General features: G+C 38.3%; 17 protein-coding genes, 1 long non-coding RNA gene, 1 other non-coding gene and 2 pseudogenes across 24 annotated transcripts; 10 read left to right on the top strand and 11 right to left on the bottom strand.

Annotated features, from left to right (window-relative positions):
• The first annotated feature begins 9,121 nt into the window (after positions 1–9,121).
• On the top strand, positions 9,122–9,745 carry LOC108169423 (L-type lectin-domain containing receptor kinase IX.1-like). The gene is made up of 2 exons (XM_070814588.1): positions 9,122–9,204; positions 9,307–9,745. The coding sequence occupies exons 1-2, from the start codon at positions 9,122–9,124 to the stop codon at positions 9,743–9,745; spliced, it is 522 nt and encodes a 173-aa protein (XP_070670689.1).
• A 1,907-nt stretch (positions 9,746–11,652) lies between these two features.
• Positions 11,653–13,699, top strand: LOC103455785 (uncharacterized). The gene has a single exon (XM_008395376.4). It carries the CDS (start codon positions 12,382–12,384, stop codon positions 13,417–13,419), a length of 1,038 nt encoding a protein of 345 aa, XP_008393598.1. The 5' UTR covers positions 11,653–12,381; the 3' UTR covers positions 13,420–13,699.
• A 1,810-nt stretch (positions 13,700–15,509) lies between these two features.
• ALF2 (PHD finger protein ALFIN-LIKE 4) lies at positions 15,510–18,510 on the bottom strand. Its single transcript, NM_001293870.1, has 5 exons — positions 18,312–18,510; positions 18,175–18,207; positions 17,201–17,429; positions 16,298–16,430; positions 15,510–16,038 (listed from the first exon to the last, which is right to left on the bottom strand). Exons 1-5 carry the CDS (start codon positions 18,406–18,408, stop codon positions 15,754–15,756), a joined length of 777 nt encoding a protein of 258 aa, NP_001280799.1. The 5' UTR covers positions 18,409–18,510; the 3' UTR covers positions 15,510–15,753.
• Positions 18,511–18,987: 477 nt separating this feature from the next.
• LOC103400095 (pentatricopeptide repeat-containing protein At1g62914, mitochondrial-like) lies at positions 18,988–21,490 on the bottom strand. The gene has a single exon (XM_029094883.2). It carries the CDS (start codon positions 21,419–21,421, stop codon positions 19,715–19,717), a length of 1,707 nt encoding a protein of 568 aa, XP_028950716.1. The 5' UTR covers positions 21,422–21,490; the 3' UTR covers positions 18,988–19,714.
• Positions 21,491–29,233: 7,743 nt separating this feature from the next.
• Positions 29,234–30,970, bottom strand: LOC103400096 (uncharacterized). The gene is made up of 4 exons (XM_008338782.3): positions 30,556–30,970; positions 29,956–30,215; positions 29,675–29,860; positions 29,234–29,572 (listed from the first exon to the last, which is right to left on the bottom strand). The coding sequence occupies exons 1-4, from the start codon at positions 30,968–30,970 to the stop codon at positions 29,234–29,236; spliced, it is 1,200 nt and encodes a 399-aa protein (XP_008337004.1).
• A 3,400-nt stretch (positions 30,971–34,370) lies between these two features.
• Positions 34,371–37,502, top strand: LOC103455787 (omega-amidase, chloroplastic). Its single transcript, XM_008395378.4, has 10 exons — positions 34,371–34,652; positions 34,749–34,865; positions 35,254–35,478; positions 35,725–35,818; positions 35,947–36,021; positions 36,313–36,391; positions 36,517–36,532; positions 36,740–36,820; positions 36,994–37,076; positions 37,205–37,502. The coding sequence occupies exons 1-10, from the start codon at positions 34,578–34,580 to the stop codon at positions 37,281–37,283; spliced, it is 924 nt and encodes a 307-aa protein (XP_008393600.3). The 5' UTR covers positions 34,371–34,577; the 3' UTR covers positions 37,284–37,502.
• Positions 37,503–37,704: 202 nt separating this feature from the next.
• On the top strand, positions 37,705–40,878 carry LOC103455786 (omega-amidase, chloroplastic). Its single transcript, XM_008395377.4, has 10 exons — positions 37,705–37,839; positions 37,934–38,050; positions 38,313–38,537; positions 38,771–38,864; positions 38,992–39,066; positions 39,462–39,540; positions 39,665–39,680; positions 39,890–39,970; positions 40,227–40,309; positions 40,438–40,878. Exons 1-10 carry the CDS (start codon positions 37,765–37,767, stop codon positions 40,514–40,516), a joined length of 924 nt encoding a protein of 307 aa, XP_008393599.1. The 5' UTR covers positions 37,705–37,764; the 3' UTR covers positions 40,517–40,878.
• Positions 40,879–47,684: 6,806 nt separating this feature from the next.
• Positions 47,685–49,583, top strand: LOC103455788 (protein BIG GRAIN 1-like A). Its single transcript, XM_008395379.4, has one exon. The coding sequence runs from the start codon at positions 48,070–48,072 to the stop codon at positions 49,426–49,428; it is 1,359 nt and encodes a 452-aa protein (XP_008393601.1). The 5' UTR covers positions 47,685–48,069; the 3' UTR covers positions 49,429–49,583.
• Positions 49,584–55,073: 5,490 nt separating this feature from the next.
• LOC103400097 (serine/threonine-protein kinase STY46-like) lies at positions 55,074–56,787 on the top strand (the record flags this gene model as incomplete). Its single annotated transcript, XM_017322767.3, has 4 exons — positions 55,074–55,394; positions 55,608–56,118; positions 56,222–56,364; positions 56,608–56,787. Coding segments are annotated over 4 exons (1,155 nt in total), but the record flags the coding sequence as incomplete, so codon positions are not given.
• Positions 56,788–59,850: 3,063 nt separating this feature from the next.
• Positions 59,851–64,162, top strand: LOC103455790 (mechanosensitive ion channel protein 10-like). Of its 2 annotated transcripts, none has more exons than XM_008395380.4 (6): positions 59,851–60,273; positions 60,788–62,258; positions 62,345–62,465; positions 62,844–63,137; positions 63,211–63,413; positions 63,658–64,162. In XM_008395380.4, exons 2-6 carry the CDS (start codon positions 60,808–60,810, stop codon positions 63,893–63,895), a joined length of 2,307 nt encoding a protein of 768 aa, XP_008393602.1. In that variant the 5' UTR covers positions 59,851–60,273; positions 60,788–60,807; the 3' UTR covers positions 63,896–64,162. The 2 variants fall into 2 exon arrangements, with proteins under 2 accessions (XP_008393602.1, XP_017178692.1); XM_017323203.3 differs by having other exon boundaries at positions 59,887–60,299.
• Positions 64,163–64,466: 304 nt separating this feature from the next.
• LOC103455792 (uncharacterized) lies at positions 64,467–64,966 on the top strand (annotated as a pseudogene).
• Positions 64,967–64,989: 23 nt separating this feature from the next.
• Positions 64,990–68,293, bottom strand: LOC103455791 (thermospermine synthase ACAULIS5-like). The gene is made up of 10 exons (XM_008395381.4): positions 67,943–68,293; positions 67,703–67,769; positions 67,490–67,584; positions 66,676–66,778; positions 66,477–66,565; positions 66,232–66,388; positions 66,069–66,144; positions 65,796–65,854; positions 65,564–65,700; positions 64,990–65,352 (listed from the first exon to the last, which is right to left on the bottom strand). The coding sequence occupies exons 1-10, from the start codon at positions 68,128–68,130 to the stop codon at positions 65,271–65,273; spliced, it is 1,053 nt and encodes a 350-aa protein (XP_008393603.1). The 5' UTR covers positions 68,131–68,293; the 3' UTR covers positions 64,990–65,270.
• A 6,038-nt stretch (positions 68,294–74,331) lies between these two features.
• LOC103455793 (small ribosomal subunit protein uS3x) lies at positions 74,332–76,504 on the bottom strand. Its single transcript, XM_008395383.4, has 6 exons — positions 76,309–76,504; positions 76,050–76,197; positions 75,753–75,924; positions 75,175–75,229; positions 74,947–75,078; positions 74,332–74,830 (listed from the first exon to the last, which is right to left on the bottom strand). Exons 1-6 carry the CDS (start codon positions 76,342–76,344, stop codon positions 74,657–74,659), a joined length of 717 nt encoding a protein of 238 aa, XP_008393605.1. The 5' UTR covers positions 76,345–76,504; the 3' UTR covers positions 74,332–74,656.
• A 1,568-nt stretch (positions 76,505–78,072) lies between these two features.
• On the bottom strand, positions 78,073–81,434 carry LOC103431274 (peroxisome biogenesis factor 10-like). 2 transcript variants are annotated; one of them, XM_008369412.4, is made up of 11 exons: positions 81,075–81,434; positions 80,959–80,990; positions 80,756–80,845; positions 80,428–80,522; positions 80,117–80,321; positions 79,886–79,955; positions 79,701–79,779; positions 79,243–79,373; positions 78,929–79,020; positions 78,616–78,704; positions 78,073–78,547 (listed from the first exon to the last, which is right to left on the bottom strand). In XM_008369412.4, the coding sequence occupies exons 1-11, from the start codon at positions 81,277–81,279 to the stop codon at positions 78,445–78,447; spliced, it is 1,191 nt and encodes a 396-aa protein (XP_008367634.3). In that variant the 5' UTR covers positions 81,280–81,434; the 3' UTR covers positions 78,073–78,444. The 2 variants fall into 2 exon arrangements, with proteins under 2 accessions (XP_008367634.3, XP_008367635.3); XM_008369413.4 differs by having other exon boundaries at positions 79,264–79,373.
• A 64-nt stretch (positions 81,435–81,498) lies between these two features.
• Positions 81,499–81,570, bottom strand: TRNAD-GUC (transfer RNA aspartic acid (anticodon GUC)). The gene has a single exon. It is a non-coding gene; the product is annotated as a tRNA-Asp (tRNA).
• A 357-nt stretch (positions 81,571–81,927) lies between these two features.
• LOC103431273 (NAD(P)H-quinone oxidoreductase subunit U, chloroplastic) lies at positions 81,928–83,921 on the top strand. Its single transcript, XM_008369411.4, has 5 exons — positions 81,928–82,332; positions 82,525–82,586; positions 82,735–82,824; positions 83,041–83,184; positions 83,592–83,921. Exons 1-5 carry the CDS (start codon positions 82,065–82,067, stop codon positions 83,694–83,696), a joined length of 669 nt encoding a protein of 222 aa, XP_008367633.1. The 5' UTR covers positions 81,928–82,064; the 3' UTR covers positions 83,697–83,921.
• On the bottom strand, positions 83,558–88,870 carry LOC103431272 (E3 ubiquitin ligase PARAQUAT TOLERANCE 3-like). 4 transcript variants are annotated; one of them, XM_008369410.4, is made up of 15 exons: positions 88,568–88,866; positions 88,222–88,306; positions 88,020–88,089; positions 87,755–87,897; positions 87,552–87,622; positions 87,365–87,443; positions 87,146–87,276; positions 86,841–87,011; positions 86,565–86,762; positions 86,428–86,468; positions 86,187–86,277; positions 85,908–86,106; positions 85,652–85,783; positions 84,747–85,455; positions 83,558–84,455 (listed from the first exon to the last, which is right to left on the bottom strand). In XM_008369410.4, the coding sequence occupies exons 1-14, from the start codon at positions 88,734–88,736 to the stop codon at positions 84,771–84,773; spliced, it is 2,265 nt and encodes a 754-aa protein (XP_008367632.1). In that variant the 5' UTR covers positions 88,737–88,866; the 3' UTR covers positions 83,558–84,455; positions 84,747–84,770. The 4 variants fall into 4 exon arrangements, with proteins under 4 accessions (XP_008367632.1, XP_008367631.1, XP_070669299.1 ...); XM_008369409.4 differs by having other exon boundaries at positions 84,054–84,527; XM_070813198.1 differs by having other exon boundaries at positions 84,110–84,341.
• Positions 88,871–94,971: 6,101 nt separating this feature from the next.
• On the bottom strand, positions 94,972–97,143 carry LOC139191650 (uncharacterized). Its single transcript, XR_011575766.1, has 4 exons — positions 96,774–97,143; positions 96,596–96,690; positions 95,971–96,039; positions 94,972–95,037 (listed from the first exon to the last, which is right to left on the bottom strand). It is a non-coding gene; the product is annotated as an uncharacterized lncRNA (long non-coding RNA).
• Positions 97,144–103,091: 5,948 nt separating this feature from the next.
• On the bottom strand, positions 103,092–105,029 carry LOC103431271 (transcription factor MYB123-like). The gene is made up of 3 exons (XM_070814262.1): positions 104,600–105,029; positions 104,364–104,493; positions 103,092–104,244 (listed from the first exon to the last, which is right to left on the bottom strand). Exons 1-3 carry the CDS (start codon positions 104,730–104,732, stop codon positions 103,968–103,970), a joined length of 540 nt encoding a protein of 179 aa, XP_070670363.1. The 5' UTR covers positions 104,733–105,029; the 3' UTR covers positions 103,092–103,967.
• Positions 103,212–103,923, bottom strand: LOC139192445 (uncharacterized). The gene is made up of 2 exons (XM_070814583.1): positions 103,898–103,923; positions 103,212–103,623 (listed from the first exon to the last, which is right to left on the bottom strand). The coding sequence occupies exons 1-2, from the start codon at positions 103,921–103,923 to the stop codon at positions 103,212–103,214; spliced, it is 438 nt and encodes a 145-aa protein (XP_070670684.1).
• A 7,722-nt stretch (positions 105,030–112,751) lies between the features above and the next one.
• Positions 112,752–114,175, top strand: LOC139192443 (cytochrome P450 94A1-like; annotated as a pseudogene).
• The last annotated feature ends 7,592 nt before the right edge of the window (positions 114,176–121,767 follow it).

Here is a 121,767-nt window from a genome sequence, read left to right as displayed (position 1 = left end):
TTCAGCCTTGCCCGAAGAGTTTTGCTCGACGAGTCTTGCCCGACGAGACTTGCCCGACAAAGCCCGACAGGAAAGCAGAAGCCCGACAGCAGCCCTCAACCGACGCCGAACCTCCAGGGGAGCTGTGTGCTCGTCGGCCAGGAAACACCCCCGACGGGAATTTCTGCCGCGAACATAGTTTTGGCACGCCCGGTGGGATCTAGACTTCCAGATCTTGCATGTCCAAAAAGAAGAACCATAAACTTGGTAAAAAGAATCCAAATGAAGGTCTTCTCCAAATGGCAGAACAATCAGAAAATCCTTCATCCCCATCTGGACAGGTGGTTTCAGATAGCCCGACTGCATCTGAAAGATCACAAGGAAAAGGAAGCAATGAAGAGCTATAAGCTACGATGATCCAAGTGTTAAAGAGCATGGAAAGGATCTCCCTGGAAACAAAGGGAGAAGTAAGCAGACTCTGTATGCTCACAGGGAATCTACAAGGAAGGCTTGATTTGGAGTTCTCTACTCCAAAGGGTGCTCAAGGAAGTGGAATGAGCCAGGTTATCACGAGAAATGAGCCAATCATTCCCTTATTCCCACTACTAGAAGAAGCAGGAGACAGGGGAAAGAAAAAGGTAATTCCTGAAGGAAGTCAACCAGTAATGGAGCCGATTCCGGAGAAAGAGTTTCCCAGTTTCCCATTATTATCATTTAATAATAAGGGGCAGAACGAACAAGAAATGACGAGGTACGGAATGCCAGGTATGATGGGAGAAACTAGTGGAAATGAGACTACCACTACTGCTACCACTACTACTTCAGATAAACCTCCACCCTATAGGCCACCCCCGATGGTCAATAAAGGTGGATGATCTAACTGGAGGAAGCCCGAACCAAGGAGAGAAGCGAATGCGGGCAATGACCGGAGCCCGAAGATTGGATCAGCTATCCTCGGTCATAATGATAATTTAGCCACTCAGCAACTAAGGGAGGAATTGGCTGAGTTAAGAAGAACGGTGACTCAAAACGCCCAGCCGCGGGCTCACCCAGTATTCAGGATTACTTACCAGAAGCCGTATCCTGAATATATCAACGAGCTAAATCCATTCCCTCTCAACTTCAAGATGCCCGCATTCCCTACCTTCACAGGTGAAGACAGCAGTGTGTCTTCCAGAGACCATATTTTCAAATTCTCCAATCATTGTATGGTGTATGAGGACAATCCAAACTACAAATTGAGGTTGTTTGGAAATTCATTGGCAGGATTGGCGTCTCAATGGTATTCTCTATTACCCCCCAACTCTATTGCCAACTGGGGGCAAATGGAGATGGCTTTCCATGAACAGTTCTACAGAATAGAGCCAGAATTGACCATCAATGATCTAGTGGAGGTAAAACAATACGATCATGAATCCACGGAAGACTTCATGATGAGGTTCAGGAGGACCAAGATGAAATGCCAATTCCCCGTCAATCAAGCACAGCTCATATCCATTGCTCAAAGGGCTTTAAAATTACCTTTGAGGAAAAAGTTTTATGATGCACAGTTCAATGAGCTGCAAGAACTCGTGATTGCTGCCACGAAGTACGATAGGTTGTTGCAAGAGGAACATCAAGTGAAGCACACTTCCAAAGTCCCTCATTTCTACAAAAGCAAGGCTACTATTCACCATGTGGAGGTGGGAGAAACCAGGCCCGAACACGAGGATGGTCATGAGGAAGAAAATATAGATGTATGTGCTGCTGAGATGACCACACCCTTCAAACCATTGACGATCAAAGGATTAGTTCAACCTGTCAAGGATCAGAAGATCGTGATGAATGATGGTGGTTTCGTCCCCATGAAACCCCCAAAGTATCAGAGCTATTCGTTTGATTTAACCAAGGCACCGGAGATCTATGAAGAGTTGGTGCGGGCGAGAGTAATTTTACCCGACAGTGCCAAAAAGATGCCCAAGCCCAAAGAACTCAGGGGGAAAAAGTATTGCAAGTTGCATTATACCTTCAACCATTATATAGTTAATTGTGTCCAGTTTAGAGATTGGGTACAAGATCTTATAGTGAAGGGGAAACTATTGCTTGACTCACCCCAAGCCAGTATGATGGTGGACACTAACCCTTTTCCGGAGGCTCCTATCAATATGATCAACCTCATTTTTAAGGAGCCAGGGGTATTGGCTGAATAAAGGTGCCACGAGGAGACCGGAGGACCAGGGGCAGATTATAAGGTTGTCAACAGGGAAGATGGAGGAGAAAAGTGCGTAGACAGAGGGGGCAAAGAGTTGCCCAAAGTCAATTCAGATATGGTAGAGCAAGAAGCAAATTACATGTTCATTCTAATACAAAAAAGAGTTACAAATCATTCTATTCTAAAAACTTTACATCTTCACATAGAGTGATTATTCTGGAATGATATGTTCGCATGATGGTAAAAATCCTATTGGGTTCGGCCAAGACAGTATGATGGTTTACAAGTTGGGACTTGGCTTGCTCTAACTCCGAAGTTGCTTTCTCTACCCCTTCGATTTGGTGTTCAAGGGTGTCCAGAAGAGTGGCTTGTTCTTCCTTAAGGGCAACCAGTTGCTCTTCTAGCTTTTGGATTTCAGAAGAAATCACTTTAACCCTTTCTTTAGTCTGCATGCTTTCTTCCATCAGTCGGTTGACTTGGGTAGAAGAGTTTGATTCCTTTTCCATAAAGCATTTTGCCCGGTTAGCCTGTCTATCCGCTCTCTGGTATTGTTCCTTCAGAGCCCTCAGGTTCTCGAAGAAAGAAAGAAAAGAATCGTGCTGAGGCTTGGACAAACGACCGGTTTTGAAAAATTTAGTTATGACTTTCTCAAGATCACAGAGAGCCTTGAGACTAAATGCCGCGGTGAATTCTTTCTTTGCCCATTCCTGAAAGATTCGCTGTTGCTCCGAGGACATGGAGGTTGCTGGGGGCTGTGTTGAAGATTTCAACCGCGTCTCAAGTCGCCCGAGTGCTTCGAAGAGTTTGGGCAACTTGGCAGGATCAGAGGATGGGAAAGGATGAGGGTCCGGCGTGACAGTTCCCTCCGATGAGACAATGCCTATTGAGGGGGTAACCTCTGCCTGTTTAGTCTGCTCAACTCCAGAGGGGGAAGTATCAATACCTCCAGAAGATGAATGAGGATGAGGGCGCTTTGATTTACGAGCCAATGGAGGAGGGGAAGTTTCTTTTGAAGCTTGCTACAAAAACCAAAAGACTAGGTCAGGGTAATCTGAATACAAGTTGAAGCAAAAAGAGGTTCTGGAGAGAAGAAATTTACCTGACTCAGCCCCGGAGTTTCACCAGAGAATGTACTAATTCTTGGTTGGGGTGAAGATTCTTCACCGCCAGCAGGAGGGGAAAAAGCTGCGCCTGAACCTGTGCCTGCATCCTGGATATATCCAAAGAAAGCAATAATTGTCAGCAAAAAGGTCACCAGAGGAAGAAGCAAAAAGAAAATATTCCAGTACTTGAGTCTGATCTTGGGGAGGAGAAGAAGGTTCATCAATTATCGGGCGAGCAAACACCTGCGAAATTGCTGCATCTGAAGCTACAGGGATCTCAGGAACTATGGGTTCCTTATCCGAGACCACTAGTGAGGGAGGTGGCTCATATACTGAAGATGGCTGCAGGAAACATAAAAAGGAGTTAATTGGGTAGCAATGTGCAAAATTTCAATGAGGAAATAATAATTTACCAAGGGATCATCCTCATCCACGAAGTGCAATATAACTCCTGTGGACGGATCAAATTGAGAGGAAGGGGTCGCATCCAAAGCAGTAGAAGAAGTCATAGATCTCAGAGGGGGTCCATGACTAGGCAAAGAGGCAGATGCACCAGCCTAGGAAAACAAAATAAAGGAAAGAAAAGTCCTTAGCCATTAGATCAATAAATTGGAGAGTTAGCCAAGAAGTAGAAAGGAATGAGAGAAAGTACCTCAGCAGGATTAGTCTGGGAGGGGGAAAGATTTTTCTTTCGGGCAGGTTATGGAGAAGCCTCGGGGCGAAGAGAGAATTTCATTTCTCGCAGCCTGATCAGAGTAATCAAATTCAGGGTTGTATGAAAGTAAGAAGGTATACAATAATATCAGCTATACCTCGAGTTCTCGAAGGGCGGTGTTTCGCAATTCTTCGGCCTTTTTAACCATAGCAGCCCGTAGTGGTTCCTCCTTAGAAGCAAGGATTGGCCTTTTAGATGCTTGAGGTCCTGTTAATCGATAAAAGAGACAATTAGATAAAAGAGAAAGGTAGCCGTTTGATATAGAAAAAAAAAGACTCACTTGAAGATTGTTGCTTCTTTCTGCCTGCCTCAGGAACTGGAGCGGATGGGACTCCTGATTTAGGAGGAATAGTAATCCTTGCCCGCTTACTCTTTCAAGAAAGAACTGGTCTTGTGGTTGTCAGAAGAGGTGCAGAATCAGGGTCGGAATCTTTAGCCATGACCACTTTCTTTCGCTTGAGGGCTTTAGTGATTGCCTTGGGTGTTCCTTCAGCCCTTGAATCCCCAATGGATTCTGAGATGTCCGTCCCCTCCCTGGCTTCTCGTCTCTCAGCCTCTGCGGCAGCACCATGAAGAATTGCAGCATCAGCAGAGTCATCTTCGGATTCAATGACTTCCGATTCAACATCCACTGAAGCTGCAGAATTCAGCAAAAGTAAGGATAGAAGGACTTCAGAAGGGAAGCCAAATCGAGTTGAAAGAGAAGTACCTATCAGAAGTGACCGGTTTTTCTCCTGAATCATCTCCTTCCAATTTGCAAGCTCGCCCGAGCCAGGATATGATTTAAGAGAAAGCTGGCTGAAGATGCGATCGTGATTCACCTTCAAATCTCCTCCATACTTTTTAGTCCATTTGTCCTCCCACCAAGAGGAAAACAGCGAGGTACATTCAAAATTAAGAACAACGGAATTTCGGGCTGCTTGACTCATTACATCCAGGCTGCGTCGGGCGGCTTGGAATGTCACTTCAGATGGAGTTTGTAACCGGAATGAGGTGCCACAATGGACAGAGTCAAAGAATGGGACAGGTATGGCTTGCCTAAATCCTAACTGCCTGCTGCAGAAGTTAGGATGGTACACTTCCAAGCCTCGATCATATCTATTGCCCCGAACCCCCCAGGCCAAGTCTCTCGGTTGAATGCAGCTGATAAATTTTTCCCTGCAAAAGGGGGTAGCGTCCTCACCAGGGGCATCTTGGAAGGCTTGGTCAGAGAACCAAAGATATCTCCTCAAGACTGACGCACCCCATTCCAAGTCTGATCGAGTCCTGCAGACTCTGAAAAAGTAAAAGCAGGCGAAGGTAGAATGGTCTACAGGGGGAGCTTCAGCCAGGATTCGGGCAGGAGCCACACCCTCTGGGAACTCCAGATTAGCAGCCCGAAATTCTGGAAAATACCATTACAGCCATATTTGTATCATCCAGATAGGTCCATTCAAGTTGGTCTCGAATGGCTCGTCTCGAGTCATTTCAAAAAGAAGGTGATAGAGATGAGAAAGAAGGAATGGACCTGTGGCTACATCATCAAAATTGTGAAGAACCTCTACCAAAGGGATCCATTCTACCCTCACTCCTTTAGATTTGTTGGGGAAGATGTGCTTGTTGAGCCAGTATAAAAGAAAATACATATGCTCTTGATCTTTGTCAGCCCGAAGGGAGCCTGCCCCAAAATTTGCCTTTACAAAAGGAATGAATCCTTTGAAGGAGGTCCCATAACTCTTGAAAGTGGCGGAGTTATAACTCAGAGGAAGGAAGGAGATAGATGAACTCGAGCTCCCGGTGGTAGGGGACGGAACCCAGTCTTGAGTGACGTCCACTATCCTGCCTGATGGCCTTAAACCGAAGACCTAGGCCATGTCAAGAATGGTGGGAGACATGGGGCCCATACGGAAATCAAAAGTATTTATGCCCGTATTCCAAAAGAGGAGGGCATAAGTAACTAATTCGGGCTTAGAGATAATGGAAGTCTTCGAAAGCATGATCAGTTCATAAATATCGTTACTCATCCATTTTTGCTTGAAGGAAGGCTCTAATTCGTCAACCCACTAGGCCCAGGTTGGATCATTCATCAAGGGAAAGCCTCGACGATATGATGACCATTTCGAAGAGGAGATGCCCGAACTAGCCGAATAGGGATTTGGGGTAAACCAGTTCTCCCTAGGCATGTTGCTTTCCACCACTGAGGGGACCCGAGAAATCCAGGCGGGGCCCAATGATTGTACTCCATGCATCTCAAAGAATAGTTCAGAATGTAAACCTGCCCGCGGACGATGCAGCCCGTTGAGTAGACGGCGTAGGGTGGCGATTCCGTCGCCGGACTCGTAAGATGGTGGGGTTTGGCTGGATCCTGAAGCCATTTGACGAAGGTCGAGAAAGAAAACAAGGGAGATGATAAGGATGCAACCTTGTCGGGCAACAGAGAAGAATGGTGGGGAGAAGCAGGAAAGTTTTTTTTTTATCACAGAGGGATTTCTTTCTACGGAACATAGAAAATTGAGAAGATCAATCGCGAGGGTTTCGTGTGAGTAATAAGGAGTTTATTTTCAATTAATATTGGTGCCTGGAATTCCAGGTTTAATATCAAATGAAGGGGGCACTGTTTGGATTAAAAATTGATTTTTGGCCCAAGGATGGAGTCGGCCCAAAAGGAGGCCTGAAGGAATAGAAGATCAAGGCCCGACCGAAACTTGGGAAAGCAGGAAATGGCCTTTTCTGACTTGATACAATTCATAAGGGCCACTTGCCTACCTACCCAAGGACCAAGTGGTGTAGACTGATCAGACTGCACAGCCCATAAAGTACTTTATGGTGGCATTACATGTAATAAAGCTGATGAGTCATCACCCTCAGACCGCATTCGGGCAAAGCTGTCGCTACAAGAGCCAAACCGAGTCGTCTATAAAAGGAGGAAGAGAAGACAGGAATAAAGACACTCAATCAAATAAACAAAAGCACAAACTCTGCTCAAAAAGCCATATTTGTCTTTCAAAACGAAGCTGTAGTCAGCCCAAGCCTTCATCCCCCGCGGGATAATCTTTTCTCCCAACCCCTGTAATAGCTCTGCTACCTTGTTCGAACAAGTTGTAGTATCGATTCACCCTTTGTATTCTCATTTCCCCTCTCCCCCTCTAAGCTTTCAGACCTTTGACAGAACTACAAAGATAGGGACCTGCAAGACGATCAGCCTTAATTGATAAGGTTTAATCTTGCCCGACCTGCTTTGCTCTGTCTTTGTCTTCTCTTTCTTTAAAGTCTAGCAATATGTTGTATATTTCCAGTTATATGCAAGTTGTTTCTAGTAAAATCACAATGACAAAGCGTTCTCAGTACTTGGATCCGATTTGAATATATCTTCAGTGTTTAAATCAGATCCAAGTCCTAAGCCCTCAGGCATGTAAATCTGATTAGTTTAAAAGTCCTTGGCCTCAAGGCATAAAAAAGAACTTTATGTGGACTTAACCCATCCACGACAATCCTTGATAAACGAGAAGTCCGAAGTTACTTGGGGCGCAAGTAATCGACCTACCTCTTGGTTTTATTTCTATTATATCATGATTATTATAGAACGCTTAAGTATAGAATGGATTCTAATAGGAAGCCTCAAGGCCTATACTTAAGGCCCCACAAAGGCACTTATTTGGATTTATTCTATTCTGCAGTCTAGATGGTTTGAGTATAAGAACGGACTCTAATGGGAAGCCTCAAGGCCTACACCTAAGGCCCCACAAAGGCACCTATTTGGGTTCGCTCTACCTCTCAGACTCGGATAATCAGAAATATAATAGTTATAAGACCCCGACAACCATAAAGACCAAATATAATATGCTCAAGCACTGGTTTAGTTTGACAGAAAGCCTCAAGGCCTATACCTAAGGCCCCACAAAGGCACCTGTTATATCTAACACGGTTTCTCGGGCATATGCATATTCACAACTAAAACTTGACATCTATTCGACATCTGCCATAATGAAGATGGCAGTGGCACGCCTGAGCACCAAAATGTTAACCTTGATTGTGAGCCTCAAGGCCTACACCTAAGGCCCCACAAAGGCACCTCTCAAAGTTAACGTTGTCCTTCTCTTTCAACCTTGCCCGAAGAGTTTTGCCCGACTAGTCTTGCCCGACGAGACTTGCCCGACAAAGCCCGACAGGAAAGCAGAAGCCCGACAGCAGCCCTCAACTGACGCCGAACCTCCAGGGGAGCTGTGTGCTCGTCGGCCAGGAAACACCCCCGACGGGAATTCCTGCCGCGAACAGGGTTCACTTGCGGAACGGCTGATTTAAATGCTATGCACAAAATCAACTCATAGAGTTTTAACTTTTGATTCAACTTCACTGCTTGATGATGTACATCACAAGAGCACCACCAAATCATCAGGAAATGGCCGCCTGGCGGTTGGGATGGGTATTGGTGGGTCTCTAATTATCTTGGTTTGTGGTTTACAGTTGGTTTGGTCCAAGATCTTGTTGAAGAAGAAAGAAAGAGAAGAAATTAGTAGTGATTATGAAGATTCTACCGTTCATGACTTGATCATCGACGATGATTTTGAAAAGGGGATCATAACCTCTGGCCCAAGGAAGTTTCCATATAGTGAATTGGCTCACGCAACGAGTGATTTTCCAAGGAAGAAAAGCTAGGAGATGGAGGGTTCGGTGGTGTTACAGAGGCTTCATACAAGACTTGAACTCATTTGTTGCGGTTAAGAGGATATTGAGAGCGTCAAAACAATGATTGAAGGAGTACACGGCAGAAGTGAAGATCATTGGTCGACTTAGGCATTGGAATTTGGTTCAACTCATCGGTTGGTGCCACAAAAAAAACTGCTACTCATGTACGAGAAATTTTTAGTTATGACGGGAATACAAATGGTACACCACGTGTTTTAATAGGAGTGATGGGAAATTTTATTTTTTAAGTTATTAACTTTTTGGCACATATATCCCACCATTTGTATAGTGACACGTGATGTACCACCCGTGTACTGGTCACACTAAAAAATCTCTTCTCGTATACAAGTTCATGTCCAATGGAAGCTTAGATTCTCATTTGTTCAAGGAAACAAGCTTCTTGACTTGGGAGGTAAGATACAAAATTGCTCAAGGCGTGGCAGCCGGGTTGCAATATCTTCATCAAGAATGGGAGCAATGCTGCATAGGGACATTAAATCCAGCAATGTTATGTTGGATTCGAATTTCAACGCAAAACTTAGCGATTTTGGGTTAGCACGACTTGCAGACCATGGAAAGGAACCACAGACAACGGCTTTAGCTGGAACGATGGGATACATGGCTCCTGAATACATTATCTCCTGAAAGGCTAGCAAGGAGTCGGATGACTATAGCTTCGGAATTGTTGCGTTGGAGATTGCGTGCGGGCGGAAACCCATTGATCATACTCGAGTTAACATGGTGGAGTGGGTTTGGGATCTCTTTGGAGAAGATAAAGTTTTTGAAGCAGCTGATCCAAAACTTGGTGGAGTTTTCGATAAGAAACAAGTCAAGTGCTTGATGATTGTAGGGTTATGGTGGCCTCATCCAGATTACAGTATGAGGCCTTCAATGCAACAAGTGATGCAAATGTTCACCTTCGAGGTTCCGTTGCCCATTCTCCCGTCAAAGATGCCGGTGGCCACCTATTTTCCTCTTCCAAGATCACTTTCAATGTTGTTTTTTGATAATAATGTTACTGGAGGAGGACAAACTGAAGCGTCATGCCATGGATCTTACAACACTACTACTTCTTCCTCATACATACCGTAGTATTTGTATAACGTATTTCACTGTAATATATTTTTCTACTCTCTCACCACTTAAGCTACCCAGGTCCCTACCGTTTTTTATGTTCTTGTTATTTATTGATGGTTGTGGTTTTGCTTTTTCAAATAATGGTATTTTTTAAATTAATTTATATTGGCCAGTACAAATTAAAAGTGACTTTGCTGCCATTTCCTTTTTCTCTTTCTTTTTCTGAAAAAAATAAAAAAGAATAAAAAAAAACAGTTTCGCTTTCTGTAATCAAATCTCAGTGGGTTTGTGTGAGAGTGTCCAAAGTCCAATATTTTAAAGCGTTTACGTTTGCAGCATTAGCTACCACTTTACCAGTCATAAGCAAAAACTTTACCGTCTGCAGATCGATGAAAAATTACTGAATACGAACGGTCCCATGTGAGGAGTCTTTGTTGAGAACATCCTACATTAGAGATGAAACTCGTGTTAAAAGATCTTGAGCCTCTGGTCCACTTATTGCCAATTTATTTTATATCGGAAGCATGCGTTACAATAAAAATGTAACAAAATTCTCGGATAAAGTGATCAGTTAGAAAGTTGAGTCTTATAAGCTGATTGAGAGCCTCCGGCTGACCATTTATGTTTTACAAACATGCATACAAATGCAATACGTACAGTGTACGTACTCTCTCCCTCGCAAACAGTGGCCCAAGCTGCTGATGCTCCCTCAACACATTAACCCTGCCGGCCTCTCGTGGCTGAGAGGTGAAGAGGGGGGTTCTTCAGTCAAGATCAATTGCGAGGCACATGTCAGTACTGACTGTCAACCATTGTTTAACTATTCAACATCCCCTTTTGCTGCTGCCAAGTGAAGAGGCAACGAACGTTGCGAATTCAACTCGCCTGTTTAATTTGGTCCATATTTCATATGTAATGAAATCAAAGTGTGGATTTGTCAAGATTATCGACTTTCCTAGAGCTAGAAGACATAGTTTGCGCTAAATTCTTCAACGGCGGAGAGTGATTCGGTCGTGAAGGATTCGTTGCAGTGGATGGCACAGCTCTGGGGAGTCTCTGACATCAATGAAACACAAGTCTTTACAGGTTGTTAATTAATACTTAAACTATGACAACTGGATGTAATTAAGAACAAATCTTTTCAGAATTAGTTCATGTTATCACCTGGAGATTTCGGAATGAAAATCTCATTTCGTCAAAGCACCTGTTAGTACACGATATGTTAAATACTTGCTATGAATGATACAACGATCCATAGCTATAGTAAGAAAAATGACTTACATAAAACAAATTAATTGTCATAATATGTTTTATTGCATGATATTGTACTAATAAATCACGACACCAAGTGACACTGAACTTATTTCATGCAAGCTGTTCTTCAGCACAACTTATATAATATGAGTACATCGTTTTATTGCATGATATTGTACTAATAAATCACGACACCAAGTGACACTGAACTTATTTCATGCAAGTTGTTCTTCAGCACAACTTATATAATATGAGTACATCGTCATGTGTCGTCTCGTACCAATAATGCAAGGAACATATGTCTTTACATTATTAGCATAGGATGCCAAACGATAGTGTACACGTGCCATGCAAGTCTTTCTCCTGCAAATTGATACACGAACGTGTGGAGAGATCCTTCCATCCAGAACCCGGATGTAATGGGCCATGAATGTGGTGTGAAAGGGGGTGGGTTCATTACATAAGGTAGTGATGGGCCTTGACGTTAGAAGTTAGGATAAGTATAAAATATTGTATTTGGAGCCATATGGACTCGCGGTCTAGATGCTGAACCCAAAATTTCCACCTACGTGTCGGCACTGATGTGCAACTGACTGTGGCATTGATGCCTATCATAATCCCACATATGAACCCATCATTGAATACGGATCAATGTCAAACCGATCCCAACCTAAGCCTTGACACAAGCCCAAAACCGGTAAATATCTTGGAAAGTCCTCGAAATGATAATCGACACGTGTCCGCTTTCTCGATCCGAAAAACCCTCGCTACACTCCAGAAATCTTGTCCTCTCTCTCACCTTCGAGCCCCTCTCTCTCAGCCCTCAATCCTTTTGCTCAATCCACTTCGCTTTCTGTGTTACTCCTCACTCTAGATATTTGCAGCTGGGATTCCATCAATCTCCGCCGTCGATTCTGGAGGGATGAAGTCCTGAAGACGATGAAGATGAGCCCCCATGATCTTCTTCCTCTGCTGGTAAGAGCCATCACTACCGATTGGGGTTTTTACATGAAGAAATGTTCGACCCATTTATGGTGATCCACGTGCGGTCCCTAATCTGGTTGCGCAAGAGGAAAAAGAACCCTAAAAATCCAGCAAAACCCACATCCCAATTAATCCCATAGCTCTCAAATCACGTCTTGAATTTTTCATTTTCTTACTAACAGTTCATTTCTTAGCAAAAGTTCACTTGTAAAGTTACAAGATTGTATTTTTACTTCATTTCAAAATCTAAATTACTCTTTTCTTATGCTGATTATTATCGGGTTTGAGTGTTTGCTGAACTCGTGCTTGAAAATTTGTCGACATCTTTAGTTGGGTAGGGAAGGATTTGGAAATTTTTAGTCGGAAGAGGGGTTTGGATTTTGTATCCTGATCGGATTTTAAAGGTGGCGAAGATGAGTTTGAGCGCGGCCGAGGACGATTCGGCTTCGGAAATCCACATCCCAGCTGATATAGATTGGCATATGCTGGACAAGTCCAAGTTTTTCTTTCTGGGTGCTGCTTTGTTTTCTGGTGTATCAGGTGCTCTGTATCCAATTGTGGTGTTAAAAACCCGTCAGCAAGTGTCACCCACTCAGATTTCTTGCTTGAAGATGTCTTTTGCTATCATGCGCTACGAAGGTCCTAAAGGGTTTTACAGAGGTTTTGGGACCTCTCTGATGGGAACAATTCCGGCTCGAGCGCTTTACATGGCGGCGCTTGAAGTTACCAAGAGCAATGTTGGGACTGTGACTGTTAGATTAGGATTTTCGGATACTACAGCTATGGCAATAGCGAATGCTGCTGCAGGGTTGAGCTCAGCCATGGCGGCCCAATTAGTTTGGACCCCGATCGATGTTGTGAGCCAGAGACTCATGGTTCAGGGCTGCACCAGCAGCACCGGACACATCCTCCCCAGTGTGAATTCTTATAAGTACAGAAATGGCCTTGATGCTTTTAGGAAAATTTTACATGCCGATGGATTGAGAGGATTGTACAGGGGATTTGGGATTGCGTCACTGACTTATGCGCCTTCAAATGCGGTTTGGTGGGCTTCTTACTCTGTTGCACACAGACTCATTTGGGATGGTTACGGTTGCTATATGTGTAAGAAAGATGAGAGTGGCTCAGGCAATGGGTCTAATTTGCGTCCTGATTGCAAAGCAATGCTGGCAGTGCAGGCGTTCAGTGCTGGCATGGCAAGTGGGTTTTCTGCTCTGATTACCATGCCGCTGGATACTGTCAAGACGCGCTTGCAAGTTCTGGATGCAGAAGAAAACGGGCAAAGAAGACCGCTGACAATAATGCAGACGGTGAGAAATCTGGTGAGGGAAGGAGGGTTTGCTGCTTGTTACAGAGGGCTAGGGCCTAGGTGGGCTTCAGTGGCAATGTCTTCCACAACCATGGTTACTACCTATGAGTTTCTCAAAAGAATGTCTACCAAGAATCAATAGAGCAGCCATTTCAAATCCTTCTTGCCTTGATTAGGTTATATGGGCATGCCTACTGCCATATCTGGTAATGTAACGTTGTACATAGTGTAGAGGGTTTCTTTCATTTGTTTTGCCCCTTTGTGCAAGTAGTTTCATTCCGCTCTAACGATATGGCATTAGTAGATTGGTAACACTGCGTGTCGGTCGTTGACCCCAAGTAAATGGTCTTGAGACTTGTTATGGTTAGTCCAATGTGAAGGGGATGAACAGTAGAATGGGAAAGAAGTGAAGTTTTCATTTATGATTAGGGTTAAGCTTTGAATTATATGCTTGCAATCATCTATTGGTATCTCTTTGTCATGTTGATTGAAAGAATCTGTTGATGTAAGACACTTTTGGAACTACCTTGATATTATTGTGGGTAAGCCCACTATCCAGAAATAACAAATGTAGGCAGAAATCTTGTGCAAAACTTGATGGGTGGAGTTGGGTGGGTGGTTCGGCTCTAGCCCCTCACAAGTTAAAAAAGAGAATATTTTTGCTCGGCGTCCTCAACATCTTTAATATATACATGAACTTCAGGCTCAACAACCATTTATCAAGTCACGTGATGAGTGGTTTGAATTCGATTTAACTTGTCACGTTGTCATTTCGCAAAGCTTTCTTAATGCTACGTGAATTTTTGGCTCAACAAACGCTTCATTATGTAAGTGATTTGAATACAAGGGGATAGATATGCTTTGATTTAAATGTCTGGCTGCCAGTTGGCCAAGCATGTTTAATGAAAATGTGTACTTCTCAATGAACGTTTTATTAGGTCGCGTGATGAATAATTTAAAAGAAAAACTAATGAAAAGAATTTGAAAACTTTGAATTTTAACGATAGGGACAAAATAAATGGTACAATGAATAATATTATTATTAATTTTTTAGTGTAAAAATATGATTCTTCGTTAAAAATGAACAGTATTGGAAGTTTTTTATAATCAACTTCATTAGATCACACTACGAGTTCAACAAACTTGCAATAAAACAAAAACAATAGAAGAGGAGGTGGTAACGGTGTGGAACGGCCATGACAGCATATGCGTGCGGTGTGGAATGGAACAGCCTTTTTGTTTTTAAAATGAACCGGAACTCCAAAACCAGGTGCGAATCCGGTGCAATGCAAATAACCATGGACCATCAAATCTTGGACATTTTCTCAAATTTCTATGGACCATCAGAGGAAAGAGTGGGTCTCACGTGCTCTGTCACTATATTCTCTCTCTTTTCTTTCCCTGCCTCACAGCTTACTGTCTCACTGTCTCACGTGCTCTGTCTTATCCCCAATGTGACACTCTCCCTCACAGTTTACTGTCTTATCCTTAATGTGACACTGGAAAGAGATTATTTCCGGATTTCTTTCACCAAGATCACCGGTTCAAATGATTTAGAACTTTGAAATTTTATTCAACAGTCCATTCATGTAACACTGTCTGACCCTGAAATGTCCATTGAAAGGATTTGTATAACATAAATATACTGATATTGAGGCTCTTCGGGTCACAGGTCGATAATGCAATGTAATATGTAAGTTTTTTACATCAAATATTGCACTATTTGCTCGAGACACCAAAGTGATAGTGTACATGCTTCATATCATCGTTAAGAGTAACAGTGTTTAATATAATATATATGACACACGAACAGAAGTCTGAACCGTTAGATCAACATAACTTTTTATAATCGGTGAATTTCCTAAGACATGGAGGCCCTAAACGAAAAAGGACCAAGTTTTTTAGCACATACGCTTTATTATTGTCTTTGAAATCAAACACCATTTTGGGCTTGGGCAGGGCCAATTCATTACCTATACAGAGACTGGACACTGAGCCCCGATTCAACAAAGCGCTTCTAACAGAAGCGCTTTCATTATACTTCGAAATTTTCACTTCATATCCCAAAGAGGTCTTTGATTCCAGTTCGAAGCACGAGTGCAATGAAGAAAAAACAGATTCGCCTCTCTTTAACACCCCTCGACAAAACGCTTTACGCCTCTCAGAATCGAAGTTCAGAGACAAATAGGACACAATCTGATGAAAATCCAAATGAGAAATAGACACGCGAACTTTATAAACACTGGACTACATTCACGCAGACAGATAACAAGTCCCACACTCACAGGGAGGAAAACGTTTCCGACCCAAGTTTAAATATCCTAACTTCAATTGAAATAAATAGCAGACTTGCAACCTACACAACATATAAGGATCCGAGATAAAATTTCCTAAAGTTACACGCTTGAGACCGAGAGAAAACCTGACCTAGATAATTAGCAGTCAACCACGAGAATTCGTATCCACAGAAAAACCATCAATGTTTGGCTCTCTTGTTGCTGCAAGATGGGCATTTGTACTGCTTAATATGCTCGGCTCTTGCTGGTGTGATCTTGACACACTTACCATGGAACCACTTCTCGCAGATATCGCAGCAAATCCAAAACTCATCAGCTGCGTAGTTCTCTCCACAGGCCCCACACAGTGTCTCCCCATGCTCATCCTCATCCTCTTCTTCATCTTCCACACCTTCTTCCTCGTCCTCCTCCGCGTCCTTTGATTGCAATGCCTTTGAATGCCTGGGTTGAGGCTCAGAACCTCGCTGCATTTGCCAACCGAATATGAAATAAGTTACAATGTAGCCACGTTGTTCAGAGACCAAAAACTAATGTATTCATCTTCCACTCTGATGTTGGAACGGCATCACAATATTTACAGAAATTTCAGAGTTAATTTTTCCATTATAAATATGTTATGTATAGACCAAAGTTTCAACATGGGCACAACTATACTTAAAAAATAAAAAATATAAGCAGAAACATCAAACAATCCAGAAACTAGCAATCAATCTTTTTCCAAACCTTAGAGTTTGACTTAGATCTGTTGCTGCCATGATTTGAATTTGATGACTTCTCCTTCACTTGTTTCTTGGCTGTCCCTGTCACAACCTCGAATATTGTTGGAAGTTCATTTATCATATTAAAAAGGCGTTTCCTGCAATGTAGATACCAACATCGTATTGGTAAGTGAATTCAAGATCGCTAATACGACAGAGTTGCAACACGAAACTAGAAGAGGTCACAAGAAAATGAGATTTGGATTGTAGTCAGCACCCCAAACCACCACATGAAGGCAATGGTACATAAGTACAATCTCAGAAAGGAAATACAAAATTCCTCTTTTCTGGCGATGCTCTTTATTAATAGGCCACGTGACCTTATACATCAGAAATTGAAGTAAAAGAATCCAGAAAAGGTAACCGAAAAAAGAATCCAAAATCCAAACACCTTCAACTACATTCCTAATAAAGACGTCAGAAGAAAATAACACAACTATGGCACGATCAGCTCCTACATCTTCCAAAAAGAACAGAATCAATCATTCAAAACAGCTGTGGACAGTCGTCAAGGAAGTAGGCCACAAAGTATCAACTGTACTACAGCTCAACCCAAAACTTAAGATTAGGCCATTGGAGTTTTCCTGAAAAGAAGAATTACACAGCAAACACACACATGGGCGTGTGCATATATATTGGAACAATAAAAGTTTAAAAACAGATAACAACAGCAAAGTATAACGTCAGGACGGTGATTTTGCCCTGACTTGACTTCATGGGAATAAAGAAAGCATTTCGAATGCCCATACGCAGGACCGTTGGCCTGACCTAAAAACAAGTGATACGTCAACTCTGAACCCACAATTCGAATCCACTGAATCATACAGAATCAAACCACGCATTTATCATATGGTACAAAGAAGCATACCTATCAGCCTTATCAAATCCAAACCTAGCACCAAAATAAAATGCCACTGCAAGCAACCACGCGTCACTGTGGACAGCAACCAAGGATAACCAGTCCTTTTCTTGCATCCCATCTCTCGCAAAGTTGATACCAAGCGCTGGCTCCGGAAGCTCTGGGGGAACCTCCTCCGCAGGCAAATTAACCTCCCACTGCTCGCTTGGAAATCCATAAAGGCAAAGATTTTCCTTCTCTGTCATTAAAGATGTTTAAGGTAACGTTCAGGCTTTAGAATTAACCGCTACAGAAGCTTTCAACAGTTGCATTCTCATTTTTCATCAAAATTTCAATTTTTTTAACAAAAGAACCCAAAACCCCCCACTTCAACTCATCTGCCTTGAGAAACATTGATTTTTGTCTTTGAGGTGGGAATTCAAACAACTTCTGTCAATACCCGATCAAACCGCAACAATTCAATTCAACTTTTGAAAGTTGAATTAGACGTATAAACACAATTAAATTCATTGCTCTAATAATTTTCAAAAGAAAAAAGAATTTACTTTCTCAGTTTTTGTACACTCAACCGATACTGCATTATTGAAAAATAAAAAAAGAGCAACCCCACCCAACAAGGCTCCCCAAGGCTCACCGCTTTACGAGGGTCGGCATAATGCAAGTAAATTTACTAACAGTAAAAAAACCAAAAACTGAATGCTAATAAAAGTGAAAAGCCACTACCAGTACAAAATTCATGAAGTAAACTGTAAAAGGAAACAACTTTAAGTTAAAAATTAGATTATTTACATGATTTATTTTCTTAAATTACTAAAAAATCCTCTCTTTCATACACGTGTCAAATACACCAGAAATTATTAAACAAAAACCCTAATTCAGTTCCTTCAGGAAAAAAGTCCATTCTGTCAAATAACCAAACAGCGCCTGCACTAAAATTAAACAATTAAAAAAAACAGAAATAAAATCAAGGAAAAAACGCTAACCAGGGTCACACTGCTGAAAAAAGTCTTCGACCTCTGAAACCACAAAAATTTGAGAAAATTTAATATTTCATCGAATTTCCATAGATTTTGAAGCAAGAGCACAGAGTTGAAGAAGAAAATTGGAGCGAAAAGGTTACCGGTGGTGAGAGCTTTAATCATGCCGGCCCTCCGCCCTTTGAAGTCTCTGAAGACCTCCTCCACCGTGCGCGGGTTGTACGGAGCACCGCCGTCCATGTCTTCACAATTGCAGAGAGGGGGAAAAAAGAGGAGGGAAAGGTTGGGAAATATTTTGACCTCTGACTCTGAGTCTGAGAGAGGAGAGAGAGAGAGTGGGCGTGTGGGAGACAGAGAGAGATGGGACGGATTTGAATCGGAACGAAATGGATTAATAAAGCGAATTTGATAAAGGGGGAAGAGTCCGTGAGGCTGACGAACTAACAGGCCCAAAATATATTCACTAAATAAATAAATAAATAACCTAACAAATCGAAATTTTCAGTTTGTTGTGGGTCCCCGATAGACTACGACTCGACAGGGCTTTTGGGCAAATTTGGTTTTGACAGATTTCAGGGAGTAAATTGTAATTTACATAAATCATGTAGGGTTTCAACTTAATTAAAGTAACAGTCTAATTTATTGACGCAATATCATCTTGTGAAAATTTTACACTTGACGAGTCTCTCAATTTTGAAATGAGTTTTAACGAAACACTTTTGGTAATTTTTTTTTTTTTTTATATCATTCATTACATCTTTATTTATTATTTTTCCATTAAAATTAAAAAAAAATTGAACCTTCGATAGTTGTTCTCAATTTTAATCAAATAGCAATTGATTAATATTTCATAAATATTTAGCAATTTGAATTTATTTTATACAATTAGTATGAGCTATGACATGAGAGCCCATGGGAAACCCATTTGTCTCCTTCCCCGACTGGAGAACAACATTGATTTTGATCAAGAAAATTTGGCTTCTGCTTCATTACGCAATTCGTCAGACAATCGATTCGTCCCTAATTAACGCGTACTTGAGCTTCACGTCGGAGGAAAATATGAGGCGGACGATATAAAAACACGAAAAATCGATGAGTTTACTTCTTCATGACTCCCATCATACTCATCAAAACCTGCATTACTGTTGTTTCACGATCAAGTAACCTCCATTCTTTCCCTACACACAGACAAATGTTCCACTAGCACCCTTCGGCAACTATCAGCATCAGGCACGGTGCATCTCTTACGCTTATCATCAAATATCCTCTTACCCTCAACTGCCATCGCTTTTTCCTTGACCAAAACCGAGAAGCTCTCCAAACTGAAAATGTAATTGTTCCACAGAAAGTCTGCATTGCCATATTCACGTTGTCATCCTTGCAGTACCTCTTTATTATGCAACCGTGGAGGGGGTATCAAGCTCGCGACCATTCAAAAGCATGACTCGAACAAGCTTTTCAACTTCCACCATGAACCAGAGCATTGCAAGTAAACAGATCAGGGTCACAACCCTGCTTCTCTATTTCATTCACACACTTGATCGCCTCATCCAACTCGCCCTTCTTTCCTCATCTGACTCAAAACTCGCCTCGCGCTATCAAAATCACCCGTCTTACAAAACCCATGAATCATAGTATTGTAAGTAATCAGATCAGGGTCGCCGGTCATTTCATCAAACAGTTTCTGAGCATTCTCCATTTCACCCATTTTACAAAATCCATGAATCAGAGCACTGTAAGTAACTTGATTGGGCTCACATCCCTGCTTCTCCATTTCACTCATGCACTTCATCGCCTCCTCCAACTCGCCTTTCTTACAATACCCGTCAATCAAAGTTGTATAAGTTACCGTATTGGGCAAACAATCCTTGCTCTCCCTCATCCGACTCAAAACTCGCCTCGCCCTATCCAAATCACCTGTCTTACAGAAACCATGAATTAAAGAACTGCAAGTAAACATATTAGGCTCACAACCCTGCTTCTCCATTTCATTCATACACTTGATCGCCTCCTCCAACTCGCCTTTCTTACAATACCCATCAATCAAAATTGAATAAGTTACTGTATTGGGCAAACAATCCTTTTTCTCCCTCATCTGACAAAACACTTTCCTTGCACTATCAAGATCACCCTTTTTACAAAATCCAAGAATCATGTTATTGTAAGTAATCACATCTGGCTCACAAATCATTTTATCAAACACCTTCCTTGCACTATCAAGATCACCCTTTTTACAAAATCCAAGAATCATGGTATTGTAAGTAATCACATCTGGCTCACAAATCATTTTATCAAACACTTTCCTTGCACTATCAAGATCACCCTTTTTACAAAATCCATGAATCAGAGCACTGTAAGTAACTTGATTGGGCTCACATCCCTGCTCCTCCATTTCATTCATACACTTGATCGCCTCATCCAACTCGCCTTTCTTGCAATACCCGTCAATCAAAATTGAATATGTTACTGTATTGGGCAAACAATCCTTTTTCTCCCTCATCTGACCACAAACCTTCCTTGCGCTAACAAAATCACCCATCTTACAAAACCCACGAATCATGGTACTGTAAGTAATCACATCTGGCTCACAAATCATTTCATCAAACACCTTCTGGGCATTCTCCATTTCACCCATTTTGCAAAACCCATTAATCATTACGCTACAAGTCGAGACATCGGGCTTCACCATACCTTCCTTCACAATCTGATCATATATTTCCTTAGCTACACTCATCCTGTCAGCCCTAACCAGAGCACCCAAAATCGCATTGTACGAAAACAAGCATTTCCCATTCTCGATCAACTTCGCCTTGTGAAACCAATCCATGGCGGCTCCGATATCCCCTCGTCCGCCATGAACTGCGATAAACCTGCTGACCAAGAAATCATTGAGTCTATTGGATTCTTGAAGGAGTGAGGCAGCGGTGGAGAAGAGAGAATGGGAGAGGAGGAGGTCGGTGATGGCCACGTAGCAATGGTGAGTGTGGGAATAGTTGTTGGGATTAGGGTTAGGGTTTGAAGCCCAGTTGAAGAAGAAGAGGGCACGGTGAGGGTTGGCCTGAGATTTGATTACGTGGATTACAAGGCTTGGCTTCAGGAGAGGCGAGAAACGGTTGAGAGCCGCTAAACCCAGATTAGAGCGGTCGGGTTTTTGTGGGTTTAGAATTTTCAGAAGGGAGTTTATGCGGACTGCCACATTGAAATCTGTAGATGTGAGAGATGGGTTGATTAGGGCTCTGCCTGGTGTAGCCATTGATTTCCTCAAAGCCCTTCCTCCCACAGTAGAAGGTGGCGTTGTCGGTATTCGTTTGTAAGTGCTTTAAAATAAAGAAAACTAATGAAACTGGCTTGAAAATTTTAAGTTTTAATTATAAAGATAAAATAAAGTGTAAAGTGAATAGTATCATGATTGACATTTTTGTGTAAAAATATGGTTTTTCGTTAAAATGAACAGTACCGGATGCTTTTTGTTAAAGTTCCCTTAAAATAACTGCAATGTTGAAAATGCTGGTGGGTTAGTGTATGCCCAGAGTGTTGTGATAGATTTTTCAATGCCCACAAATGTGATGTAGACTTTGGAAACAAAATGATTGTATTTTCAAAGTTATGAGTTGTAAATTTCAAGCTGTAAGAACCTGTTTGTATGGAGCCGTTCTATAAATAGAGCGCTCTGACTGCTGTTAAATAACAGAGATATACTGAAAAGAAAGGGAAGATTAATAACTTCAGTATCTATTCCTCCTTCTTTTATTTGTCATTCTCTTGTGCTATAGTTTCAATATGATATTTTACACCTACTTCGCTCCTATCACTAGTAAAGGTTCTCTCTAACTTTTACATAATTATAACATTATCAGCACAAGTCTCTAAAACCTAACAATTTCTCATTTCTCTTCGCCGAACGAAAGAAAGAAAGAAAAAATGTTTCCTCTAAGGATTTTACTATTCATCTTCTTCCTTTACCTCAACTGCGCGATATGCCCTCGCGACGAACTATTTGCTTCATGCCTGCTTTTAGTTCTCAACCTAACAGTTACATACATCTTTGATTTCTTGTTTGGTGTAGATCTTGATTACTAACCCAATATTTATTTATGTTGATTTTACTGCAATCCAAGATGGTGCGGTACAATTGTCCATCTTGAACTACAAATTTAATCTTACTGCAATTCAAGATGGTGCGGTATCATCGCCTATCTTGGACTGCATATCTAATTTTACTGTAAATTTTAGGTGGAGCGGTATAATCGCCTACCCTACTCTGCATATTTAAATTTGTCTGCTATTTAATTTCATTGTAATTTTAGGTGGTGCGGTATAATCGCCCACCTTGCTATACGTATTTAAATTTTCCTGCTATTGGAGTGGTGCGGAATAATCGCCCATCCTATGTTATATTATTTCAATGAGAATGGTGCGGTACAATCGCCCTCCTCATTCATCTTGAAAATCTCTAGATTCAAGTTTCGAGTGCTTATCATTTTGGTCTGAAGATTAAAATGAAAAACTTGTAAGAACCAAAAGTTTTAACACTACATACCTCTATAATACATATTATTGCAAGTTCTTACGCATCTCATTTTTCTTTTAGAAAAGAAAATTGCAAACTTGGCAAAACTTGATTTTGCTGCCCTGGACATTACAGGGAATAATTACCTTACCTGGGTACTAGATACCAAGATCCATCTGGAAGCAATACCATTAAGGAAGAAAATAGCTCATCCTCTCACGATCGGGCGAAGGCCATGATCTTTATTCGTCGTCATCTTAATGAATGACTAAAGAGTGAGTACTTAACGATTGAAGATTCGTTAGCTCTCTATAAGACATTGAGAAACAGATACAATCACCAGACAACGGTGATTCTTACAAAGGCTCGTTATGAGTTGACTCACATAAGGATCTAGGATTTCAAGTCAGTGGCTGAGTACAATTCTGCGTTGTTCAGAATTACCTCTCAGATGAAGCTCTATTGGGATACCATTACTGAGGAAGATATGTTGGAAAAGATTTTCAGCACATTTCATGTCTCTAACGTACCCCTACAGCAGTAGTATAGAGTGCAAGGCTTCACTGAATACAACCAGCTGATATCTGTGTTTTTGGTAGCTGAACAAAACAATGAGCTCCTGATGAAAAATCATCAGTCCCGACCTATTGGATCTGCATCATTCTTAAAAGTGAATGTTGCTTCCCTCAAAATGAACGCCACATCATCTGTTGCAAATAATCATAAATGAGAACGTGGCCACAGGCGAGGACGGTGAAACGGGAAAGGTAAGAATCATGGTGTCCAGTTTCATAATCAGGTTCCGAGGCATAATTCAGGCCTGGGCTTCAAAAATGTGAATCTCCACAAAGGCAAAGCTCACATGAACAATGCTCTTAGAAATTCTGAAGGAGCCTGCCATATGTGTGGTGGTCATGGGCATTGGGCGCGTACTTATCGTACCCTAAAACATCTCGTGGATCTATATCAAGCCTCCATCAAGGAGAAGGTTGTCGAGACCAATTTTCTCGACTAGGCTAAACCAATGGATATACCTGATCCAGTGTGCGACTTATCAGGGCAGTTGAACACAACTCACCTAGATGTTTCAGAATTTATTGTGGAAATAGGGAATGAAGTATACCAGTCTGACTGAATCATTTATTTTTGATGTACTTTTATTATTCTGAACTTGTAGTTTAAAACTAACATTTCGATTCAATAAAAGTGGCATTCAAATTTCATGTTATAAGTTGTTTTTAATCGTGATCCCCTTTTACTAAGAAAACATGGATAAAAACTATGGTTATTCTCAGAACATGAGAAAAGGCAGAGATATTTATCTTGTAGACAGCGCAACCATACATACAATACTTCGTGATCGAAAGTATTTCTTAAGCTTGATGCTTACAAGAGTAAGGGTAACAACAATATCAGGCTAATCATATGTAATTGAAGGCTCAGGGAAAGCCCAGATTATGTTACCAAATGGAACAATATTGCTATACAAAATGCGTTGTATGTTACTCGATCTACTCGACATTTGTTGAGTTTCAAAGACATACGTTTAAATGGATACCACATTGAAACGAAAAGTGCAGAAAATGTGGAGTATCTATGCATTACCTCCGATGATACCCAGAAACGTATATTGGAGAAGTTGTGTGGTTTGTCGAGTGGATTGTATTATACATACATAAAGATAGTTGAATCACATACTGTCATGAACCAGAAGTTCATTGATTCAAAAGTTTACATGCTTTGGCATGACCATCTGGTTCATCCAGGATCCACCATGATGCGTATAATCATTACCAACTCTAATGGACATCCATTATTGAGCAAACATATTGCTATCACAAATTATAACCCTTGCAAAGCTTGTTCTTAAGGGAAGTTGGTAATTAGACCATCACAACTAAAGGTTGATGCTGAATCCCCATCATTTTTGCAAAGAATTCAAGGGGATATTTGTGGACTTATTCAACCATCTTGTAGGCCATTTCGATATTTTATGGTTTTGGTTGATGCATCTACCAGATGGTCACATGTTTATCTTTTGTCTACTCGAAATGTAGCTTTTGCGAGACTTTTTGCTCAGATAATTAAGTTACGAGCACAGTTCTCAAATTACCTCATTAAGTCAATCCGACTTGATAACGTTGGTGAATTTACATCTCAAACGTTTGATGATTACTGCATGACATTGGGTATTGATGTTGAACACCATGTTCCTCATGTCGATACTTAAAATTGTCTAGCAGAAGCATTGATCAAGCGGCTTCAGTTAATAGCTCGCACTCTACTCATAAAAACAAAATTGCCAGTTTCTGCATGGGGACATGTCATCTTACATGTTGCATCATTGGTACGATTGAGACTTATAGCCAACCACCAATACTCTTCAGGACAACTCGTATTTGGGCATCAACCAAACATTTCACATTTACGAGTTTTTTATTGTACTGTTTATGTGTCTATTGCACCGCTGTAACGCACTTAAATGGGACCTCAGCGTGGACTAGGAATTTATTTGGGTTTTGATTTACCATCTATCATCAGATATTTGGAACCCTTGATAGGTGATATGTTTACAGCTCGTTTTGCTGATTGTCACTTTGATGAGACAATCTTCCCATCGTTAGGGGGAGCAAAACCGTTCTAGAAAAATGGAAAGAGGTGACATGGGTTGTTCCCATATTATCTCATTTTGATCCACGTAGCACTCAATGTGAAAATGAATTGAAAAAGATCATTCATCTTCAAAGCATTGCCAATCAAATGCTAGAGCATTTAATGATGTTATGAAAGTGACAAAATTACATATACCAGCTGCAAATGCACCTGCAAGGATTGATGTCCCTGTTAGACAAAATAAAGTGGTAGCGAATGATTCATCTGGTGCACGCCTGAAGCGTGGTAGACCCCCAGGTTCAAAAATTTCAGCCCCTCGAAAGAGAAAGACGAAGGCACAACTGAATCCAAATTAAATCATTCAAGAAGAAAAAATGAATGACAAATCCACAATTCATGATTTTATACCTTTAGAAAAATAAAATGTCATTGATGAGACACATGTAGCTGAAGAAACAGAGGTTATTTGAAAGCAAAGAAATCTCTGTAAATTATGCTTGTACTAATGAATTGTGGGATCGAAATGAAATAATTATCGATGATATATTCACATTCGCAGTAGCCACTCAAATCATATTAAGTGATGATCTTAAGCTCCGCTCTGTTGATGAATGCAAACAGAGACAAGATTGGTCTAAGTGGGAATATACAATCTAGGCAAAATTAAATTCCTTGGAAAGGCGAAATGTTTTTGGACCAATAGTCCAAACCCCGTCTGGTGTAAACCCCGTGGGTTACAAATGGGTATTTACAAGGAAACGCAATGAGAAAAACGAGATTGCAAGATATAAAGCACGACTCATTGCACAAAGTTTTTCGCAAAGACCTGAAATTGATTATGAGGAGACATACTATCATGTAATGGACGCAATTACATTTCATTACTTAATAAGTTTAGTGGTTTCATAAAAACTTGACATGCAACTTATGGATGTCATCACCGCGTATCTATATGGAGAATTAGATACTAACATATATATGAAAGTCCTATAATGACTTAAGTTGCCTGAAACAATTAACAAACCACGAGGTATGCTCTCAATCAAATTAAGGCGATCATTGTATGGGCTGAAACAATATGGACTAATGTGGTATAATCGTCTCAGTGAGTATTTGATCAAAGAATGGTATACCAACAATGTCATTTACCCTTGTGTGTTCATTAAGAAATCCAACACAGGATTTGCTATAGTGGCAGTATATGTCGATGATATGAACCTAGTTGGAACCACTGAAGAGCTCAATAAAACTGTTGAATATTTGAAAAGTGAATTTGAAATGAAAGACCTTGGAAAAACAATTTTTTCTCTCGACTTGCAGATCGAGCATTGTGCTAGTGGAATTTTGGTCCACCAATCAGCTTACATGGAAAAAATCCTGAAGCGATTTGGTATGGACAAAGCTTATCCACTTAGCACGCCAATGATCGTTCGTTATTTAGACATTCAGAAAGATTTATTTCGTCCAAAAGAAGACGATGAACTGGTCTTTGGTCTAGAAGTACCATATCTAAGCGCAGTAGGTACTTTATTATATTTAGCACAATATACTAGACCAGATATAGCTTTTTCAGTCAACTTGTTAGCAAGGTGTAGCTCTATTCCAACAATTCATCATTGGAAAGGTGTCAAAGGTGTATTGCGATACCTTCGTGGGACAACAGACATGGATCTCTTATACTCAAAGAACTCCACAACTAACTAGGTCTTTGTTGGATACGTAGATGCTGGTTTTCTTTCTGATCCGCATAAAACCCTCTCACAAACTGGATATGTGTTCAAGAATGGAGATACAACAATCTCATGACGCTCAACAAAGCAAACATTAGTTGCTACATCTTCAAATCATTCATAAATACTTGCTTTACATGAAGCAAACCGTGAATGTTCTTGGTTAAGATCAATGATCCATCATATCTGGAATTCATGTGGTCTAACTTCGAAGACAGACAATCCAACTGTCATTCATGAAGATAATGCAGTCTGTGTTGCCCAAATGAAGGAAAGATTCATCAAGGACAATAAGACTAAACACATATCTCCAAAGTTTTTTTAGCGCACATGAGCTTCAGAAGGCTAAAGTTATTGAAGTCAGACAAATATGTTTCAATGAAAATCTGACAGACTTGTTCATCAAGTCTCTACCGAAATGCACGTTTCAAAAGTTAGTGCAAAGTATCGGATTATGTTGACTAACCAAACAACTAAATTTGGAGAATGCGGAATAAGGGGAAGATATATATCAGGGGGAGCATTCATGACACATGCATGTTGTACTCTTTTTCCTTCGATTAGGATTTTTCCCACTGGGTTTTTCCTATCAATGTTTTAACGAGGCAACATAAGCATACTTAACACTATATCAACAATCCAGGTAAAGTTGTACTCTTTTTCCTTCGCTATGGTTTTTTCCCACTGGGTTTTTCCAAGCAAGGTTTTAACGAGGCAACTAATGCTGATATATGGACATCAAAGGGGGAGTGTTGAAAATGATGGTGGGTTCGTGAATGCCAACTCACAATGTCTTGGTAGATTTTTCAATGCCCACAAATGTGATGTAGACTTTGGAAACAAAAGGATTGTATTTTCAAAGTTATAAGTTGTAAATTTCAAGCTTTAAGAACCTGTTTGTATGGAGCCGCTCTATAAATAGAGCGCTCCGACTGCTGTTAAATGACAGAGAGATATACTGAGAAGAAAGGAAATATTAATAACTTCAGTATCTATTCATCCCTCTTTTATTTGTCATCCTCTTGTGGTATAGTTTCAGTGTGATATTTTACACTTGTTTCGCTCATGTCACTAGTAAAAGTTATCTCTCTAACTTTACATAATTATAACATGCAAGTGTTTTTGGTAAAATTATTTTTCAAATCAATTCTTAGTAAAAATTCAAGTAGATCCTAGAAAAACATTCGAAGTGTTTTTTTTCCAAAAAGCAAACTCTTTTGAAATTGAAAATCAATTTCATTAAAAGCACTTTCGATCATTTTAAAAACACTTTCAAATGAGGTTTGACTTGCGTACTTTCTATTTTACTTTTCACACACATCGTAATTTTATGTTATCGAATGAATTTGAAAAAAAATCAACGACCAAGATTAATAAGGTGGTGTGTGAGGTATAAATAGGTGTAAGAATATATTTCTATCCTACCATAATAAGTAACTTAAAAGATGAATGTACTAAACCCACCCCGATATATTATTTCTCTACTCACGCTATAATCTCAATCGCCACAAAAAAATGAAAAAAAAAATTATTTTTCCACCCACAAAGATTCCTTAACAACCTCTAATATATAACAAAATATTTTTTAATTTTTCAAATGAATAAATATTTGAGTGCTGAAATAAAATTACAAGGTTCAAAAAAACAAAAAAAAAAAATCTCTTCTAGCAATGATAAAAAAAAAAACAATTTTAATTTATGGCGGACGATAAAAAAGCATGAAAAATCGATGTTCTTGATCCTCAAGGGCTTCATGACTCCATCATATTCATCAAAAGCTAGTTGTCAATTAGAACCTTCAACCTGCTTTACTGGTTTGTACCATTGTAAAGTACCCAAATTTCTTTCCCCAAACGAACGTAAATGTTCATCTCCTACACGTCATCGAATATCCTATCAACTTCAACCGCCATCCCTTTTGCGCACAATTCCTTGACCAAAACCAAAAAGCTCTCCAAATCAAACTCAAATGCAAAAGTAATATACTGTTTTAGCCAACTGACCTAATTCACGTTTATCGTAACGTAACAAAAATGTGAACGCCACACTAGACTTTTGACACCAACTTATCAACTAATGCGATTACAAATATACAAACTTTTAGCATTCTTTGGATTCAAATGAGTGTTACTACATATTTTACATTTTACGATGCTGGTGATCGCATTCATAATTCATCAGTCAATAGCTGCAACTAGCAAACTTAGTACGATCAAATTGTTCTTGGGGGACAGAATCCGCTAGGTGGCCGGAGCGTAGCTAAGTCAACAGCTTTCGGAGCGATTCGAAGCAAATGGTTAGACCAGGCCATGAGGTGCAACCGAACTGTGTCCATCTGATCCATCGCCGAGTGGAGATTCTCTTTAATTTTGGTGGGATCACAACAATGTATGAGCCCGGTGGAGCTGACATGTGAAGGCATCAAGCTCTTGCCTTCTAACCTAGATATCACAAGCTGGTATCCATTTGCATATGCTTCCTCATGAAGGCTGCCGAGCCCCGATCGATCTGCGGCCGAGCCTTTCACTACCGAGTGTATGCAAATCAAGCCCTGCATTTATTTTTTGAGCATAAAATTGTAACGTTCATGTGCATTAAACTGTGTTCGTATGTTATATGTGTTCGTGTGACAGAATTTCCGACAATGTCTAACCTCTTCAGTTCGTTTAATGTCCAATCCAAACCGCGCTTCGTCTGGTTCAGGTATCAATTCAATCAACATTTCTGCAACTCCAGGCATAAACCAAAGTCTTATACCTTGCGCGATTTGGACCGTCCTTTTGTGGTTTTGTTGCTGCTTATTCGAAATCATTTCCTTTCCTAATAAATTATTTTTGTCCTTCAACAATAAGAAAATTAAAATTAATCGAACCGATTAATAACGGGTTGCTAGCTAGAAATTCAGCATGATTGAAAGACAGACTGATATTATACCGACGACAGGATCTGTTCTGTTTGGATGTTAACAAAAATTAGCGGAGCTCCGGAAGCAACTGCTGCAATAAACCAAGCCATGCAACGGGCTGTTGTGGCCTCGGTGCAGTACTCACCCGGCAGCGGCATGAACAGAATGGAGCTAACGATCGTGCACCGTTTATCGGGCAAGTAGCTGTCCACTTTCATCTTCCAGTCATACTTAACTCCCCCTTTGTTGTGTCCCCTGTATTCCACGTTCACCAAACTCCTGCTCATTTCTGCAAAATCACATAAACATCAATGAACGAAAGGTCACTGGGTCAAAAATTTCGTAACTCATGAATGAATGTACCATCCTTATTTGAACAGTGTGACATGTTATGTTATCAGATTGTGAATCACAACCGTAAATTATGTGGAATTAAAACAGTATATGCAGACCTGATTCATAGTATGACGGTGTAACATGTTTTATGTGATTGAATCATAATCGTTGATTACGTGGAATGAAAATAAAATGTGCGATCTTGATTAGCAGTAAAACAATACAATACGTTAGATATCTTATAAGAGGTTATAGTACCAACATAGACTTGAAGCTGGCGAAGAAAAATGTACCTTGCAGCTCAGTGCATTGATCCGAGGTCAAGTCCTCCAAAACTGCAACATGTCTATCATCTGTAGCCGCTTTGATCGTATACTTTTTCTGAAGCATCGAAGGCCTCTCAGCCACGCGCGATCGGAGCTTGAGAGTGCTATCACCCCTCCTCACCTTCACCCAAATGACCTCTACATTGCTGAGCCTAGCAAGCTGCGACATAAGCTCAGCCTTGGCTTTCGTAGGCACGAAAAACTCGTCACCAATATTGTCACTGCTCTCGGAATTATAAACCCCTTCAATGATGTCTCCGGGCAATGGCATGCTCTCGTCCCACTCTTCCGACTCCTCTTGCTTCACTTGCTTGACGCAAACCAGTGTCGTTGCAACACCGGCCATAATATTCCTCTTCAAAGTGCAGAAGCCGCTTCCCATTATCTCATCGAATGAATTTCGACGAAGACATAGTTCGTGGAGATCTTAGGAATCTCCATCCATGTTCGAACACTCCAACGTTAATACTTCGCCCTAGTCACATTGAGGCACATTGTCATCCTTCTGGGGGTGTATTTATGTTAATATATAGCGATGATGTCTAGAAAGCCGTCTGGCCATTTTAGATAGGATTTTATGTAAAAAAACAAAATTCATGAGGAACCATAAATTAAGAGCAAAACAAAAATTGGTATAATTAATCCATCATTAAAGTCAAACAAATGTATGGTGATTTCCTGTTCAAAATTAGTTGGACTACTCTCAAGTACAAAATTGGGTGGCAACATCCCAACTAGGTCATCCGTAAGCACGTCTCAGAAAATAAAATAAAACATTAAACTCTCTATATTTTGGTCTCACCCAACTCCATGTTGATCCAAAACTAGGGCTGAAGGTATGTACTTTATTCACATTATGGTACAAGTGCGGTTATTTTTCTTTCAAGCCTAGAGATTTCAGCTTCAGCATGAACCCTTGTGTTTGCATCGTCGGAATCTAAACTTGGTCTCAACCTCGAAATCTGCCTGTTGATGCTTCGAATCTGCGTGTGTGATCAAAAAATTGAAAGAGTAAGGAAGATAAAACATAAAAATAAAAAATAGTTCTACGAAAGGGACTTTATAGAGGACAGACCTTTCTTGAGGGCCATCTATTTAATCCGCTTCGGCGGCATATCCTTTTCACAACAGTTGGGCAAACCTTCAATCTCCTAGCAGCTTTTTCGATCGGAAGATGGAAGTAATCGCGAAGGTCGTCCAATGTCATGCTTGCTGTTCTCTCCCTCTGCACTACTTCCACAGCATTACACAAACAAAAGTGTTAATAAAATGTACTTATTATCTTATTGTAGCTAAATGTAGGGTTTAGGGTTTAGGATTGAAATAATGGTTAACAACAACCTGTGCTGCAAGGGAAATCCTTTCGTTCTCATCCTCGGCCGCATGTGATTGATCTTCAGCGGGTTGTTGTTGTTCCACTTCACGGACTCTTCCTGAAATTGACAAAAAAAAAAAAAAAAAAACTCAAGTAACCAATATATGAACACTAAATGTTCCGAATGATAGAAGTTCACGAGGAAAACCACACACGTGAACCTGAATTTGGAGGAGATGGTGGGAAGGTGAAGTCATCGGTATTTAGAATGTCATCCCACCCGAGTCCAATGCAGAGGGCCTCGTAAAAGACTGCCATTGGATCTTGCTGCAGAATGTAGCCCTCTAGCTTTCTCTCTAGGCAGTACTGCATCAGAAATTGCTTCACCTCCTCTATGCTTTTCTTGCAAAAACTAATTTCCGAAACCAAAAAAATATTTAGTCTTCTCGTTAAACGAATCAAACGCTTCGAATTGAGAGGGGACGAAACAAACAGGGTCGAAAAAACTTACTCAAACATTTGATACTGATGATTGTCGGAAGAATTCACATCGAAACTGTAAAGAATTGCATGACTGATCGTACCAAACCTTCCATGAATGTCAAGTTTCATGACATGGTTGCCTTTGCACACAAGTTGAAAATAAAAAATCAATACCCTAATCACCACTTAAACCGAATAGTACCCACTAAACCAATACTAATTTACAAGAAAAATGAACGTAAAACTTACCATTTAAGTGTATAATTTCCCTAAGCAGTTGGCAACAACTGCAATTAAATGGAACTGGTGTCGCAGGCCAAACCGAAAGCGGCCTCGGATCACCAAAACCCTGATTCTGCTCATTGTTGTCCCCTCTGGGAGGACTAGAGCCGCTCGATTCTCCGATAAACTGCGAGGGACCGGCTTGCGAATCAAAGTTTCCTCCGCCATTACTACACTGATAGAGAAAATCCCATGTCGCTTGATCCAACGAAGGGTCGCTCAAATCTTGGATTCCTTCATCAAAAAGAGGAATTGGTTTAGTAGGGCAAGCAAGTCCCTCATCGTCCAATGGCGGTAACGGTAAGCTCTCGTCGAGGATCGGGTGTTCAGAATCGTACAGAAAGTTCACAATATCGGAACACGGGCCGTTATCGTACGGGTCATGGTACGGTACAACAGCCCTGGGATCTGCCATGCATAAAAATTATTATATCTATCTACAAAAAAAACTACACAATTCTCTGAAAAATCTTTTTTCTTCGTTTTTTTTGTTTGACTTTTACAAGTTTCGCGTAGACTCAAAGCGAAGCGGAGGGTCTCGAGCACCAATTTTGGTGCTTGAGAGAAATTGAAACAAGTTTTTTGTTCTTAATTGGAAATGAAAGTTTTGAGAGGGAGCAAAGAAATAGATGACCAAGGCGCGAGTGACAGTTAATTACCGTTTGGACAAGAGTCGGTTGGGATTTTTGAAAGGTGTTGAGGATGCGATCCTGTGCTATGCGTTCATTTGTAACGATCATATTCCTTTGTTCTAAAGGGGTTTCCAGATCAAACGGTTACCATTTTACTATGAATGATTTTTTTATTTTTTATTTTACTAATATTTGACTTTTTTGTTGTTGTTGAAACTAATATTTGACCCTAATTACTCTTTTAGTATGTAAGAGACAGTCTGCAACGTAGAATTAAATGAGAGATGATAACGCACATATGAATTTGTTTGTTAAAGTAGTGCGTCCATCCTGTATGAATCCGAGTTTGTATTTTCTTGTTACGTATATCACAAGGAATTTAATTATGTTGTCTAAGAAGATAAGTAATCAATGAATAAAATCAACATTCTCTTAATCAATGGGAGAAGGAAATTTGGATGTTGAATTCAACATTGTAAGATATATATCACTAACACTAGAACAAAATTAATTAGTTATTAACTTTGACAAATAAATGTTTGATGTGAGATTTCTTCATTCGAATTGAGAAAATAGTAAATTAAGGGTTTCAATTTACATTTTGAAATAGATCTAGATGTTCTTTAATTTATCCTCGCATTACACTGTTGGTTCTTTTATATAGAAAATAGACAAATTTGACGCGAAGAAGGAACGATGCAACACGAAGTTAAGTTGGGGACCAAAATGCAAAATTTCGGAGAATATATGAACAAAATTAGTCACAAAGAAGGGTGAAAAGGGAAGGAAAAACTTTTTAACGACCCCATCCCGAAAGCCAAAAAAATCGAACAATGATTGTCTGCCCTCTTTGTTCTCGTGCCCTCCCATTCCTTCTGTTTGCGTGATCACGGTTAAATCACGTCAACATTTTATATTACTATTTATTTTTATCTTATTATCTTTATAAAAAATAATATAAAATTTTGACATGACTTAACTATGATCACACAAAACAGAAAGACACAAGACCAACGAAGACAGACAATCCTTGTTCAAAAAAATCAAAGTCCACGTAGAAATTTGGAGCTTTGAGAGAAAATGAAAGCAGCACTATCGACACTAATCCTCTCACTCCTCACTCCTCTCTCTGCCGCTCCGTTTGCCTCCACCCAAAGCCTCTCTCTCCTCTGCCGGCTTTCCTCTCTCCAATCGCACCCTCCAAAGCCATCGCCACCAACATCCGCATCGGTCTCAGCGGCAAGTCCCAGACCCGCTCTGTCAATTTATCGTCGGTGATGGCGTCGGCTTACAAGCCCGAAGAAGCCAGGGTCCCGCCTGCTCTTCCCCTGCCCACTCCTCCTGTCACCAAGGCAAGCTGTCTCTTTAATCTCTCTGTGTGTATATGGTGATTTTGTTGTGAATTTTTAGAGCTTTGAGGTTGAATTTGAATTGGTTTTCTTGTGCAGTTTAAGATTGCGCTGTGCCAATTGTCGGTGACGCCGGATAAGGAGAGGAACATTTCCCACGCTCGGAAAGCCATCGAAGACGCCGCCGCAAAGGGTGCCCAGCTTGTCGTCCTCCCTGTGAGTTTTGCAGTTTTACTCACTCTGTTTGTTTATTTGGACATTCATATTAGTATGCCGATTAAGCTTGCTGCTTCAAGTTAAATATGGATTATTACTTATTGGGCACCTATTGTTTGTTTAAGTGTAGCAATATATGTTCGGAAATTTGGAAACTGTATTTTAGATACCAATAAGAATAGTGTAAGTAACTGAAAGGTTAGTGCTTTATTGGGTTTGTTCACTTTACCTGCTAAGGATATATTTACCATCAAAGTGGTGTGTGGTGGGTGGGGTCCGTTTGTATCAGAACAATTTTATGTTGTATAAGACCAGTTGGCTATAATTTCAATTTTAAGAAATGTTAAGATTTTTGGCTTTAAGTTGTGTTTGATGCTCTTTGTGTCAGGAAATTTGGAATGGTCCGTATTCAAATGACAGCTTTCCGGTTTATGCTGAGGACATTGATGCGGGTGGCGATGCATCTCCTTCAACAGCCATGCTGTCTGAAGTTGCTCAACGTCTGAAGATCACCATTGTTGGTGGATCTATAGCGGAGCGTTCTGGGGATCGGTTGTACAATACTTCCTGTGTCTTTGACACCGATGGAAAGCTGTTAGCTAAACACAGGAAGGTAATGCTCTAAGCTTTAACATGAAGGGGGCACTTACAATATAAAGTTCAAAGTCTTGTTATGCAAGATATTTTTTTGGGTATGGTTATATGTCTATATGAAGGACCGTTCTTTCCATTTGCTTTAGAAATGTAGAGACTTGGTGTTTTGACCATATAATGATTACCTTTCAAGGGAAATTATGGGTCTTCGTCTTTGTTTCTTACTGACTGTTTTAGTAACAAAGATCATGGCATATGGTCATAGATACACCTATTTGATATCGACATCCCGGGGAAGATTACCTTCATTGAATCAAAGACTCTCACAGCAGGGCAGACTCCTACCATTGTGGATACAGGTTTGATGCATTCTTTGCAGTAGTTTTGTTCATTGGTTCTCTCCTTTACACGAACACTTATTCCTTTGGTGAAAGAAGTTATTTCATTCATTATTGATGGGATGGTAACCATCAATTGGTTTTTGCAGAAGTTGGGCGTATTGGCATAGGTATCTGTTATGACATTAGGTTTCAGGAACTAGCAATGATTTATGCAGCAAGAGGTTAGCCCTTTTTTTCTTTCCATGTACATGAAATTTGTTTCCACTTTCTGGGCATTGGTAAACTGATAAAATTACGGGCTTTTCTTTCTGTAGTCAGCGCACCTAATCCTTTGAGATTTGATAAATTCAAATTCATGAAATCTGCATCTGGATTCTTCTTTGCAGTTCAACTAATCTGGTTTTTGTTTAAAAGGAAATGGAATTATTTCTCCTTTGTTTAATCCTTTCCAAGTGAAGGACTTCTGTTGTTGGAAATACCGAATGATAACAGTAATAAGTTGTTGAAGTCAGGTGCTCACTTGATATGCTATCCTGGGGCTTTTAACATGACTACTGGACCGTTGCACTGGGAATTATTGCAGAGGGCAAGGTATTAGTTACATTATTCCCTAATTCATATTTCTTTAGAATAATGTTTCTGCGTATTGTTAAATCGATATGTAGTTTTCTATGTAGTCATTCTCACTGAGATTTTCCTTGCTATATCTTGTGCAGGGCTACAGATAACCAGGTGCGGTAACATATGTCCTATATGAGATGCACATCACGGTTTACATTTGCTAATAAACTTGGAGTTAGTACAATGATAAACAGAACTTTGTGATAGATTACATGACAAGAACCACAGTCAAGTCACTACTTTATGACGATTATGCCTTGATGGTCTTCCATATTAGCTCTAACAATTTCCCATGGGTGATTTTCTGTGGGTTGTCAGCTATATGTAGCAACTTGTTCCCCTGCTCGAGATGCTGGAGCCGGTTATGTGGCATGGGGCCACTCAACCCTTGTTGGACCAGTAAGTGGATACATATTTTTAGCTTCATGATGCATGCTTACCCCTTTCTACTTTTTAGTAACAGAACAAGTGTCTGGGTCTGCATTTTCGTGCTTGTTTAAGTTTTTTTAGATGGTGAGTTATTTGTAGGTGAATCTTTTTATGAATCTGACTAAAAGAATTAAATGTGGTAGTTTGGAGAAGTAATGGCGACGACAGAACATGAAGAGTCAATAATCATAGCAGAGATTGATTATTCAATTATTGAGCTTAGAAGGTGATGTGTTTCCAACCTACAGTCTTCTTTTTCTTATGCAAGAATGTTTATAGAATACCACCGGTGAGGATAGTCTTCGTTACCTTACAATTAAAGTAGTTAAAATAAGTTTGTTTTGAATTATTCAGGACAAACCTCCCCTTACTGAAGCAAAGACGAGGCGATCTTTACCGGTTGGTAGATGTTGAGAGGTTAAATTCTCGATGATTACGTACGGGTAGAAGATTCCTATTGTGCCTCAAGGAAGGAGAGTGTCAAAGACCGCATTTCTTAATAGAAAGAATGCGTCTGTATGTATAAATAATGAGAGCTTGTTATTACTTATCGAAAACTCGAATTATTGTGTCTGTATCTAGTAACGAGGGGCGCTCTTGATTTGATAAGCTCCGGTCTGCAATGTAGAAGTAAAGGATAGTTGATCATGCATATCTGAGGTTGTGTTTCATTTTTACGTATGACATGAGTAATTTTGAATATTATATTGTCAAATAAGTGATCGGTTAATAAGATCGACATTCTTTTAATCAATGGGACAAGGAAATTTAGATCTTGAATTCAAAATTTTGCATCGGTCTCTCTCCTCCGCCAACTGACCTCTCTCCAATCGCACCATCCAAAGCCATCACCACCAGCATCCGCATCGGTCGCAGCGCAGTCCCAGATCCGCTCTGCAAATTTCTTGTCGGTGATGGCGGCCGCTTACAAGCCCGAAGAAGCCAGGGTCCCGCCTGCTCTTCCCCTGCCCGCTCCTCCCGTCACCAAGGCAAGCTGTCTCTTTAATCTCTGTGTGTGTCTGGTCATTTTGTTGTGAATTTTTAGAGTTTTGAGGTTGAATTTGAATTGGGTTTTTTGTGCAGTTCAAGATTGCGCTGTGCCAATTGTCGGTGACGCCGGATAAGGAGAGGAACATTGCCCACTCTCGGAAAGCCATCGAGGACGCCGCCGCAAAGGGTGCCCAACTTGTTCTCCTCCCTGTGAGTTTTACTCATTCTGTTTGTTTTTTGGAAATTTGGAAACTGTAATTTTCAGCTGATCGAGTTTTAGATGCCCATAAGAATAGTGTAAGTAACTGAAAGGTTGGTGTTTTGTTGGGTTTGTAACTTTTACCCGGGCCGGCGGGGAGGAGAGTATCAGAACAATTTTATGTTGTATAAGGCCAGATGGCTAATAAACTCAACTTTTAATAATTGTTAAGATTTTTCGGCTTTAAGTTGTGTTTGATGCTTTGTGTCTCAGGAAATTTGGAATGGTCCGTATTCAAATGACAGTTTTCCTGTTTATGCTGAGGACATTGATGCGGGTGGCGATGCATCTCCTTCAACAGCCATGCTGTCTGAAGTTGCTCAACGTCTTAAGATCACCATTGTTGGTGGATCTATAGTGGAGCGTTCTGGGGATCGGTTGTACAATACTTCCTGTGTCTTTGGCACCAATGGAAAGCTGTTAGCTAAGCACAGGAAGGTAATGCTCTAAGCTTTACATAAAGGTGGCACTTGTAATATCAAGTTCAATTCTTGTTATGCATGATATTGATTCTGTGTGGTTATATGTCTACATGAAAAATTGCTTTTTCCATTTTAGAAGAGACTTGATGTTTTGAACATATAATGAGCACCTTTCAAGGGAAATTATGTGTCTTGGTCTTTGTTCCTTACTGACTGTTTAGTAACGAAGATCATGGCATATGGTCACAGATGCAGCTATTTGATATCAACGTCCCGGGGAAGATTACCTTCACTGAATCAAAGACTCTCACAGCAGGGCAGACTCCTACCGTTGTGGATACAGGTTTGATTCATTCTTTGCAGTAGTTTTGTTCATTGGTTCGTCCTTTATACAAACACTTATTCCTTTGGTGAAAGAACTTCTTTCACTCATTATTGATGGGATAGTAACCATCAATCGGGTTTTGCAGAAGTTGGGCGTATTGGCATAGGTATCTGTTATGACATTAATTTTGAGGAAATAGCAATGATTTATGGAGCAAGAGGTTAGCCGTTTCTTTTTCTTTCCATGGAAGTGAAACTAGTTTCCATGGGTATCTGTTATGACATTAATTTTGAGGAAATAGCAATGATTTATGGAGCAAGAGGTTAGCCGTTTCTTTTTCTTTCCATGGAAGTGAAACTAGTTTCCATTTTCTGGGCGTTGCTAAACTAATAAAATTAAGGGCTTTTCTTTCGGTAGTCAGCACACCTAATCCTTTGAGATTTAATAAATTCAAACCCATGAAATCTGCCACTGGATTCTTCCTTGAAGTTCAACCAATCTGCTTTTTATTAAAAAGGAAATGGAATTATTTCTCCTTTGTATAATCCTTTCCAAGTGAAGGACTTCTGATGTTGGAAATACCGAATGATAACAGTAATAAGTTGTTTACATAAGGTGCTCACTTGATATGCTATCCTGGGGCTTTTAACATGACTACTGGACCGTTGCACTGGGAACTGTTGCAGAGGGCAAGGTATTAGTTACATATTCCCTAATTCATATTCCTTTAGAATAATTTATCTGTGATATGTTAAATCAGTTTGTAGTTTTTTATGTAGTCATTCTCACTGAGATTTGCCTTGCTATATCTTGTGCAGGGCTACAGATAACCAGGTGCGGTAACATATGTCCTCTATGAGATGCACATCACGGTTTACGTTTGCTAATAAACTTGGAGTTAGTACAATGATAGAAACAGAACTTTGTGATAGATTACATAACAAGAACCACAGTCAAGTCGCTACTTTATGGCAATTATGCCTTGATGCTCCTCCATATTAACTCTAACGATTTCCCATGGGTGATTTTCTGTGGGTTGTCAGCTATATGTAGCAACTTGTTCCCCTGCTCGAGATGCTGGAGCCGGTTATGTGGCCTGGGGCCACTCCACCCTTGTTGGACCAGTAAGTGGATACGTATTTTTAGCTTTATGATGCATGCTTACATTTGATCCTTGCTAGAGCCATACACCAGAAATTTGATCCATACTACATTGTATTTTTAGCTTCATGATGCATGCTTACTTACCCCTTTCTACTTTTTAGTAATAGAACTAGTGTCTGGGTCTGCATTTTCGTCGTTGTTTAAGTTTTTTGGATGGCAAGTTATTTGTAGGTGAATCTTTTTATGAATCTGACTAAAAAAAATTAAACGTGGCAGTTTGGAGAAGTACTGGCGACGACAGAACATGAAGAGGCAATAATCATAGCAGAGATTGATTATTCAATTATTGAGCTTAGAAGGTGATGTGTTTCCAACCTAGAGTCTTCTTTTTCTTATGCAAGAATGTTTATGGAATACCACCGGTGAGGATAGTCTTCGTTACCTTACAATTAAAGTAGTTTAAATAAGTTTGTTTTGAATTATTCAGGACAAACCTCCCCTTACTGAAGCAAAGACGAGGCGATCTTTACCGGTTGGTAGATGTTGAGAGGTTAAATTCTCAATGATTACGTTCGGGTAGAAGATTTGTATTGTGCCTCAAGGAAGGAAGAAATAATGAGAGCTAGTGATTATTAATCGAAAACTCGAATTATTGTCTGTATTTAGTACCAAGGGGAAGCGAACCCTTAACAACGCACGATGTAAACTCGAATTATAATCCTTCTCCAAGATATTGGGGAGTTGAGAACCAGAGTTGGAAAACTCATGAAGATGTCTGTGGGTAATGCCTAGGATTACAAAAAGTTGGTTGGATTGGACCAAGGCCGATTCGCTCTATGTCCAATGTTGGTCCGACGGATTTCTTCCAACATTGTAAAGAACGCAGTATCGTCCCTCTCGCAATTATACTATATACCATTTACTGTTATTCTTTGTGTTTGATTGAAAGGCAGGAGAGTTGCGACTTTCAGCGACATTGTAAATTGGGATGTCCGGTGAGAATATTGGAAGTAGGAGGACCGTAGGGCCTCTACAAAAGTACTGGCCCCTGGCATTGAATGGCCGGGGACAATTTACAAAAGGCCATAAATAACAATAGGGCCATGAAAATGTAGGGGAATAAGGTGTTCAACTCCGCACGTGAAGATGGAGACCCCAGGAAAGCGACTCCTTTGATTTCTTTTGTAGGAAGTATTTATGCCGACGAGGGTCCTGATGTAAAGCGTTTTTATTGGAAACACGTTATAATTTTTGTTAAGAGTTCAAGTACTTTTTTGTAAAACAATTCCGAGTGTTTCTTATTTGTGGTTGCTTCAACAATTGGAAGGGCTAAAAGCGCTTGTAGTTTCCTTTGAGCGAGAAACTTAAATAATGCGTTTTAGAGAAGCAACTATCAAATGCCTCTTTAAAAAGTATTTGGATCTTGAAATTTCAAAATTTGTCTGATAAAAACCTTATAGCGAAGGGTTAGTAGATCCATCCTTAGTTTGCGCTCAATCACACTTTTTACCGAGCAATATAAAAGTGTTGGTTGACAAATCACTTTTAACTTTTACAGAAGCAGTCTCAAACACATCTTTATATGAAATAGATATACATCAAAGTGGTCGTATGCTAAACCCTATACCGTGTCATCATGTGTTTTAATTTTTTTATGTGAGGTTGAATAATTGGTTTGGAACATTGTCATCCTTCCTACGTCCCCGATTCATCTAAGTCCTCCTAGAAAACAGCCAGGCTATACAACGAGCACATGGGTACTGCATCAGCCCTAGTCATCACTCATCCACTCTCTCTCTCTCCTCATCAGCCAGACATAAATCTGAGGGAGAATAGAGAAAGAGATAAAGAAACTTGGCTGGTCAGGAAACTCGGAGAGGAAGACAAAACGAAACCCCAGGCAGCAGCAAGGACAGTAAAATATGCTGCCACTGCAAGCTTTGTTGGGAAGGGGAAAAAATAAAGAGCAAAGTTTCTCTCTTTGTTCATTATTCACTTCCTCTTCGGGATCTCCCCTCAACTGCTGCACATCTCTTTCACAATATCAGTGCATGTTTGGCGTGATTGTGATAAAGCCACTTCCAATTTACCCAAATTATCACACCAGAAAACAAAACCATACTTGTCCAAAATAATAATAAAGTCGCTTCGTCCTTATTCATGGAAGCACTTCCAAGCAATCGATAATATTGAGTGGAGAGAATCGAACTCGTGAAGCGTAAGTGCACTTAAATACGAGAAGTGCTTTTGTCTCCATATGTAACCACAATTGATCTGCAACGCGTTTCAATACAAAGGCATAACCCTACAATGTGAGATTAATTGTATTATTATTGTAGCGTTAAATCCACTCTTAGAGATAGATAAACTTAACCAAAACTTATTCAACGACCGACTTCAACAATTGCCTACCTAGACGAACACAAAACACTTCGCTCCTTACTTTTGGATCGATGTTAGATTTAGCATATCTGATCAGATCGATAAAGGGCATCTCATCGATCCTACAGCGACCAGAGATGGACACACACACACATACATACATACATACATACATACATATACATATATATATATATATATATTCTTGCCCACATCGAAATTAAAATCAAGTTTGTCGTAACACTGTTCATTTACCCTACAAACATGAGGTATTATGAGGGATGTGCCCATGCTTTCTCACGTGGTTCTACGTCTCCAAAGATGCATGTTTGGGTCCCAAAACCCTAATAATGCTTACTGCCAACTTGTATATTACGCTTGCAATTAATTACTCTATTGTCGCAGGCTCACGGCAGACAAAAGCTGGATTCAGAAGCTGCATTACCTGCCTGTCACCGCCTGTGTGTACTATATAGCTGGCCCTGATACCTTGTTTACTACAGTTGATAACATACGTATCAATATGTTAGGTGCTAGCTTGGCTGAGTTGCACGCACGAGCTTATCTAAATCACCGGTGCATGCCTAATTCATAGTTTATTAACAATCAAAATTAGCTCATACACACATGCCCAACTACTTTATTATTTTCAATCTGTAAGGAAACAAACTCTTAAAACAAACGTGTATCCATAATCTTATTACTTAAACTCATAATGCGTACGTAATTAATACTTAATGCTATTTTTTCCAAATCAATATAAATCCGATGCAATTCCATCCTAATCATCAAACGACCGATCAGGGATTAGGGTAAAATGTTTATCTGCGTCGAGTCTAGTATCATGCATCGATAACTTCATCGTTTCAGAGCAATTGAGAGTGGCACCCATCAAAGATAGAGACTCAAGAGCCTAGACACGTGGCGAGGACAATGGCTTGGGTGAAATAAATATCACTACACCAGCGTGCATGACGTATGCGTGTGAAGAAAGCCAAAGACAAAGAGTGCCCCGTGTTCGCACGTGTAGAAGAGCGTGTCGTATTGGACATATCGAGAGCAAGTACATGGTCCCCACACACAACCAATGAGTAGGGTCAGGTCCACACGAGTTACGCGTGATGCTCAAATCTGACCGTCCATTATTCGCGACCGTGTAAATCTGCGTAGGAAAACTGGAACTTCAGTGGCCCCACCAATGGAATCACAGTCCGTACTGCGCTGATTTTAACGCTGCGTTTTGCGCCTCCTCCTAAATAAGGAAAAGGAACAGTAAAACAAGATCAGAAGAAGGTGAAAACAAATGAATGACAATCTTTTTCTAGGTGCCCAACATGCATGCTAACAAAACATACTGTTTGGTTGCTACGTTCATGTTGTAAAACAGCAAATTTGGGAGTGTATTCTGGGTAAACTTTTGCCCTAATACGTAGTACGCAACGTACGTTTATATGTTTATATGTGTCTACGTAGAAATTAAAGTTTGACAATTGAAATATTAATTACATTATATGTGTTACATACCATGTATTATTTAATGAATCTCATCCGCATTCGCAACCAAATCCACATGAACCATTGAGAATGTTAATTAATTTGTATTATTCACCTATATGTCCAACGATTATATTTTGAATAATTTCAAGAAGATTTAATTGTATGAACTTCTGATTTTATCTTTAATCTAAACTAGTTTTTTTATATGAAATACTTGATGAACAGATGGATATCAAAGTAAAAAATGTGAACTTTAGTCCGTAAGTTTCTAACTCAACTGACCTGATTAAGCATTATTACCTAATATTATTTCTTTTCTTACAAGTGAGAAGTCTTTAGTTCTACATCTGTAGATAATAAGTTCAATTTATAAATTATTACAGATGACATATTGTATCTCATAGCCCAAATCTCCCACCCTATAATATAAAAGCTCATTTGGAAGTGCTTTTAAAATGACTGAAATCGCATTTAGCGAAAAAAATTTTGGATTTCAAAAGCAAACTGCTTCTTGCAAGAAGTATGAAACATGAGTTATATACTTCTTGTAGGAAGTACTTTTTCAAATTTCGCTTGCATTTATACTAAATATTGCTTCCAAAAATATTTTGTCAAAAAATATTTTCAGTATAGATATATAATCTTTACAAGATCCATGACCATCAGATCGTGAAAGTACATAAGATCATTATCTAATTGTTGGGTGGAAGCCACCTTACAATGTATCTTATTATAAACACTAACCCAAATGGCTGGGATACTGCTTGAAACCCGATTAAGAGACCAAATCAAAGGCCTTTCGTTGTCACATCACTTTATATCATACGGTTAGGGTGCATAAAGGGCTATGGATGTTGCAGGCATCATAGCATATGTCTTTGGATGGATGAACATGAACAAACAAAAGTGGCTAAAACATGTGATACTGGCTAGGGTTTGGGGGGCAGATCATTGGTTCCCATGTAATATAATTGGCGGGGTTTGATGGATCTTGATATGTAAGTCCAAAGCTATCCTTTTCATCTTAATTAATGGTTTTGTTTGTTTTATCAACTAGGAAGGAACAAATATAAGTCGTAGCCTAGTTCATATAATTAATGTGGACATGGTTATTTGCTATTGATCATTGTCAATGGATATGGGTGGGGTTTAATCAATTAAATGCACTTCCAATTCCAATATCAGTAATTTTTTAGTGTGATCATCGACCCATCATGTTACGCTTAACTCACTTTTGAAGTTATAACACATATATAAACGTGTGTTTTACTATACCTTCTATTTCGGTCAATCATCAATAGTATAAGCGCATAAAATATGAATTGTTCATCCATCCTATAACATATAAATTAGTAACACAACCTTATGAAATGGAATCAGTTTGAACTTTCAGTAAAAGTCAACCCGTTGAGTTTTTGAACTTCATTAAGGCTCCTCCAGAGAGCCGTTTTCAGCGTGATTAGAAGCTCCCCGATTGAATTCCCATGATTAAGTTTAAAGGCCAATTTTACAGGCTCCTTCAACAAATCAACCGCGCGGTTAAAGGCTAATTTCCATGATTACATTTTATTTCCGGTAATAGAGCTTTACCTCTTTCAAATTCAAAAGGGGTATGTTATCCACACACCCTATTTTACTTCTCACACACCCCTTGATAATTTCTATCCGTTGATCTTCTTCAATTCATCCGATCCAACAGCCGAAAATTAAAAAGATGTGTAAGAAGTAAAATGGGGTGTGGATATCACACCCATTCAAAATATCATAATTAAATAAAAAACCAAAATGGGCCCCTCAACTCTTATAAGAATCACTTGAAGAAAAAAAAAGATTCTGTAATTATTTAGTTATTTCCACAAGCATCTTTTGTTGGTAAATCCATCTGTTTCTCTTTGTTTTCTCATTAACCTCTCTATACTTGCAAACGTTGACGGTTATATAATTTAAAGTACCATATTTGGTAAGCAATTTAATTAACATTTTGGTTCTACCTAAACAGTGTAATATAATGGTTTATGGGATTTGTTATTACCTTTGTTTAGATTAAAAAGAATCCATAAAAACACGACTAGAAAAAGATGTTATCCCAATCGTTTGAATGTTTTTTGGTCATTGTAATTGCTATGTAGGGGATTAATCACGTTTGTTTCTTGTGCGCTTATTCTTTTCAGATTAAGGGTTTGGTCACTAAAAAAGATGTACTCAATTAGCATCGTGTTATAATTGTATTGCAATCGTGTTTCTCGAATCAATACATTATCAACATTGCTTTTTTTTTCAAAAAATGTCACACCTACCTTTGAAAATAACTTGAACTTCCACCAAAAAGATAATAGGTAAAATAATTCAACGACTAAATTTAGTATTTTAAAAAGAAACAAACCCACCAAAATATAAGGTGCAAACAAAAAACAAAAAAAACAAAAAAAAGGAAAGATCATATTTTGTAATTGAATTATCTCCTTTTCATCTTATTGGTATACCGTGACTGCTACCTAAAAATTAATCAATTATGCCAGCTCAATCCGAAACCTAAAATATGTACCGCACACCTTCCTTTTTTTTTTAAATATAATTAATAAAAATAGCTTTTTATAAAACATTCCCACGAAATTCCAAAAATTGATTACTATCTCAACCGCTGATGAAATTAATAGTTTTAAATGGAATATTACCAACAAAAATATTGGATTATATTCATCTACCAAACATGATCTCAATAATAAAAATTTAAGTTGCCCTCATTTCAATAAAAACTAGTCTCTCCGCATGCACTCATGTACGTGTGAGACACATTTTTGCATCACGGGCGCTACGTTCTCCTAAAAGTGTATTGTGCTAGTTTTTTCTGATTGTATCACAATATATTTTTAATGTACTGTACAAAGAGAAACTTTTACTTTATCATGCATTTCAATTAAATAATTCAATTAACTTAGCTTATTTATTCACTCTCAATCAACTAGAGAAATTTCAATGTCTAATTTCGAAGCAGGTACTTAATGTGTCATAAAATAAGAAAAATATAAAAATATATCATTTTCTCCACTTGTTTAAATACCTTATACTTAAAAAAATATCTTTCCAATCATCTGCCCTTGAAGGCCCCCAACTTCAAAAAAGCGTTTTAACTTTTTTATTTTATTTAAAAACATAGGGTTGAGAAAACGAAATGCCACACTAATATTATGAATTAGAGGCATTTATCTTCATGTATAAGTAATAGTTTTTAATTCGATTCTACTTGTTGTACTTTAAATTCTCATCCTTTTTAGTCTTTAATGTAAAAATATAATTGTATTATTAATAAAAGATTTGCATCAATCCACAGATTACCTACGAACAAAAACTTTATCTCATCTTAGAAAAAATGGAATTTTAACGAAATATTTTCGGTACTGTTCATTTTTAACAAAAAATTTACATTTTTACTTTTTTGTACTATTCACTACACCTTCATTTATCGTTTTGCATTAAAACTAATTTTTTTTTTTTTACTTTTCGTTAATTTTTCTTAAAATAAAATGTAAAAAATAAAAATCTTTACCTCACAACAAGACGTGGGCCCGCCAATTATTACTAGGGTTTACGGCAATTGTCGTTTACAAATGCTTTGTCTGCTTGTCCTCCTCCAAACACGATCAACGGCTTCAAATTCGAACTGGAAGGTTGAGCCATCAAAGGGTCAGACCGCCATTTCCTGGTCAAAGGAAGGGGCAATTTAGTCACATCAAAAGGCAAATTTCAAGCCACGTCATCCGATGCCAATCTGGCATTGGCTCCAGTTGGGGTGGACATGCACGCGCGTGTCGAGCTTTATATAACCCTCGTCTCTCTTGCCCTGTTCCTCACTCCATCTGCAAGGCGTGCCACTTCGCTCTCATTGCCTCTCTCTCTCTCTCTCTCTCTCTCTCTCTAAACAACAAGGCAGGCATCAATTGCTTTATTTGTTCATGCGTCCTTCTCTTCATTCCCAAAAATTCTACCACTTTTTGTACCACTTTTTGTAATGTCATGAGCAACGATTAGGCAAGCAGAATTACACATTAAGATTGAGTCGTCGAATTACCAATTAGGTCGCTTGGCTCAAACATTGCCCATCCTCTCTCTCCCTTATTTTCAATTCCACTGCAGCTTTTGATTCTCTCCCAGCCGACACAAAAAAGTCACCAAAGCTACAGTTCTGTAGCTAAAAACCTCAAATTATACATTTTTCTAGCCTATTTCTCAACAAACAAAAATGTCAAGGTGGGAAAATACGCCGAGGGAAGATAGATACAGGCACGAAAAGAAAAATCCTTCTTTCTCATCCTCTCTTCTCGACAAAATTTACCGTTCGATTGACGAGGGATCGCCGAGAAACCGCGAGGACTCGATGTTTTACAACGAAACAATGCCGAAGAAACAAAGCAAAAGCGGTGCGAAAAGCGGCAGAGCAGTGGAAGAAGAAGAGATGGCCAGCCTCCGCCGAGCTTGTTTGATCGAGAAATGGATGGAGAAGAAGGTTGGCCAGAAGGTTGGTGGCCAAAGAAGACAGCATTTGGGTGAATTGGACCGAAAATTAGACCGTGATCTCGATGCTATGTTTTTCAGCTCCACCTCTAGCTCCTCTGATTCGAGCTCCGGTGGGTTCTCCTCCTCGGATGCGGATTCTATGTTCGGGTCTAAGTCGAGGTCCTCGTATTTCGCACCGCCACGGCCAAAACCGGTTCGCACCAGCGTCTCGACCCGGTCGGTGAAATCAGAGGAAAAAACAGTGAGAAAACAGAGGACTCTGTTTTATGAACAGAGGGAAGTGCACATGTTCGATGACTACCACTACAGTTGTGCATCGGATCCGACTCCGAAGCTCGATGAAGGTATGATTAAGTCGAAATCGAGGGCATTGAAGATTTACAGCAACCTAAAGAAAGTGAAACAGCCGCTTTCGCCAGGCGGTCGCGTTGCGAATTTCCTCAATTCGATCTTCACTGCAGGGCAGACCAAGAAAACAAAGAGCACTTCATCAATTGGAGGGTATGAGGAAGCGGTTGCGGAGAGGAAACTGAAATCAGGGCAAGACTCGACATGTTCTTCGGCCTCTTCGTTCTCGAGATCATGTTTGAGTAAGAACTCACCATCTACAAGAGAAAAACTGAGAAATGGGGTTAAAAGATCGGTTCATTTCTGCCCGGTGAGTGTGATCGTTGACGAAGATTGCAGGCCTTGTGGACACAAATGCTTGTACGAAGGGGAGGATCAAACCCTAATGCCGGTCACTGTTCCGACCGCATGGAAAATTGGTCGATCGCCAGCGAGAAAAGCGGAGGAGGAGCTTAAGCTTCGAGTGTTGGAGAAAAGCAGAAGAGTTGAGGAAGCGGCCAGAGAGATTTTGAGAGACTGCCGTCGGAACCAAGTAAAGAATGAATTAGTGAGCAGAGATTGTCGTGACGGTGATGAAGGTGATGACGATGATGCTGCTAGTTGTTCGAGTTCGGATCTTTTCGAGCTTGATCACCTTTCGGTGATCGGGAAAGAAAGGTACCTTGAAGAGCTTCCGGTGTACGAAACCACACACGTTCGTACAAATCGTGCCATTGCTAATGGCTTAATAATGTAGTTAACAATGTAGGGTTTTTTTTTTTTTCCTCTTCCAAGTTTCATTACAGCAAATACAAGTATAGAACTAGATTTGTTCTTGGTTTTCTCTCTTTGTTTTACTAATTAATCGAATTGGTTTTACGAGGGGAAATAAAAACGTGACTCTTCATAAAACAGGATTAAATGATATTATAAGTTATTCTAATTTATGGGATAAATGATTGATCTCGAGTAAAAAAAAGCAGAGACATTATCTTTGCCAACTGAACTAACCCACTTCTAAGCGATTATTTCTCATTCAACTCGGCAAATTTTAATGAGTGACGCCTCTTGCACCTTATTTGTTTTTGTGTTGGGAAAAAGAAAGCTTGAAAGAATAAGAAGGTGGCAATCTGCGGGATGTAAAAAAGAGAAAAAGTGAGGGAACAGAGAGTTTGATTTTTCTGAAAAGAAAGAGAGGTGGGAATGGGGATTCGCAACCTTATGGATCATGATCAAACACTCAGGTGGAGACTGACAGACAGCTTGATAGGAACGGGAAAAAAAGGTGGTAGAAGAAAGAAAAAGAGCAAGAGAAAAATGAAAAGATTCTATGATGCTGATCACAAGCAAGCGACAAAGCAAGAAACTGAGAAATGATTTGAAATAAATAGTCCCGTTCTCTTGGTTATCTGGTGATTAATGATACATAGTCATTCATCGTTGATTTTGACATCAAGAGTTGGGTTTAAAACAATAAAATTACGTACATATATTCTCTACAATTGATGTCTAATCTAATTGTCATATATTATTCAATCACTAAGTGATCGCCGAAGAACATTTACGATGAAATGAGATGAAATTTATGAAGAAAAAAAAAGATGGGGGTGTGATGGCAAAGGCAAAGGCAGATCTTCGCCCATGGGAATAGAGAAAGTGAAGTCCTAAAGCATTTGCTTTTGCTTCTTCTCTCTCTCTCTCTCTCTCTCTCTCTCTCTCTCTCTCTCTCTCTGGAATTGGATTTTTGTAAATATATTTTGGATTTTGGGGAAATTGGCACCCTGGTTACTTGAACGTAGCGTTAGCATCCCCATCTCATCATCCCCTACTCGGGTCTTTGGGTTCATGGATTCTCCATCTCTTCAAATTCCAACTGTTCTTTTTCACTTTCCTAACGAAACACGTACATGAACTATGGTTACATAATACACTTATACATGAAAAATGCTAGAGAGATTAAATTTTTAAACGATGTGTCATCAATAAGAAATAAGCATGTTAATCAGTACTTAAGTAATAATTCAATCACTAACATCTACATCATTTGGTTTAAAAATTCGGTCTCCCTAGCATTACCCTTTATACATATATGCTTTGCAAGTGCAGCCGCCAAGTGGCAATCATCTATACGTACATATAATTATATATTTTTTATTTATTATATGTCACAATATGTTGTGAAGAAGTGCCATGCCAATGCAGGTTGCTACATTTTTGTTATTATATCAAGTAGTGAAAAAATGAGGGGACACGAGGACGAGTTGTAGGACTGATGATTTGCTGTGGCGACTAAGAAATTAACTGATCGAGCACGATCAAATTGAAAGATGCTTAATAATTGCTTATTATTAATATACAAGATTAGTGGTACGTGATGACCATGCAGATTCAACTCTGGGTCTCAAAGTCTTGATGCCAAGAATTGAAATATATCTCTCTCTAAGTCAAAATTAGCATCATCATATGATTAACTAACTTAAAAACAAGGCTGACTAAACTTTATTCATTGAAATTTTCTATTTAAATATCTTTTCTAGAAAAATTATTCCAATTTGAAGACCATGTTCATTCATATAAATCAAAGAAATTGACCGTCAACACTTGTTATCATAATCGTTTTGTTAGACATATATAAATGTCTAAAAGGTCTCGAACTTCAAGATATATTTGAATAATGATAAAGAGAATGAATGATTCGATTATTCTTATTGTAGGTAGAAATAATGCAGCATTAACTTTTAGGGAATGATTAGACTTTCCACCTTTTCGGAAATAAGGGAAGTATTGTTCTTCAAGGAGTCAGATACAGAACTTCAGGGCTCCAAGGGTTGAAATGTATCAGTAAATTATTAAACAATTTGATTAAAATGTTGACGAATGAATTCAATTTTGGTTATTTTAGGGTAATTTCCTTACAGTGGGTGAGGTGGTGGGGAGTTGCTGGTAATAATTAGAAGAGTAATGTGGGTGGCGTGTGGAGGAAGCAGGAGAGAAATCGTTTACCACTTTTGGACCATCCTCAGTTTCTAGCTTCTAGGTTTTACAAATCACTAATCATGTTCGTAATTCATAACTCCAAGTACAATATTTTTAAATCATGACCGCATTTACTATTATCAACGACATATTTGAACTCAGTATCTCCGTCAACAAAATAAAAATATAGGCATATTTGGATGAAAATTGATGATGTGCAGTATAAGCAATGTTTTAAAATCAACAACTATCGTCCCTTAGATTTGAGCTCAGGATTTTCTCAAACATAGTACAAACTGAGTAGTGTAAATCAAACGAGGATGTTCAAATACGAACCATATGTTGAATAATTATGCAAGTTGTTGTGTTATCCTTTTCTTTATATTTTAATATGCACCTTTCTTCTTCACCAACAAAAATGGATCTCAGTAGTAGTTGTATTGCTCAATTCAAAAACTGTGCTTCCTTAATTTCTTTGCTGCTTTCTGCATAATTTTTAGGGAACTTTAACGAAAAGCTCCCGGTACTGTTCACTTTAACGAAAAACCACATTTTTACACTAAAAAGTCAATCATGGTACTATTCACTTTATCCTTTATTTTGTCCTTATCATTAAAACTCAAAGTTTCCAAACTCTTTTCATTAGTTTTCCTTAATTTTTATGGCATCTTAAGTTGCAGATGAAGTTCACTAGTCAAATCAAGTCTGCAAAACTCTACCCTATAAATATACACAGTAATTTAACATTCTCAAGTTAAATAAAGTTGTCAATCGTGGGAAAAAAGGAATCAAGTTCCACCTTCCATTTACAAATACGTACGTTGAACTTTATAAGACGTTCTATATCGTAAATACATTGTTCTTACTGTTGCTCTATCCCTACTTGTGTGGTTTAACTTCTATCCAACATGCATGCTTTCTTTTTCTTCTAATCAAACTGTGAAATATATTGAACAAACCCGCGTGGAAGTGGGGAAAAGGGCGCCAGACTGACAGGCTGAGCCCTGCGCCCTGAGGGAGGGCCAGCTCCTCTCAACAAGATTACGATCGTTGAATGGTCCACAGTCTCCTCCTCCTCGGTCTTCACTAGACTAGGTTCCACTGCTTTTATTTTTTGGCTATTCGGGTGGTGAAAGAGTAAAAGACAAAGTCACAAAAGCTAATGAGTGATTGTCGATCCCGAGGTGAAAATTCCACAATAATTGTTTGTTAGCACCACTGTCCTCTCCTTTCTTCTACAAAAGTCATGCTCTGTGACCTAAGAGTTGAAGTTCTTGCAGGACCACTTACTTGTAATAACAGTAGTTAGGGTTTTCAAGATTCATATTCCTCTCTATCCATCCCCATATACTTGCATACATTTAAACATAGAGCAATGACAATCTAATTACCTATTCATTAATTGGACACTTCGTCGATTCAAATTGTCGAAGGGTATCCCTAGCGTCAATTTGAGCAGTACAATGTTAGCTCAAATATTGATATATAATTGCAAGATAGATCTCATTCGGGTCAATCATAACCTAAATTCTCAATGAAACATAAATCTTACAATAATCAATGAATGATGAGATATTGTTGTGTCTAAAAAGCGACTGACGCTAGCACAACTCTTTATCTCGAATCAATCTCTCTGTCTTCACAATACTTTTGTGGTAATATTGTAAATTTTTTGTGCTTCAAGTCCATAGCTACTACTAGAAGGATCCGCATAATTTATAGTAGTGAAATCCGCCCAGACTGTAATTCTTGGCATCCCTTCTCATATTCATAGACTTTATCGCCTCATCAACATAAGCTGTATAAAAACAAATAATTGACATCACAAAATCCGCCCAGATTGTTTTATTGCATGAACTAAACTACAAACGTTGGGACACCTTATAAACACCATTAAACCATTATTAAGCTCCCCCTCTTTGCGTATTCTCACTAATTAATCGTAATTGGCATATAGGAAAACCGAATAGCATGAACTATTTCAAGAAGAAGGGTTCCATATTTGGGCCTCCACAGTCGGCGAAAACCAATTCAAGTAGTGCAAAGCAAGTAGTGCCTACTAACATCGCCACTGCCACCTCAACTGGATGTTGCCAAGGGACGGATGGCTGCTCAAGTTCGGCGTCAGTTAACGTTGTTCCTATGAACCACCATCCAATGATCTCTAAATTAGAGCAGCAGGTATATGCTTGTTTTTTTTTTTTTTTTTTGTTGTTTGGTGAACAGGTATATATGCTTGTCAAATACCGCCCAATATTCGTGTACCATATGTTTCTTTGGTCCCGCATAAAAGCTATTTGATAAGTGGCTGTTACACTAAATAAACAATAAGACGTAATAATGTGGATGTTAAATTAAAGAAAATTCACAATTACTATCAAACATGCGTATCTCTATGTTTGACAAAAAGAAAAGAAAAAAAAATCCCATCTCTATAACTTTTCCAGTGCTGAATTCTAAATGATTGGAATGTTGTTTTCGTCACTACATATTCAAATTTTCGTAGTGTGATGAACGTAGACGAGCTTTTTGGTGTTCACAATATAAAGTTGGAGAAAACAATTCGATTTTAACAAGGGTTTTTTGAACTTTAATCCTTCAAGAAGATTAAAATTTTAAAAAAACCTGGTGTTAGATTAAATATTGATTTTAGTCCCTAATGTGTCCTGAATTCAAAATAATTAATGTGCATTTTATTTAATGTCTCCCATTAAATATTTAAATTTATTAATACACAAATTTTAATTTATTTTCTGACCAAAAAAGAGTTTTTTAATTTATTAATTTTATTTAACATTCTTCAAATTTGAAAGACTCAATTAATGTACCTAAATGTTAGTACCGAAATGTATGTACCTAAATATATGCACCGAAATGTTTTAATATTAAATTAATGTACCTAAATGTGTGTACCGAAATGTATGCACCGAAATGTTAGTACCGAAAATGTATTATATTGAATTAATGTACCTAAATGTTTGTATCGAAATGTATGTACCGAAATATGTATACCTAAATGTATGCACCGAAATGTATTATAATGAATTTAATATACCTAAATAAAGAAGATAAAGTACATCGAAATATATTGTATAACAAAAATTAGTTTATCTAAATGTTCACAACAAAATATATTACAATGAATGAAATGAAAATAAAAATTATAATGAAATAAAATTAATACATTAAAAATTAGAAAGAAAAAGATAAATAATTAAAAATCAAAATATAATTAATAAATGAGGCTATTAATGTATCAAGGGACTAAAATTAGATTTTGATCTTACTCATGGTTTTAATCAAAAAATCATCTTTGCCAAGGATTAAAATGAAGTTTTCTATTTTAACAAACACGTAGTTGTAGTACACAAGATTATGAAACCAAATACTTATTTTTGTTGAATTGAATTGTCATATTTTGGGTTTTGGCTGCAAATTAAGGTGGCAGAGCTGGAAAAGAGAGTCCTAAATGAGACAGAGCTTCACATTATGCATAAGAAGATGATGGAAAGAACACAAGATTATCTTGGCCACTGCCTACAAGTAGCCCAAGATAATGGATTCTTGAACCTTATTCACAACTCCAAAGACATTGGCCCACAACCATGCCCTCCCTCCTCCAATGTTGCCACTTCAAGTCCAAATGCCACCCCACAATTTCCAGCAACTCAACCACACCATTCTTCTGATCTAGCAGCTGTTACTGAGCAAGCCCAGCTAAATGGATGGTACATCCACCCAGGAGAGGTAGGTCTTCTGTGACCCAAATTTAAAATTTGTACATTATGTTTCGTATGGTTTAACATGCTATCTTGTCAGATTGTCAACGAAAATTGTTAATCAAGTAAACTTAGTATATGAATGTGTAATTTTGATATACAGTCTTGATCAATGTAACTTGCCAAATTTCCTAAAGCCTATGGTAACGTATCTACTCATGTATGGTGAAAATTGGATCAGATTGAGATTGACGAAAAAATAGGGCAGGGAAGTACGGCTCACATATACAAAGGAACATGGCATGGACTTGAAGTGGCAGTGAAATGCATGTACCCTGATTTCTTTGAAACTAACGACAATGGTGTCGCATTTTTCGCTCAAGAGCTTGACACCTTACGTAGGCAGCGACATCCATACATACTTCAGCTAATGGGTGCATGCCTCGATCCTCCTAACTATGCTTGGGTGGTGACGGAGTTCATGAGCACAACACTGAAGGAGTGGCTTCACGGCCCCGGAAATAGGCGAAAAGAGAGGATGATACCACTTCCTCCGCTCAAAGAGAGGGTCGCTAGGGCATTGGAGATTGCTCTAGCCATGCAGTATCTTCATGGACAAAGGCCTATGGTGATTCATCGTGATCTCAAGCCTAGCAACATATTTTTGGACGATGCTATGCATGTACGAGTTGCAGATTTTGGTCATGCTCGGTTCTTGAGTGATGAAGAGAAGGCACTCACCGGCGAAACGGGTGAGGATTTGTGTGTTAAGTGATTGATTTATTCATACATATATGTGTTAACTAAGTGATTTATGTCTTAATCTGTTCGTTAATTACCTTTAATTATTTGCAGGAACTTATGTGTACATGGCACCTGAGGTCATCCAATGCGAGCCTTATAACGAAAAATGCGACGTATACAGTTTTGGGATTTTATTGAATGAGCTTATAACTGGAGATTATCCTTATATTGAGAAGGATTATGGTCCCATTAAGGTAAGAAACAACCCACCTTATCTCAAGGAAATAAAAGGATATATAAAGTTGTACGGAGAGATTTTCTGGTGATGCATGACGCTAAATTTGCAATGCATTGACAATGATGTATCGCTTATGTGTGATTAATGCCGGTTAAATTTTTAACTAAAACATGACATGAACAATAAGTAATTGAAAATAATAATAATCGAATTAATCTTGTGGAAAATAATACTAATCGACTAGTGATTTTCACTGTAGATTGCAATGGAAGTTGTGGAGGAGAACCTAAGGCCAAAACTGGCTGATGATCGTGATGGGCAACTTGGGGAACTAATTGACCTAATTTGCCTTTCATGGAATGCAGATGCGTCAGTGAGACCATCCTTTGCCGCCATTACAAGCAGTTTGAAGGCTCTTCAAAACAGATTATTTTATTGATGTTTAACAACCATTTGCTTATGTTAATGTTAATCTAATCAGTTTGGATTTGTTAATCCAATCAGTTTGGACGTTCATTTAAGCAATTAGGATATTATTGATGTCTCGACCTTTTGTTACTTTGATCAAATATATCATAAAGTCAAAGTTATTGGGTTTCATACGTACGTAAGCAATGAGTTTAGGTTAACAAACTATAAAGTAATTAAATAAAAGATGATTAAGCGAGATCAGCTCTACATAATCGGTCGATGTACAGTGCAAAAATGCCCCACCTTCTCCAAAGAGAGAGAGAACCATTACTTCCAGAAGACCGTAGTTGAATAAATATATGATTAGTTTATAAATAAATAAACTCACAAAAGATTGATGTAATCAAGTTCGTATTGCATTTGTCTTAACTTTGCAATCAACCCTTAAAAGATAAAGTTGATGCACACAAAAGCGACGTTTTAATTGCAAATCATGCCTCACACGTCGTTATTAATCACACAAAACAAAACGATAAAGGTAAAAAGTTTGCATGTCGTTTCACTCCCTTCCTTTTAAAATATTGGCCTTTTGTCTTGTCGTTTCATGGATTGATCAAGGATTTATTATCCTACCTACCTTTTAAATTATGATAATGTTAAGAAAATTAAAATTAAATATTAAATATTGTGTCATAAAAAAAATTAAATACATTAATCAACATTTAAATAAGAATTCAATCTCTCATTTAGTTTATAAATTTAGGCTATTGTTATTAGTACTTCAAAATTCTCATTCTACATTCTAAACTTTCTATATTAAGAAATAAAAATACACTTATGAGAAGTGCATAATGAAAAATTTAAAATGCCAATAACACTTCCCTAAATTTAATGTATAAATTTAATTTTTCTATCATTACTCTTTGTATTATTATTCAAACTGCAATAATACAAGTTCCAAGATATCAAAACCATGACTGATTGCATATGGCTAGCAGACGTTTTTGGCCATTTCACTTTTGATGCCTCGAGTCATGTCGTCCACTCGCCTTTCTACGTATAAATATATAAGTGTACTTAAAACACAAAATGTTACAACTTCCGTAAACTTATTTTTAAAGGTAAATTACATTATTACATTTAGCATGATTGCGGTTCAGGCCATACAATAGCATGTTCTATACTTTCTTAATAATGACAAAAAACAACATTAAATTTACGAAATACTTATCTTATTCAGGATGTCATAAACGTTCACTCTGAATGAAACGTAGACTAATGTCATACAAACAATGTACAACAACAACTTTAATAGAAAATGTTAACCTTCTACATATAGCGAGAGATGAATAAATAATCTAAGTTGCATCAAACTAACGTACGTGCAAGAAATTCGAGCATTGAGCACCATGTAAAGCAAAAGGCTAATATGGTAGTATTTTTCAAGAAATGAAAACAACATAAAAGAAAGAAGAAAAAAACAAACAGAGAACATTGTTGAAATATCCCATTTCAACTAATTTCAACTTATATTGAGGTTTTTTGTAATAAAATCTCACACCTGATGAATTGTACAGTAATAATTAACAAGTTGCTGACAATACCTATGTTGTTTGACGTGTTTGATCTGTACTGATCTCTCACATGAGACCCAATGATTTTTTTTTTGTCAAACATATGTTTATTCAAAGAGAGAAAAAAAGAAAAGAAAAAGAGAATCCATGTTTATCGTTGGGCCAAAGGTGGGCGAAAGTAGCACTAGGACTACGAGTCTACGACTATGAATAATTAAAATGGACTGTACCTATCACCCAACATCAAAGATCTTTCCAAATACTTGGGCCCACTGTATTATTTTGGTGGGCCTCCCCACCATCCTCCTCCGATCTGAGGTCATTCATTTATCTGCATTAAACAGAGATTTGCATGTCAATTAATTCACGTAGATAAACCATAATAATTGTATTAATCGAATATTAATTAAGTAATGGAGATAATTAGCACAAAAAATGTAAAAACAAATAACATTCAACAACTTTCTCTCATTGACCACTGTTGCGTAATGGGATTGTATTGCTATTTGTTTCTTTGTGGTTGGCCACAGCACCTGAGCCTGCCTCTGTAGGGAGCATTTTTACTCACCATCATAAACTATGTTGTACGCTTCCATATATCTAATCATCTGTCACATGTTTTTTTTCACTTAAATTTGGTTATTTTAAAAACAAAAATTAAAAAGTTAACATTTAATATGAAAATTAACTACAATTAAATGAAATGACAAGAATCAAATAATCAGACATTTAGTGCGCATACACCATAATTACGACTAAAGCATAATTAACTCATAAACCCTACTTGTTCTTCATCCAAATTCCAGTTTTACCCTTGCTGACTTCATATTCATTACATCACATTACCATAATAATACAATGTCTTTACCAAACCATTTAATTCATTACATCACATCCGATGGTACATTCTACCAACCTTCTTCTTTTTTGACCCTAGCGATGTTATGAGATGACCATATAAAAACGTAAATCTAGATATAAAAATAACGCGGTTAATTACTCAATCTACAATTTTTTTGCCAAAGTCTTTCACAGTAGTTTAAAAGAGTATGATACTTTTATGTAGGAATCAGATATTTTGAATTTGATTTTTGCAACACTGCTGCTACATTAGTGTAAGTTTAATATATTAGTACCGTATTAATGAGTTATATATATTGAACTTACGATTCAATCAATTAATGTCACACTCAAATTTTCTAGCTCATTGTAAAAATGTAATTTCCATATGAATTCAATGTATCCAAGCAGCCCACTTATTTTTTTCCAACCTACTGTGGAAGATCTAAGATCATTATCTTATACCTTAATTTTCTGACATGTTTATTTATAAGGAAAATTAACGAAAAGTTCTAAAAAACTTTAGTTTTAATAAAAAAGACAAAATAAATATGTAAGTGAATAGTACCAGAAATGACTTTTTAAGGTAAAAATATCCTTAACATTAAAAATAAACAGTACCAGAAATGTTTCATTAAAATTTCCTTATTTATATCCAAGGAGCCCACGTGGTTAACAATATTAATATGCATTCTTAGGAACTTGCATTTCCTAAACATTTGAACCCTCTCTCGACCTTCTCTCATATCTTCTGTCCCTCTCTGACTTGTCTGCGCACCTTCTTTTACTCCCTTGCTCTTTCACTTTCACATTATTAATATTTATTTTATCACATACTATTGCAACTGCAAACCAATCTCTAATAAAATCACCATTATTCTTCTCCTTCTCAAGTATTTAAAGCATCAATCGCCGAAGTTTCAAACACCCAAGAACCCACAAGATCAAAATTTTTATATTTTCTTTTGGATTTGAATTTTTTGTTTTCAATCTAGTTAGCCACTTGCTTTGCACTACTGAATCAAAGAACTTGCTGGAATGATCTTCCATTTTTTTCCTTGGTGGGGTGCTGTCTCTGCTCTGTGAATAGCTCTGGTGTGGTGAGTCTGATTATTTACATATTAAGGTGAATAAGAGTAGTATTTCTTACTGTTTTAGACACTTTGTACTGATTGACTTGATCTTTTTGGCGCCAAGGTAACTTCTTTTCCAGTTACGTTAATAGAAGTAGATTACTTGTTGTAAAGTATTAATCTTTGGATAAAACGATGGAGATTGGATATATCTGCCAAAAGGGTTTGAAAAGTCAGAATTTTTAAATGTGATTTTGTTCTGGTGTACCATGGTTTCTTTATTTGGGGGTTTAGTGAAAGCTTTTTGTGATGTTTAATGTTGCAGCGTTTGATCAGAATTAGTTTATTATGGTGTTGTTAGAAAGCCATTGATATAAATCTTCAATATTTAATTAGGAAAATAAAGATTTGATTAATCCTGAAAGAAAAGAGGGAACTTGGGATTTATCTACCAAAAGCGTACGGAAAATTCGCATTTTTGAATGCCATTCCGATTTTGGTGTTTTGTTTAGTTGGGGTTTAATGCAAGATTTTTGTGAAGTTTGATGTGGTAGGGTTTCAATGAAGGCCATAGAGAGAGAAAAGCTTTTGAAAGGCGGGGAAGTAAGCATGTCGGAGAAGCTTTCTTCCAATGGAGGTGAAGTTGTACTGGAAGTTCGAAGCGAAGAGATCAATGCAGCAAAAGGATCTCCCTCAAAAGGCTCGGGATATTCAGCTCCCAAGCAAAGCAAAGTGGGCTCACCCGCCAAAGCATCGGCTGAGTCCAGCAGTGAGTTCTCTAAGTCGGTCCCAGTGAGCTCCCCTTCACCTGAATTTTCGAGAGCCAGTCCTGGTAAGCCTCCCAAGATTCCCACCCGCAATGAGAGTCTTGCTAGGAGAAAGTCACTAAATAGGTCAACTAACTCGAAACCCAAGTCAAGATTTGGTGAACCCTCAGTAGGCATTGATCACAATATGTTTGAAGAAGATCAAGTTGGGGCAAATTCCCCTTATAGGGGTTCATTCAATAGGCGTTCCCCAAATGATAAATCAGGTATCAGGAGTGTTTCAATCTCCGGGAGTGGGAGGATACCGCCGTCTCCAGGCAGGATCAAAGAGAAGGAGGATGAAGAGATTTACAAGAAGGTTAAATTGAGTAGAGATAACCATAGGAAAGTGAAAATGACAACTAAGGTCTTGCTTGAGTGGGGTACTTTTCTGGTACTTCTGGCTTGTTTAGTGTCTAGCTTGACTATCGAGAAAGTAAAGAATGGTATGTTTTGGGGCTTGGAAATTTGGAAGTGGTGTGTGCTTGTGATGGTGATATTCTGTGGAATGTTGGTTACAAACTGGTTTATGCATTTCATAGTTTTTGTGATTGAGAGGAACTTCTTGCTGAGGAAAAAGGTTTTGTATTTTGTTCATGGCATGAAAAAGAGCGTTCAGGTTTCGATTTGGTTGGCTCTGGTTCTTCTCACATGGCTATTGGTGTTCAATCGGGGGGTCGAGCGATCAAAGACTTACACCAAGATTTTGAATTATGTCACATGGACTCTTGTTTCCATTCTTGTTGGGGCATTTTTGTGGTTGTTAAAAACTTTGTTCCTTAAGATTTTAGCATCTAGTTTCCATGTGAACACCTTTTTTGATAGAATCCAAGAATCAATCTTCCATCAGTATGTTCTTCAGACACTTTCAGGGCCGGCACTTATAGAGGAGGCTGTGAGAGATGGGAAATGTCCGAGCACTGGGCAAGTGAGTTTCAGGACGACAAAGAAGGCTAAGGCTGGGAAGGAGAAAGAGGTGATTGATATGGGAAAGCTTCAGAAGATGAAGCAAGAGAAGGTTTCAGCTTGGACCATGAAGGTATTGGTGGACGCAGTTTCAAGTTCAGGGCTGTCCACCATCTCCCATACATTGGATGAGATGGAAGCGGGAGGAGCTGAACAGACGGATGGGGAGATTACTAATGAGATGGAAGCAACCGCCGCTGCCTATCACATTTTTCGTAACGTCGCACAACCGGATTCCAAGTGAGAAAAACCACCTTATTGTTTAGTTGTTATTTGTGATATAGGTGCCTTTTCATGTGTTTCTTACACATCTTACATCTGAGTAGGTACATTGAGGTGGAGGACCTCATGAGGTTCATGATTAAAGAAGAGGTGGAACTTGTGTTTCCGCTGTTTGACACAGATGAGGCTGGACATATTGACCGAAAATCTCTAACGGATTGGGTGGTAAGACCTTTTATTTTCATGTGTCTGGACTTCCACATTGTACTTATTGATTCTGTAGTCATGGAGTGTTATTCCTTGATCATACACATACATGCTTTATTTTAAAATCATGCACGCCTTACAATCTAAAAACATATGGTGGGGGATGGAGAAAGGGAATTTGTAACTTGAGTCTGTTTCTATAGACATTGTTTCCCTTCACCATTACTCATTAGCGTCTGCACTTGGAGTCCATTTTTGTTTAATGTTGAACCACAAGGTAGATAAGAAAACAGCAGCAGTCCTCAGTCATGTACATAATTGAGCTGTTGGTGGTCCGCCTTAGAAAGTTCTTTCGGATAAAGAGGTGAAGTATTTTTTGCCTTCCGGCTTTTGCAGGTGAAGGTCTACAATGGTCGCAAAGCATTAGCTCATTCTTTAAACGACACCAAAACAGCTGTAAGGCAATTGAACAAACTTGTGACTGGCATCCTGGTTGTTATTACCATTGTAGTGTGGCTTTTATTGATGGAAATTGCAACCACGAAAGTGCTTGTTTTCCTCTCGTCACAGCTCGTAGTTGCAGCTTTTATGTTTGGAAACACTTGCAAGACTGTATTTGAAGCTATAATTTTTGTATTTGTAATGCACCCATTTGATGTTGGTGACCGCTGTGTTGTTGATGGTGTTCCGGTAACTTTCTCAACTCTTGTTTCATTACATTCGGTTTCCTTAATCAAATTTCTAATGCCTGGCAACCTGACAGTTGATGGTTGAGGAGATGAACATCTTAAATACAGTCTTCTTGAAACTCAATATGGAGAAGGTATACTATCCGAATTCAGTTTTGTCCACAAAAGCCATCAGCAATTACTATAGAAGTCCAAACATGGGTGACATCGTCGAATTCCACATTGCTTTTTCGACAACAGTGGAGAAGATAGGCATGCTGAACGAGAAAATACAACAGTGAGTGAATCAAATCTTTTGTTGGTTTATGTACGGGCTAGCACAGGTCTAGAAACATATATGTTAGTTTCCTGTCAAATAAACTGATATGTTACGCTACTAGAATAATCACAATTGTTATGTTGTGCAAACCGCACATTCACACATGATTTCACTTGAGTAAAAAGTTTTAATTAACAGTCTAGCATCAATTTCTATTGCTCCTTTATATTTACTCCTTTGCAATTTCATTTTGCTTGTTCAGTCATTTGGAGAGTAACTCGCAGCATTGGCATCCTAACCACAATCTGGTAGTGGCTGAAATCGAAAATCTCAATAAATTAAAGATGGCCCTGTATGTCACTCACACAATGAACTTTCAAGAGTTCGGAGAAAAGAATAAGCGGAGAACTGAACTAGTCATCGAATTGAAGAAAATGTTGGAAGAGCTCCAAATCAAGTACAATCTGCTGCCCCAAGAAGTTCGTCTCACTCAAGCTTAAATCAGATGCAGCTATTGCCAGTAAATGAAGTTCTTGCGGGGTAAAAGGAAGACCTTTTGATGGTTTTGTTCTTTTTGCCGGTAGGATTTTTTACTAAGTACATTAGTTTCAGTAGCTAGTTCAGATTACTGCTGTGGACTAGCAAGGAATTTGGCATGAAATGTTGTTTAGTTTTTGTTTCCTATTTTCTGCACTTTGTTTGGCGGTGACTAGTGACTTTAGAAATCTGCATGTTGTTTTAAGAAGGGTAGTGATTTTCGTACACAATTTTCTCTTGCGCATATCCGCCTGACTATGTGGATTATTCAACCTACTTCGCAAAACGATGACACTTTATGTATTTTAATCCCACCTGACCCCATGATTTTCCTTATTCATTTAGTGCCATGAAAATCCAAAATGTAAACCATGTGATTTGCCAAGTGCCATGCATGCTTTCTCAAAAGAAATCCTGAATTCAAGTTTGAAAATGAATCAGTTTCTAGCAGATCAAATCTAGGGGATAGCCTTATCCTCCAATCCCAGGCAGAGTTTACCCACATACGAATACTCAGATGTGGCACATCAGCTTTTCAAATCTCTAATTTCCACCCACCATTTCATTTGCCTCCATTTTCTCATCCAATATCTAAAGCTATCAATCCCAACTCTTCAAAAATAACACCACCAACATTTTGTACCAAGCAAAATTTAGACCCAAGAAATGGCTTCTGCCTCAATGGCCATGCCACTAATGTCTTCGACCCAAAACAGATTAACCCAAAACGCAGAGCACTTTTCAAATCAGTCCCATTGAAGTCATCAAAGAAAGCTGCTTTTGTGAAGCCAAAGCCCAAGGGCATGTTCAAGGTGGAGGCCTCTTTGAAAGAAAAGGCAGCGACGGGCCTAGCAGCTGCTGCATTGACAGCCTCCATGGTGATTCCTGAGATGGCTGAGGCTGCAGGGACTTCTGGGCTTACGCCGTCTCTGAAAAACTTCTTGCTCAGCATTGCTGCTGGTGGAGTTGTGCTTGTAGTGATCATAGGTGTTGTTGCTGGGGTTTCCAACTTTGACCCAGTTAAGAGAGCCTAGCTTCAAACACTTTCCAATAAATCTTAGGATGGAATGAGGGAGTGCCTCAGTTTTCTTCATTCATAAAAAGATAAAAACAAGCTTACAAATGAGAAAATCTCACTTTTGAAACCCTATGAACAACCCAATGAAGCTAACATAATTATCTAGTGTAAAACCAAATGCTGCAAACAATTGTTGATTTTTCTTTTTCTTTTGTTTTTTTTTTCTTTTTGGATAAAATTAATAACTGTAAAAACTCCCATTCTTCTTCACTTCTGTTTTTTGGCTGTACAGCAATTCCCCCAACCAGTTTCTTGAGACCTCAGTTAATGCGGCAAGCCACCCCACGTCCATGAATAAATCTAGCATCTTCCTCAGTGTAGACATGAGTTTCATTCAGCAACCTAATAAAAATGGCATTTCACAGAAATTAATTGGAATCGAGCAATAATATTAATTCCAGGAGCTGCTATTCACATTCCAAAAATTACGCTCCTTATATCGTGATAATAATAACTTAAAAAGAGTGCATGATAACTATTTTGGAGTACTAATTACAGCTCCCGTAATATTTAGATGTCATATAGTATGATGGTAAAAAGGAAGTGATCTTACGATAAGGAAACGGTTTTGTTCATGGTAGCAGAGGAGATGAACAGAGCACCATTCAGATAGTTTAGCTCCCCATCAATTCTTTCTTCAATTCTTCTGTCCATTTTCTCACCATTGATAGAGAACGGTTCATCGGAGGCCTGATTAGCATATGTTACACATTAATTATTACTGTTAATACTAATGCATTTCTGTCAAAATAATTAAGCTAATAGTGTGTACTTAATTAACATACCATAACCCATCCCCATGTATCTGCAAAAGATGGTATGTGAGCTGCATATGGCACCACATCTACACAAACATCGAAAAGAATTCACACAAAAGAAATGAATTAGAACAACACCGATATTAATATTGAGTCAAAGTAGTAACAATATCAATATTATCAACGACGTATCAATATCTGCATTATAAAGAAAGTGCACTCAAACGCACTGGAGAAAACCCTATATATATATATATATATATATATATATATATATATATATATTTGTGGGAGACTTACACTTGAAGACCTGTTTAATTGTGTTGTATATAGAGGTGAAGACCTCTTTGTGGGTAAAAATGCCTGCTGGACCAGCCTGCATATAAAATGTAATTACTATGTTTATTTCCTGCAAAATGCTAAAAAGAAGCAGACATATATTGCCATAGCAAATATAATTTACCTGGGTCACAAAAATGCCACCATGATTAAGCTTAGGTTTAAGAATTTTCTCATAGAAGGATTTTGTGTAGAGTTGATAGCAAGGTCCTCCTTCAACTGGGTCTGCTAAATCTCCCACTATGATATCGAATTTTTCACAACTCTTCTCCAATTCAGTCCTTTAATAATGACATTATGCGTAAGAGGTTAGGATGACTATTTCGAGTGTTGATAACAGTTTACAGAAGGAGCTAATTATACACTTACTTGGCATCATTAATCACAAGGTTCAGCTTATGGTGAGAAAATGCCTCCTGATTCATTGTCAAATGCCTGCGGCAGAAATCAACCACCTCCTGCAACATATAGGTAGCTCAAATTGTCGTATTTATTTTACGTCTTTTACCTTAAACTTGGTTTATGTTTACCAAAATCACATAACTTTTACCATATTACGTTTAGTTACCTGATCGATATCACACATGGTAACTTTGTCCAGCAATTTGTGCTTGAGTGCTTCCCTTGCAGCTGACCCTTCCCCACCTCCCATTATGAATACATTTTTAGGCCTGCACTTTTTTAAAATTTAATTAATTAGTTGAAGATGGATGCAACCAACTATATAAATAAACTAAAATAAAATGGCTCGTTTGAAAGTGTTTTTAAGATAACTGAAAACGTTTTTAGTGAAAATATTTTTGGAACCAATCCTTAGTTAAAACACAAGTAAATTCTGAAAAAACACTTGAAGTGCTTCTTCCAGGAAGCACTTCATGTTAGATCCCACATCGTCCAGGGAAGTGGATCCTCTATGCCTTATATGTACGTGTCCACCTCCAATTAGCATGAGGATTTTTGGGAGCTCACTAGCTTCGGGTTTCGTAGGAACTCCGAAGATAAGAGAGAAGGGGGGCCAGAGCATTCCCAGGATGGGTGACCCACTGGGAAGTTCTGCTCACGTGAGTTCCTAGAAACAAAACTGTGAGGGCATGCTTAGGGCCCAAGGCGGACAATTTCGTGCTACGACGGAGTCAAGCCCGGGTCGGGATGTGACACTTCAAGTGCTTTTGGAATCCAAAAATATTTTCTCTAAAACAAGTTTTAGTCATTTTAAAAACACTTCCAAACTAGTCCAAAATCATTCAACAAAAGAAAAATTAAAAGAAAAAAAATCTAAATATTCTAAAAACATGCTGAAGTACCAGCTAGCAATAAGAGCACCTATATAATTACATGGTGAATAAGTAATTAAATGAATGTTAATATGGAGGAGGACTAACTTTGGGTGACATAAGAGTGCAGGATGTATCAAGCACTCATGATATATAAATTCATCCACTTCTGCACTTTGCATCTTCCCATCAATCACCAACACCTGTATATACAATATTAGCATCAACTTCCCGTTAGTATTATCAAAAAGGAAAGAACGTTCAAAATGAGAATCGAACTTAAGACATTTTCTAATGCTTAAAAAGAGAAAAATCACAAACCTTCCCGAAACGCCTTGTGTCCAATAAAGCTATCTCCTGATACTCGCTAGTCCCTTTATGCAGCACACTGCAGAGATAGACCAGCATAGACTTAATGAGAAAACCCTAACGAAAGAAGAAGAAAGATACGATTCGGAGATGCATATTAACTAACTAACAAGTTATGAACAAGGAGTAGGCTAGAGATCCATCGTTCGAAACCTTAGTAACAAAAAAAGAAAGATGTGAAAATTTACGAACCCGTTGACATTGAGAGCAAATGACCATTTGAGGTCGTCGTCGATGGTTTCTTCGTACCAGGAACTATCTCTATCTCTCTCTACGTGGTTGCTACCGTTAAGTATTACTACGGTTTTAGGATCAAATTTTTCACTGAACTTGCAGAAACCATTACCATTTGTATGGAAAAACTCAACCGCCTCACCCATTTTTGAAAATTAGAGCCAAAACCAAGACAAGAATATTAGGGTTTGGATTAGGACTTAGAGGAAATGAGAGGGTTTGCACTTGTAGTACAGGATGACAGAAAGGGGAGGGGGTTAGCTGCTTTATATAGTGGCACAGTAGACTCGATAAGCTACAAGGCACCCAAATAAATAAACAAACAAACAAACAAATAAAAGATCAAATCTATGCACTGGTAAATGGTAATTGGTAAACCAGGAGAATCTGTAGATTATGACGAGCACGGGTAATGATTTTGTCACTAGCTAGCAATGTCACGAACTTATGTTGCACTTCCCACAAACAAAATTAGCACGTAACCCATGCCTTCAATATAAAAAATTTCTTCTTTTTTTTTTATGAAAAAAATATAAATATCTGAATTCTGTTGTAAGGATTTTGTCCAAGCATTTCTTTTTTTTTTTTTTGTCGAAATCCAAGCATTCTATTCATTATTTTGTAATGTTCTCAAATAGTGTGTTAATAAATTACAATAGTGTTATGATAGGTTAACCACATTGAATTAAGAGTTAGCTTCAAATTCAGATAAATAGGATCAAGAGTGGGATTAGGAGGTGGATTGAGCAAGTTTTAGGATGCAAACAGTACACCAAGTAATTTGCAGTCATTATAAAACGTGTTGGATACCAAAGTTGGTGTCCCTCCCATGAAACGAAACGCACGCATAGGAGTGCAGTTGGCAGGGCCAAGTGTACGAAAGTTACACGTGGCGAGATCGTATAGGACAAAAGCACAAACGTAGGACCCACTTGGGATTATGACCTTTTGCAAAACGTTCTAACATACGTTTCTTTGCGCACCCAAAAATATGTTGTGAGAGTGCATGCGATGGGTTGGTGAGTTATCCATTTGCTTGTTTGCTTCTGATTACTTGCCCACAAATATGAAATAGGCCTGCGTAGTGGGGTGTGAGCATGTCCCACTAAGCAAAAGCTTGAGAGGGATTTCATGGAGGAGATGGCCCCCAATCCATGTTTGGCATGAGTAAATTTTCAATGTATGCGAAGACCACAGTGTGATAACATTATTGTACTCATATTGTAATATATATATATATATACACACACACATATGTATGTATATATGTATATATGTGTATATATACATAGTCGTTTTTTATTAATATGCTCTAGAAGTACTAAGCAAAAGCTTGAGAGGGATTTCATGGAGGAGATGACCCCCAATCCATGTTTGGCATGAGTAAATTTTCAATGTATGCGAAGACCACAGTGTGATAACATTATTGTACTCATATTGTAATATATATATATATACACACACACATATGTATGTATATATGTATATATGTGTATATATACATAGTCGTTTTTTATTAATATGCTCTAGAAGTACTAAGCAAAAGCTTGAGAGGGATTTCATGGAGGAGATGGCCCCCAATCCATGTTTGGCATGAGTAAATTTTCAATGTATGCGAAGACCACAGTGTGATAACATTATTGTACTCATATTGTAATATATATATATATACACACACACACACATATGTATGTATATATGTATATATGTGTATATATACATAGTCGTTTTTTATTAATATGCTCTAGAAGTACTAGATATCAATGTAATTTTGTCGTTTCTCAATTTATATTATAATAAATATGGTAATGTTACGTGATAGTATTTTGGATACATCACATTTCCTACTTGGAGATAACCTGTGGTCCTGCATTTGCTAATGTGGGAGAGATAAAGGAGGGGAGGCGTCTTCTATTGAGCGTGGGGTGACTCCACTAAGCTATTTTTGTGGAATACCCACTATTTGACACTTGGTTTTCATTAGCTTCTTCCTCATCATCTCATCGATCCCATGTTTCTTTTTCTTCTTTACTTTGTTTATTCTTGTGTGCATTATTTGATGTCTTTCATGCCATGTCTCAAATGACCATATCACCCATTTGCCTTCGTACTATACCAAAAGGCTAAAAACCTTTCACTACTGTACGTATTTGCATGCAGGAGTTCCCATTTGAAATTGAGAGAACTGGTAGGGTAACTTGAAACATGTAAAATTTCTGGAGATACTCGAAGAGAACTGCAATGTTTTAGATCTTAATTTATACGTTAACATTTCATGTCTTTATACCTGGACTTGAAGAAAGATCGCTAAAGATTTCTCTCTACAAAAGCCGTGATAAACAAGCTCATAAGATTAAATACGAGCGGGTGTGATCAATTCTTCTTTGGCTTATAAAATTTATGTTGAGACATTCATCACACCACCTTATTCCAACCCTTAAAAAAAATTCTAAACCATTAGGGTGACTCAAATTGCATATTCACTTTTAATATTTTGGTGACGTTTTTCCTTAGAAGCTGCGAGCCACCGTTATCTTACATGTCTCTCTCCATTAGGGGTTCTTGAAACAATGCCTTGACTTGAAGCCCTATCTGATTGCTTTCATGGAGGAAAGGGAGAGGAAGGAAGGATAGAAAGAAAAAACTAGTCACTTGGGACAAAAATCAATAAACATATTGCCTTTATTATTATAGGAACTATATAGTGTGGTTACACCATATTTTAATTCCTACCCTAATCAAGGTTTGTTAATTTCGATAGCGTTAAGATTACAAAAGTAAACGGAGTATCATTTCTCTAGACTAACTAGTACATGATTTAGCAATACTTCTCTTTTTAACGTTAAAAGATATCTCATGTTTGAATGAAAAAACAATTGTAATTTTTTTAGTGGGAAGGGGCACAATGGTCATTTTCATACATAGAGTAAGCAAAGGACCCCAAAAGGAAGTGTGGGTGTTCCTGGGTCGAAAGTTGAAACCTCATAATGGGGAGACAGGGTACCAAAAGATATTATCGCATCAAACCCACCACCATAAGGCGTTGTGGTCTTTGTTCATTGTAAGGGCGGCTCACAATCATATATATATTTAGATTTAGGGTTACGTCAATGGCTTTACCTTTCATAGACTAATAGGTACTTTACTGGTTCCCACGCCAAGTCAAACCTTTTCTGTATTTCAATATAATTTCCATGGAAATGGGTCAATTTTAAAGTTTATATATATAGGAATAGGATCAAATAACAAATATTTTTATAAATATTTTTGCACTTTTTTAAAGGAAAACTAATGAAAAGGGCTTGAAAACTTTGAGTTTAAATGATAAGGACAAAATAAAGAGTAAAGTGAATAGTACCAGGATTGACTTTTTAGTGTAAAAATGTGGTTTTTCGTTAAAGTAAACAGTACCGGGAGCTTTTCGTTAAAGTTTCCCTCTTTTAAAGCCTTTTAATTACATGACATTCAATTGTTCTTATTTATTCATTAAATGACATGTATGCTTATGTGAATTTTAACTAATATAAAAAATAAAAATAAGGCATAAAATCTGAAAAATTAAAAATATAATTAAAAGGGGAAGAAACCCTAGATTGATACGAAAGGAACTTTTGCAAATAGAAACAAGGTATGATATGAATTAATTCCAATAGCAATCGATTAAGGACATATTAAATATTCACTTCATTATCAGATACTTAGCATCCCTCGAATATATCGCATTGGAACAATGTTCTGGGACGACAAATATGGAGCCCAGAGATTATCTGCAGACGTGAGTGCAGACGTGAGTGTAAGTAATTCTGCATCATTGTTTGCTAAATTGAGTTGTCATGAGAGCGCATATATGCTATATTCACACCATCAACCATTGGAATTTGGGTGACAGTGCTACTTTCGATTTTCCTAGAGTGCCCAAGCTCATTACAACAAAAATGGTTGCAGATAACATATATCACATCCATGTCATTTAATGAATAAATAAGAACTATTGGATGTCATGTAATCAAAAGACTTTAAAAGAGTGTAAAAGTATTTGTAAAAATATTTGTCCCTTGATCATATTCCCCCCCACCCCACACACACACAGACATATATATATATATATAAGTTTATCTTCAAGTAATATACTAGTTACTGCGCAATTTTTTACTTCTGCGGGATTTGGATATTTTGAGATGTTGGATATGCTTATTTATATGGAATTCTCATAAACATTCAGTATTTAAATTTAGAGAGATTATATTCACACATCCTAAATTATTTCTCTCACACATTTTTAATTTTTTAATATTTTCTACATACCACTAACATTTGATAAAAAATATTAAAAAATTAAAAAAGTATGAAAGAAATAATTTAAGATATGTTTCTCAAATTTACTGACCTTATGTAGAATATGGTCATACATGACTTTATTGAAGAGATATTAAACTTGTTAGCTGGCGACTATTTCACATAGATTTTCGTGGGAACCATCCTACACTGTCGTGCATCGTTTCTGATAAACACATGGAGTTTCAAAAGCACTTTAGGTTATGGAATAATGTTATACAAATTGAGAATTCATCTTTTTTCTTCGAATAATTTGACTTGTTATGTTATTTCGAGACAAATGATATGAGATTATGATCGTTAATATGACAAAAAACTTTTCTATGATCACTCGTTTCATTGATTACACATAAATACTCACATACTTTCAAGACAAACGATATGAGATTATGCAATCGGACTTTGTAATGAGAATATCTTGAACTTCATTTGAAGAAACCTCAAAAGATAATGAGCAATGACACACAATTGGTATTAAACCACAAATCCACCAAAAGAAAACATTAAATTATACACACACACACAAAAAGAACATATGTTAGAAAATAAAGGTGACCCAATAATTTGTATCGTGACTCTTCTTGGTCAGCAGAACATTTGAGTGATGAGGCGTGCTTGGTGCTTCCCACTATATATTACCAGAATATCAAACCTTTCCCCCAATTTGGATTTCCAAAAAACAAAATGGGATTGAGGACAAAACCCACTGTCAATTTTCAATCTTTTATCACTTTCGGGCAAATGTGGGTTTTGTGCTTGCGTTGGTGCTCCCAAAACCTACAAACCTTTCTAATCACGATGCTGCTGTCATAAAAAGTGAGATACTCTCGAGTGGCATGCCGTCAAATTGTCTTGCACACGTGCTATTAGGGTTTCTTAGTCGCTGCAACTGGAAGCTGACCTATCAATGATGTCAATCTGATAAGGTCATTTTTCTTCCTTCAAAGACACTAATAGGGGAGCTTATACCCTAGTCAAATTGATAATCTTGCCTCAAAATTGAAAATCGACTTCTAGCAACAAAATTTACTTCGGAAATTTAAAGTCAAGGCACTTTGCGAGACCGAACTAGCATCAGCTCAAACTTTGAGCAGCATGACACCCACTTAACAGTTAGAAGCTTAGCGCCTAGCATCTAGCTTTTCACCACTAAAACAAAACAAAAACAAAAAAAAATTTGGTTGGCTAACCCTTACCCAACACATTAGATATGCTCTAAGTGGATCGCGAAAATTCTACTATATTCTATTTTATTTTATACATCGAGATTTTTAGACGTTAAATCTTCATATGCACAAAATTAAAAACCTAGTGTATATGCCACCCTGAAACATGCTATAAAATCTCAGTGGAACAATGTGTAATAATCGTACATCATACAATACAGATGCTTTGTCAGTTGAGAGAGTATAATTGCTAAAGAGAACACAAGAGTTAGTGAAGAGGGACCAAAACTCAAATTGGCTTCCATGATATGGACGGAAGCCTGCATAGAATTTCAGTGCTAGAAAAAAAAAATGGTAAAAAGTTATCGATCAGGGCATGCATAAAAGGAAAATTCGTGGCCTCCCCCCATGCCTGCTCAATTAATTAATATCTTTGCCTTTCTGCTTAGTGTCTAATTCCAACCTAAAATAATATAATAAACTTGTAATTAAGCTAATCTAATTCACCAGCCGTATGAAAACAACACATGCATGATTGTATTTAAATGGTAAAACCTAAACCCATGTCCATCAATTAATGTGAAATTCATTCTCGACATAAGTTAGTTACATTAATTGCCAGCAATCTGCAAAGATTTGTGTATCATTGATACACAAACTCCCCAGAGTTGGTGCCCTCCACCGCAAGGAGTCGTCCACGTCAGAGCCTCTCCCCGCCGTTGAAGAATCTATCACAACCTTAAATGCTCGAGAAGATGCAATGGTGAAGGGTACGTATTCCTCATGACTCCTTGGAGAAATATGAAAGCAATCAGTATCAAGGGTTCAGAGTATGCTCTGGTACCATGAAGAAATATGACTCATTGAATTAATAGTTCGCAAAGGTTACAATACATATTGGGTTCGATTCTTGGCAACGGCTTTTTGACACTTAAAACTAGATGGGACATTGAGTATAAGAGAGGCTCAAATCGACCAATTCATCGCAACAAAAATAATAATGTGAACAACACTGAAATAATGTGAACAAAACTGAAATTCGCAAATCCAAGGAGTTGATCAAACAACAAAATAGTAATTTTCCTCTACTGATTTCGACAAAACCCTGTTTGCTAACGTAATACTACATAACATTGTCTTGGAAAAACAGACCGCAACAGCTAAACTCAGTTTAAGCTACTGCAACTGGAACTGGCTCTATGTCGACTGCTGCGGGTGGAACTGGAAGGTATTGTTCTTCCTTGGGGGTGTGGATGGTCACCAAATCAGGCAACGGAGTCATTGGTCCCTGCTTGCCCTTAGGATCCCAGTCGAGCATGATCTTCACCTTAATACCAAGCACACCCTGTTGCAGTTGCGAGAGCAAAGACACACAATTAACTATACATATTGAAAAGAAAAAGAAACAAAATCACGGGATCACTTCACTTGCAACAAAACAAGTTCAGGTGAGGACCTAACCTGTCTAAGAAGAACGTGCCTCACAGCAGCATCAATGTACTCATTGACGGGCTGACCAGAGGAAATCATGTACCCATCCTTAAACTTCATGGACTTGGCACGCGCTGCCCTGAGCTTTCCACTCACAATAACCTATGTGAAAGATAAGATTTTCAGAAGCCATTCTAACACCCCGACAACAAAGGCTTCAATAATTGTCTGAAAGGAAAATAGTGTACTAAGGCATACCTCACATCCCTTTGCACCACTCTCCATGACAAATCTCAACACACCATAGCAAGCCCTATAAAAACAAAATATCTCAGCACACACGCACAGTCGAATACATATATATATAAGTGAAAACTAGTTCAAGCACTCTAAAAAGATGCAGGAGAATATTCCAAACTCCAAGCACCTTAGCAGCAGGACAAGAAGCCTAACAAACTCCAACAGCGGTTTTCTTCGAGCATTGTGATTAAATAATCCCCAAGGATCATGGGCAACGAGATACGGGTAGAAAGTACACCCAAAAAAATAAAACAATGCTCATGCATCATGTAATGTGTGGTGAAACATATGATTCAGAAACATTCATTGATTAAAATTTTTCCATCTAATAATTAAAGCCAGGAAAGAACGAGTATTTATCAATCCTAAGCTAAAAAGCCGCATAGATGGAATGAGCAAATATCGTTATCCTCAGACACGAGGTCGGCGACTTTTTTCTCAAAATCATAACCTACTCGCTGAAAAGATGACTTCTTACTAACATAAATTATATGAATTTTGTATCAAGATACATAAAATTGAAAAACGAATTGAACCTGCGAACAGCAAGGCCTCCGAGGAGCTTGTAACGAAGAGACTCAGCCTGAGCAATGGCACAGAGTCCTCTGTTGTTCACCTTCTCAGCATAGAGCTCGACGCTGTTCTCCGGGAACTTGAACCGCTTCTGAACAATAGATGTCAGCTCCCTAATCCTTCTTCCCTTCTCGCCTATTCCACATGCACATACATACATACATAAATATATACTTAAATAAACAAAAACATAATGATCAAAATAATCTCAATTAAAATCGATTAACAAACAGAATTACAGATCAAAGAGTGAGATTTACCAAGGACGTTCTGAGTGCGAGTGGCTCGGATGATGATTTCAGTCCGGACAGGGGTGACCCTAACTTCGACGCCGGAGTAGCCGTCCTCCGCCAGCTCTCTGGTCAGAACCTCGTTCAGCTCGGCGAAGAAAACTCCGTCGGCCACAAACTATCAAAACACAGAACATAATACGATTGATTGATTGTATAATCATTTGAGATTTGATTGGCTGCGAAATCGAAAATTAAGGTTTGGTGGAGTTCTAGGGTTAGGGTTTACCTTTCGCTTCTTGCTCATCTGGGTAGCTGCCGCCATGTTGTTGCGTGAAATCGGAGGAGATCAGAGAAACACTGAGCTTCGGCGCTTTCCGCGTTTGCTTGCAAAACCCTAATTTGCTTCGGTAGAGGGGTTGCCGCAACCATTTTGTTTGGTATATAAAGGGGGAAGGGAGGAGGGTGATCTGACGGTCCATTCCGAGATCATGGACTTAGACGGATGAGATTTAATTTAGCCCGTTATCTCCTTTCTATTTTTTAAAACTTTAACGAAAAACTCATAATACTGTTTATTTTATCGAAAAATCATATTTTTATACTGAAAAATTACATTTTTACACTAAAAAATCAATCTTAATACTATTCATTTTACCATTTATTTTGTCATTATCGTTAAAACTCAAAATTTCCAAACTTTTTTCATTAGTTTTTTTTTTTAGTGGTAAAATAGATGGGCTAATTTCGACAAAAAAAAAATAAAAACAGGTGGGCTAAAAACTTCATTCATTCCTAAATTTACTTCAACTAACATTCTTCGACTTACTCCGTTTCTCGATCAAATTCTCTCACTTCCTTTAGTATAGAGTAATGTAAATATCCGTGCAAAAAAATTTCGGGTTTACAATAATATTTAACCATTTGTCAAAAAGTAAAAATTAACACTCAAGTTTCACTAGTAGTCAATATTCCCCGTGAAAAGGGTTTTTCTTTAAGAGTAAACTGTCGGTTTACCTCCTGAATTTTCACCTCACTTTCGATTTCCCCCCTGAACTTTTCTATTGGAAAATTAAGGACTCAAACTAATTTTTTTAGCCAATTTGCCCCCTACCGTTAATTTTTCATATATTTCATCCATATTTCCGTTAAGTGAGACCATGTGCACAACATGTGAGGGTAGTTAAGTTATTTCACTCTTAAAAATGATTAAAAAACTGAAAATAAAAAAAAAAAAAGCAAAACTTTCCCTCTATTTTTTCCCGCTAATTCCTATCCTCGATTTTATTTTTCCCTCCCAATCCTATGCATGAGAAATGACATATGGTGTTATTGTCTACCATTTTTATTTTCTCTAACAAATTAATAATTTGACAAATGCTAATGGTGCTATTGTCTCCAAAGCAGTGCATTAATATAAGAAACCTTAATCTTTTTTATGGACATGTTTCTTATATTAATGTACTGCTTTGGAGACAATAACACCATGAGCATTTGTCAAATTATTAATTTGTTAGAGAAAATAAAAATGGTAGTACATGCTTCAAGAAAAAGATTAACTTAGCTACTTATGAAGACAATAACACCATATGTTATTTCTCATGCATAGGAATGAGAGAAAAATAAAATTGAGGATAGGAATTAGCGGGAAAAAATAGAGGGAAAATTTTTATTATTATTTATTTTCAGTTTTTAATCATTTTTAAGAGTGAAATGACTTAACTATCCTCACATGTTATACACATGGTCTCACTGAACGGAAATATGGATGGAATATATAAAAAACTAACGGTAGGGGGCAAATTGGCTAAAAAAATTAGTTTGAGTCCTTAATTTTCCAATAGAAAAGTTCAGGGGGGAAATCGAAAGTGAGGTGAAAGTTCAGTAGGTAAACCGACAGATTACCCTTTCTTTAACTCTTGCATCCAACATTCAAAACTTGCGTCCTTTTAGTGTAAAGTGTAATATTGGTTGATAAGAAGAAAAAAAAGCTCGAGTTTCATTGTTGCAAATCAGTGTGGTCTCATTGGCTAGAGTACATGCGCTACATTAGTGCACCCAAAGCTGAATTCTCCTTGTCATAGCTTAGATTGATTTAAAATTACATATCATCTGTATCAAAAAGAAAAACGCGAGTTTCGTTTTGTCACCTGAAAAACAAATCAACGAGGTGCTACCTCGATTTCATTTCTTTTATTTCTTAAAAGAAAACTATCGCGTCGCCTACTCAATTGCCTACACTATTAAAGATGCTCTACTCACCTAAGGCACATAGGTGGTGCATCCTATTCTAACCTATTTATGATATTACTACAGACACTAACCGCGTGGAATCAGAGGACAAGTTGCTTTACTGCAAGTCGTTTCTTGTTTCTGATTACCGAATGGCGAATTCTGTGGCTGACCGCGATGGCACGATCAAACGCTAGAAGTCTGAATGGTACAAGCAAACTAGGCTCGAATGGGTTATGGGAGTCCGGCAGAGGGGGCATTCGGGCTTTTCGTTGCACCATTCCATGATGCAGCTCCTGCAAATAGAGCTTGTTAATAAACCACAGAAAGAGAGAGAATAATGAAAGTGCAAACCTGACAGTACCAGCAAAATACGTGACCGCAAGGTGTGGCTGTTGGGTAGTGGCGATTACTCAAACAGAGTGTGCATTTGCTGCTCCCGCTGGCCTGAGACTAGAAGGAGGAAACAAAATCGAGTAAATTAGCACGTGTTTTCCAGCTCTTGAACCAAATTAGCATGTGTTTTCAAGTATTCGCATAAGCAAGTATTCATATACTTATAACTTCGTATTTTGTTTATGTTCTCCGCTTATCTTAAACAAGAACACAGCTGGCAACCAAAGGGACAAATAAGAATTCTACCACCCTCAAAAGAATAAAAGTTTTCGAATGTATACCTCTGAAGTCGAAGATTCAGAGACCCAACTTCCCCTGGTAGCGTCCGCAGATATCAAATTACCTTCCTCATTTAACACAGGCAAATCTCGACCTATAAACCCATAAATCAAGGTTACATATTACAGTAGCAGCTACAAGGATACTCAATGACATTTCTAACAAAACTGGCTGCAAGGCAGACAATGTTTGAAGTTAATCTTGTTGCTTTTTATTGGGCTCAACTTAATTACTCTGACCTAAGATAAGCGATATTACTCTCATAGGCTGAATCAAGACCATATATATAAGTTAAAAAGATTACTAACACACCTACCTGCAGAAGTTTGGTGCGTACCAAAAGTCTGCTGAGCTGAACTTGCAATAGAGGATAAATTGCTGCGCCTCAGTCCTTCAGCAGCTATGATACAAAGCTGAATCAATAGAAATACGCCTAAAATTTGATATCTGCATGGGAGCCAACCATATGAGTCTGAATTTTATGGATAAAGTATTGCTATACAACTAATAATTCTCAGTCTATTGAACTTTTATAAAATTAAAATCAGACGAGTGCCGATCCTTTAATCATCAATCTGAAAAATATGAACGCCACAATGCTAAGATATGCTCAATCTGTGGTGTGAGATATATATAGCTCATAGAAGAGAGCAAGTGCAGATGAGAAAACTTGCTGATACTAGCAGGAAGGAGTAATCAACAAATGATAAACCTTCCGTGCATACTTCTTATAGTGCGACTAAAGCATAGTCCATTAGGATATGAAATCCATACCGAGGCCTTTGGTTAGATGGTTTTCCGATGAACACATAACGAATGCCTGCTGCTCGTTTTGATATATGATAGAAGAGGCCTGCAGAGAATCAATGACAGCAAGAAATTAATTTCTTCTGCAATTTCATTATTAGAATTTACACTAGTAACACTAAAATACATGAACCTCTAAAAGCAGGAATCACCTTCAAAGTAAAAGAACATGAGGTTAGCACGAATAACCAATTGCAAAAATTCTCGAGCTATAGGAAGCACCTGGAGGGACCAGCATCACAGAAATGTTAACTACAAAAGGCATTCAATCCAGGTTATCTGATCACCAATCGAAGGCCACACAGAAAGATTGAAAAACAAGATAACATAAATTCGACCTAGCAATCAAGTTATAAACAGACATAAGAGGTGGATAAGTATACCGTAGGCCATCTCCGAGCTAACGAAATCCATAACCCGTTGAACTTCTCTTTTAATCTTCTCAAAGCTGAAACAGATGGACCAGATGTAGAGCCAGCTGAATTATGAATAGTGGAAGAAGATTGAGCATCATTGCTTAGTGAAGCACTGATGCCATAGAGCTCTTCGGAATCAGCTAGGGCTATGCCACGGTTAGCAGCTCTAGAGCTGTGTACAGTGCATTAAAAACAGACATGAGCACGCTCACAGCTTGCCAAAACTAACACTGAAATAACATAAGTAGATGAGTCAAAAAGTGGGTGGGAGTTGGAACCTAATTCGTTCGGCAATGTAAGGAAGGGCTGTCTGGTAGACAATGAAAAGCACACGCCTTGCTGGCATTGGAGGCAGTCCATAAGGTCCGGCAACCTGAAAACACAAGTATCAAGCATCAACTACACAAGTAACAAAGCAAAGCGCTTATAGCTCAAACGATTAATAACATTTATACTTGCAACCGAGGTCTTAAAATCACCAACAACAAATTAAACAAGGAGCTTGTAGCTCAATTGGTTAAGAGTGTTTATCCGATCTCATGTTTGAATCAACTACACAAGTAAAACAGCTCAGATGTGAGATTATCAGAAGCAAAATGGATAAACCTGAGTGATGTCGCAGTACTCTTCCCCGAGAGTTTGCTGGCCGGACCCTGTTGTCAAAACGTAATAAAGCACTTGCCCAAGAAGCTTTGTCTGCCAAAACCAAAAGAAAAGAGAGTGATGAACTCCAATCTCCATGGATGGAGCTAGTTGTAAATATCCCAATTCCCAGGAATTAAAGTTCAAAACTTGGAATTGAACCCAACCTCGTTCTGGTAAGCTACAGAAACTCTCGTACCTAAAACACACAAGGGCGCCGAATGTAAGTACTAATTAGCTCAATTAAACCTTAATTGCAATCGTAATCTGCAAATTAACAAACCCAAGAGGTGGCGGACGGCGTCTCGGCAAGCGTCGTAGACGAAGGAGGCGTACTGGTCGTCCTTTTCGGCTGCTCTCATGATCTCCGGCTGAGCCGCAAGTGGGAACTGCCGTGCCACGCCCGGGTCGCTGCTGCTGCTGGGACCCGGTTCTCCTCCGCTCGGGCCGGCTTGCTGCCCCGATCCGGTTGCCTCGTTCCAACCCATCTGCTATCAGTGTCAGTTGTTGCAATTCCAATTCAAAATTCGGAAGATTTGAAAAGACTGAGAGTTGAATTTGAAGAATGGAAGAGAAACAGAAACGACTGGAGATGTCTGGTTGCTCGAGGAGGAGAACGAAGAAACTGGAAGAAGATAAATCCAAGTGACGTCGTATTGACTTAAAATAAATAGCAAAAGTTGTGGAATTTGAAAAAAAATGTAAAACGCCGTTGCCGGGGATCGAACCCGGGTCACCCGCGTGACAGGCGGGAATACTTACCACTATACTACAACGACTTGGTTGTTGATTGAATCATGAAACTAAATTCTTATTTTGAATGCTAGTCTGTAATACTAACTCACACTCACACCATTCAATTTAATTTGTTAATTTTATCTACTCGTGGACCATCAGGTGCTTTAATAAGCATATGTCAAATTTGTCAAATTTTTTATTATGTCAAAGTTATTTTCATTCATTCTAATGAGAAAAACTAATAGTAAATGTGGTAAAGTAACGAGTATTTTAGCATGTTTTAAAATATTAGTACGACTCATAATCAAATTGAAAATAGATTAAGTAAATTGAAAGAATGTGATTAGTGAGGAGGCGTTTGCTTAATTCTTCTTTAAATTCGAGTACAGCCTTGTCTTATACCAACACTCACGTAGATAACAAACCTTTGGTAGGAAAACAAGCGAAGCCTTATCTCCAGCGAAACAAACCTCCAAATAGCACCGACGACATTAACCAGAAAAACTGCTTCCCTGCATGCTAATACCTTACGCCAATGGCTATGTCGTCTTCCACCTCTACAATATATACTGCCCAGAAAAGCTTTCATATTACTAATCCTACTCCAAAGATTGGCTGTGCATTTTCGAATTCCATAAGTTTTGCGTCTAAACCGCGCAGGCTTTGCATTATTAGGAGCTCCGGCGATGCACCGGCAGAGACTGTTACCACCGAAGCCGATACAGGAAGCTCCATTGAAGTTCCGAAAGAACCGCCTTCTCTGATCTCTGCTCTCAACGTCGAACGGGCCCTTCGTGGCATACGTACGTAACGCCGATCTTGATTACTTTCTTTTTATATAGAAGACGATAGTTTAAACTACTCTAGTATACCGCAAAAGGCGAAAGTATCCAACTAGCCGAACACACATATGCGTCCCAATTCAAATTTGAATTTAAGTCTTTCAGATTTCCCATTAAGCTTGATTAACTCACAAGAAATGGTTTGTATTCCAGCAATTACAGATGTTGATCACTATGGCAGGCTTGGACTTCAAAGAGGATGCTCCTACGATGAGGTCCCAACTTTTATTCTTGCCTTATTTTTCACAATTAGTTTGACATATTCTTCCATATAGTATAAGTGTCAGTCGAATCTAAGACCTTAAGACCTTTTGTCATTGAGACCGTTATTTAACAAATTTAGTTTCTCTTAATTTTAAGCAGGTTTCAGTTGCATACAAAGCCAACCTTGACAAGCTAATGAGCCAGGGGTTAGAAGAAGAGGAGCTAAACAAGAATTTGGAACCTTTAAAAGTACGTTTTAAATAACCTTTTGTTCTCTTAGTTCAAATGATTTTTACTTGAAATTATACCGTCTGAAAAGCAAAGTGCTTCTGAAAAATATTTTTGGTCATCTGAAAACGCTTTTAACCAATCTAAAACCTTTTCCAAATAGGCCTTCGATGGATATATTGTCATTATACTCTCCCATAACACTATATGCTGATTAAATTTGTTTATCATCCATAGGAGTCGTACACAATCTTGTCATCGGGGGATGAACGCAGATTGTATGACTGGAGCCTGGCCAGGAGCGCAAACCCAGACGGGTACATTTGGCCTTATGAGGTTGAGAAAACCAGGGCGGCAGAAGGAACTCCGCCGCCAGTGGGGGTACTTACTAATCTTTGTCCGTAGTTTCGTAATTATTTTTTTCGATTTAATCATTAGGTTCAAGGTTTTCATTTTTCTTGTTAATCTCGGAGAGGACAAAGCCGGTTGAAATCAGGTTAAACCATTTTAATTTCTTCCCAAGGATAGTCGGAATGAGTTCGTCATGAGTCCCCTTGCGGACATGGATTTGAATTGCTTAGGGTTTCGGTTCAAGTTCAGTGTCCGTGCGAGTCAAGTCCGTTAAGGACTTGCATGAAACGGAGACACCAAGATTGCAGCGTCGAATAATTGTTTTGAGACACTGCAACCAGGATGTACCCGTTTCATGTCCTCTTGTCTAGTTTTGGTTGTCCATGAATAACTGAGAAACCCGTCGAAATAATCTCTGCGACCACTTCTTATTGCAGGAACCAGAGGATCCAGGGCCGACGAGGTTGGTGGGGTACTTCATATTGGGATGGTTGATATTGTCCATCGTATTATCCATCGCCCTTAACCGATCGAGCCCTTAATCGACCCAATAAGTTTGTTGGAAACTTGCATTACATGTCAAATATTTTTCTTTGCAGCTTCTTAATTTTGCAATAGTCGGTAAGTATTGCTGCGTTGGACTGTTGGGTTGCAATTGCATTGGGTACAATTGCATCTTCCTGGGGAAGAAAAGCAAGATATCCGACCTGAAAACAGAGAGAAAAACACTTCGTATTAGTAAAATTCAGAAAGTAACCAGTTTACTACGAGTAACGCATTACCTTTAGCATCGGAATCTGGCACGTACGATCCATTTACCTACAAATTGGTCTTTACCACGCCGAGAAACCGACGCTAAAACATGAAATTCTTACTATCAATATACATTATACAAAATATGCAGTGTAATCTTCGGTTTTTAAGATTATAAGTGCACTAAATTAAACACGAAATCTCTAAACAGTGTATTATAATCTTTTTACTAATGCAAAGTGGAGTGCAAGAAGCTGGGTAACTAGGATATAACATAAAAGCGATAAACATATACTGGCGAACCAAATTTTGCAGCTCCGAAACGTTGAAGATTTGTGGAGTCAGTTTTTTGCTTCTCCCCCTCGTTTCATGGCTTCTGTTTCTGTACCTTTTTCCCTCTGAAAGAGAACATACCTTCGCTGGCTTTAACATGTCTGCGAAAGTAAGTTTCGGGACGAAAGAAAAGCATAAGGCCCTATGATTACATCAACAATTGCTGCTCTTCTTAAAACTTTTGAATGCTAGCCTCTCCCTTTGTTATGACCAAGCTAGAATAAGTGAAGAGGTTGGTTAGCAGATATTTACAAATAGTTACTGTCCAAAAGCCAAGTCAATCAGATCTGTTTCAATAAAATCAACAGAGAATCGGCATTAGATCAAGTATCCTGCACAAGTCCGAGATTACTGTGCGCTAAACATGTTGCTTTCAACAAGTATAGGCAGGTTTTATCAAGACATAAACGGAGCTAATGACAAACATTAATACAATCTAACTGAAACGAAAAAGTACCATATAGAACATCAAAGTTTAGAAATGCGACTTCATCTACACAATTTACCTCACAAATCAGTCCTGATGTTTTCTAGTGTTTTCTTTTCTGTCTAGAATACGGATAACCTTCTCCACAATCTTCATCTGACCCACTAACCATCTTCCACCTGTCATGACTCCGCTCATCGACATTACTCTTTCCACTGAGCTTAGAATGTCTAGAACTGTGACTGCTCTCTTTCTGCAACTTCTTATCACTGGAACCACTTTGATCAATACCATATCCTGAGTGGCTGCGATATTTCTGATTGTGCCTTTTGGATTCATGCTCGATCCTGTTTCTGTTATTGTCTTTGGTATATCGATGATGACTCTGACTGGAATCACTGCCACACTGCTCTCTTTGATCCTTATGCTTTCTGGAGCTTCTATGGTGGTGCTTCTGTCTCTCTTCACTGTGGCAACCGGAGCTACTTGGCACATCGTCTAATTCTGAACTTGATCCTTCCGTGCGATGATACTGCTTCTGATCTTGACCATCAACCACCAAACGGGAACTCTTCTGCTGACCTTGAACTGCAAGCCTGTCTTCATCTGTGTGATTGTGATGCCGAAATTGCCTCTGGGACCCTTTAGTAGAGCCATCCTCAGAGTAACTTATGCTCATTTCCCTGTTTATACGAGATCTGTGGTCATGTATTTTTTCCGTCCCATTATAGTAATGTCTCTCGTTTAAATCACGGTCTTCGTCATCTTCACCATCATGAGATTGTTCTCTGAAGCAGGACAAAACGACTCGTTAGTCATTAAAAATCAGGTATATTAACAAACTATAATCAAAACCAATAATATTATTTCAGATGCAAGATAGCATAACCAGAGATGCATAAACCTTTGCCCTTACATACACACGTAGATCAAATAATATGTACATAAGTTCCTCCTACTGATTATTGATAATAAAAGACTCACCTCCTCAAATTCTCATTTGAAACTTTTCTTCTCTTTCCCCGACCATGAAGATCCACGGATTCCGTACGACTTAAATGCCAGTCTTCACCAGTCACTGGAAGAGGAGCAACACCTCCCATCCTCATATATCCACTGCAAGATGGTTTGGTGTAAAAATCAATATAATGCAATTATGAAGAATACTTCATATGATTTAGGACGAATAATAATGAATATCTTACGTACAGCAATCAGCTAAAGATGAAACTGAACCTACCCAAAGGAAGGGAATGAGTTATACATAGATGGCATGTATGCAGGAACAGCATAAGGACCAGGAGGGACCATATTTGTACCAAAAGCCATCCTCGCATGATTTCCATATGGATTTCCAAAGGGCATGGCATGAGGTGAGGGAGCCCCATTCCAGTATGGTGGTACATAGCCTGGCACAGCTCCTGGAAAGATTGCATTTCCTAAAATCCACAAATTGGTGAGCATCACAGGCAAGAGTTCACGCAATTACAAATGAATGCGTACAACTCCTATTTCATACCTGCATGAAGCATAGGATGTGGGCTTGAAGCAACTGGACAGTCTCTGATGAAATGGTCTGGCGAACCACACCTGTAACAGGTACGTTCCCCCTGATTCCATAAAGACAGGTATACATTCAAAAAACGCACCCAAAATTATAAATAATTAAGTCACACAACCAAAAAGCGCTCAAACAATGATAAACAGTTTGTTCCAACAATAAAAATGAGAATTTTCACGTCTACTTTCACAATAAATACCTTTCTGTGCTTTCCAGTCTCTGAGAAGCTCTTGTCACCACCTGGTGAATAGCATGATTGTCAGAAAAGGTTACACATGCCAAAACAACAATCGAATTAAGTTCCAGAAATGTCACAAGGACCAAGTTAGATACTACCTTCTGAAGAAACCCAAGGTGGCCTCCTTTTTGTGATTGCTGGTTTAACATCTTTTTGGAAAGGAGGGTTAAAAGCAGATTCTGCAAATAAATGATTAGAACCTGTCCCTGTTTCAGGAGAATGAGGCGCCTCTGCCTCTCTTTGTAAAATATTACCGCCCCGAGACACATCTTTGGCCTGAATTCCAGATTCTCCATCTGTTTTTACATTAATAACTTGTTAAACACAAGAGTGGGGTTAAGGTATGTCAGAATAAACATATGTGAAACTCCTACCTGGAGCATACTGGCAACAATCATTATCTGGAGCAGTGATTAAATTTTGAGATTCTAGGAAATGCTCAATTGCTTGCCTCAGAGAAACATTTGGCAGCAAATCTTCTACTCTGCATTTGGTCAAAAGACACTTGGGACATCTGGTCTTCTCTCGCAACACTTGAGAAATGCCTGAACACAAAAATGTGCATAAGCTATCACGCTCAGGTTACAGCCCAGAATCACTAATACCTAACACGACATCTCTCACGAAAACTATCCAACGGTAAACTATCAGATGGAAAACTAACAGACCATAGACTTACATTTCTCACAAAAACTGTGCTGGCAGCATGGTATCATTACGGCCTCCTTGAAAAATGCGTTGCATAGAGAGCATTTCAGCTCTGATGACAAATTAGCATGCTGTGTATCTAGGGCAGTCGCACTGCCCACCCTTCATTTACAAGAGAGAAAACAAGTCAGATCATTGAGACCGAAGAACCAGACAAACAATAAGATGATACAACAAATGCATCTCTTACCTTTCCACATTCATGTCTTCTTCTTCAGGCTTTGATTTTGTCGGCAATATGATTTGTTCAACTCCACTATGCACATGAACTATATAAAATAATTCAGAGTGGTAAGCATAGGCCTAACACATGAAAAGACTACTACAAGTAACAAACATAGGCCTAACCCGTGAAGCTTTGTAATCGAAGCACATACCTCCTGGAAAAGCATCACTAATGCTACTTGCTTCAAGTTTCAAGCATCGTCTCATAGCGGGCTCCGAATATCTAATACAAATTGAAATCATGTACAGCATAAATACCAAATATTTACCGAACGTTTGGTATATCCGATTCCAAAGTCTTAAAATAAACAATCATACACCACCAGGGAATCACTAATAAAAGAAACAATCAAACCTTTTGATGCCGTTATCGGTATTTGGTTGATAATCATAGATGAAGTTATCCTTGTCCGTATCCAAATCAGAACTGAAAACGATTTCTTTAGGAATGGGATACAAGTCAACCCCAAAGTCATCAAAGTCAACAGTCTTAGCATTCTACGAAACACCAAAGACACAAGAAAAAATTAAATAGATAATCAACCAAAGAGCTTCAAATGTGACTAAGAAATATCCACAACTGCAACTTGAAATGCGAGTGCGAAGTTTAAGATACAAACCGGTGCAGCGGGTGATTTAGCATCCACAGAGTCCTTGCTATGAAGATTCTGACATGAATTGAAGTGAGGCCTGTCACAAATCATAAGAATAAATTCAAATTCCGAAACAATAAACAAACTTTGATCGCCAATTAATATGCATGTCAACTGAAAACGTGCACGGAATACATAAAAATATAAATCAAACGGATAGGTATCTTACTGATTCACATGTACTGATCCTGCAGGAACTCGCTTAATTACCACGCTAGAACCGCAAGGAATTTGAATGCTCTCGTCGTTGTACTCTGTAATCAATCCGAAACCGAAAGGCGTTTCAAAACGTAGCTAACAATATACATAAACCCTAATTCCAATTCCATGCAACCAAACACCAAAATCGTAATTCTAACGTGTTTCTGAATCAAACGGACAAAAAAAGAAAGGATTCACGGCTAACTGTAACGTCTCAATTGGTTGTCCTCCCGTTTTCTAGGCAACCAAACAGAAAAATAAAATTGAAAGCGACAAAGGCTATTGACAAAGAGAAAGGGAGGGAGAAAGTTGACCTTGACCGGTTACGGCGTCAGAGAAGACGAGTTCGGAGTCTTGGCAGAGGTTGAGGTTCTTGTGGCGAATTATCTTGGATTTGAGATCGCGAACGGAGATGGAGGCGCGGCCGTCGATGGCGACGGATTCAAAGTTGACGGAGCTTCTGAATTTGAACTGGACCGCCATGGCAGAGCGGAGGAGTCCAGTCGGTGGGAATCAAAAACTTCAGATCATCAAGTTTTCAGGTGGAGAGAGAGAGAGAGGAGGGAGAGAGGAGAGAGAGAACGGAGACGTGACGGAAAGAAGGTTATATACGGGATTTTCCAAGAAATTTCCGTTTTCTTGGTGCGAAGGTTATGATCTGGACTATAAATTGTTTAATAAAAAGCCCAAAACAAAAGATAAACTAAGAAACAAGTTAAGGTCCAAATCAAATTTGGATTTGAACTTTTAAACATGATTTAACTTTTTCTAAGAAAGTTCCTCATAAAGAGTTAAATAGAAAATTGCCCAAATTTTGGTGAAACTCTCCTAATACCCAAAATGCTCCTCCTTTTTTACAACTTTAAAAAAGAACAAATTAAAATTAAATAGCAAATTAGTAAAAAAAATCAGAAGAAAACAACCACATACAAGAATTACTAACTTAAAAAAAAAAATCATAAACTGTAAATTAAGGATTTTAAAAAATTAAAATGCCTAAAAAATAAAGATTATATTGAAAAGAACAAAAAAATTGTCACCCGTTAGCTCTTGTGACAAAAGGCTAATAGTAATATAGTGCATGATTATTAATTTATTTCCTCTAAATGCATATAAAATTCCCTGTCTCATTACTGAGTTGGGCTTGAAATTTCAGCCTATGTCTGGCGGGCCTCCGTCATTAAAAAAAGCCCGCTTATGCTTAGAAGGACTACAATTTGAAATGGTGAGCCCACAATATTTTCAATAAGAAGCCCATAACCAAATTACCAAATTTGATCCAGTTAATTTCTCATCCTTTTCTCTAGATAGAAGATACAAGCAACAGTCCATTTTTCTTGTACAAATATTTATTTTTATTATTCAACTTGATAAACATGTTTGTATACATAATTTCTCTTATTTAGCAGACTCATCAACTTTGTTTATTAGTATCGTCAACGTATACGTAAAAATTAGTATTTTTTTAATAAATACGTATACATGTATGTTGTAGTTGACATGAAACCAATCAAGATTTTGTGAGAACCATAGGGCCAAAGAAGAAAAACAACCTTTGGTGACATGGACAGAAGACTAGACGTCACATGGTTAGCTCAACTGCTCAAACTTTAGAACGCATCGTAATTTGCGACCGTTTACGTTTTCTTTCATGATGGCATCATGAAGAACAGTAATGCTGCCAAACAATAGGCCCTGTGAGGACCATTTTAATTAACACCGTCCTAAGACTAGATAGAGTTGTAAGATTATATTTTTGCTTGACCGTGATCAAGGGGAAGATGAACTTCTTTCAGACTTAAAAAGGTTGGATAATCATGGTTCATCATTAGTTGTCCTCTTTCTTGGAAAGATAAACAACACGTTCAATCTTACATCATGCCTCGTCTCTACTTCGAGAGATTTTTCAATGTGACCGAACATGGGGTGTTACATCACGTGTTACAATACAAATGGTGGGATATGTGTGTTGAAAAGTTAATAACTTAAATATTAAAATTTTCCATCACTTATATAAAAACACGTAGTGTATCACTTCTGGTCAGAATGAAAAATTTATCATTTACTTCCTCTTGTCTCTATCATTCGGGGAAAAGAAAACTCAAATGTTTGTCTTCCATACTTCCACCCAGCTGTCTGTCTTTCTTGCATCCTTTTTTATTTCAGTTTTCCTTTAACAAGAGTTAGGCACCACCAAATTCCTATTTTTGTTTGATAAAACAACCGGAGAAGACGAGTTTGCCCCCGGAGAAGACGTGTGACGTGAATTTTGTTTTTTTTTGTTTTCCTTCAATTAGTTCGCTAATTATTGTTTAGATAAAACAAAAAAGTTTTTATTTTTTATAATTCTATCTACCTTAAGATTAATTAATCTAATGATCTTAACTAAAACGGTCATCACATGATCTCATTCTTAGGTCCTTAGGTGAGCAATAATGTCATGCATAATCTCCCATAAACCAAACAAATCATAAAATTATTATTATTATATTTAATGTCCAAGGAGGAGAGGCAATGCCAAGGAGATGTGAAACAAGATCTATTTGTATTGGAATGAGGAGCCTCTCTAGATTCTCTTTGTGAGGATTTTGAGAATCCTCAAATCGTGTCCGTTTATCGTACATTGTACGGTCAAAAATCATTTTAAATATTTTTATTTAAAATTAAATATAAATAATACCTGACGAAAATTGACCATACGATGTACGAACAAGATTTGAGGATTCTTGAGATTCTCACAAAGAGAGTCCGAAGAGGATCCTCATCCTTTGTATTGGACGAATTCATCATTATATGACATTTTAATTTAATAATACAATGATATGTAAAATAAAATAATAATAATAAAACACTTAACATGTATAATTAGACTGAAACATCAGTGTAAATATAAACTATAATTAGACTGAAACATTGGTGTAAATATAAACTCATTCCATACAAATCACTTTCACGTGAGACATAACATTGTCATTATCATATCTACCTTTCCATTTCCCTGGTACATGAATACGTTTACCTCCCTTGAAAGTTAGGTACGTGCTTATTAATTTAATTTCGTCAAATACTTCAATCACGTTTTGATTTTTTAAAGATTCATGACCCCATGATTTGATTACTTTCTGAGTAGTATAGGACACTAGATGTCTTGATCTTGAACCATGTGTACAGACAAAAAATTTCACATGTCCTTTCTTTGGTGAGGACAACATGGGGATTGGTGAGGATATTATTAATTATTCGTTCTTTTTTTCTTACGTACATGGTGATGAAGCTGCGCCCGAAGCTTGTGTCGTCGAAATCAAGGTTGGGAAGGTGATTCGAGGAGAACGAAGAAGTTCTTAGCTATTCTGATGGTTTTCACAGGGGACAAGCTAAGAACGGTTAGTGAGGTTGTTAGTGAAAGCGAGTCCTGGTTAATTCCATTAAAACTAGTCCAGCTAGGAAAGAAACACGAAGCTGGACTAATCTTTAGTCTAGTCCAATCCAGTGAACTTTAGTGAGGGGAAACAAACACCCCCTTATATTGTTAGTTGTTAATTAAGATCTGATGATAACGTCATATTATAATACCATTAAAAAAAAAAGTAGGAAGCTTGAAAGTGAATATAACGATAATGTTCACTAAAAATAATTTTCTTTATTGTTACAAGACGTTCGTATAACGATCAACATTATTAGTTGAATACATTGACGATTGCCATATAACTTTATTAAAGCAAATAGTCTTCTCCATAAGTTGATACGCAAGTTTATGAGGACCCTTGGTTTTATTTTATTTTATTGCCATTGAGTGCCCTTGATTAGAACATGGTCAAATTAATTTATGAGGACCCTTGATTTTATTTTATGTATACTTCTGTTGCTGTATGAAAATGATGTTTGTGACTCTGCAGCCTATTGGACTTTATTAACAGTCCTTCTGGAAGCTTAATTTGGTTGGATGTTGAAGGGGTTCTACCTCATTGACTTGGCTGTAATTAAAAGTTAGAAGAACCGTATATAAATGTTTATGTGTGCGCGCGCGTGTTACTGAAAGTGGGTATTCAGTGAGGGGTCGATTTAAGGTGTACGCTAGTCAGTCATCATCATGCTTGCGGAATTATTATTATTATTATTATTTTAAATGGAGAAATATTAGGTTAGATTAGTTCTTCGTCAATGGCTGTGAGCAAGGCATCTACCTTCTTCTAAAAAGGTGAGGACCATTACACCGAAGAAAAAATCCCGCTCGTTCCTCCTCCACCATATTTATTGATAATTAAAGAAATAAAATAAAAAAGATATAGGCGGGGGGCTATGCCAAGACCCGCAAAGATAAAAACAATCAACAAAAATGCTTGCAGAAATTATAACTACAAATTAAATTGATATTTTGAGGACAAATTGAAGTTGCAAGGAAGTTTATATTATAATTAACTACAAATTAAATTTGTTCAAAAAACTACAAATTATATTGGCATGTGGTCATTTTCTTTTCTTTATTTTGATATTACATGCATGAAAGACAGAGAGAGAAAAACTAATTAACCGCTGAATATATCCTTAATAACTTTGAATGATATTGGTATAAAACGTGACAAAATTCAATGAATGTAGTGCATGCATTGATTTCATCAACAAAATTGGTGTAAAGCTAAAACTGGGTTAATTTCAACATGCTCCATTATATTCCTCCATAGTTTCAACACCAACATCATAATAAAGAAATACAAAAATGTCAAATATGGATGGAGCAAGGAACTTGTAGTTGGAGTTGTAAAATGCGTTTACATCTATACCCAAAACCTTTATTCGATCCACTCCCCCAATATTGATGTATCTTACACAGATAACCAAAATTTTAACTCCTAGATTAAAAAATGTTATTTTTTATAAAAACTATCATTTATAGTCAAAATCTCACATCAATTTATTGAAGTACCCTCAAAATAGAAAACCAAACGCCAAAGAGATTTTCTTTATGTTCTTTCTTCTTTGATCTTTTTCATTTTAATGGTTTAATTATTTTCATATCCCAATTCGAATTGGAAAAGATAGAAGGAGGAGCATGATGAAATTAAACATTTTATGACGAGGTATTTATTCTGATGGATATTAAGTCAATCAAATTATCAATTTCATTTCTTAATTTACAAGCCTACAAATATGATGATGAAAAATTCACATAACAACAAGTTTTAAATATTCTTGTGTGATAAGTAATTGGTATTTCTCAGAAAATTTTGTTATGTATTTTTGCATATTTTTTTAATAGTATTCTGTAAGTATTCATTTTGATGGAAATTGCGATCATATGCTCTCATGCATTCTGCACATGAGCTCTTAAACATAGGGCACCCAAATTAGGCATTTAATTAAGTAATAAAAATTGAGCATAATATGCACAACCAGTGAAGCAATTTAATATGAATATGTGAAAGACAAAAAGAGGGAGACGGAGGAAGTGCTTTGCAGCAAATCACCCCAGAAAAGTGCATTGGAAGATGAGAATATTTTGGATCGATTTTATGGTATATGTGACGATAATCATATATATGACAATTCAAATTCAAAGTATAAGCAAGTTGATGATGCTGCTTCTAAATCCCAGTATGGCAGAATGATACTGGAGAACAATGATGCTTGATTAGGTTTTGGTTTAAGGGTGTAATTAAGTTTTGGTTTTGAGGCTAGTTGGGTCTATTTAAGTGAATTGTTGGCTATATTTGAATTGTTTTATAAAAAACTGGTTTGTGGGCTAAATTTTAGCTACTAATAATAAATACTCTATGTTAGATGGGGATCTTGCAAAAATATTGGTCAATGAGTAAACCTAACAAACTTTTTTGTGGCGTAAAAGATCTTCTCACTTCGTAACGGGAAGCACTGGATATACGTGAATAATGGAACTGAAGTGTGAAAATCTTGGGGTTTAGCGTTTAGCCAATTTTGATATTGCAAACCCAGATTTTTTTTCCAGTTGGGTAAGGCACTTTATTTCTTAATTAATTAGGGTCATGCCATTGGAACTTCATATTATTCAAATCCATAAGAAATTACTTCACGTAATTAATATGCATAAAAAGTTTCAGTTTCCATCACTAACAACTTTCCAGCAGATCTTTAAAAGTTTTAGGGAAGATTGATTACTCTCACCACCAGCGTCATGACATATCCACAATTTCGAACCAAAATGACTTACACGTGACACCTAACTGTCAGCTACCATTGGTATAGATTTCCGTAAGAATTTACCGTGCATCAGTAAGGATTACTGATAGTGAAACTCCAACCTTGGTGGGCGACACACAAGGTAAAGGGACCTTTCGAACTGAGCTAACTACTTAACTCCTTAAATTTGGCCTAAATAATAATCAACCTATGTGTTTTGAACAAATATAGAAGTGGTGAGAAATTGAAGCTTGCAATTAAAAATGGTTGGAATGCAAGCATCATGCGGATGATGAGCAAACTTTATGTTCAGTTTTCAGTTTGTATGCACGTATATATATATGTTGCCTTGTACTCGTCTCTTCCGAGCACGTGTCTACTATATATGCAGTTATAAATTAAGTGAAATCTGCTCGAAAATGATTTTAATTTTTAAACAAAATTGACACACCCCGTCCCGAAGGAGGGCATGCTGGCCGTCACGCGAGAGTGACGTAACCATTTGCACAGTACGGAAGCTTTTAAATACAATTTACAAGTTGATACACCCGAAGGTGAGTCCTAATTTTGTCCAATCTGTCAGAACACCGTCAAATTCCTCGTAGTCACCACACCTTTGTGATTCCTGAACCTGGAGGGGCGCAAAACCAAAATTGAGTGGGTCAGTAAAACAATTCTTTTCCAAATCCAAACATTTCTCAAAACGTTGTAACCCCTCTCCGTAAAACCTGTATACTTTCCCAGAAATATAAAATATAAATATACATATATATATTCTCAATACTTCAATTCATTAACTCAACATTTTCATCATAATTATGCCATGCCACATCATCTCAACATTTCTCATATTAATTATGCCATGCCACATCATCTCAACAGTAATAAGGTATGAATGCATCAACATAAATCATATCAGGTGCAATAAGATAATCAACCGGAGGCCCTCTATTAGCCCGGTTGAACCTAGAGCTCAAAATCTATCACTCTCACACTCTGCCGGAGTCACTCCGCGTGACCTGTACGGCCTTCTGCACACAAGTTACGCTCTAGTGCTTCTCATAAATCATCTGTGCACATAATCTAAGGTCACCCACCAGTCGGAATCTCACTAACACTCTCGCGACTGGCCTGTCGTACCCACTCCGCGTGGACTGTACGACTAGCATCTACTTGGATCCAAGACGAGCGTGCGATGCGGTGAATACTATAAGCACTAAACTATGGTGCAGGATTTGAGCTCAATATACATCAACATCATCATAACAGAAATAAATACTCACCTGTGCGTCCACCGCACCATTTCATACATATGCATCATAAATCAATTCTTACCTGTGCGTCCACCGCACCAATTCATACATATGCATCATATATTAATTCATGCATGGCATTTCAACTCACATTTCTATATACTTTTCATATCAATTCTATGCATGGTATTTCACTTTCCGTTTTTCCACATAACTCATATGCATTTCATTTTAAACATATTTTCATTTCAATTCAATTTCTGGGAAACGTCAAGTATATATATATACGGAAAACAAAACTGCCCACTCACAGATTACATCGACGTCTCGTAAGTCCCTGAGCATCCCTTGGCCATGCCCGATGCCCGCATAAGCCTCACCTATACAAAAGTAACCAATTTGGCGTTATTTAACGCCTAACCCAATTCTTAGCTAATAACTCCTCATATATTGCTCAAATTGGGTATATGAATATACCACCGTGACCTACACAACCTCAGGATCATCCCCATATTTTTAAAATAATTTTTGGAGGTCTCACGCGCCCCCACGCGCCTGACGTGGCACGGACCTACGCGCCCCCCACGCGCGGCCACGTGCCATGCACACTGACGGCACAGTAACGGCAGTTAGGGAATATTCCGTTAAATCCTAGCATATTCCGTTAAATAATTAACGGCGTCAGTCACGCCGTTAGCATATTCCGTCAAAACTGACGGAATATTCCATGTCTTCTCCGGTGAGTTGCCGGTCGTCGGCGACTGTTCACCGGTTTCTGGAAAATTTTCAAACTTGCTATTCTCCTTCGTTTTTCATCCAATTTTCACGTAATTTATACCAAATTGAAGCCCTAATCATAACCTATCACGATGGACTAATTTTAAGCTTCAAAAACAACGGGATCAAACTTTTCAAAAATATGAAAATTCGGCCTACCTTTGAACTAGGTGATCCCGACGTCCAATTCATGCCAACGAAGCACTCCGAGCTTCCTTGGGACTTCCTTAAGCTCACTGTGAGCTTAGTTTGGCCTAAAACACAACCAATTCAAAGCTCATGAACAGTACACTTTCACGGGAAGTTTAGAATCTAGGTTTTCCGAAGTAAAACTTACCTGAAATTGGTGTCTACGTGATCGTGGAGGTTCCAGGAGTTCGATGGTGGTCTTAAATGGAACGTTGGTACAAGATTGTGGTGGTTCTTGGTGGTTGCCGTGAGTTCGAGAGTAAGAGAGAGAGTGAGAGAGTTTTCTGAGATGAAAGAAGAAAAAGAGAGAGAAGGAGTTACGGGTTTTAGGGAGGGAAATATGGAATGGGGATCCCACGTGGCCCCTTCTCAGTCTTTAACTAAAATTAATACAATAAATGTAAACCTAATTCTAAGTTCTTATCCCACAAGATATTTTAATTAACCAAAAGTTATGAACTTAGATTGAACCAACTTCACACTTACGCACCTTGTCACGTTTAAGGTTATTTTCGTACTTTCACGTCCTCGAAATTTATAATTCCGGGACGGGCTGTGACAAAAATGAAGTACCCAGGGAAGACGCATATATATAGTTGTTTAAGATGAAGTGTGTAGGACTATTCTTTTAATTTTATACACAGATCCTGTTGCTTAAACTAATATTGCCAAAAAGTTGGAGACAAACCATATAATTGAGGAGATTCTAGAATATATTATTCTTGTATATATGTCACGTGAGAAGACATGCTAGCAACCTTGTCATTTAAATATTTTTCGTTCTACAATTTTTGTTTTCTTTCTCATCTTGATCTAAAAAATAAACAATTCCAATCATGATGAACTATGTGTTGCAATGTACAAGATCCAAAGAAAAATGAGCAAAAAGATTTGGTGACAATAAATAAAATCTTTCTCAATTAAACATTGAAATTGTCAAGTTATTTATAGTTTTTTATAAAATTGATTTTAAATTATGACCTAAAAATACACAATTTCAATCATAATCAATATATATATATATATATATATATATATTGCAATTTGCAAGATCAAAAGAAAAATAAAAACTAAAATATCAGGTGATAATAAATAAAATATTTTTCAATTAAACAAAGAAATTCTAATCATTATTTTAAATTTTTTTTATAAAATTGATTTTAAATTATGACCTTAAAAAACCAATTTCAATCATATATATATATATATACACACTAGCCTCTCTGCGTGCGAGAGGCATTTTTGCATCACGGGCGCTACGCGCCCCTAAATGTGTATTGTGTTAGTTTTTTTCCATTGTAATTGTCAATGTATATGGTTTAGAAAGTATGATATGGTTGCACATAACAGGAAGCAATAAATTTGAAGTTGTTTGACGTGGATACTCTCTCACACACAGCAGTGCCTATTACAGTGTCCTCACAGCAATGCCTATTACAGTGTCCTCACAACAGTGCTTATTACAGTGCACAAACCCATCTTGCATCAACAAACTGCTTTATTTCATCTTGAATAGGTTCAGGATGGACTTCAAAAGCTATTGGGACCTTTATAAACATATTTGTACATATCCTTAACACTCTTAATGCTGCAACAAATCTCAACATTAATATGACAATCATATCTGAGGAGTAACCATGAGTTATACGGAATGACCCACCGATTATCCACCATTATACGTGCATTTTGATGTAATGAGACTGGATTATGATTGTCTCTTCTACGATAGACTGGATAAGAATAATTTCCTTGAACTGTAGTTGGTGCAAATGGCTTAGGATAATTTTGTTTACAACTACCACGTTTCATACAGGGTGATCGTGAATTATGTATTCCACATGGACCATGTATCATATGCCTTAACACGGCACCATACAATTCAGGCTCTTCATCTGGAATTGGTATTTCAGCACGTACCATCTGATCATAATCATCTGGACTATTAAGCTTATCATTTTCTTCTAACATGAGAAGCATGTGAACATGGGGGAGATCGCGCTTTTGAAACTCAATGACATATACATATGCAAGAACTCTGCCTAAAACACCTTTTTTATAACATCATTCTTCAACTGTTCAAATTTTGCACGAAAAACCCTTGTAAGCAAATCTGGTCAATCTTGTGGTGCTTGGCCAGGTAGTAGCTCATCACTTATTTCTTCCCAATTTGGATTACATGTCATTGTTAGGAAAATATTTGGCCTTCCATATTTTTGCACCAAAGTCATTGCATCTTGATACCTTTGATACATGTCACGGGGACTACCAACAAAAGATGATGGTAATATAGTCCTACGACGACCGATGTTTCCTGTATTTGTTTTGTTAAAAGTCATTAATAAGTCTAAATATGTTTGTTTTGTTTCAACCCATTAATAAGTCTCATTTAATGTGACAAAACATGAACATGAAGAATATATTTTTTTATTATAAACTGATTAGCCTCGTACCTACATTATTTTGTCCTGTAATTAATGAGTCTTGTAGTCCTCGATAAAATTCAGATCGAATTGTGTGTTGATTATCACGCATCCATCTAAGCTTTTATGATTCGATCTTTATGTAGTTGTCAACTACATATTGCTGCAATAGGCGGCCACCACGAAGTAGAAGCGATTCATCATGTTGACGGATCTAAAATGATAAAATTCATTGTTCAACACAATATAAGTTTTAAAAATTAATATTTATTGATAGAGATGAAGGTGGTAGGTTACCTGAAGAACATACAAATAATAGTCACAACATGTCACTTTTCTGTTGGTATTATTTCGAGTATTCACATCCCATCCGTACGTTCCATAAGGTAACAACAATGGATATTGTAAAGGGTCATAGTAGCCGACACAATCTTTGATACTCTTAAGTTGATCATCCGTAGTTTGCACAACAATATCTCGACCTCTAATGTTTTCTAATCTTTCACCACCTACTATGATTGCAGCAACCTGAGATGGAGACGGTAAACAATATTGTCGTTGATTCGCGGGCTGCTCCTTGATAATCAATCTACAACTTTGCAAATCTTGACGTTGCGCAAGGTGGTGAAATGTTTGCACAAATGGATTATATTGATTCAAGATTTGTTGGATTTTTTCAACCACATCTCTATTTAGTGCTTCACTTTCTCTCATCCGATTGTCTATTTCATGAGCAGTGTCATATATATACATTTGTAGGAATCTTGGTCTACTATCTCCAATAGGCAAGAGACTTCCAATCTTATGGTATATGGAACCTTGAGCACGAAATGTGTAAATACCACGTCTTCCTGTTGCTAGGTTTTCGTCAACATGAACTCCCATTGAAGTGAAGGCAAAAATGTGGTTGTAAGCTCGTATATTCTGCCTAAAATGTCTTCCCTGGGCAGATTGGTTGCAAAAAAGCTCAGTCATTTTAGGAGGGGACGATGTCAATGGTAGAGCAAGCTTTCCACGTACGCAACACATTTCAAATGTTTCATGAGAGAACAAAAGGGCATGACAATTTGGACATGTGGTTGGATTTGGCATGTGAAATCTTGGGATTCCCATGTTTTCATTGAAGTTTCTAGCACAATTATGAATTGGCCTTGTTCCCATCGGATGCTGTTGAGGTGGTACATCCTCGTTAGGCTGGATCTCATTTTCATTAATGAGATTAAAATCATCTGCTTCAAAAGGAAACATTAAAAGTGTTTTATGGTTTAGAGAGCATAGTAAAAAAATGTAGGTATTAACATTCCAAAACTGATACCTTCATTGACGATGGGTGGATAAGAATGATTCATTGGAATATTCGAATGGAATGATTGCACTGTTGTATTTTCTGTTATAATAAAATGAAATGGAAGTAAGGTAATAAGTGGTGTTTACAGTAATGATGATATTGATGTTTATCTTTTTCAAAGTTGTACTATGGTAGTTTGTGCAATTACCATTATTAGTAAAACTTTGAATAAGTCCATCCTGATGCAAGTGTGTCCTATTCGATCGGGCAATTTGCCTTATATGAGTTAAGCGCATTGTTCTTGGAACTTGATTGCTACTGCCTTCTCCAAACGGCATTATGTTGAGTCGTTCAACATGATTGCTACTGCCTTCATCGAATTGCACTATGTTAGGGTGTTGAACTTGATCACTATCGCCACCAAATAACATTATGTTTGAGCGTTGAATTTGTTGAACATGATAATTGGATTTCTAGAATATATTATTCTTGTATATATGTCACGTGAGAAGACATGCTAGCAACCTTGTCATTTAAATATTTTTCGTTCTACAATTTTTGTTTTCTTTCTCATCTTGATCTAAAAAATAAACAATTCCAATCATCATGAACTATATGTTGCAATTTACAAGATCCAAAGAAAAATGAGCAAAAAGATTTGGTGACAATAAATAAAATCTTTCTCAATTAAACATTGAAATTCTCAAGTTATTTATAGTTTTTTATAAAATTGATTTTAAATTATGACCTAAAAAATACACAATTTCAATCATAATCATATATATATATATATTGCAATTTGCAAGATCAAAAGAAAAATAAAAACTAAAATATCAGGTGATAATAAATAAAATATTTTTCAATTAAACAAAGAAATTCTAATCACTATTTTAAATTTTTTTATAAAATTGATTTTAAATTATGACCTTAAAAAACCAATTTCAATCATATATATATATATTTTGCAAGATCAAAAGAAAAATCAGAACGAAAAGGATCTGGTAACTGGTAAGTAACATCACCCTTGTCCCTATAACTGAGGATGGGACTGGTACTGTCACATTCAAGATTGCCCCATAAAACCTAAATCTTATTTATTTATAATAAAAAACACATATATTCAAAGTTGAAGTGATAGGCAGTGGTTTGAACCTACCTCTCACCGATGAGACAAACACCTCCTGGTCTCCCAGCCAGCTGCGCTATGTCAAAAGGAAATGACAAGGCTGCTAATCTTGTGTAATAATGCAATATTAGTCTCCTTATGTATAGGTTTTCCAAAATCTCCATTATTTTGTAGGTTATGAAATCGATGATTTTGGACTTACAAAGGGGTTAGCGACATGACTAAACCTTAGAAGAACTTATAAAGTAAGAGTACATCGTTATAGTAGTGTCTTATGTCACTAAAATAAAAATATGTGTAAACTTTGGTCTACATATCCTTATTTCATGGGCATACACAGAAAATCATCTAACAACGTTTTCAGATCGTGTAAGTTGTTCTCAACATCTAAGCATGATTAATAATAGTGTTATACCCTTCTTTTGCCTTCTAGGCATGATTAGTTACGATTCATTACATCCGTTAATCAAAATTAGATATTAATTCGTGGACAGATGCTTCTTTACCTACCTCAAAATATCATCATTTAATTAGATATCAAACCGTGGGAAAAAGTGAACCAACCCCATTGTAGCTACCAGCAATTCAAATCTCAAAAATTGGTGAGAAAGTAACTTTGAAATCTAGCTACCGTCCTGAAGGAAAGCTATCATCTAAAGACGAAAAAAAAAATTTATTAGAAGACAAATTAGTAACGCTCATGCATGTGCCCAGCACATTTGGCACAGACGAAGACAGACTTTAGGAAAATTTGTTAGGACCCATTTTCTTACACCATCAAATAAAAAAATGTCAAAGGTATTTGTTTTTTTTTTTTTTGGATCACATGCATTTTGTCATGTTCCTCTATTTCCTAATTATCAATGTCCTACTCGGAAATCGAAATATACATATACTTTGATGGTGGAACCCTTGTGAATTTTAGTAACATCATGGATCGAAAAAGCCTACGCATGTTTGGGGAATCATATTTTTTTTGTGGCTTGACAATTTGACATGTTGGTGAAAAACTGCACCATGTCAATTTAATGATTATGAAATGACCTAAGCAACATCTGCCTCTCAATTTAGAGCAGTTTCGTCCGTTTAGGGAGGATAAGGCATGTAACATGCTCTTACCATTCACCCTAAATAGTATTTATCTTTGTACAATTTTATTCGTTGGGTACGGACAAGGGTAATTACTATTTACAAATAATTTTTTTTTAATTTTTCTTTTCATGCCCTCTCACTTTTTTTTTGTAAAAAAAAAAAATTGAAAGTGGAAAACAAATATAGGAGATTGATGTAAAAATAAATATTGAGTTGTGGTGTGGTGTGGGAATGAAGAAGATGGTTGAGTAATTTTAGAACAATAAGAAAAAAAATTCCCTATTTTTTTATAATTTTTTACTGTTGGACATGTTGGAAATTTATAATTGCCACCTTTCATGGTCACTTGTTTGGAAATTTATAATTGCGGTAACGATGTTTGCATTCCCAAATTTAACAATCACACTTTAAGCATGTTATTATTAAAATACTCATTTTGAATTGCTAAAAATTCAATTGAATTACGAAAAGTTAATAAGAGTACGTAAGTCACTACATGCCTTAAGGATATGATTTGGGCATCTATATGCAGCATCCGGGTATCTTAATACTTACTGAATATCCATCACGAGCCAAAGCTCAACTACAACTAAATTTTAATGGTTTTACATAAGTCACGCATGCACACTTGGTTATTTATGTTACTATGCAGCATATGAGTTAGACAATAACATTTTCTTGGGACGGCCAATCCTCAGAGTCAAGCAAAAATGCCAAAGAATCTAAATCCAATGAGGCACCGTAGTCCTCCAGCTCGCAACCGTTTCCTCCCGTCCAGCAGCCGTCGTTGATCATTGCCTCATCCAACGGTATAGAGTCGAGCGACTGAAATTCATTGCAGTATTGATCTCCCTTCACATCAATGTCGTCATCATCGCAGCCAAAGTTCTTCAAGATGTTGCTGCAGTCGTCTGCATTAGTCCTCGGAAACTCTTCGGTACTTCCGCCTTGTTCCGCCAATTGGGTTTGATGAGATTGCAGCTCTAATGGGTTTGCGGCAGCTGCTGTATAATTTTCATCACTAGGAACAAGGGCGGAGCTACCTAAGGCCCAGAGGGGGCATCCGCCCCCACTTAGATTTTTGGGCGATGAAAAAAATTGTCATGACAATTAAAACAACAGTTAAATTTTTTATTCTGGTTCTGAATATTCCACGTTTTCTAACCTAAATCAAACTCAATTGAAATGGGGGTTTCATAAATAGATTGGATTCAATCGATGAAGTATCATAACTTGATATAAAAAATTTACTCTGCAAAGTTTTTTATATGAATTTACTTCATCCATTCGTTTGTGGAATTACAATTTAAATTCTAACTTTTTAATTTAGAGATTTTTCATTGTACATGACCCTCAACAACTTAACACCCATTATTTTACTTGGTTGTTTTAGGACGCCCCCAGTCAAAAATATTTCTAGCTCCGTCCTTGACTAGGAATGTTTTGTGGGACTAGAATTTTGGACAACCTAGTGGCCTTGGTTCTTATTACTAGAGGTTTAGCAGCTGCAGTTGATGTTGTTTTGGACTCGACATCTTTCTTTTTCACTACGGATTTGCTTGGATGTTGAGAAGTTTCTTTCGAGGATCCAGAAGGAGAATCGGCTTTCGATTTCTTCCACAAAGTTGTGTTCCAGTAATTCTTGATTTCATTGTCTGTTCGCCCCGGTAGCCTTCCGGCTATCAACGACCATCTGTAGTAAAATATCAACAGAATTAGAGCATCCAACTCAAAACCAAAATGGTTATCAAACGGTCTCCTAATTTTGAGTGTGTGTGTGAGAGAGAGAGAGAGAGAGAGAGAGAGAGATACCTGTTACCAAGAAGGTTATGGAGTCTAACAATGAGTTCCTCTTCATCACCTGAAATGTTGCCTCTCTTTATGTCTGGTCTCAGATAGTTTAACCATCTCAGTCTGCAACTTTTACCACATCTCTTTAGACCTGCATTTTATTCAGTTGGAAGGGTTTTGGTAAAACAGAGAGTGAAAACAGAGCAAAAGATAGGTAAAAATTGATGGAGAAAAAAGCAAAAAGCAGCTTTTCTCACCAGCTCTTTTGGGAAGGCTTCTCCATTTGCCTTCTCCATGGGCTTTAATGTAAGCTGTTAGAATTTTATCTTCCAAGGCAGTCCAGGCTCCTCTGTTGAGTCCTTCCTTGGAGCAACATGGACTCCTCCCCATTTTTTGGCTTTCCCTTCCCTCTCTCTCTCTCTCTCTCTCACACACACACACACGCTCACAAAGAAATAGGAGGAGTCGTGCCCTTTTATAGCCCGCCACAAATGAAGAATGGCAATCAGAGTAGAAAGCGACTGTTGCTTTGAAATATTGTATCGGGTCTTTAGGCAAGGAACTGATGAGTCTTGTACAAGAAATTGTAGTTTTGCGAGGTAGGAAGGATTTGGTGTTCTAGGGTTTTTATACACACATGCATGATGAGTGTCATACATATTTACATTGTCATACTGTATCTGAAGCATTGATCGTCTTAATTTTTACGTGAATATATATATGGACAACATATAAATATTAATCTTTGTATTAAAAAATATATATTTAATAAGACCATCTCTGATCATGCTCTTTATTTTCTAAACTTAAATGTTTACTAAAATGACTAGAAAGTTATCTTAACAGCTCTCTAGATGACAAGAGAATTTTTATTAGCATTCAAAAATAGTTAATCAACATGCACTTTTTCCTTGTTAATTAGCTTACTAAAGAAAAGTCATGTGAGCAAATTAAAAACGCTCACTAACATAATGTATATATAATTTTTGTAACACATACTTGTATATTTTTTATTTTAAATAAAAATTCGACATGTGTTGTTCTCTGAATTGTGGACAGCAACAGAATAATATGCACGCAATTTCCGCCAAATCATTTTTTATGATATGCAGAATTTCTCACTCTCATTTCTCCATCGTATGTTGTGTAGCCGTGTAGGCTCCAATAATTTATCATCTACAGTCCTACAACTCCATTTGCAATGTGAATCATGAGGTGATGATTCATCATCTCCAAAACCCATATCTCATAAAAAAATTCAGATCTGTTAGAGAAACCCAAGGGATTAACTGGAGCAACGAGAGAAGTTAATTTGCTCCTGAAAATAATGGTCGTGAGTTTGAATTATTATACATTATTTATGTATCATTTGTGTTTAGTAATTTGTGTAACACAGAGGCAAATTTGTTTTTCGTTTCCAAAGATTATGGAAAGGGACTCCGGATCCCTTCCATCTAATCTACAAATCCAGGTTTTTGAAATTGGATTCACGACTACAAACAGGGGCCAATTTTAAAAGTTACAATAACTTTAACCGTTTGATCAAATTTCAAATGTCCGGATTTGTGGCCTCGGTGATTAGGTAGAAGGGGACCGCTTTCCAAAGATTACTAGGGATTTGAAAATTCCGAGCCCCTTTTATGACTAAGTACAAATGTCCAAGCATTATTTCTGAATATTTGGTTTAGAGTACGTGATTGGTTAGCACACTGCCAATCATAGTTTCTTGCATGTGCACGTGTACGTTGGAGACAGTGAACTATTTTGAATCCAAAAAAGAAAAAAGAGTAACAACGTTTATCAATGAATTCTAATCAATGAATTCTAATCAATGAATTCTAACAAAATAGAAAGAAAAATAATATCAAGATTCATTGAAATTATGTACTCTATATGACTGGAGAGAAAACTGATCATTATTCATCATGTTGATAGCTACCACTTCGATGTTCATTGAGATTATATGTAAGGAGGAATTTTCTTTGTCGTCCAAAAAGAATTGAGGAGGAATATTCTTTAATTCGTGATGTTAACAGCTTGCATTTTGTTTCTATATTATACATAATTATTCGTATATAGCTTGTAAATATTGTCTTCCATGTATATATAATTATATATGTATACAATTCTTTTCCGTTTAGGGGACCCTCAAATAATTTTATGGGTTTTTTAGATATAAGCCCTTTAAACTCCTATTTTTCAAATAAAAACCCACCTAAATTTAAACTAAAACCCAATTTTCAAATAGACTGCCATGTAGACAAATATATGACCAACCATTACAATACATCTACAACTTAAGCCACAAAATCCTAATTTGGTCAATAAATGTTGTTACTCATCCTAATTATGATGAGCAATTAAATCCATATGGATATTTTACCTTTCTTGTATAATAAATATTAGCAACAAATTAATTTACCAAATTAAAAAAAAAAGACATATCTTGTACGGAAAAAATAATATTGTTTGAATCATGTAATTACCTACATACAAATTAATTCACCTACTTATAAAATATTATACTAATTTACCTGCATTTTGAATCATGTAATTACCTATATACAAATATTATACTAATTTACCTACTTATAAAATATTATACTAATTTATCTACATTTAAATTAATTTACCTACTTATTAATACTATACTAATTTACCTACATTTAAATTAATTTACCTACTTATTAATATTATGCTAATTTATCTACATTTAAATTAATTTACCTATTCTTAAAAAAAATTAGTGATATTAGATAATGTTCGAATGTTGTGGGTTTGTGCTTGTAGGCAATTAAACAAACTTTTAATCTAATGCACATAAATCATGTAGGTAAATTGACCATTTTTGTCACATCCCGACCCGGGCCCCCACCACATCCTGGGCTCGATTCCGTCGTAGCACGATATTGTCCGCTTTGGGTCCCAACCACGCCCTCACGGTTTTGTTTCTAGGAACTCACATGAGAACTTCCTAGTGGGTCACCCATCATGGGATTGCTCTCGCGCAAACTCGCTTAACTTCGAAGTTCCGATGGAACCCGAAGTCAGTGAGCTCCCAAAAGGCCTCGTGCTAGGTAGAGATGGGAATATACATATAAGGTTTACATGATCCACTCCCCCGGGCGATGTGGGATGTAACAATTTTGGAAGTAAATTAGACCCTTTAAATTTTGGTTTGATGGAATAGGTAAATTAGACTATTTTGTAGGTAAAAATTGCGCGGAACATATAGCTTTTGTTTTGTGTATTAAGGGTTGGAGTATTAGCTGAAGCTGTTTTAGGTTTATTGTTATGTTGGTAGGTAAATTAACTTATATATTAAAAGCACAAAATTATAAAATTAGTATTATTATTTTTCAATCCACACGTTATAACAATTTGAAAGTTAATACATTGAATATACAATGAATGACGTGAATTATTTTGTAAAATATATAAAATTAATTAAATGGATATATAACAAGTAACTGATTCAAAAACCCTATCCAAGTATTAATAGGGGTAGTTTAGGCATTCAAAAAATACACAATTTGAAAAGTGAAACTTAATTAAAGAATTTGTTTAGTTGGAAGCTAGTCAAGGGGCTTTATTCAAGAAAACAAAAGGAGATGGCTTTTAGTAGAGGAAAATATAGTTTTAAGGGATAATGTCAAATTTTCAGTAATTTTATTTGAGGGACACCTTGGTGCTCATTATGTACCTTTTTTCGACGATCCAAACTGTTTATATTCAGCACATCAAATCATTCTTGCAAAAAAATAGATAAATTCAAAATCATTAAGACATCCAATTGTAGTGAAAAACTAGACGGATACAGTTTGAAAGAAAACAATACTACAACGACTACCATTAATCCAACGTCAAATGATTTCAGCTTTGGGTAATTTTTGGTAAATGATTTTTTAGGAAAGACCTAAATATGAACGGTTGGATCGTCAAAATATGGTGTGCAGTGTGCCCTATATGAACGCCAACACACTAACCAATTAGTAATTTAACATGACACTAACCATCGGCAAAAATTCAATGAAATCAAAAGCAGTTTAGTTATCGAATTGTCACCTGGTAAATAGACGAACATAATGTTGTTGATAAACAATGAATATTTCACATTAATAATTAAAAAGCTTAACGATTTCTGACTTGAATGAATTTTTACAAAGTTAATATGTGAATGATGACTTGAAACATGATTTTTGGTCGATTTTAGACACTTTGAAACTATTAACTCAATGTTTTTCAATAACCATCTATACACATGTCCATATTAAAAAACTCTTGAATGTGAAATTCTTAATCATTATTGAAATAAATCTGTATATGTCTACATAAACTATAATTATATGTATAAATATTGACAAACGGGGACTCATATCATTCTAGCTAGAGATTGTTTAACACGTCTGTATCCTCCTGCGTACCTAATCTAGTTGGTAGGTTATCAATTTGTCCACTTTTTTGTATAAAAAGACCAAAAAGGAATGCATGGAAGTAAGTCTGGTCAAGCACACATAGCATCCTCTCTGCCAAAGTAATTTCCGGGATGTGTACACTTGCAAGCAGCCTCACAGCCCTAAGACCAGTAGTCACTAGACCAAATAGTCATTAACGACCGAATGCTTAAATTTTTTGTTCGGAACATCAACTAGTAACTGTAGACATCGAAATTTCGGTAAATAAATGTTGACCGATAAATCAAAGTGTCAACGCTCATGTATTACATAAATTTTACACGTAGCATGTGACTCAACGAAAATTGAAATGAGTTGGAAAAGTCATCAAATAGGACACGTGTCAATACCTGGCAGAAACGACTTATTTCATCTGGAATATTATATTCAAAATTAGGCCTTGGAAAATTCTATAAATACAAGCCCAATTTCATTCATTTGAAAACCAATTCATATTACACCTTGAAGCTCTGAAGCTTTGAAACTCCGAAGCTCTCAAGCATCCAGGTTCCCGAAGAATCAAGAAAGTGTTCTTCGTTCTTCGTTCATCGTTCTTCCAAGATCAAGCCTCGACGGCCCTTGGATCAACAATCATCCACCTTCAAGATCAAGCCCCGACGGCCCTTGAAGAAAGCGTTCTTCGTTCTTCGTTCATCGTTCTTCCAAGATCAAGCCCCAACGGCCCTTTGGATCAACAATCATCCACCAATTCAAGATCAAGCCCCAACGGCCCTTGAAGAAAGCACCATCGTTCATCATCCGTTCATCCAAGATCAAGCCCCAACGGCCCTTTGGATCAACAACGTCGACAAATCCACACATCCAACCGTTCTTCAAGAGCAAGCCCAAAAGCCCTTGAAGATCCGTTCATCACTGTTCTTCAAGATCAAGCCCAAAAGCCCTTGGAGACCCGTTCATCACTGTTCTTCAAAGATCAAGCCCAAAAGCCCCTTTGAAGATCCGCTCAAATCCACCTTCAAGATCAAGTCCACGGCCCTTGAAGAACGTTCATCCTTAGATCAAGCCCAACGGCCCTTTTGGATCAATCGCACATCCACAAATACACACCTTACGGAGATCGAATCAGAGGATCAAAATAGAGAGAGATTGTAACCCAAAATCATCAAATACAAATATTTGTTTGTGCGCGTCGTTCTTGTCTCTTTCGTTTCAGGAATTTTCCGTGTTCACAAATTGGCACGCCCAGTGGGACAATCTCTGCCTCTCATCTCTTTCTCCGTTCAAGAAATTCAAGCGCACTTCCAAAATTAATGGCATCAAGGAAGGCTCAAACTGTTCCCGCAACCGGCGCAAAGAACAAAAGCGTCCTCGTCGCAACTGGTGTCACTTTGGGCATCACGACTCGAAGCATGGCAAGAGCTACTTCTGCCGCCTCTTTCACCTCTGCATCAACTCTGCCAAGGGAACAAAAGCACCCAAGGCACGAGCCCTTGATCACCTTAGCCTCACTAAGGGCACCAAGGGGGGAAAGCCCAAGGAAATACTCTGAATCCATGCTCTCCGATGCCGATTCAAGCGACAGTTCAGCCATGCAAGTCATGACCATTGGAGCAACTTCAATCGATGAGCAGCTGGCTCAAATGAATGAAGCAATCGCAAGGCTAACCCGAACTGTGGAAGAAAAAGACTTGCAAATTGCAGCACTAGTCAACCGACTGGAGGCGCAGGACAGCGATAAACCCGACCCAGAGGATGATCCACTAAAGGGAGGAGCTGGCGGAGACGAAGAACCCCCGGTGAAGAAAATCGATGGGAAGCCGGAGCCAGACCAAGCAGCGGCACTCATGGGATCTCTTTCTATCCAGCAGCTGCAAGAGATGATCACCAACACCATCAAGGCACAGTACGAAGGGAGCTCAAATACCTCCGGGTTGTACTCAAAGCCGTATTCAAAGAAGATCGACGCCTTAAGGATGCCGAGGGGTTATCAACCACCAAAGTTCATGCAATTTGATGGAAAGGGAAACCCAAAACAGCACGTTGCCCACTTTGTTGAAACTTGCAACAACGCAGGAACCGAAGGGGACTACCTCGCCAAGCAGTTTGTGCGCTCGCTAAAAGGAAACGCCTTTGAATGGTACACGGACCTAGAGCCTGAGTCCATCAACAGTTGGGAGCAATTGGAGCGGGAATTCCTCAACCGCTTCTACAGCACTCGCCGCACTGTGAGCATGCTAGAGCTAACGAGCACAAAGCAGTGGAAAGACGAGCCAGTCATTGACTACATCAACAGATGGCGCACTCTAAGCCTCGACTGTAAAGACAGGCTCTCGGAAACCTCTTCAATCGAGATGTGCATCCAAGGTATGCAATGGGGTTTGCAATACATCCTTCAAGGCATTAAACCACGGACCTTCGAGGAATTGGCCACTCGCGCCCATGACATGGAGTTGAGCATCGCCCATCATGGGAAGAAAGAACCGATCGCCGACTACAAGAACGACAAAGCTCTTGGGACAAAGGTGGAAAAGGCTGCATGGAAACCCACCAAAGAAGCGATGACGGTCAACACATCTCCCGTCAAAATATCCACACGAGGCAAGGCGATTCAAACCGAAGCTTTTCGTGATCAAGAGACGCGTAGACGCACTTTGAAGGAGCTTGAGGAGAAGACTTATCCATTCCCCGACTCTGATGTGGTTGCCATGCTAGATGACCTGTTGGACAAGAAGGTGATCAGTTTGCCTGAGTGCAGACGGCCGGAAGAGATGAATCGTACCGACAGTCCAAGATACTGTAAATTCCACCGCTTCATCAGTCATTCGACAGAAAAATGCTTCGTGCTGAAAGATCTCATCATGAAGCTGGCTCAGAAAGGAATCATCGAGCTAGATCTTGACGATGTGGTGAAGTCAAACTATACCACCTTCACTTCTGGCTCTTCCGACTCGAAGTTTTCACCTCAACCGCTGGGGGCATGCTCCAAGTCAAGCGAAGTTAAAGGATGGGCTCAAGTCACTCCTAAGAAATTGCACAAGAAGCATACGTCTCATCCACAAGTCCGCCAATCGGAAAGGGGGCAAAGCAGCTCTTGTCAACCTTCAAAACAACGTGAACGTGTTGAAGATGATGAAACTTCGACACGAAGATCGTCCGTCCCCATCACGATGCGCGACTTCTTGCCCGAAGACTTCTTCAATCACGCGGTCAAAGCTCATTGCTATGAAAATTGTGAGGAACGCCTCTTCCGGATTGCTTGACAAAATTCACAAATGCTCCTTGTCCGCACGAGTCTAAACTGCATGGCACAAAACTCCTGGTCTGCACGAGCATAAAAGGCAACATCAACGCTCCTGGTCTGCACGAGCATAAAAGGCAACCCCAACGCTCCTTGCCTGCACGAGCTGAAACTGCAACACGGCACCAAATGCTCCTGGTCTGCACGAGCATAAAAGGCAACACCAATGCTCCTGGTCTGCACGAGCATAAAAGGCAACACCAATGCTCCTGGTCTGCACGAGCCTAAAAGGTGACAACCCAACGCTCTTTGCCTGCACGAGCTGAAACTGCAACACGGCACCAAATGCTCCTGGTCTGCACGAGCATAAAAGGCAACACCAATGCTCCTGGTCTGCACGAGCCTAAAAGGCGACAACCCAAAGCTCCTTGCCTGCACGAGTTAAAACTGCAAACGGCACAAAAAGAAAATACCAAAAAAAAAAAAAAATGTATTTGAACTACGTTTTGACTTGATCTCTTTCTTTGGAAGGGTACGTAGGCAGCTCCAGCATTCGATTTCGAGTTCAGTCACATCAAAAAAAAAAAAAAAAAAAAAGGATTTGATTAAAGTCTCATTAGTGAAGGTCAATTTTATTACAAAATTACTTGCAGTTTTCTTTGTACAAATTAAATTACAGTTTCTTTTAAAAAAATAATAATAATAATACATATGTTATCTAAAAAAGAAAAAAAAAATGTATATATATATATATACATGTCTGAGCCCAGCTACAAAATCAGGCCCGTCTCCTCAGACCCAAACCATGAGCCCAACAAAGCTCAGGCCCAGCTCTCAAAGCTCCAATCCGAGTTTTCTCCTCCATCCGTGCCTTCGACTTGCAGCAACACCATCACCTTGGCTACTGGAGACGGGTCCGCACCGGCGATACGACCTGTAGCTCGGCAACAAAGGCCAGAAGATCAGTTCCTTATCAACTCCCCATCAAACACCTTCACTCTCCACCACTCTCTCGGCCGCCGCTTCGTCGTCTCCGCCAATCCCACATTGTCCAGCACATCCTGAAGACCAACTTCCCCAACTACCAAAAAGGCGAGACCTTCCGCACCACCCTCGCCGACCTCTTCGGCGACGGCATTTTCAACGCCGATGGAGATAACTGGAAGTTCCAGCGCCAAGTCTCCAGCCACGAGTTCAACACCAAGTCTCTGCGTAAATTTGTCGAACAGGTGGTCGACACCGAGCTTTCCGACCGCCTTATTCCAATTCTCTCCGTCTCCGCCGCCAGCAGTTCAGTCCTGGACTTCCAAGACATTCTTCAGCGCTTCGGTTTCGACAACATCTGTCGAATTGCTTTCGGGTACGACCCGGATTACCTCCTGCCCTCTCTGCCCGAAGCCAAATTCGCAGTGGCTTTCGACGAAGCCGTGCAAATCAGCAGCGACAGGCTCAGATTGCTGCACCCAATATGGAAACTCAAAAGGGCTCTCGGAATCGAGTCCGAAAAGCGCCTCCGTGCCGTCGTATCAGAAGTCCCCGAGTTCGCGAAAGCCATTGTCAGAGAAAAGAAGCGGGATCTGAGCGAGGCGAAGGTGTTGGAATCTGTAGATCTGCTCTCCCGGTTCTTGAGCTCTAGCCACACCGACGCAAAGTTCGTCACCGACATCGTCATCAGCTTCACCCTCGCAGGCCGGGACACCACATCGGCGGCTCTAACCTGGTCCTTCTGGCTTCTCTCGCAGAACCCATGTGTAGAAAACGAGATCTTGAGGCAGATCAACGAAACGGCGTCGTCTGAGTCAGTAGCGGGAGGAGTTTACGACGAGGTGAAGGAGATGGTGTACACCCACGCGGCGCTGTGCGAGAACATGAGGCTGTACCCGCCGGCTCCCACCGACAGCAAACAAGCGGCAAACGACGACGTTTTGCCGGACGCCACCAAGGCCTCTTCTGATGATCATGCAGCAGCTGAAAAGCATGGCAGTTCAGTACTAGTAAAGAGTGCTGCTACTGCTGCTAAAGCCAAAGACAACCCCGTGATCACTGGAACCAGAAGCTCGAGAAGGACGAGTATGAGTACTGCTCATCACGAGAAAAATAATGGCAGCGCTTCCAAGAAGAAAGCAGCAGCTCCGGCGAAGCCTAAAGTTGCAGCGAAAGAACAAGTGCTAAGGCTATGAACACTTGGTGATTTTCATTAGCGGCGGCGACGTCCTCCTCCGTGACGGAGTTGAGGCTATGAATGGAAGATCGAATCGTCGGCAACTACCGCAGCAGCGACGGTTGGGTCCTCGTGACGGCAGCAGCGACGACTGGTTCGCTTGAACATCCCCACCCGCCTGCTACAGCTGCTGCTGCTTAAGCTCTGTGCAGGATCCAAGGGTCACCCTCTGCATGGCACAAAAACATCTCGGCTCGTCCTTAGGCAACGGTGTGTCCTCATCTTCGCAGGAAAACAGCAACGGCAGTGCAATGGTTGTGTAGTCGCTGTGCAATGGCGGCGGTGCAGGGCAACAAGAATGCAGTGGCGGTGCAATGGTGGTGCAGTGGCAGTGGCAAACAGCAATGGCGAAGAACCTCAATAACCGCCGTCAAACGACTAGCCAGTCATGAAGCCTCGACTCCAACTCTACGTCGTCTTCGTCCTCCCTGCAAATTCCCCATCCCATCATCAAAATTTATACAAAAAAAAAAATATTAAAAAATGGGATGGTGGAACACTGCACCATAATTAAAGAAAAAAAATATATAATAAAATAATAAAAAGATGATGAAGGAACATGGTGCGTCTGGCACCATATGAAGAAAGGGGAAGGGGTGCAGCTGTCACCATAATTAAAGGCAAAAAAAAAATATATATATATATATATATAATAAATAAAACAAATAATATATTTAAAGAGTTATGGTGCATCTGGCACCATGTGCAAAAAAAAAAAAGAAAAAAAAAAGGAACAAATGTATTAAGAGAAATAAAAGTCCATTTTATTTCTAGAAATTTTTACATAAATTTGCATTGTACATACATACAAAAAAAAAAAAAAAAAAAAAAAAAAAATCAAATCAAATCAAATTTACAAGAGGGGATCTTCAAGGACGATCAGGTGCCGCCTCACCACTCGGCAGAGCGCCAGAAATAAGAGGCGCTGGAGGTTGACTGTTTGAAGCCTCACCACTCGGCGGAACTCCAGGAAGAAGAGGAGCCAAGGGTTGATCATTTGGAGCTTCATTACGCGGTACAGCCCCAGAAGACGAAGGCAAATGTTGTTGGAATAAACCCACAAACCTCCGATGATCAAGTAAAATCTGACCATCAGATTCCTGCATCTGGTCAATTTTCCTCTTCATGTTTGTGGCATAGCTATGTGCGAGCTTATGCAACTGTTTGTTCTCCTGCTTGAGCTCTCTAATCTCCTGTTTGAGACTCATCACTTCAGCCGCCAATGATTCAACTTGACGGGTTCGAGCAAATAGGCGTTGGGCCATATTAGACACAGAACCTGCACACTGCACACTGAGAGCCAGAGAATCCTTAACAGCCAACTCATCAGACCGTTTGGAAAGTAGTCTGTTATCTCTGGGAGTGACAAGGTTCCGGGCCACCACCGCAGCAGTCATATCATTCTTCACCACTGAATCCCCAACGGTAAGAGGACCAGTGGGGGATATGAAGGATGGGCGCCATATGTTGTCTGGAGAAGAAGGGACTGCCTCTTCACCAAGATTCAAGTCAAAACGACGATCGGAGGGGCCAGACATTTTCAAAGGTGCTAAAGAAAGAAGAGGTCGGACAAATCGAGATCTTAGAAGTGCAAGAAGGTACAAGCAAAAATTCAAGTGTGCTTTGAAATGAACTGCTTGCCTCTATAAAAAATCAGCACTCGACGGGATTTCAGAGATCGAAGAGGCGAGCTCAGAATTCGAAGAGGCCATTCAAAAATCGAAGAGGCAAGCTCAGAAATCGGAGAAGCATCTTGCTTTTCCAGACGTGTCGGCACCAGTCACACGCAAACTCAGCTTTGCGGAAATCACGGGTAATTTGTCGAAGCGCCGATCCCAGATATCAAAGTGGCGCCAGTCTTTTTCATCCGCGTCATCACCTGTCATATGCACACTCAACTTTGCGCAAATCACGGGCAATTTGTCGAAGATTTTCGGTGAAGGAGAAAGCACGTGAAAGTTTACTGTTCAATCACGCGTTAGTTGCCGACACAAGTGAAAGAATAGTACCTCTACAGGTATTAAGGGACCTCCTATAACTGTCCACCTTCACCTTCCATAGCAAGGCAGACATACAAAACCTTTCTTCATCTCCGAGAATGCCTTCCCAACGAAGCCTCTCGAGTCACTTAGTGTTCCTTATTCCTTGGGGTACCTCTGTAAGCCAATAACTTCAAAGCAAAAGTATCTCATATCACCAGGGTAGAAAGCAAGAGTATCTCATATCATGCGTTCTCCCTGTCGTTTCCTTTGTCCTTGCTCCTACCTACAAAGACAAGGATAAAGAAAACAATATGCCGGAACTTCCACTCAAACTCGGGTAAGGAACCGACTGCTTGGAACCCTTCCCTGATTGCCTGCCTAGCACTGCTCTCGAGTACTCGTCTCCCACTGCTGCTGTACTTCCATAGAAGCTGTCACATCTGCCTGGAGAACAGATAAGGCAAGTGAAAATGATACCTTGCAGCATGTGGAGACAACGTGCAGAAAGAACAAGCAGAGAAGAATGCAGCATGCACAGTCAACTCAGCAGAAGGAGTCCGAACTGAGGAACTCGAGCATATGCCACATTCTGCCAGAAGAATAGATAAGGCAAGGGAAATGATACATTGAAGCATGTGAAGACAAGCACAAAGCACGTGCCGATTCATCCGCTACTTCTTCAAAATCAAAAGTATCTCATATCATCAAAGTTGCAATCACTCTGGACGGTGAACTCGTTTTAACCCTCAAATTCTTGGGTCGACTTACTAGGCGTTGCAGGCTGCACGTGTTGATTCACCACCCTTGAATCAAATCCTTAAAGATCAAGTCACCAACTGGAAGAAGAGCCCATCAATCTTGAAGATCATACCGCTGACCAAACTGCTCAGGTGTGAATTAGAAAGATGGAACAAAACAACAAGTCGTCACCTTCACCTCGTGCCTGCTTGCCATATGTTCAAGTCAACCTTCAAGAATCAAGCCTAACGGCCCTTGAAGAAGCTTTCAGCCAAATTCAAAATCAAGCCTCGACGGCCCTGGAAGAAATCACAAGTCTGATTCAAGATCAAGTGTCTACCACCCTTGAATCAAAACCTAGTTCAAGAATAAGCTGTGGAAAATCAACAATTGGAGGAATCTAGAAAAAAACCTCCAACCCAGTTCAAGATCAAAGCTGTGGAAGGTCAACAAGCGCAACAAAATACGTGCCGATTCGTCCACTACCAAAGCAAAAAATCATCTACCACATGAAGCTCCTTGTGGTCCAATTTCAACCTTCAAGATCAAGTCTCGACGGCCCTTGAAGAAATTTCAAACAAAAGTTCAAGAACAAGCCTCAACGGCCCTTGAAAAAAATCTCAAGCCCAATTCAAGATCAAGCCTCAACGGCCCTTGAAGAAATCTCCAGCCCAATTCAAGATCAAGCCTCGACGGCCCTTGGATCGACATCTACAGTAAGGGACTTCAAAACGCATCTCCTACACGTGACAAGCACATGTATACGACGTGCCTTGAAGTGGGGGCATTTGTAGACATCGAAATTTCGGTAAATAAATGTTGACCGATAAATCAAAGTGTCAACGCTCATGTATTACATAAATTTTACACGTAGCATGTGACTCAACGAAAATTGAAATGAGTTGGAAAAGTCATCAAATAGGACACGTGTCAATACCTGGCAGAAACGACTTATTTCATCTGGAATATTATATTCAAAATTAGGCCTTGGAAAATTCTATAAATACAAGCCCAATTTCATTCATTTGAAAACCAATTCATATTACACCTTGAAGCTCTGAAGCTTTGAAACTCCGAAGCTCTCAAGCATCCAGGTTCCCGAAGAATCAAGAAAGTGTTCTTCGTTCTTCGTTCATCGTTCTTCCAAGATCAAGCCTCGACGGCCCTTGGATCAACAATCATCCACCTTCAAGATCAAGCCCCGACGGCCCTTGAAGAAAGCGTTCTTCGTTCTTCGTTCATCGTTCTTCCAAGATCAAGCCCCAACGGCCCTTTGGATCAACAATCATCCACCAATTCAAGATCAAGCCCCAACGGCCCTTGAAGAAAGCACCATCGTTCATCATCCGTTCATCCAAGATCAAGCCCCAACGGCCCTTTGGATCAACAACGTCGACAAATCCACACATCCAACCGTTCTTCAAGAGCAAGCCCAAAAGCCCTTGAAGATCCGTTCATCACTGTTCTTCAAGATCAAGCCCAAAAGCCCTTGGAGACCCGTTCATCATTGTTCTTCAAAGATCAAGCCCAAAAGCCCCTTTGAAGATCCGCTCAAATCCACCTTCAAGATCAAGTCCACGGCCCTTGAAGAACGTTCATCCTTAGATCAAGCCCAACGGCCCTTTTGGATCAATCGCACATCCACAAATACACACCTTACGGAGATCGAATCAGAGGATCAAAATAGAGAGAGATTGTAACCCAAAATCATCAAATACAAATATTTGTTTGTGCGCGTCGTTCTTGTCTCTTTCGTTTCAGGAATTTTCCGTGTTCACAGTAACTGACGAGCAAATTTTAGCAGAGAAAATCTAAATAGAAGATTCGGCCTTATTGAATAGTTTGATTGGACTGCTTGAATCCTGTTCATATTTGGCAAACAGAATGCTGGAAAACAAAACCAAATTGAGCTTCAAGACAGAAGAAGAGTAGAAAACCAGCGGAAACGAGCAATGCAACGATCTGAATAAGTGGAAAACCTATTTGCTTGTTCTACCATAAAAAAGAAAAAAAAATGACCCCATTTACTTGAGGTTTTTATACCAATATGATTGGGTTAATATTTAGTGGGAGCGCATGTATGTACTATTCAACTGTTCTTTACCTGTGACACATTAAAAAATCACACCGTTCCTTAAAAACACAAAAATTAAAAATTAAAAAAATAAATTAAAAAAAAATCTCAGCTAACTCAACTGAAATTCAACTTGGCCTGTTTTGAACTTTTGAAAATTACATGAACTTATGTTTCAAAATCAAAATAATAATTATTCAACTTGTCAATTATTCTTTCAAATCTCCTTAATTTATTTTCTCACAAAATTCTTATATATAGTTTACTAATTAACTTTGACCAGGTAGAGGTAGAGATCATATTGGTGGCAGTTCATATTCATAAGTTATTTATATTCGGATGAGATCACGAGATATATGACAAGTTTTTTTGTTTTTTGTTTTTTTTTAAATCTAAAACATTGTTACGTGGTGTTTTTATTCTATTCAAATAATAACACTATTTTTTTAGGGGTGTGATATCCATACACCCATTTTTACTTCATACACATCCTCTTAATTTGTAGCCATCAAATCAATTGAACTGAAGAAAATCAAATGACATAAATTAATAAGGGGTGTGTGAGAAGTAAAAAATAGTGTGTAGATAGTACAACCATTTTTTTAATATACATCACAATTTAGACATATCAATCATGTTATCCACATATATAAAATAATTATTTTTGGGCGAATATAAAAATAATTGTTTTGAGAAAGTATGAGTTTTCTCCCATCTTAATTTCATGAGTTCTCTTCCTCATCTAGCTAACTTTCAATCCTTTCAGACTGTGCTTGAGACTTCTAAGTGAGTCAACTCAGTTGCTGTAGCTTCTTCTTTCCTTTCGGGTCCCAAACGCACGTTAATTACACTTAATATTATTCCTCACGTCGCCCACCACCTAGTTTCAATTAATTAGTTTAGCCAACTAGGGTTTAATATAATCTTTTTTTTGTGGGGATGATTTTAAAGCTTTTCAGTCAATTATTAATATTCCCCGACGGCCAGCTAGGGTTTAGGATTATTTTTGATGGGGGTCTAATTATTTTAAAGCTTTCAATTAAGGGAGTTTTAACGAAAAGGGTTTGGTACTATTCATTCTTAACTATAAGGACATTTTATGTATGAAAAGTCTATAATAGATCAAACTCTTCTCTTTATTTACTCTTATGTCATTACATGCAGACCACAACGATGTTGACATTTATGTCTGGAAATACATTTTGATGCTATTCATCTTATGCTAATTTACATCTAGTTCTTCAGGCTTCCATCATGTTGTCGATGTTATGCAGCTCTTCTTCTGACAAATTATTCCAATACTGTTCATCACCTTCTACTAGCTCCGCATCTCTTTCTCTATCTTCTTTCACCTTGTAATATATTTCCGCTGTTTCTTCTTTGAAATTTTGGGGCTTCTAATAAGGCTGATGACTGATTCTTGTCTTGCTGTAAATATACATCTCTTCTTCTTCTGCTACTAGTACCATATCATACCTAAAATCTTCAAACTCATCTAAAGAAAACATTTGGATCCCTCTAAATTTTAAAATATCTTTGTATGAAGGAGTCCACCTATGTGAGGAGATATGGTTTAGTCTAAAGGACTCTTCATTGATCATGGCTATATGCCTAGCTTTCTCCTTATGCATGTGTACATACCAATCTGGATGACTACTAATAAAACTTATGCAAATTTCTTTCCACCTTTCTAGATAGTATTCTGGTACTTTAATAAGCTTTTCAGGAAATGATTCTAGTTGAGAAATACGATTAATAAATATTTTATCGAGATAACCAAACTCTAATAGTAAGGCAGGGGTAATTTCTACCTCATTATGCTTTTTCTGATGCTCATAACTAAAATGCCATGATTTAAAATCTCTCATGTCAATCCTGGCCACAGCTACGCTAACCTCTGGTTTACAAATACAATTCTCTGTACTATCACAAAGACATGGATGATACATCTTTGTAATAATATACATCCCTGGTTTTGGATCAAAGATGGACTGATACAAGGCGCATTGTAATTGTAATTGTAACTCTTTCATGGACTGTGATGCTCTGCTCAGGATCTCATTTTGCATATCTGTTGGCATTATTCTCAGTTTTGCTTTTGAAATTTCTTCTAATAAAACATCGTCTAATATTAAGTCTGAAGATATATTCCTAAGAAAACTTTCATATTTTTCTTGTTTTTCTTTGTCACTCAGAACCTGATGCTGATCATTACTTTGATGTTGCTCCATTTCAACGTCTTCTTCTAAGAGCTCAATCTTAATTTCTTATATGGGCTCATTAGCCTCTTGTTCTATGGGTTCAATAACCTCTTTTCCTTTATTCTTATGCTGATCAATCTCTAAACCTATTTTTAATTCTCTTTTCAAGGTATCATTTGCCTTTTACTGCATTATAAGAGATTGGAGTTCTTGGTTCATTTTTGTAAACTTACCAAGTAATGACTCATGGTCCCTAGAAATGGCTTGAAGATTGTGCTCAAGAGAATGAATATGCTGCTGGTTTTGGTGGAAATTAAAATTAAAGCTATCAAACTCTTGTTCCAAGGCTCTAATTAATTTTTCATAACCTAACCTCATGCTTGGCTGCTTAATTTGGATATTCCAGAAATTATCTAAGAGAACATGCTGCCTATCAGAAAGCCCCGGTACCCTTGACCTGTATCTCAGAGTTGGATTTCTGATTCCTTTAACAATATTGCCATTAAAGTTGAACGTGGGTACTGGTGGTGATGCTGGTCTGCTCATGCTATTTTGA

The sequence above is a fragment of the Malus domestica genome, chromosome 15, assembly GCF_042453785.1.
Source record: "Malus domestica chromosome 15, GDT2T_hap1".
Lineage (NCBI taxonomy): Eukaryota > Viridiplantae > Streptophyta > Magnoliopsida > Rosales > Rosaceae > Malus > Malus domestica.
Note: the sequence above shows the minus strand (reverse complement) of the source record. Positions and strands in the feature narration are given on the sequence as shown.

Coding starts and splice junctions, on each gene's coding strand:
- LOC108169423 (XM_070814588.1), top strand. CDS start 9,122: ATGGGAGCAATGCTGCATAGGGACATTAAATCCAGCAATGTTATGTTG. Junction 9,205..9,306: donor GCAAAACTTAGCGATTTTGG/GTTAGCACGACT, acceptor CTGAAAGGCTAG/CAAGGAGTCGGATGACTATA.
- LOC103455785 (XM_008395376.4), top strand. CDS start 12,382: ATGAGTTTGAGCGCGGCCGAGGACGATTCGGCTTCGGAAATCCACATC.
- ALF2 (NM_001293870.1), bottom strand. CDS start 18,408: ATGGACGGCGGTGCTCCGTACAACCCGCGCACGGTGGAGGAGGTCTTC. Junction 18,208..18,311: donor GATTAAAGCTCTCACCACCG/GTAACCTTTTCG, acceptor TTGTGGTTTCAG/AGGTCGAAGACTTTTTTCAG. Junction 16,431..17,200: donor GGATTTGATAAGGCTGATAG/GTATGCTTCTTT, acceptor TCTACATTGCAG/GAAACGCCTTTTTAATATGA.
- LOC103400095 (XM_029094883.2), bottom strand. CDS start 21,421: ATGGCTACACCAGGCAGAGCCCTAATCAACCCATCTCTCACATCTACA.
- LOC103400096 (XM_008338782.3), bottom strand. CDS start 30,970: ATGGGAAGCGGCTTCTGCACTTTGAAGAGGAATATTATGGCCGGTGTT. Junction 29,861..29,955: donor CAGAACAGATCCTGTCGTCG/GTATAATATCAG, acceptor TTATTGTTGAAG/GACAAAAATAATTTATTAGG. Junction 29,573..29,674: donor ACATTAAACGAACTGAAGAG/GTTAGACATTGT, acceptor AAATAAATGCAG/GGCTTGATTTGCATACACTC.
- LOC103455787 (XM_008395378.4), top strand. CDS start 34,578: ATGGCGTCGGCTTACAAGCCCGAAGAAGCCAGGGTCCCGCCTGCTCTT. Junction 34,653..34,748: donor CCACTCCTCCTGTCACCAAG/GCAAGCTGTCTC, acceptor TTTCTTGTGCAG/TTTAAGATTGCGCTGTGCCA. Junction 35,479..35,724: donor TGTTAGCTAAACACAGGAAG/GTAATGCTCTAA, acceptor ATATGGTCATAG/ATACACCTATTTGATATCGA.
- LOC103455786 (XM_008395377.4), top strand. CDS start 37,765: ATGGCGGCCGCTTACAAGCCCGAAGAAGCCAGGGTCCCGCCTGCTCTT. Junction 38,538..38,770: donor TGTTAGCTAAGCACAGGAAG/GTAATGCTCTAA, acceptor ATATGGTCACAG/ATGCAGCTATTTGATATCAA. Junction 40,310..40,437: donor TCAATTATTGAGCTTAGAAG/GTGATGTGTTTC, acceptor TGAATTATTCAG/GACAAACCTCCCCTTACTGA.
- LOC103455788 (XM_008395379.4), top strand. CDS start 48,070: ATGTCAAGGTGGGAAAATACGCCGAGGGAAGATAGATACAGGCACGAA.
- LOC103455790 (XM_008395380.4), top strand. CDS start 60,808: ATGAAGGCCATAGAGAGAGAAAAGCTTTTGAAAGGCGGGGAAGTAAGC. Junction 62,259..62,344: donor GTCGCACAACCGGATTCCAA/GTGAGAAAAACC, acceptor ACATCTGAGTAG/GTACATTGAGGTGGAGGACC. Junction 63,414..63,657: donor CTGAACGAGAAAATACAACA/GTGAGTGAATCA, acceptor TTGCTTGTTCAG/TCATTTGGAGAGTAACTCGC.
- LOC103455791 (XM_008395381.4), bottom strand. CDS start 68,130: ATGGGTGAGGCGGTTGAGTTTTTCCATACAAATGGTAATGGTTTCTGC. Junction 66,566..66,675: donor CCATGTGTGATATCGATCAG/GTAACTAAACGT, acceptor TATATGTTGCAG/GAGGTGGTTGATTTCTGCCG. Junction 65,353..65,563: donor AACAAAACCGTTTCCTTATC/GTAAGATCACTT, acceptor CATTTTTATTAG/GTTGCTGAATGAAACTCATG.
- LOC103455793 (XM_008395383.4), bottom strand. CDS start 76,344: ATGGCGGCAGCTACCCAGATGAGCAAGAAGCGAAAG. Junction 75,230..75,752: donor GGAGGCCTTGCTGTTCGCAG/GTTCAATTCGTT, acceptor TTGTTTTTATAG/GGCTTGCTATGGTGTGTTGA. Junction 75,079..75,174: donor GTGGTGCAAAGGGATGTGAG/GTATGCCTTAGT, acceptor TCTTTCACATAG/GTTATTGTGAGTGGAAAGCT.
- LOC103431274 (XM_008369412.4), bottom strand. CDS start 81,279: ATGGGTTGGAACGAGGCAACCGGATCGGGGCAGCAAGCCGGCCCGAGC. Junction 79,780..79,885: donor CATGTTCTTTTACTTTGAAG/GTGATTCCTGCT, acceptor GATTCTCTGCAG/GCCTCTTCTATCATATATCA. Junction 78,705..78,928: donor CTGAATCTTCGACTTCAGAG/GTATACATTCGA, acceptor TCCTCCTTCTAG/TCTCAGGCCAGCGGGAGCAG.
- LOC103431273 (XM_008369411.4), top strand. CDS start 82,065: ATGGCTATGTCGTCTTCCACCTCTACAATATATACTGCCCAGAAAAGC. Junction 82,333..82,524: donor ACGGGCCCTTCGTGGCATAC/GTACGTAACGCC, acceptor TTTGTATTCCAG/CAATTACAGATGTTGATCAC. Junction 82,587..82,734: donor GAGGATGCTCCTACGATGAG/GTCCCAACTTTT, acceptor AATTTTAAGCAG/GTTTCAGTTGCATACAAAGC.
- LOC103431272 (XM_070813197.1), bottom strand. CDS start 88,736: ATGGCGGTCCAGTTCAAATTCAGAAGCTCCGTCAACTTTGAATCCGTC. Junction 87,623..87,754: donor ACCGATAACGGCATCAAAAG/GTTTGATTGTTT, acceptor AATTTGTATTAG/ATATTCGGAGCCCGCTATGA. Junction 87,012..87,145: donor GCACAGTTTTTGTGAGAAAT/GTAAGTCTATGG, acceptor TTTTGTGTTCAG/GCATTTCTCAAGTGTTGCGA.
- LOC139192445 (XM_070814583.1), bottom strand. CDS start 103,923: ATGGGTGTTAAGTTGTTGAGGGTCAT. Junction 103,624..103,897: donor GTTAAGTTGTTGAGGGTCAT/GTACAATGAAAA, acceptor CAAAAATCTAAG/TGGGGGCGGATGCCCCCTCT.
- LOC103431271 (XM_070814262.1), bottom strand. CDS start 104,732: ATGGGGAGGAGTCCATGTTGCTCCAAGGAAGGACTCAACAGAGGAGCC. Junction 104,494..104,599: donor AAGCCTTCCCAAAAGAGCTG/GTGAGAAAAGCT, acceptor AATAAAATGCAG/GTCTAAAGAGATGTGGTAAA. Junction 104,245..104,363: donor CATAACCTTCTTGGTAACAG/GTATCTCTCTCT, acceptor ATTTTACTACAG/ATGGTCGTTGATAGCCGGAA.